At 36.5% G+C, this 144,179-nt stretch overlaps 7 protein-coding genes across 14 annotated transcripts; 2 read left to right on the top strand and 5 right to left on the bottom strand.

The window, feature by feature from the left end:
* Positions 1-18,314: 18,314 nt before the first annotated feature.
* Positions 18,315-34,724, bottom strand: slc6a1a (solute carrier family 6 member 1a). Of its 3 annotated transcripts, none has more exons than XM_042750649.1 (15): positions 34,240-34,724; positions 33,579-33,817; positions 33,341-33,472; positions 32,866-32,966; positions 32,634-32,743; positions 32,375-32,507; positions 31,996-32,130; positions 31,812-31,915; positions 31,328-31,452; positions 31,096-31,208; positions 30,334-30,465; positions 30,126-30,228; positions 25,465-25,565; positions 20,048-20,215; positions 18,315-19,951 (listed from the first exon to the last, which is right to left on the bottom strand). In XM_042750649.1, exons 2-15 carry the CDS (start codon positions 33,811-33,813, stop codon positions 19,652-19,654), a joined length of 1,992 nt encoding a protein of 663 aa, XP_042606583.1. In that variant the 5' UTR covers positions 33,814-33,817; positions 34,240-34,724; the 3' UTR covers positions 18,315-19,651. The 3 variants fall into 3 exon arrangements, with proteins under 3 accessions (XP_042606583.1, XP_042606582.1, XP_042606581.1); XM_042750648.1 differs by having other exon boundaries at positions 33,579-33,913; positions 34,240-34,722; XM_042750647.1 differs by having other exon boundaries at positions 33,579-33,886; positions 34,240-34,718.
* A 20,807-nt stretch (positions 34,725-55,531) lies between these two features.
* Positions 55,532-60,940, top strand: LOC109085893 (troponin C, slow skeletal and cardiac muscles). The gene is made up of 6 exons (XM_019100386.2): positions 55,532-55,607; positions 58,059-58,089; positions 59,206-59,352; positions 59,920-60,034; positions 60,121-60,257; positions 60,391-60,940. The coding sequence occupies exons 1-6, from the start codon at positions 55,584-55,586 to the stop codon at positions 60,420-60,422; spliced, it is 486 nt and encodes a 161-aa protein (XP_018955931.1). The 5' UTR covers positions 55,532-55,583; the 3' UTR covers positions 60,423-60,940.
* Positions 60,941-67,295: 6,355 nt separating this feature from the next.
* atp6ap1a (ATPase H+ transporting accessory protein 1a) lies at positions 67,296-79,513 on the bottom strand. The gene is made up of 10 exons (XM_042750956.1): positions 79,343-79,513; positions 78,380-78,506; positions 77,643-77,717; positions 77,266-77,456; positions 76,347-76,387; positions 76,118-76,203; positions 75,241-75,503; positions 73,588-73,638; positions 73,253-73,490; positions 67,296-68,593 (listed from the first exon to the last, which is right to left on the bottom strand). Exons 1-10 carry the CDS (start codon positions 79,459-79,461, stop codon positions 68,384-68,386), a joined length of 1,401 nt encoding a protein of 466 aa, XP_042606890.1. The 5' UTR covers positions 79,462-79,513; the 3' UTR covers positions 67,296-68,383.
* A 1,774-nt stretch (positions 79,514-81,287) lies between these two features.
* Positions 81,288-86,409, bottom strand: tafazzin (tafazzin, phospholipid-lysophospholipid transacylase). Of its 3 annotated transcripts, none has more exons than XM_042750959.1 (11): positions 86,010-86,409; positions 85,374-85,502; positions 84,157-84,285; positions 83,941-83,986; positions 83,772-83,857; positions 83,157-83,237; positions 83,026-83,067; positions 82,870-82,932; positions 82,715-82,767; positions 82,569-82,613; positions 81,288-82,441 (listed from the first exon to the last, which is right to left on the bottom strand). In XM_042750959.1, the coding sequence occupies exons 2-11, from the start codon at positions 85,480-85,482 to the stop codon at positions 82,340-82,342; spliced, it is 756 nt and encodes a 251-aa protein (XP_042606893.1). In that variant the 5' UTR covers positions 85,483-85,502; positions 86,010-86,409; the 3' UTR covers positions 81,288-82,339. The 3 variants fall into 3 exon arrangements, with proteins under 3 accessions (XP_042606893.1, XP_042606894.1, XP_042606892.1); XM_042750960.1 differs by having other exon boundaries at positions 82,536-82,613; positions 85,402-85,502; positions 86,010-86,397; XM_042750958.1 differs by having other exon boundaries at positions 82,536-82,613; positions 86,010-86,387.
* Positions 86,410-87,359: 950 nt separating this feature from the next.
* si:dkey-150i13.2 (mitochondrial carnitine/acylcarnitine carrier protein) lies at positions 87,360-99,894 on the bottom strand. 3 transcript variants are annotated; one of them, XR_002017028.2, is made up of 10 exons: positions 99,695-99,894; positions 99,001-99,075; positions 98,449-98,576; positions 98,068-98,158; positions 94,527-94,644; positions 94,311-94,383; positions 94,123-94,232; positions 92,522-92,643; positions 91,036-91,172; positions 87,360-90,780 (listed from the first exon to the last, which is right to left on the bottom strand). XR_002017028.2 is itself a non-coding variant. In XM_042750957.1 (9 exons), exons 1-9 carry the CDS (start codon positions 99,809-99,811, stop codon positions 91,149-91,151), a joined length of 858 nt encoding a protein of 285 aa, XP_042606891.1. In that variant the 5' UTR covers positions 99,812-99,894; the 3' UTR covers positions 87,361-91,148. The 3 variants fall into 3 exon arrangements, 2 of the variants coding, with proteins under 2 accessions (XP_042606891.1, XP_018955959.1); XM_042750957.1 differs by having other exon boundaries at positions 87,361-91,172; XM_019100414.2 differs by lacking the exon at positions 91,036-91,172 and having other exon boundaries at positions 87,393-90,780; positions 99,695-99,893.
* Positions 99,895-100,793: 899 nt separating this feature from the next.
* Positions 100,794-108,074, top strand: LOC109085923 (non-structural maintenance of chromosomes element 3 homolog). The gene is made up of 11 exons (XM_019100412.2): positions 100,794-100,942; positions 101,170-101,231; positions 101,639-101,752; positions 103,364-103,427; positions 103,580-103,659; positions 103,744-103,838; positions 104,210-104,289; positions 104,382-104,424; positions 104,517-104,579; positions 106,735-106,849; positions 107,802-108,074. The coding sequence occupies exons 2-11, from the start codon at positions 101,181-101,183 to the stop codon at positions 107,880-107,882; spliced, it is 786 nt and encodes a 261-aa protein (XP_018955957.2). The 5' UTR covers positions 100,794-100,942; positions 101,170-101,180; the 3' UTR covers positions 107,883-108,074.
* Positions 108,075-110,616: 2,542 nt separating this feature from the next.
* On the bottom strand, positions 110,617-134,988 carry si:dkey-96f10.1 (6-phosphofructo-2-kinase/fructose-2,6-bisphosphatase). Of its 2 annotated transcripts, none has more exons than XM_042750248.1 (14): positions 134,772-134,988; positions 132,728-132,853; positions 130,792-130,888; positions 130,154-130,220; positions 128,715-128,789; positions 128,274-128,330; positions 127,918-128,039; positions 127,608-127,815; positions 123,385-123,531; positions 123,149-123,253; positions 120,767-120,896; positions 114,551-114,613; positions 114,395-114,459; positions 110,617-111,047 (listed from the first exon to the last, which is right to left on the bottom strand). In XM_042750248.1, the coding sequence occupies exons 1-14, from the start codon at positions 134,824-134,826 to the stop codon at positions 110,988-110,990; spliced, it is 1,377 nt and encodes a 458-aa protein (XP_042606182.1). In that variant the 5' UTR covers positions 134,827-134,988; the 3' UTR covers positions 110,617-110,987. The 2 variants fall into 2 exon arrangements, with proteins under 2 accessions (XP_042606182.1, XP_042606181.1); XM_042750247.1 differs by lacking the exon at positions 134,772-134,988 and adding an exon at positions 133,777-133,988.
* Positions 134,989-144,179: the final 9,191 nt, after the last annotated feature.

Genomic DNA, 144,179 nt, shown 5'->3' with positions numbered 1-144,179 from the left:
AGACCATTAAACCATTTTCAAAGGATATCAGGAGAGTTTGGTAGTAATCCAGCACCTTCTACTCCAAGATTGTCTGAGACCAGTCACCTGGACAGCTGCTGCAACAATCAGTTTGCATAACCAAAGGGTTTCTTGTATGAATTGTTTTGGTGTTCATCGGGGTCTCGACCTGACTGCAGTTTGTCGTTGTAACCGACTTGAAGTCGATGGCGTCTGGCACTTTGGAGAGGTGTTCTCTCATGGATGAATCCCGTTTTCACTGTACAGGGCAGATGGCAGACAGCGTGTGTATGGCGTTGTGTGGGTGAGGAGTTTGGTCAACGTTGTGGAATCGAGTGGCCCATGGTGGCGGTGGGGTTATGGTATGGGCAGGCGTATGTTATGGACAACGAACACAGGTACATTTTATTGAATGCACAGAGATACCGTGATGAGATCCTGAGGCCCATTGTTGTGCCATTCATCCATGACCACCACCTTATATTGCAGCATGATAATGCACGGCCCCATGTTGCTAAAGTTATGATATGGTATGAAGATACTGAAGTTCGCTGATGACACCGCAGTGATAGGACGGATCACTGGCAGGGATGAAGTGGCCTACAGGAGGGAGGTGGCCAGTCTTGTGACATGGTGTGAGGACAACAATCTTACCCTCAACACGGACAAGATATGATAGGATATGATAGTGGACTTGAGGAAAAAGAGGAGAACTCACCAGCCACTGTTTATCTGTGTTTTTGAATTGGAGATTGTGGTGGGGTTTGTGTGCGTCTTTGGGTCCACATCAGTGAAGACCTCACATGGACACTCAACACCACCCAGCTGGATAAAGCACAACAGTGCAGTACTTCCTGAGGAGGCTGGCTGTCACCTATGATCCTCCAACTTCTACAGCTGTGTAGGTCTTGACCAGCTGATTATGGCAGGGCACAAACGCTGTGTAGGTGAGAGCGTCTTGACCAGCTGCATCACTGCATGGTATGGCAGCACTACTGTAAGGGACCACAAACATCTGCACTCTCTGCAGGCCTTTTAAACACCGAGGTATAAGAGTGTAAATTGCAGGACTTCCACATTAAGGAACTCCTTCTTCCCCTCAGCTATTAGACTCTTAAACAGGTAGCTAGCTAGTGGACTTATCTATCACAGAGAACAATCGGTTCAAATTGTTTCATCTCATTGAACATTTGTAATGTTATTGCTGTTATTACCACCTGCAATAACACCATAGCGTGTAAGGTGGAGGCAGCTTCTCCACAGGCCGTATAAGCATCGCTGGCCAGACGAGTGCCTACAGATCCAGGAAGGGGAGGCACGGTTCACCCTGCCAGGTGGAGGCAGTATTAGGACACAACTGCATCGCAACCGAACGCTCCACTGGGGGGACCACCGTATACCCCCTAGTTGCACCACCATCGAGGGTGGTGAGGGAGGAGGAACCAGCATATCGGTTTCCAGCAATAAAAGGTGCCATCAATGACCTGGTGAGCTCCTCATGCACCTCTGGGAAGAAAGGCACTGAGGCAGGGGTGCTGAGAACCAGCACGAGCCACCCCGAGAAACCAATTGTCCAGCCTCGAGGGTTTGGGACAAGGTGGAGATTTCCACTCGAGATCTACCCTCGGTGGCCCGGGAAACCATCGCCGTTATTTCTGGATCTGATTTAGGCATTGCTACAGTCCTGGAGGACAGCAGCGCTGACAAATCTTCCTCTCCAGAAAGCTCCGGCTTGGAGGAGCTCCAATGGATACTGCTGGTACACTCCTTGTAGAGGAGCCAGTACGTTCCGTAGGCAGCTCAACTGGTTGCGGAGTGCAAGACGAGCGATGGTCCCCCGAAGGTTGGTTCCCTGGAGGTTTTAATATCACTGTTATCCTCAGACCACACATGCTACTGCCTGAAGTAGCCCCCGCCTGGCTGCCACCATGATGAGAGCTAGATCGAGGCAGAGGCAACGGAGCTCCGCCCCTTTGAGGAAACAGAGCTTGGACCGCAACTCCGAGGTGATCATCTTCCCACAATGAGCACAAAACTCATCCACAAACGCCACCTCAGCTTGTAAAATGCCCAGACATGTGAGGCAGCGATCGTGACCATCACCCAGTGCCAGGTAATCCAGAAATGCCTTGGTGATACGTTGTCTATAGCAAGACCCACATCGTCTTTACAAAGACGTAACATCGAGTTTGCCACGCAACGACGCCTTTAAAAAGATGCCCCCGTGAATGCTTTTTAGGGAAAAAGCTCTTTTAGCATGCTGAAGGGGAGATGGCCGACTGCAACACAAACAGGGGGTAGTGCAGCCTGCTGTGTGCAACCCACTCGACACGGGAAAACCACTACTGAAGCACCGTACCACCAACATGAAGACCTCTTAAAGAGCACGCTGAACTCGTTCAGTCTTCTTCTCTCAGTAGAGTAGTCAGGAGCAGAACGATCGCTCGGCTCCGAAGCAAAAAGCTGAATATGCGCTGCATCTGCTGCCTACCAATACTTATGCTGTGATCAGCGGGAGCTGGATGCAATAATCGCATACCAATGTGCATTGGCTCGTTTAGTTTACACTTGAAGTAGATTGGTCTCTCTAAGTGAGATCCCAATTCGTCGGTCATCCAATGTGATGTCGAGAGTGACTGACTGAAAGGGAACTTTGCAACTACATGTCAACTAGCAGTCATTAGAGTATTAGTAGACTGTCTGCTTAATATCTTCTAACACTTTACTTTGATGGGTCCACAACATATATCATACTGACTATGAGAAACTTTGCAAGTATATGTCAACTTATTCTACTAACCCTAAACCAAACAGTCTACTCTGAGAGTTAGTAGACATGTAGTTGCAAATTAATGAGAATTAGTTGACATGTAGTTGCTAAGTAGTAACCAGTTAGTAGAATGTCTAAAGTGGACTATCAAAATAAAGTGTAGCCTTTTATTTTATTGGCTGAAGGGGATATCATATGACATTACTAAAATTGAATTTCATTGGATGAACACTATTATTGTATTTTAAATGCAATTTTAACAGTGTCATTTATAAATGAAATGAAAAGAAAGAAAGATCTTGATGTTCCCATGCTCAAGGTATGTAAAGTGAGGGAGTTGTGCTCATAATTTTGGAGTGAGATATTCATCTAAAGCACCGCAGAGTTGAGCAAAGGCCACAGGCCGTGTTGCGTTCTGAGGGCGATTGCACCAGGCAGAGTTTCACAGCATATGAACATACACTAACTCTTATCACACTTGACATTTTCTGTTTTGTGGTCCAGCTATGCACACAGCATACGCAGCAGTCCACTGGGCTGTAATGGAGAGTGATAGACTCTGACGAGTCACACTCAAACCAAGTCTGTGTGCGTGCATGTGCATGCAAGAGAGAAGACCGCAGTGATGAATATGACCAATGCTCTAGTTTCTCTGCTTACATTTCTCTCACAGACTAGCAGAAGCAGAGGAGCTGACATCATCTGATGACCAGCTGGGTCTAAAAGTTAGAAAATGCTATTTTCCATTTTTCCTTATTGAGCTTTTTTCCCCATTACAAATTATATTATCAGCAAAATAAAAACTGAAAAGTTAAATAAAAAATAATTTGGTTTTGAAAAATCAAAATGATTTCAAGTTGTCTTAGAATTTTACACACTTCTCTGAGAGAGACAAAATAATAATTGCTGTAAATGGTGTTTGATTATATTTCTGCCATATGTACTGTACATTAACTGACAGTCACCACTGATAAGCTACTACTAAATATATTGTAGAAACGTAATTTTCTGTAAAGTTGCTTTGCAACGATTTGCATTGTGAAAAGCACTATACAAATAAACTTGAACTGAATTGAATTGAAAGACAAAACACTATGATCCATGGAATCCAGCATGATTTGAGAATCTAGCACCTAAGTATGCTTCAAAGGAAGCAATGAAAACTGATCTTTGGTCGAAACAAGTTAAAATTGTCACTGACACACATTTACTTACAATTTAATGTTAATTTATAGTATTTGGCTTTGGACTTGATTGGCTGTACAGTACACGCTGCAACTAGTATTGTTATTCCTGCTGCTGCTGCAGAGCAAGCACAGAGACTTCTATAGAAGCATACCTTTGTATATCTTAGCAGTAGAAAGTCTCTGTTATTATTATAATAAGCATGCTAGACAAGCTGCTCCTGCCCAAAATAAACCTGCATAATATGCATAATCCCCATAGCAGATCTAGACAGGTGGTTCTGGGGAAGGAGGAGCAACTCTGAGAGTATGCTGCAGGTCTGGCTTACAGCAAACACTGAACTACCTTTTAAATGTTGCAACAAGCGAGTTCATTTGCTGCAGATGCAACAGAGGCCACTCAGTGCTGTGTAGTACAAAATACGATTACTAGCAGATTACATGTGAAATACCTTTTGCCATCTAGAGTCATTTCAGTTAACTTTTTCAGTGAAGTTTCAACATTACTAGAAACAAAAATGTTAAGAAATTAGGTTCTGGCAGATCTGATATACATATATGATGTCCCCCATTAAGGCAGAGCACAAACAAAAGATCTAAAACCAAGACGCATGCACTGCCCCAAAGACCATTATGAAACATGTTCACTAACTATGTGTGCTTTATAACATACATAATGTAGTGTTGTGCCCGGTAATTCACACAACTTCACAACCCATCTTTTTTTCTCTCTTTTCCCCTTCAGATACTGATGTAGGCCAACTGGTAATCTTTTCAGACGAACACTGTATGAGAGATCAAACTAGGAGATAAAGAGAGAGTATAAATAATGAGAGATAAAGTGCTTTCTCCATTCCTTATCCAGAATATTTAAAACTCCCACAATGCAAATAAGAGATTTTATTTCACCAATATGAATGAATTACTGACCCTTCAGTATGTCTGGTGAAGGTTCATGCAGTACTGTAGAATGACGTCATTCATAATGAGCAGTTCTTATGGCTATAACACTCTTGTCTCTACATTTTTTTTAAAAAAGGAATAATATTTGTGGTAATCATGCACAATTTTATTTTGTATATATTCCCATTTTATATTTTATTTGGCAATTATACATATATGGTTTTTATATTAAAAGGGCAATGAGGTTAAATAACATGACAATCATTTTGTCTGTTTCATGACCATGCTGACAGTCTGACTAATTTATAGTGAACAATGAATAACACAGTGTATAAATGTTGAAAAAGCTTGTTGGCTGCAGAATGAGCAGAAGCCAATCAGTTTTTTATTTTCACCATGTAGTATACAATATTATCGCTAGCATAGATTACATCACTCAGTTTCCTGACTAAACTTTTATCCACTTACTTAAAAACAGTGAACAGTGTAAAAAATTCCAGGTTTATATTTTGAATCCAAGATACTGAATCAGTACGTATTTCAGAAGTTTGCATGTATATATTATCCTTGAATTGGAAGAGATGGTAAACATATTTTACTTACTGTCTGTAATGAAGGAGACAAGCTTGAAAGTCAAACTGAGTTCAAAGTGAAAACTTGGTCTTACTTGAACAAATTTTGTAATAACTAGACATGAGGATGGAGTTGAGATGGAGGAGGGATACTGAAGGAGTTTGCAGAATGCAGGAGAGAATCATGTACTTAATCTAACAATGCATTTCAAGAGCCCATATCTAATTTGTACATAATAAACACATTTTAATCTAAATGAACAATAAGAGCAAAACTAATACATATAGTTGAAGCATATTTTATTTCCATATGTGTAGCTTTGGGTGAGGAGAGACTGCTGGTTTGTTCCCTGACTCAGATGAAGGCTGACGTCAGCAGGGATGGAGGATGGGTGGTCCGAGCTCTGTCATCCCCCCATCAGTGAGTGCAGATGTAAAACACACTGACAGACAGGAAGAGAACGCATCTCACTACATCACAGCTCTGATTCACTGTGCCTCCGGTGATGACCTGTCCTAAACTTCCTTCTCATATGTGCAAATTTACTGAATGAGCACCCTCCCACATCCGAACTGATTGTACTCTATTTTATGTATAATATTATTGTAATATTCTTAACAGTTTTAATTCATTTTAAATCAATTTTTAAATAATTTTAATTCCTTCTTTTTATTGTTGTGATTATATTTTTATGATAATTTGACTTCATTTTATTTAAAGCACTTTGGAATACCATTTGTGTATGAAATGTGCTATATAATAAACTTGCTTTGCCAAGTGTGAATGTGAGTGTGTATAGATGTGAAACAGCCATGCATGTACGTGACATCTTACACAATCCAGTGACTATCGTGACACAACTGATCTTTTTAATGATAAGATCACACAACTACTTAAAGGAATAGCTTACACAAATATGAAGAATTCACACTTTTTCCAAGGACAATAAAGTTGCTCTCTATTATGTCATGTCTAATCAGTAAGAGTAAAACATCATTATAGCTGTCAAGCAAGATTATTAGTCAATAAATAATTACTTCCACACGCAAAGCACACACACACACTTCTGCACATAGATCATATAACCTTTTTAAAAATGTATATGATAATTTTTGGAGCTTTTTTGTTCTTTTTAGAACTTGAAAGCATTTAAGCAAGTCAAGTCACCTGTATTTATATAAAGATTGAGTCAAAGCAACTGAACAACATTAATTAGGAAAACAGTGTGTCAATAATGCAAAATGACAGTTAAAGGCAGAATTCATTGAATTCAGTGATGTCATCATGCAGCTCAGTTCAGTTTAAATAGTATCTGTGCAATAATTTGCAATCAAGTCAATGATATCTCTGTAAATGAAGTGTCCCCAACTAAGCAAGCCAGAGGCGACAGCGGCAAGGAACCAAAACTCCATTGGGGACAGAATGGAGAAAAAACCTTGGGAGAAACCAGGTTCAGTTGGGGGGCCAGTTCTCCTCTGACCAGAAGAAACCAGCAGGTCAATTCCAGGCTGCAGCAAAGTCAGATTGTGCAGAAGAATCATCTGTTTCCTGTGGTCTTGTCCCAGTGGTCATCTGAGACAAGGTCTTAATTTAGCCCCATTTCACTTTCATTGTAGAGAATAGAGCAGCTCATACATTCCTCCAAATGTCTTACTTTGCTTCTCTCTAAGAAAGAGTTTATATATGTTTAGAAAAATGAGGAGTAACTCTTTTTTTTCCTCTTTTTTCTTTTTTTCATGCTCTTTGGGTACATTAATCAGTTGTCCAAGCAAAAATTATTTTATACAATAATGATTTTGCATTAAGTGTGTCCAGGAATAAAGCAACATTTCCTTTAATTTTTGCAAATTAATTTTAAAGCTTGCATTTTCCTGAAAACAGAGTTGCTCATTTCCTTACACATTTTATGTGCGCTTCCGCAGATTTCCGCTTCATATATCTCTCTGATGATGCATGCTTTGTTCAGTCTGCATCCTATGTGCAGCTACTCCCTGAGCCTGTGGCATAACATGGAGATGTTATAAACTGACACTAAGAGAGTTAAGAATTAGCACTCAAAGGTCACTGCGAACAGTCCACTAATTAATATAAACACAGTATCATTAGAAAGGAGATATTACAATTGATGGGAATGATGTGTTTTAGAGTCAAAGTTTGGGTGGAATAAGAAATGCAATGTGAAGTAGTTTTAGCAGTATTATTCAAAGAGTGAGCGTATAACTCGAATCTGTTACTTACTACATTTTACTGCACATTAATGGTACAGTGGAGTCTCTTGGTATTTCCTTGGTTTCACTGTACTGACAGATGGGTGCCGGATGTTCAGTGAAAACTTTGTCTCAAGAGCGTGATGGTCTAAAGAAAATTACTGCTGTATCACAGAAAGACATGATCAAGCCACATCCACCCACATTAGAAAACACAAAACTATGCCAACATCAGCACAATCCCACAACAAGTGTAGGATTAAGATACAGATTTTTTTAAAGAAAAACTGAGGCATAATATTGAATGAACAGTATGCATCAATATTATCTTTTTATTTATTATAATGCATATTTAAAAATATTTGATTACTTATAATGATTATAAAAGTGTTATTGCATTATTACAATATAATATTATATATTTTGTTGTTTCAAACAAGCTAGTCTTATGACAAATTTATACATTAATTAAGCTGTGGTCACAATTCCACATCATCATGTCAGTTTAGGTCTGAATGCACCAGTACATTTACAGTATATCATGGTAATGATAAACTGGCTTAGAAAATAATGGACTGAACAAAAATTGAGCAGAGGATGATAGAAAAATACATGATAATATATCATACAGTTTGTATTTCTATTAGTCTCAGATTAATCATTGTGATCAGTGTTGATGAAAGAAAGACAAATAATAATAATAGTAATACATGCTTAATAATTTTTTTCTTGTTACACTGAGTTAATGCATTGGGAGGATGAACTATTGCAGGATGAGCTTCTGGTATCTCACTGCAAAGCATCATGGATCAGTAGTTTGCTTTTGCTGTGCCCTCTCCTCCGGTATCACTGAGAGCACTTCTCTACTTTACAAATAGGGTCTCCACCACACCAAGAAAATGTTAAAGAATGAACCCTGTCCTCTATTTTCATTTCCAAATACCTTTGCTCCTGGCAGATTATTTGACATTATGCAATTGACAAAAGCATTTATATCCCTTCATAATATGAAATTTGATGTGATTGTTTGCTGTCCAAAAACATTTTGTGGTTGGACAATGCATTGTTTGGAGGAAAAGGGCACCACACACCAAAACCAAAGTTTTCAAGGCTAGAAATGTCTTTAATATCTAGTAAGTCACAATTCAGAATTGTATATTCCATTGCCTCAACCTCCATCCCTCTAGGTAGTCATGAGCTCAGCCAACCAGGCATGAAGAGAATATTGTCATTTTCACCAGAACGATGGTACCAGAACTACTCGTGACTACCAGCTATCCAAGAGGTATTGGGTGGTGACACCACAAACTCAGCCAAGTCTCTAGAGCAGGGATAGGCAACTCCGGTCCTGGAGGGCCACTGTCCTGCAGAGTTTAGCTCCAACCCTAATTAAACACACCTGAACAAGGCAATCAGTGTTTTCGGGATTACTAGATTGATACAGGCAGGTGAGTTTTTATGAGGGCGGGAGCTAAACTCTGCAGGATAGTGGCCCTCCAGGACCGGAGTTGCCTATCCCTGCTCTAGAGCATTTAATTAGCTTCAGTTAGCTCGCTAATTGTTTTGCCTTTTCCGGCTACCACTTTAAGGACATCTTCTAAAGGTGACATCTTTTTGTTCTTGCATGTTAAAGGCTAGGGTGGCTTCATACAAATTTATGAAGTTCCCCTTTAAGACTTAGATCCCAGACAACTTCTATGAAATCAACACTTAATGGCCATTTCCCAAAAGCTACAGTGCCAGGGGAACATTTCAGAACCTTGTGTCAGAACATTAGAGAACTCTCTTATGTTTTAACCCTGTTGTTTTCTACTGTAGTACTGTGTAGAAGCTGAGGTGTGCTGTGCTTGACTCTAAATGCTTCCCTGAAGTACTCAAAAAAAGTCACTGACCCATACCTCAAGGTTGTCCCTTTTAATAAAGAAATGACAAAACAACTCTGACAGTGATCAGACTGATTCCTAGCATGCAGCACCCCTTCAAATTCTTCTGTAAAATAATTCCCCAATCTGCCATATTTCCTAATATCTCCACAATATGGTGAGATGTGCTTTTCCCTTGGGACATGAACATAATACCTCTGATTCAGGGCAGAAATTACTGATATTGCTTTATCATACTCCCTGAAGTTTCAACTGCCTAATTTATTCTGGCAAATTAGTCTCACTATCATCTGGGTCTGACAATGTGTGAACTCAAGCCCTGAAGCTGCTTTCACAAGGTTACATTTAAAATGGTTGAAATACATCAAATAAAATGTAAATAACTCTTCATTCATTATGATTCTCAACAGACTTTCTGTTCTTTTTTTAAAGCCCATTTTTTTTCAGGATGCTGTATTTAAAGATTGATTTGTAAATGTTTAAAAAACAATGTTTTTCATGCTTTTTCAATGAACCATAAACAATCATTGCACATGCACCTGTGGAACAGTCCTTAAGACACTTAACAGCTTAAAGGCAATAGGCAATTTATGTCACAGTTACAATAACTTGGGATAGTAAAGAGACCTTTCTACTGGCACTGAAAAACACCAGCACAAAGATCACCAGGGTTTTTCCATTTAAGTATTTATTAACCATTTATTATAAACATCATTCCTGGGCCCATATGCATAAAACTTCCCAGAAATGCTCTTAAATATAGTCTTAAGCTTTGACTTAAGTGTCAAAAAAAGTAGGACTTTTCTAAGAGTAGGAGACTTTAATAAAGAAGCTAAAAGCAAATTTCAGTATAAGTATAAGACCGATTCTTAGTGATGTTTTGACTGAGGGTGACACTTAAGTGTTTCGAGCTGTGAACGACCGAACTCAGCGGCGCCATCTTGTATAAAGAGAGCAACCTGAAAAATGGAGCACAGCTGGAAGAAAATACTGCTCCTCTTCTCTCTGTGCTGGCTTCCAGTCGTGGCTCGCATCAAGTTCAAGTCATTGGTGCTTGCCTAAAGAACAGCCACGGGCTCTGCAGACTCCTACCTCTGCTCTCTACTATGTATCTACATCCCCTCCAGCAGCCTGCGGTTGTTAAATGAGTGGCGGCTCATGGTCCCATTGCAGAAAGGCACAAAATCACTTTCAAAGACATTTTCTTTCATTGTAACCTGTTGGTGCACAGCAAAATCCCCAGAGTTAAATCAACTCTGCTCAAAGTACATATTGTAAGGGAAACAGGTCAATTTAGCTCAAAGGGAATCATTTAAGATTTTATAGGGAAGTTTTATGGCTGACCACTGAGATGGCCAGCAATTCACTGATATTAATATGTATAGTGAAAACACTATTAATTAGCACAGTAACAAGATCGACAGTTTAAGACATTAACTTGTAAGCACAAAACATAAGATACTTCTCTTTTCAATATGAATAAGGCTTTATTAGATAAATCTAAGGCATATGAACTAATCTAACACGCAAGCACACACACTCACACATTCACACAAGTTGCAGGAATAGAGAAAGTTAGGAAAGAATGAGTTTAAGAGAATGAAAATGTGAAATCCCAAGTTTACAGCAATACGTGAAATTGCATAGACATGGACAACCATCAATCACTTAATTAACCCTCACAGTGAGTTCCTTAGCAAGGTTAAAATTATATTAGATGCACCAGTTCAGCTCAGAATCCGGAGGTAAGTTATTGCGTTGGCTGTGTAAAGGGGGTTCCCTTTATTGTCATGGAAAAGGGGGTTTCCCAAGGTTGCTGATTGGCTGGTGATGAGCTGGATGTAGTTTTAGGCGGGCACTCAAGGTCGACTCTGAGACAGGGTATTTTAACTTAATGTAGTTTTAGGCGGGCACTCAAGGTCTCACTTTTTTCACTTTTTTTTTTCACTAAAAAGAAAAGAAAGGATTGATTTATGGACATACTGCTCAGGGCCGGGTTTCCCGATAACGATTGATCTTAGAGCTTAAGAGCATTTTCCACGAGTAATTTTATGATCATTTGTTATTGTTTCAAGTGCGTTTCCCAAAAATGCACGTAAAGCAATCACACGTAGCTGTGCTTTAAGTGCTACTTAGGAGTCGCTATCCATTTATCAAGTGCTGCAATGTCACCTTCTAGAATGGCTCATAATTGTAGTACATGATCGTTTATTGACGTTAACCTAATGCTGCGTTCCAGACAGACAACTTGGATATGATAACTATAATACAATACAATATTATCTTATATTATAGTGTATAATATTATACTTTACATAATAATATATAATATACTTTATATACAGTACAGAGAAAGATTTCCTACTTTACTTCTTTTATTAATTTTTTTTTTCTTCAGTCATTTAATTAAGATGTATATTTCTATTTTTTCTGCCTTTTTTTATTATTTCATTTATAAATTAATTAAAAAAAAAAAAATAAGAAAACGAGTCATAAAGTGTACAATAAAGACCAATCAAATTCTTATATTATAATCACACTGCACTTGAATCAAGTTAAAGGTGTAATCTGCCGATTTTCCTGCAGGTGACTGTATAAATCTGTCTTCTTACAATGCACTTAGGGCTTTACGATTACTCCAGAGCACCCGTAGATCTACAATGATTTTCAAGTGCTACTTAAGTTACGATGCTTTTGAGAAACAGACTGTAATATTAAGAACAGTCGTCTGATCGTTTTTACGAACTTCTTAGGCTTACGAAGCTTTTAGGAAACTCAGCCCAGGCTTTTAGACATGAAAACAAATCACATAATTCTCAACAGTGGTAACTCTGCTTCAGTGTTACTTTAACAGTCTGTAAGATTGGGACAATATGTATTTGAGAAGAGCTGATTTAACTATGGGGATTTTGCTGTATCCTTTTCAAGAAACAACTGAAAAGTCATCTCTTCCATGAGCATCTAATTGCCTCCTCCTACAAAAACAAACAAACAAAAAAAGCATTCTACTTCTTTCACTTTTTTATGCTCTTATTTCCCTTTAATATCCTCCTGTGCTAGCTTTTATTATTGATTTGTACAATGACTGAAAACAGGCACTTCTCTTTATTACTATCTTATGATGAATTCCTTGTTGTTTTTCTCAACTGTAAATCACTTTGGATAAAAGTGTCTGCCAAATGAATAACCGTAAATTTACACAACATATTTTGTATATAAATATCAGACTAAAGCAACAGACCGACTAATAATCAAAAAGCCAGATAAAGTAATCCAAAGAAATGAGTCAAACTAAGTCAAAAAACCTGGGAGATGCTGCAACTGATTTTGATAAATAGTAGCACAATCTGAGACTGACCGACTAATAATAAATAAGCAAAAACTTAGTATAAAAATAAGAAAAATAGGGAAGATAAGGCAGAGCTGGTAATGATCAGCTTGCAAACTCAGGGAAACCATGTGATGATCTGGAACAGAAACAGGCACACATGAGAAAACACACATGTAAAGAAAACTGGGCTTGTTCACCTGGACTTCTGATGAAGTGCACAACCCTGTAATGATGTTGGGCTATTTTCCATAGTGAACAGTAGGGTGTGAAATGTACCAAGAGTTTAGTTTTTCACTGCTGTCAGATAAGATTTTCTTTATAACCCAACAATTTATGTTGTAGACAGCTCCATTGTTTGAATCTTTAGTGCAATCTTTTGATCCCTCACAGGTGGGCAATCAAACTTTTTATGTACGAAGATCTGGAATATGGAGAGGCTTGACACCATTCTATATCCTCTTTGATTATCTTTTCTTCAAGCATCCTGACTACTGAGTTGTTTCCTGACTACTGCTGTACTAAGTCTTACATAGAATAAGAGCATTGTTAAGGGCATTATTGAGTGGAGAGGTGATGTAAAATAAAAGGAGTGTTAGCAAGGGTTTGTAATATTCAGTCATTCAAGCCAGCAGATCTGCCAGGAGGGCCCAGATCCACTGACTGTACTTGGATGAAGGACTTTTGACATTTAGTCTTTAAATAGCATTGAGCCATCAGTTCTTTGTGCCACATTTACTTTACATTCGAGAGAATGATTTGTGGGGATTTGCCGATTAATATTAACACTTAATATAAATTTCCTTGTAATTTGATGTATAACATTACTCTTATTTAGAATTGTTTTCCCCTGTCCTCAAATTAAATTAATAAATCCATTGTTAACAGTAGTTTTCTGCAATCTGTTCCATTTATGTGGGATTGAGGCAAGCAAATGCACAATAGCTGTGGTGCCTGTGTTCTACAGTGATAAATTGTTCTGTGTTCTTGTTGATTGGCCAATGAAATATCTTTTATTGTGAATATTGTTGTTTTATTGTAAAGCATTACTGCTGTCTGATCATGAAAACAGACTGTCCAAGTTGTAGTTACTAATTTGTTAATTATTCAATCATTGAGTGATTTGTCACATCAAATATTTCTGTTTTATTTAAATGTAATTTTACTTTACTTTACTGATTTTGAGTCATTACTTGACTCTCTATTCTATTTCAAATCTCTCTACTCATTATCTTTTTATTTATTTATAATAGTCTCTTTGCCACACACAAGTGACACAATATTTTGTCAAGATCTTGATTGGTCTGTTCAATTTACGTTGAATCTTGTAGGACCAAACCCCTTTCACAAGCACACAAAATACACGATCCTTTATTAAAAAATTTTGTACCTCCATTTTTAATATCTTCTTTTCACCCATTAAGGAAATACAATTAATGAACCCGACATAAGAACAATGATTTTTGATTTAAAGTAGCTAAATCTTTTTCAGCAGATTCATTAAATAAAACTGTTTAAATTACTTTTTATTATTTTAAATGATTCTATCCCCCAAGATTACTGTTATAAACATGAGCCACGTCCAATAGGTAAAGGGGGAGGTGTTGCTTCAATTTATAACAATGTTTTCAGAATTTCTCAGAGGACGGACATCAAGTATAACTCATTTGAAGCAATGGTGCTTCATATAACATTATCCAGAGAAACAAGTGTTAATGATAAATCCCCTGTGATGTTTGTACTGGCTACTGTGTACAGGCCACCAGGGCACCATACAGACTTTATTAAAGAATGTGCTGATTTTCTATCTGAATTAGTGCTGGCTGCAGATAAAGTTTTAATTGTTGGTGATTTTAATAACCCTGTTGATAATGAAAAAGATGCATTGGGATCAGCATTCTTAGTCATTCTTAACTCTATTGGGGTTAGACAACGTCTCAGGGCCTACTCATTGTCGAAATCATCCTCTAGATTTAATACTGTCACATGGAATTGATGTTGATGGTGTTGAAATTATGCAGCCAAGCGATGATATCTCAGATCAATATTTAGTCTTGTGCAAACTTCATATAGCTAAAACTGTAAATTCTAATACTTGTTACAAGTATGGTAGAACCATCACTTCTACCACAAAAGACTGCTTTGTAAGTAATCTTCCTGATTTATCCCAATTCCTTAGCATATCCAAAACCTCAGAACAACTTGATGATGTAACAGAAACTATGGACTCTCACTTTTCTAACATTTTAGATACAGTTGCTCCTTTACGCTTAACGAGGATTAAGAAAAACAGTCTGACACCGTGGTATAATGAGCACACTCACACCCTAAAGTGAGCAGCCTGGAAAATTAAGCACAGCTGGAGGAAAACAAAACTATAGGTATTTCGTATTGCTTGGCAGGAAAGTACCCTATCCTACAGAAGCATTAAAAACCGCTAGATCTGATTATTTCCGTCTCTTTTAGAAGAAAACAAAAATAACCCCAGGTATTTATTCAATACAGTGGCTAAATTAAGAAAAATAAAGCATCAACAGGTGTTGACATTTCCCAACAGCACAGCAGTAATGACTTTATGAACTTCTATCAGAGATAAAATTGTAACCATGCAGCCGTCAGCTACAGTATCGCATCAGATAGTGTGCTACAGATCCCCTGAGGAACAGTTCTACTCATTCTCTGCTATAGGAGAGGAAGAATTGGATAAACTTGTCAAATTATCTAAACCAACAACATGTATGTTAGATCCTATTCCATCTAAGCTCCTAAAAGAGGTGCTTCCAGAAGTCATAGATCCTCTTCTGACTATTATTAATTCATCACTGTCATTAGGATATGTCCCCTAAACCTTCAAACTGGCTGTTATTAAGCCTCTCATCAAAAAAACACAACTTGACCCCAAAGAACTAGTTAATTACAGACCGATCTCGAATCTCCATTTTCTGTCCAAGATACTAGAAAAGCTAGTATCCTCACAATTATATTTCTTCTTAGAGAAAAATGGTATCTGTGAGGATTTCCAGTCAGAATTTAGACCGTATCATAGTACTAAGACTGCTCTAATTAGAGTTACAAATGACCTGCTCTTATTATCTGTTATCTGATCGTGGTTGTATCTCTCTACTGGATCTTAGCACTGCATTCGACACTACTGGTTCTTACTAGAACCAGGAAGTATGACCATATTAGCCTGGTTCTGTCAACACTGCACTGGCTACATATTAAACATTGTATAGATTTTAAAATCTTGCTTATTACTTATAAAGCCCTGAGTGGTTTAGCACATCAGTATTCGAATGAGCTCTTGTTACATTATTAGTGCTCCACATCAGCTACGTTCTCAAAACTCAATTTGGCAATTTGATAATACCTAGAATATCAAAATCAACTGCGGGCGGCAGATCCTTTTCCTATTTAGTCCGCAAACTCTGGAATAGCCTACCAAACATTGTTCGGGAGGAATACACACTCTGTCAGTTTAAATCTTAAAGACCCATCTCTTTAATCTGGTTTACACATAACACACTAACACATTTCTAATATTCAAATCTGTTAAAGGATTTTTAGGCTGCATTAATTAGGACAATCAGAACAGGGAACACTTCCCATAACACCCAAGACAGAAGAATGGCATCTACGCTAATATTAGTCCGTTTTTCTCTTATTCTGAGGTCACCGTAGCCACCAGATCCAGTCTGTATCCAAACCAGATGGTCACTGCAGTCACCCAGACCCAGTCTGTATCCAGATCAGATGGTCACCGTAGTCACCAGATCCTGTACGTATCCAGACCAGATGGTGGCTCAGCACCTAGAGAGAACCTCTACAGCCCCGAAAGTCAGCGGAAACCAGGACAAGTAGATGAGCCCCAGATACCCTGTAAAGACCTTGTCTCAGACGGCCACCTGAGATGAGTCTTCTGCACAATGTGACTTTTCTGCAGCCTGGAATTGAACTGTTGGTTTCACCTGGCCAGAGGAGAACTGGCCCCCTAACTGAGCCTGGTTTCTCCCAAGGTTTTTTCTCCATTCTGTCACAATGGAGTTTTGGTTCCTTGCCGCTATCACCTCTGGCTTGCTTGGTTGGGGACACTTCATTTCCAGTGATATCATTGACTTGACATCACTGAATTCAATGATGAACTGCCTTTAACTGAAAAATTTGTGTTTACTATTGTCATTTTACATTATTGACACACTATTTTCCTATTTAATGCTATACAGTTGCTTTGACGCAATCTGTATTGTTAAAAGCGATATATAAATAAAGGTGACTTGACTTGACTTGACATTTAACAAATCAGGCAATGTTATTACACGGTACAGCTAGTTTAGTAATCAGCATACTTTAATAAATGATATTGCCTTTCTTGACAAAACAACTATATTTAAATGATTTTGAAATGTAAGAATGGATTATATTGTCATTTTGCCACAACAACTGGGCACCTCTTTTGTGATTAGATACACTGTATAATCAACAAAATTACACTGGATTCATTCAATCAACTAAACCACATACACTCTAAAAAATATATGATAACAAAATGAACATCACCAATGCTAAAAATGACAATGTTAAATTCAGTGACTCCCAAAAAGCATGGTTTATTTAACTGTTCAACTGATCAATGCATTTGTTGAAATCTAAATAGTAATCTGTATTCTGTGTATCCTTTCTTTTCTTTGACAGTTACACATGGGACTACAGGTACCTGCAAAACTAAATAATACAACAGACAGAGCTTGAGTTTATGGCTTTGGCATTCCCATTAGGACCTCGTATTTTTAACACGTTCATTATTTCAGCCCAGTTAATTGCTGCTTATTGGTTATTATATTGTATTTTTTGATGTCTTTATTTGTATAATTTTTAAGGGATACTGTTCGAAACAATTAGGCTGTCACTGTAAAATACATGCTCTTAATAAAAAGCTTTTAGTGAAGACTGAAAATCAGCACACAGATTATAGACTACGAATATTTTCTGTTTATTCATACATTTTACATAACAATCGTGCTTTTTTGTATGACACCATTTAAATACATGTCCTATGTTATAATTTTAGGCAGTGTAACAGTTAAAAATATACAAAACAGTATTATTTCTTACGAGACATAAATTCTATTTGTTTTATAATCCTTTTTATAATCATCTTCACTCATAATTTCCATTAGATATGTGCTTCAGAGATACAAAACAGTATTATTTCTTACTTTTTTTTTTTTTTTTTTTATTTTATTTCCATTAGATATGTGCTTCAACAGCAATTGTTTTTCAAATGTCAACATTTAGACAAAAACGTAATAATGGAGTACAGACATTCACGGTTACATGTTTTACACAATACAATTTTACGATAAAGTTCCAGATAAAACTGCAGTAAAATAACTTTGTACAAAATTCAAAGGACATTTCACATTTTATGTAGGTACGTATCTCCTCTTAGTAAACATGTTTAACGTGACCAAACGCTTTTCGCATGTAGCTGCCTTTGACGCAAACTGTCACCGCATCATTGCCCTAGCGTTGGAGAAGTCTCTGTACTTTTACGTTTTGTGCTTTTGGGGGGGGAAGGGCAAAAAAAAACCTTCATGTATTTTAGTTTTGTGCTACTTCAAATATGGTATAACTATTATACGGTAGAAATATTTCGTATACTTTTTTAAAAAAGTATGGCACAATCAAGTAATGTAAACCATTGTTACGGAGTAGCCAGTTTGTGTGCATTCCTGTTTTGTTTAAGCACTGCACCTATTCAACATTTTGGCACATGAAGTAACTAATGGTCATGCAAATCACGACTACATTAATCACAGGCTTAAGGAGCTGATATGCACTCTGGGTCAGGGACTTTTTTTTCTTTTTTTTCTTTTTTTTTTTTTTGGATATTCCTGAGGGGACATGTAAACAGGACACTGAATTGACAGTGCTCATCAATAATCTGTATAATAATCAGCAAAAATGTTCACCCTATGTTTTGCAGTGTTTCCATTTGTTTTGGTGTTTTTTTTATGTTTTTTTTTTTTTTTTTTTTTGTACCCTGTGCTTTACATACTACACATTGGCAGGCATAGATTTGTTTTTGCTTAACTCTATGATTTTGGTCCTTGGTCTCAACATTAAAGTACAAAGCATTCTAAAAATAATTCTAAAAATGTTTTCATCACATACAAGTGTTTTCTCATGAAAAACTAAATAGTAACAGTCTTTCTCAACAAAAATATTCAACATCACGTGACGGGTAACCCAAGGGCTTTGCCAATTAGAAATGCTTTGTGTTTTAGACACAGGGCTTGCTTGATACACCTTGGTTTTCCCAAATGACCCAGAATGTAACATAATCTCACCCAGTTTCCCATTGATATTCCCGCTTTGTCCCCGGTGCAACATAGAAACAGTACATACCTCACATAAATAAGACAGTGCATAAACAATGCACTGTCCTTAAATCTAACTCACAGTATAACCTTAGTAGAGACAAATTCACATAATACATAGTCATTTAACACTGACACGCTTTGCTTCACATTTGAAAAACGTACAGAATTTATTTGTGTAGGTTTTTCAAATGCATGTGTTTTTGTGTTTGTTTGTTTTTTTTATGTATATATATATATATATATATATATATATATATATTTTTTTTTTTTTTTTTTTTTTTTTTTACTTTAGCTTTTTTCATGTTAAGCTTGATTATGTATGACCCCTGGAGGTAGATGATTCTATTACTGTATAAACATGGAAGTCTTCTGTGTTGTTAATCTTTGATTACTCTCTGCTGGGGTTCACTTCTACTGGTTTTAAACATTGGCATCATTGCCAGGGTTAGTCGAAGAGGAACTATCAGCCTGCAGCTCTGGCTGCGGTGGTTGTTGCAGTTGCTGCGGTGCTTGTGGTTGCTGCGGTGGTGCTTGGTCTGGTTGCTGCGGTTGTTGCGGTGATTGTGGATGCTGCTGTGATTGCTCCGGCTGCTGTGCTTGTTGTGGTGATTGCTGCGGTGATTGCTCCGGCTGTTGTGGCTGTGTCTGCAGCTGCTGTTGGTCTGGCCCGTTTTCCTGAACACGCTTGACTGCTGGTGGCTGCAGCATTATCCTGAGCCGCTGAAATAAGCCCAGAACCAGCTCCAGTGAGCACAGATATACCATCTATACCACTCGTTATTGTATTTAGTTTAAGCTCTAAATGAAAACAGTTACCTCCTTATATGTTCCCTTCAGGGTGAGGAACATGTAGCCCATATAACCAGGTATGAGGACCATAGAGGACAGAGCCATGAGCCAGCCCACTCCTTGCCCCCATTTAGGGAACACATAGTTGTTCATTGTAAGAGGAACCATTTGCACTGCGCTGAAGAGGAACACGCCCTGTAGAGAAGCTTTGTTTACAAATACTGCAGTTTTCACATAATTACACCATGATCTATAATTCATATGATTCATACTTCTAAAGACTGCAATACTTTAAAAACATTCTTATCACAGTCAAGGAACAGGACAGAAAAAAGAGTATATTGGACAAATTAATGGTATCCTTGTTTCCGGGGTGGTGCCATCATCGTCGTGCAGCCTCTTTTAAAAAAGCCAAATTTGGATAAAACTGTGTTGTTTAATTTTAGACCTATTTCAAAACTTCCTCTTTTATCTAAGATTTTAGAGAAGATTGTTCTAACTCAATTGCAGAGCTTTTTGGATCAGAATGCTGTTTATGAGGTTTATCAATCAGGTTTTAAGGCCTACCATAGTACCAAATCTGCACTATTAAAGGTACTAAATTATATATTATTATCAGGGGACTCAGGACACTCTGTGGTTCTTATGCTGTTAGACCTTAGTGCAGCATTTCACACAATAGACCATGGGATTCTGATCTCCGTCTTGAGGAGGCAGTTGGTATTCAGTGTTCTGCTCTCGATTGGTTTAGATCATTCCTATAAAATAGGAGTTTTTCTGTCAACATTGGTCAGGCTTTTTCATCCTCAGTACCACCGACACGTGTGGTCCCTCAAGGGTCTATTCTTGGCCCTATTTTATTTTCACTATATATTTTACCTTTAGGGTCAGTTTTTCATAAACATGGAATTGCTTTCCATTTTTATGCTGACGACACACAAATCTACATGCCCTTTAAGAACAATGATGGAAATGGCCTGGATTCTCTTATGAAGTGTTTAACTTAGGTTAATACCTTGTTGTTGTCAATTTTTTACATTTTAGTGAGAGTAAAACAGAGCTTGTCTGGTTTGGGGATTCTGCACTTCCTGATGTATTAAATTTAGGTGAGCTGAGCACTTATTGTAAACCTGTCAAAAACTTAGGGGTTTTGTTTGATAATGAATTGAAATTCAATAAACAGGTTAACTCAGTCGTTAAATCAAGTTTCTTTCATTTACGACTGTTGGCAAAGGTTAAGTCGTTTCTCTATTTTAGTGATCCTGAGAAGGCCATACATGCGTTTATCATGGTGAGACTTGATTATTGTAATTCTTTGTATGTTGGTGTCTTCCAATCGGCTTTAAGTAGATTACAATTAGTTCAGAATGCGGCTGCAAGGCTCCTGACAGGACTAGCATATATCCCCTATTCTGTCTTCACTGGGCTGGATGCCAGTCAACTTTAGGACTGATTTTAAATGATTAATCTTTGTTTACAAGTCTCTAAATAGGTTGGCACCATCTTATTTGTCAAATCTTTTACAAGTGTATAAGCCCTCCAGGGCTTTAAGATCATCAGGTCAATTCGTTTTAATCGTACCGAAGACTAGGTATAAGCGAAGAGGCGATCAGGCCTTTGCAGTTGCCACCCCGAAGCATTGGAATAGGCCTCATATTAGACATGCTCCAACTCTGAATGTTTTTAAGGATCGCCTAAGGTCCCACCTTCTTTCTTTAGCGTTTGAGCCAGCAGAGTGTTGAGGTATTATTTTTGTTTTAGTTGTTCTGATTGTGTATTATGGTGTGTAAATGTGTGTTTTTTTTTTTTTGTTTTTTTTTTGAGTTTGTACAGCACTTTGGGCAATGCTACGTTGTATTAAAATGTGCTATATAAACTAACTAACTAACTAACTAACAAATAAAAGTGTAAAAACACTAGGATCAAATTTTCGATTAAGAACAAGGGTCATTCTACACGGCAGAGGTAATGTTCCTCATTAACATCAGCAAATAATGACTTTAATAATCAACAGATGACATAAACTGACACTATCAGATAAGAACACAATCTAGGCTGTGTTTCCCAAAAGCTTCGTAAGGCTAAGAAGTTCGTAAAAACGATCATACGACTGATCTTAATATTACGGTCTGTTTCCCAAAAGCAACGTAACTTAAGAAACACTTGAAAATCATCGTAGATCTACGATTGCTCTGGAATAATCGGAAAGCCCTAAGTGCATCGTAAGAAGACAGATTTATGTGGTCACCTGCAGGACAATTGGCAGATTACACCTTCTACTTTATTCAAGTGCAATGTGATTATAATATAAGGATTTGATTGTGCTTTATTGTACATTTTATTACTCATTTTTTGTTGTTGTTTTAAATAAATTTATAAATGAAAAATAATTAAAAAGGGAAGAAAAAAATGTTTTATACACATCTTAATTAAATGACTGAACATGAACTGATAATAATAATGTAGTAATTATGTTGGAAATATATTTATAATTTTTTTGTGTGGATAATCTGTCAATGATTTGCACGAAATAATTAAATGACTGAACAAAAAAAAATAATAATAATGTAGGAAATATGTAAAGTATAAGATTATACGTATATATATTATATTATATTATATTATATTATATTATATTATATTATATTATATTATATTATATTATATCATATCAAAATTGTCTGGAACACAGCATTAGCTTGACATTTTAATAACCGAGCATGTACTACAGTTACGAACCCTTCCAAGGTGACATTTCAGCACTTGATAAACGGATAGCAACGCCTAAGTAATACTTAAAGCATGGCTACGTGTGATTGTGTTAAGTGCACTTTTGGGAAATGCAGGTGAAACAATAATGAATGATCACAAAATGACTCGTAGAAAACGCTCTTAAGCTCTAAGATCAATCATTATCGGGAAACCCGGCCCTGAACTGAATTGAGCTTGATAATGACACTAACTTTGCAGCACTGTCACCATTATTAAACTGAACTGAATCAACATTATCTTACTTGAGCTGAAGACTGAAACTATGGCCATTTGTAGAACTGCTTATAGCTAAATTGAAGTTGCATCATAATTGATGAAATTTGCTAAATTTACTTTTCCAGCTCATTAATGTTACATAACTCTGAAAAATAAAATAAAACTTGCCTTGCAATAAAGCAATATATAAATAAATGTCACTTGACTAGACTAACTCTTTTACACTGACTGTTAATCTTACTGTCAGAATGGCCAGCCCTGTGATTCTGACTGTTTTTCAATTTTTTTTACATTTTATATTTGACATAGATTTCAAAACAATAAATATAACATATATAAAAACATTACTTGTTCCTCTAAAAGTCATTTTTCACTTTTATCTTATTAGTTATGACGCTTTTAATGTTTGTCACCACAATGGTGAGAGCTTTTACAAAACATCTAAATATAATTGGCGAGCTTTACGTAAAAAAAAAAAGTCTTAGTGGCCAATCCTTATTCAGAACCTGCAATATAACGCTTACCAGGCTTATCGTATTAGTGTCAATATGTTACCCTAGATCAGTGATTAAAAACAGTTATCATACTGTACATATTCATATCTACAACTATCTGTTTGTATCTCATTTCCATAATTCAAATTTAAAATTAAAATACAGTATGCTGCACTTTTACTGTAACTCATCCATCTCTATCTAATTTTAACAGGGTTTACAAAATAAAATCATTGTTTTAACATACATTATTATGTATGCTAAAGTGGCGATATATGCCACAATGCAACTTGTTAGCAAAATAACTAGGCTGTCAAGTTCAGTGTTGAGGAAAGTTACTCTTAAAAGTAAGGCATTACAATACTACATTACTCCATGAAAAAGTAACTAATTGTGTTACTTATTTACTTTTTATGTAAAGTAATGCATTATGTTATTTTTGTGTTTAAGTCTCAGTGGCCAATCCTTATTCAAAACCTTCAATATAAAGCTTACCAGGCTTATCATATTAGTGTCAATGTTGTTACCCAAGATCAGTGATTAAAAACAGTTATCACACTTCCGTTGCTTATTTGAAAAGTATTTCAGATATTGTTTAAAAGTAATGCGTTACTTTACTAGTTATTTGAAAAATGTAATCTGATTACGTAACTCACGTTACTCACGTTAATGCGTTACTCACGTTAATGCATTACCCTGAACACTGGTCAAGTTTGTCAGTTGGCATTGCTAGCTGACAGATTTATAGAAAATTAAAATTTAAGTAAAATTTTTAAATAATACAAGCACACAAGCACAAGGTGTGATTCTGAAGCTAATACATGTATAGTATAAATCTATCTGTGTGTGTGTGTGTGTGTGTGTGTGTGTGTGTGGTTTTTTTTTTTTTTTTTGTGTGTGTGTGGTTTGTATACACACACACACACACATATATATATATATATATATATATATATATATATATATATATATATATATATATATATATATATATATATATATATATATATATTAGTGCTATCAGTCAATTAAAATAAATGATTTCACATTTTTTTCTGAAATTAATCGTTAACCACCTAACATTAAAGTTTTTAAATATAGTTTTATGGTACAATAATTTCGCATTCAATCTTCAAATTAATGTAGGAACAACATAAAGACAGTATATTTTTAATATTTGTTTAAAAGCATCTTTTTTATGACTGAGGTCGAGTATCATTGAAACCAATACTACTGATGTCTCTATGAAATTCTTTTTTTCTTAATATTTCCTATAGCCATTCAACATTACAGTATAATTAAGAGCTTTCAATTTTAACATTTATTAGACTTTAAAAAATAGCAACTTCTAATTTAATTGAATTTAAAACAATCCTCAAGTAAACCCATTATAATAAATGTCACATTTACTGTGCCTTTCAGCAAGTAGGAAATATACACAAACTGAATAAAGTGAAAAAAAGAATCCTTAAAGCTACAAAAGTTATTGATTTCCTCTTTTTTCTTTTGTTCTTTAATTTACAGACATCAAAGTAGCTGGGTTATTAGGTTATTTGGCTGCTATTACTTTAAGAGATAACACTGCTGAATGTGATGCCAATCTGACAAGCATTATTAAATTAGTAAAGTATACAGGCTATGGTGCTAAATGCCATATTTGTGCTTGCAACTGAAGAGCACGTGCTATGAGCTCAGTATAACAGCTGAAAGGATGGGAAAATTAGTTTTCACTGACATACGGCCTGACACCATCTCATCTGTCCGCAATCTTAACACGCTACTTTTGGCTACTTTTGACAACACTAATATATATATATATATATATATATATATATATATATATATATATATATATATATATATATATATATACATATACATATACATATACATATACATATACATATACATATATACATCTTTTGTAATGTCACATCGTAAAGAAAAAAGTAGGCTACTTACACCAACAACTAGAGGGGTAAAGAAAACCCAGCAGAGTTTCCACCATAGACAAGGCTTGTATCCAATCATTTCCTGGATGTTATCATAAAACTTGTTCACACCTGGAAATAGATGAAATTTTAAATGGATTGCATTAATTCAACAATAGGATTGACGGATTCATCCATTCATACATGCATTCATTCATCTGAAACAGTACTGAGGATTCAAGGATGCTCTCCAAATCAATCCTAAGTGAATCTAGTCATCGTTTATACAAATGCATAGATATATATATATATATATACAAATTTTTTTTGTTTTGTTTTGTTTTATTTACGGTTTTGCAATCCAACCCCTCAGTTTATAAACCGTACTCACAAATTCTTAAACTGTTCTCTCGGTTTAACAAATCGTGCCCACGGGTTAATAAACCATACCCACATATTTCCAATCCATGCGCTCAGATTTTGTAAACCGTACCTTCGGTTTTTGAATCCGTACCCACAAATCCATAATCTGTGTGTACGCTTTCGCAATCCGTTCCCTCGGGTTTGTAAACTGTACTAACGGATTCATGCAGCAAGCTCCTAGGTAGCCTATGTGTTAACATACTCTTTTATTGACTATTATTATGTGGAATAGGCCTACAGCAAAGTAAGTGATTCTCTATCAATTGTATTACAAGGTGGAATACAACGATTTAATAGGAAATATGTGCATCAAAATCTTGTTTAATTTGTGATAATCTTAGCACTTGATTATTATTGTATAATAAACCTGGTATTGTGACTGACTCTGGAGTAATTTGTTCCTTTTTTGTAAGTCGTTTTGGATAAAAGCTTATTATGCAGAACTTGTATAATAATATTTATTAATAATAAAAATATTAGTTATTATTATTATTATTATTATTATTATTATTATTATTTTATTTTGTATAATTTTTTTTATTATTTTTAATAATATTATTTATTATTTTTATTATTATTTTTACAGTTTTGGAAATGTTTTTGTGTACTATTTTGTTGATTTTATTATACTAAGCTCTTTCCCCCAGAGTTAGATGCATGCTTCACTGTTAATGTTATTATTAAATAATTAGGCCTATTATAATATTGCATTCAGTTAGAGAGCAAAGGAACCGGCACATTATTTGTATTGTATTGCTTTTTACCTTCTTCTCTTGAAACTCTATTCAGGGAATTTTCTATTCTTCTTTTTGCATAGGCCCTCCAGAGACCTCCGTTCAGCCAGCCTGATGGTCCTGGAGGTTCCTAGATCGAAATTGAGATCCAGTGGTGATCGAGCCTTCTCAGTGGCAGCTCCCACTCTCTGGAACTCACTGCCCGTAGCTGTGCGGACTGCTAGTAGCCTGTCCACTTTTGTTTGAAGTAGCTTTTGGCACAGGGGAGCCGCCTTGATGAATGCGTTGTATTCTATGTGTATATTTTTTTTTTTCTTTCCTTAGTATTTTGTTATTTCATTGTTTCATTGTATGATCATATTAGCCCGGTCCTGTCAACACTGTACTGGCTCCCTATCAAACATCGTATAGATTTTTAAAATCTTGCTTATTACTTATAAAGCCCTGAATGGTTTAGCACCTCAGTATTTGAATGAGCTCTTGTTACATTATAGTCCTCCACGTCCGCTCCGTTCTCAAAACTCTGGCAATTTGATAATACCTAGAATATCAAAGTCAAACTGCGGGCGGCAGATCCTTTTCCTATTTAGCGCCCAAACTCTGGAATAACCTACCTAACATTGTTCGGGAGGCAGACACACTCTTGCATTTTAAATCTAGATTAAAGAACTATCTCTTTAACCTGGCTTACACATAACATACTAATACACTTCTAATATCCAATCCGTTAAAGGATTTTTAGGCTGCATTAATTAGGTTAAACCGGACCCGGGAACACTTCCCATAACACCCGATGTACTTGCTACATCGTTAGAAGAATGGCATCTACGCTCATATTAGTCTGTTTCTCTCTTATTCCGAGGTCACCGTAGCCACCAGATCCAGTCTGTATCCAAGTCAGAGGGTCACTGCGGTCACCCGGATCCAGTATGTATCCAGCCCAGATGGTGGATTAGCACCTAGAAAGGACCTCTACAACCCTGAAAGACAGCGGAGACCAGGACTAGAGCCCCAGAGACAGATCCCCTGTAAAGACCTTGTTTCAGACGACCACCGGGACAAGACCACAGGAAACAGATGATTCTTCTGCACAATCTGACTTTGCTGCAGCCTGGAATTGAACTGCTGGTTTCGTCTGGTCAGAGGAGAACTGGCCCCCCAACTGAGCCTGGTTTCTCCCAAGGTTTTTTTCTCTATTCTCTCACTGATGGAGTTTTGGTTCCTTGCCGCTGTCGCCTCTGGCTTGCTTAGTTGGGGACACTTCATTTACAGCGATATCGTTGACTTGATTGCAAATTATTGCACAGATACTATTTAAACTGAACTGAGCTGCATGATGACATCGCTGAATTCAATGATGAACTGCCTTTAACTGTCATTTTGCATTATTTGTTTTCCTAATTAATGTTGTTCAGTTGCTTTGACGCAATCTTTTTTTGTTTTAAAGCGCTATATAAATAAAGATGACTTGACTTGACTTGACTTGTTCTTTTTTGTGTATTTTACTGTGAAGTACTTTGGTAGGCCCTGGCCTTGGAAATGTGCTATATAAATAAATGTGACATTGACATTGACATTAGCGTTTATTTTAGGCTATAAAACACAGTGTCTTATCCTATTGGTGATTAACGTAAAATAATTGCTAAAAAGAAGAATATTTTGTGAGTGCGGATCATGGTCTCATAGGCTACTATGAAATATAATGTTTAATAAACACAAATGAATCTCCCGGTGGGGGCGGGGCCACAAATTAAAATAATTGCTAAAAAGAAGAATATTATTATGAATTTTTGGTTTCGGGTTGGGGGAGGGGAGGTACGGTTAAACAAATCTGAGAGCTCAGATTGGAAATTTGTGAGTATGGTTTATTAATCTGTGGGCACGATTTGTTAAACCGAGGGAACAGTTTAAGAATTAATGAGTACATTTTACAAACTGAGGGGACGGATTGCAAAACCGTTGGCACAAATGTTTTTTTTTTCCTCCTACAGGTGACTTCTCAGGCTCCGTATTATAGTGTGTATAAGCATGTGTGTACAAAAGCTTGAAATTAATGGTTCTTTAAAATACTATCTGAATATGTTAAATATCTGCAATAGAATCATATAAAAAAGCCAGAACCTTCACTCCCCTTCAATTCTTAAGTCTATTGTTGTGTGACATTTGAAAAGGACGATTGACAAGGAAAACATATGAATGCATTTGAAAAAGACTTTACAGAGATGCATTCTTCCTGAAAGAAGCACCAAAATGTGCTTAATTTGTACTGAGAAGGTGATTGCTATGATTGTTATGTGTGTTAACATTACGCGCAATATAAATTATCAAAGCACAAACAAATTTACCCACAGAACATGGAGGTGATTAAAAAGAGTAGCCCTGATCTAGAGCAAAGATATGGAAAAGTAATTCAATCCAAAAAAAAGGTATGATAGGATGTTTGTGAAGAGGGTAAACACATGATAAGGACAGAGAGAGTTGAATTAAATTGAAAATTTAATTTATTGTATATCAGATACACGATGAGCAGCCAGTATAATTTCCCAGGCAGTTGCTGATTCAAATATTGGATAAAAAAATACAGAGAAATTCCATGCAAAAACAGTCCGTACTCTGTAATATCGCACTACCAGACAGCGGAGGTGGCAAGCATTGAGAAATCAACCGGCTTTAGCTGATGACAGAGTGAACACAGAAGCACTAATCATAGCAATAGGCATAATGAGGCACATGCTGTATACAACAATGTTAGTTACTCAAGGTCCAGACTCTAAAACAAAGCAGGCAGTAACTAACACTACATTCACAACCAATAATAATGTCCACAAACTGGCAGAAAAAACGGCAGTGGTAATGTATCAGTCCCAAACAATAGTAGCATAAACAGGAACGAAATAGAAGCTACAGTATAGACAGTCCAAGGACAAAGTAGTTCTGCTAATCTGCTTTCCCATAACAAAGTCTGACATAATCTATAACACTATATTTGTAATATAAACTGGTCTTCTGTAGGAACACAACTTTTCATTTATGACTATGGTTACTAACTTTAGTTTAAGTTTCTGTGTCGTACATACTTGTTGATTGGTTGGTTGCATTATATTGGACAGTTGACAACCCTATTCAAAATTCATCACATGCAATTAGCAAAAATATCTAAAATGAAAAGTTGAATATTTTTATTGACAATTGATTGTTCCTCATCATTTATACAAAGCCACACACACACACACACACACACACACACACACACACACACACACACACACACACACACACATATATATATATATATATATATATATATATATATATTTTTCTTTTTTTTTTTTTTTTTTTTTTTTTTTTCTAACAGTAGTGTTGATGCCATTTTGTGGCCCTGTCCCACTGGATGCACTTTTGTCATGACAGGATTATTTATGACTATTTATGACTGACAGCCAAAGCATTTCTATCTATTTTTATAATGCTATTCAATGCAAAGGATGAGCACGATGCAAATTACAGATTTCAAGAGGATGTAAAAAGGACTCACCATAGCACCAGGAGATTGAGATACACTCAAAGAACACCAGGAAGAGCAGACACATTCCACTGGCCGAGTAATAGTCGAAGAGCTTAAACACATAGAGGCCACCCTAAAACAAAGCAAGAAAATCAATACAAGGCCCTGCAGCCTGCAATCATATTAATGTACAACCTCTGCTCAAACATCTCATAATCTGCTTTCTTCAATGATTTACCTGCGTGATATTGGACAGCCCAATGGCATAGGATACAATGCAAACACATGCAATGAAAATCTCTCTTCTTTTCCTGAGCAACCGTGGGAATTCATCCACCAGAGCAGTAATGAAACCCTCCACTGTGCAGAACTGAAAACAACATCAACATTTTTGCATTTATAGAGCATTTTTTGAAAACACTGAAGCATTCTGTGAACTGATGGTAGCATGAAATAAATATAGCAATAGATCACAGCACAAAATTCATTTAGTTGTTTTTACAATTTTCAATAAGAAATAAGAAATAATAAAATGCGTGAGCAAATTAATCACAACAAACAATTAGGTTACCTTCAATAAATCTGTATGCACAGGTGTGTGTGTGTGTGTGTGTTTCAGTTATCACATAACAGCATCCAATCAGAATTGGTTTTATATGACTTTCCAAAAACAAACACAATTCATTAATGTAAAGGACATAAAACAAGTACTAAATTCTTTTTTTTTTTTTTTTTTTGAAATTGCTAACCTTCCCACTATCTCCAGCTTAAAAGACAATGAACATCAGTTTAAAATCATAAATGCATGCAGCCATAAAGGCAGAAATCAACATCAAAAGATTGTATTTGGCACAAGGCCAGTGGAGTGTTTTTAATGTTCCTTATGTTTCCTTCTGTGGTCGCCAGGGACTCCGCCACTGATGCTGGCAGATCTGAAGTACCTACTAGATCCCGCTCACTTCTGTTTCTAGGTCAGAGCTTGAATATGTGATATTCTCACCTGACTGTCGATTCCCAGCATCAGCAGCATGGAGAAAAAGAGAATAGCCCACAGTGGTGAGATTGGCAACTGCGTCACGGCTTCTGGATAAGCTAAAAATGCCAAACCAGGACCTGTGTAAGCCATGGAAAAAACAACAGTTATATTAAGACTTAAGGAGAAATATCCATACTTCAACCGATATAAAAATGTAAAATGCAATATTCTAATAATGTAAAAATGAATGGATTACCTGATGCAGCTACATCAGCTATTGATCTCTTTGTCACATGTGACATGAAGCCCACAATAGAGAAAATCACAAATCCAGCAAACATACTAGTGAAGGAATTTATACAGCACACGATGATAGAATCCCTGCAGAAATAAAAGGGCAAAAAAAGGATTCTGTCTTCAAATGTGCTATAAACGTCTTTGTCTGATCTGAAAGCTGCATTTCATTTTAGCATTTCAGGAGAAGATGGATTATGTAAGTGATATAGCCAAACATCACATTTAATTTGATGGCAGTTCTCGCTATTCATATGCTAAAATGTCAAGTCTGATAATGTGTACATAATCACAGTCAGTCACAGTTAGAGATCTAGCTCATTTGAACAAACATCATTCACAGCATAAATAAATAAATAAAAAAAGGGTTAAGGTGAAAAGGGCCTGAAACACTGAAATAGGGTTGAGTTATCTAATTGATGAATTGTTGATTGTATCATTCATACCTGTACACATTGTTATTGAAAGGGTTGTAGCTGCCCAGAGCAATAAGAGAGCCTAGACCCAAACCATAGGAGAAGAAAATCTGTGTTGCAGCATCCAGCCAAACCTGAGATGGAAAATGGAAGTGTTTAGCAGCTAGATTGGGTTTGTTTGATCCTGTTTGACTGATTAAGCATGTAAAATCACCTCAGACTCTTTCAGCTTCTCAAAATCAGGAGTGACATAGAACATGATTCCCTCTTTAGCCCCAGGCAGGGTCACTCCACGGATAAACAAAATGAACAACATGAAGTATGGGTAGGTGGCAGAGAAGTAAACAACCTGCAAAAAAAAAAAAAAAAAGTTTCTCTATCAGACATTTCCCCTTGTGCATTTTTTCAGCATGTGTGTTCGTGTCTGTTAAAAAATGCTGGAAATTGCTTTCATGGGACAAGAAACCCATAAAGCATTTTTGTCTACTCCAACAAAGTTTATGGTAAGCATGTGTGCTTTACATTCAAATCATTACAAACTCACTCAAAATCCAGACCGAACTCTTGAAGACAGACCAACAAAGACATCTCACCTTTCCAGTCCAGCTGACACCTTTCCAGATACAGAAGTACACGAGGACCCAGGCAATGGCCAGTGTTATTGCAAGTGGGACACGAATTTCACCAGGTTTTTCTAAGCCATCAGTCATTTGATGCACATTGCGTCTGTATAAGCACATCATGCAACACAATTACACTTCACAACAATACACTTACTGGACATATGTATTATGTATTTTCATCTACAAAGGTCAAAGAAGGTCATGCACATCAATTTGCCCAAAATCTTACTCCCAAAACTCCATGACAGCACTGGTGAGATTGGTGGTGTCTACTATGCTGTAGTTTGTGTAACATCTGTCTGTGTTCCATGGATTGTTACAAGATTTCCATGGAAGCTCCTACAAAGAGCAGAATAATACTTTACTTTTCTTTTTTTAAATACCCAAGAATAATGACCTAAACATTCTCCAAATATTTTTTTTTTTATGGCATGCAAGCGCATGTGACAAGGAATGCTTACAGTGGTAAAGGAGTTGTATAAGTAGTAAAGGGCCCAGGAAATGATGACAATGTAGTAAATGTTCAGCCAGAATGAGAGTACAGCAGCCGCAAGACCAACACCTGTAGTTATGACAGTGTGTTATAATTTACATTCATTCCTTCAAAGCAGCATGTGAACTGCCTGGACAAAACGTCCTTTACGCAGCATTGCGAAGACTACTTTATTACATAATTGGTCTTCAACTTTGAAGGTCAGAGGGTACATTATCATCTTCAGAACAACATATATCAGTCATAACAAACTTTCAACACATAGCCCATGCCTTTAAATCTACACATTCAATTTTGCATTTACTAAAGGTCTCACACAACACCAACATTGCATACTTCTAGAAACCATATATATTTGAATATATATATATTTTTTTTTTTTTTTTTTTTTTAGCAGTAAGTATGGGAGCAGATAAGAAAGGTGCTGAACAGAAATTATATACCTTTGAACATTGGAGCTAGTTTCCAAACCCCAAGGCCGCCAATGGATGTGTATTGTCCAAGGGCGCATTCAAGAAAAAACAGAGGGACTCCCGCAAAAATAAGCGTCAAAAAATAAGGAATCAAGAAAGCCCCTGGAATCACAGAAACTGATGAAAGCACCCAATGGAGCTGCGTACAGCAACACAAAGCACACATTCATCCAAACACAACATCTCAGACATTCGGAGAAGCTCTTACCTCCGCCGTTTTTCCCGCACAGATAAGGAAATCTCCACACGTTGCCCAGTCCGATGGCGTAGCCCACACATGACAGGAGAAAATCAAATTTCCCACCCCAAGTTTCTCTGTCTGGAATCTCTTTCTTCTTGTTCTCTGGTTTGGCGTCCTCTGCTTTGGGTTTGTCGTTAGTTGTGATCTCGTTGAGTTCCGTCACAACTTGTCCATCGGTGCTTTTGGTGTTGTTTGTCGCCATGTCTCTGATTTCAGACAGCAGCAGAGATCCACCACGCAAACACCCGATCAAACCCGACACAGTTTCAGTTAACCTGAAGACACCGAATCACACAAAACCACTGTTTTCCCCCCGTAAAGACACACACACACACACACACACACACACACACACAAAACAATTCGGAGAGAGATGTCCGTCTCTAATTGAGACATACTTGCATGACAGTCAATTTACAGATATAAATCTTTTTTATTTATTTATTTATTTATTTATCGAACGATCAGCCAGCTTCTCAATTATGTTTCGGCAGTGTTTTGATGCAAGTACTATTGTTATACCCATTTAATTAAATGCATTTAAACACACAGACACGCACGCACACAAACACACTTAAGACATTTTAATGAAATGAAAGTCATTTCCAAATTTCTCGTATCTACTTACAGTGAATTTGGCTTCTTTCCCAAAACCAATATGCCCGTGTGTCATGCAGTGAGGTATCCGTATATTCCACTCCAAGTTGTAAACTTCCAGAATGACTTGGCACATAAATGAGCCTTCTGTCCATGTAAAGCGGTCCTGCGGGAGCTGTCCACGGGCGAGTGGTGCTGAATCCACCGAGCAACGACTGTCTGAGATCAGCAGCTACTCAACATTTCTAGAGCGTCAATGTCATGTGAAAGTCAACACCCCCCAACGGACACACGCATACACACGCACACATACTTTCAGGTCAGGCATGCAAATCTTTACCTTGTGCTAAATCACACTCAAGTAAAATTAGTCCGATATATCGGTGGAATATTTAGGTATCTTTTTTCTAAAACTGAGCATAATTCTTGGGATGCAGCAGCATATTAAGAACATGGGTTATTTCTTATTTTTCTCGCTCTCTTTAAATCCTTGAAATCTTGACTTAAAATTCACGTTTAATTGATTTACTCTCACACTCTCTCTCTCTCTCTTTCACACACACACACACACACACACACACACACACACACACACACACATCTGTGGCTATCATGAGGTTAAAATGAACTCGTGTATTCACTGCCTATTCTAAATCCCTCTTCAAACCCAGCCCACTTCAAACCATAATATATATTAAAAATATGGCAGATGAGGAGCAGAACAGGTGAAGCCACTGACACAGCATCAGGTGTGAGCAGGAAATATCACTCCTCATCTAAAACTGAATACTTAAAGAAAGAATGCCTCAAGAAAAAAAAAAGAAATTATCTTGGACACTATCTTTTATGGGATGCATAACTGGATTGCATAAATGTCCTGGTATACAACGCAGTCTTGACTTTCTGTCGGAAGTCCATAAATAGGCGGTAAGTAAAGCATTTTCAAATTTTCAGTCCATCATATGTATGAAAGATATATCATGCACTTACTGATTAGCTAGCTTTTTTCTTCTAAATGACAGAATTGTGAAAGTCTGTAAACACTGGTTAATTAAAAGTTAATGAACCCAATGTGGGATTTGGGTCAGAGTGGTATAGATTTCACCTCCTCTCTCAAAGCTTGGCTCAGAGTGGAGAACTCAATTGGAAGCAGATGGTGAACCAATGAGGGGTGAACTAACCTACTAATGATACTACATGAAATTTAACATTTGCACTCCATCTGGCTGCATCTCTCTCTGGTTATGGGCTGTGAAAACATGACATATTTATGCAACCTGCTGTGGACACTTGAGTACTTCTGGCTTGCTGGTGACACCATGTTATGCCCAGATAGGCTCATTTAGAGAGATATATGTGATTATCAAAAGGCTGTCAAAGGCTTTCCGATTATATATATAAAAAAAAAAAAAAAAAGAACAATAACAGGTCAAAATGTGGTATTTTGGAAACTGTTGTTTTGTGTTTGACAGAGTCAGGTTTGTTCAGTTATACAAATTAATATTTGTGACATAGTAAGAAAGAAAGAAAGAAAATCTTCGTAGGTAGTACAATATGACAACATCAGTTCTAAATGATCTGAGAAAGAAACCACTATAACATTTATCATCAAACTGTGAATCAAATTCTGCATATATTTTTAAATGATTTGTCTCATCTACCCGATAATGACTTGAGCTTGATTTTGTTTTAATGAAATATGCAAATCCTGTCAGCTGTAAGAGAGTATTCAGTCATTCTTGTGTCATTACTGTTTGAGAACGCTTGTATTCGGTGTCTCTGACTTTACTTAGCGAACCTTGAAAAACTGACAATAAATTGTTGGTTACAAGTGCAGAGGATCCAGGTTGTGTGCGAACACCACAGACCATTAAGGTGGGATGTATAAAAATATACATCCCTCAAAGCAGTATGGGGCATCTAAATCATTTTAAAAATTTTGTTCAAGTGTTGCTAGGCAACAGCAAAATGGTCTCAGCCTCCTTGTTATATTAGAGTTTCTGCTGGGGTTTGTTCCCATTGATATCTTCCCTTTTTTTGTCTCCTTTCATTAGAAAATATAAAATTTTCATGTTTCGATTTTTCTTTTTCTTTTTTTCTCTGCCTCAAAATTGCACTCGATTTACACAAAGGCCTAAATGTTTAAGCCAGCATTTAACTGGTTTTACAGTTCATTCTTTAAAAAAAAAAGACTTTCCCCTTCCATGTTATAGAAATTCATGGACACAAATCCCTATAGCAAAACACATATAGTGTGTTTAATTATATTAGACAGTCATTCATTTCTATTGAAATGTGGACTTTTGTTTTGAAGCTACAAAAACAGTCAAAATATTGTGCACGGAGCATTATGAGCACAGCGTAACACAGAGCACGTCACATTGTCTGCAATCTCTCCTCACTACACTGTGCTGCTAATCTAATGCATTCACTGCAATCACTATGGAAACTGACTTTAGCCACACAGCCGCTACTGAAGCAGACATGCAGCAAATGCTGTCAGCAATTGTCCACTGACGTATGTTTACATAGAGGTCTGAATCAGTGTTTCTTGCAGACCACAGCAAAAGTATAATTTATTTTCTCTAGTTATAACTACATGATCAATTGTATAATAAATCCTTAAATATAGTATTGTAGCATATTTGAAGGATGAAATGATTTCTGTGCAAATTCTAAACAAGCAAATTTGACACTGTAATCCACAGACGAAACAGCAAGAGCTTTGTTATAGAGGTTTGGACAAAAAGAGTACTTAGCGAACACATCAGAACCCTTATAATCTAACCACCTTCCTCTAGCTAAATGTATGAAAATGCTCTTCATGGTTTTAAAGGGTTTATCTGCTTGAAAGGTAGCTGGCTGATGCACCGCTCGGACCGTGTAGTCCTCCAGCCCCAGAAAGAATGCTCTCAAGCCTTTGGACAAGTTTCTGAGCTCAGCCCTCATTCAGGGGACAGTCTTCCCTTTTTTTGGTTTTTACGTAAGGCAAATTTACATATGCTGATGATGTCAGCTCAAATTTGGCACGCAATCTCCCCCCTCCAAAAAACATTCACAAAAATAAAGCATTTTCCTCTTGTGCTCAAAGGTTAGTGAATCATGACTGTCAGAGATGCAGTATGTGTGTTATACTGTAGCATCATTGGCGTGTATTTATGTGTTATTGGTTCATGATTGCAGTGTAATGCAACAAAATGCTGAATGCAAATGGAAGTGGGGGGAGGTGTGTCTGCTGATAGATCATTCTGATTGGTTATAAAATGGCTTGCGTATATAATGATAGTGCTCTGATTTGTGGAGTAAAAACACAAGGGAAGCATCCTAAATCTGAAGAGAAAATTATCCTTCCCTCTTTGTGCATGTTGCTGTCACCCCAGATCTTTTCATAAAACTGCCACGAGCATGCCTCGCATTTGAATTAGGCTGATGAGTGGAATCTGTGCCCACAGAGAGGCCGGTGGCACTTTCCAGCGTCACATGATGCTTAATTAGGGATTCTTCTATATTATAGGGCTGGAATTCTGCCAAATGTCTATCAGCTGTTTCAGTCAATGCACTAATCATTGCGCTCGCTGCCTCCTGAGGTGCATCAGGCTGCGTTCTCTCTTCTGGTTTCTCAGAAAGAAAAAATTAAAAAATAAACAGTCGAGGTTGTGTGGTTGCACTTCTCACTCATCAGACAAGGAGATGGTAATTACCCTAAACATACATTACAGGGGTAATTGGATGAAAGAAAGAATATTTTGTAATGAGAAAAATTACATTTTAAAGGATTCTAAAGTCATTATTAACTATAGCTTTAATATGATCTGTGTTTTAAAATATTTCAACATACAAACTGTACAAAGAACCAATGGCATTTGGAGTCAATGGTGCGATGTGATGTGGCATGGTAAATTGTAATCTGTCTTCATGCATAAAGCATCAAGTCATTGTGTCACTGCTTCTGCCTTTAGATGCTCTGGTTCCTATCAACCTTTATCCTACACCCCATGACCTTTGCACAAATTATGGGAGCAACTTCAGTTAAACTGTAAACAATCAATGAAAGGTTCATTCTATGAACTCAAAAAGAAGCATTTTCAAAAAATGGGTACAATGAAGTGACATTATTCAACCATCGAACAATAAAAGTAAATTAAAAAGTGTAATAGCTTTAGCAATTACTTTCAACAGACCATGAATAACCCTAAAATCTTAATTATTTCTACAGCAATATTACAGACATATTACTGTAATATATGTGTCTGTCTATATATTAGCCATCATACGTTGCTTTAATCAAAAAAAAAACATTAATTAAAGGAACACTGAGTGATAATTTTTCAAAGTGATTTATTAGTTGATTTATTAGTGATAATTTTTTTAATTGATTTATGTCTGGTTGTTTATTTTTAGAATTGATTTATGTAAAGACCTGCAAGAGAAATTGACTATCAATTTAGTAATTAACATATTAGTTATTTATTCAATATTAGTCAATTTGACTCACAGGAAGCATTCCTGTAAAAACAAACCTGCAAGAGAAATTGACTATCAATTTAGTCACATTGATGGACAAGGATTATTTGTAGTGCAGCCTTATGATTTGAAATTATTTGTTGAGTGGAAAATCCCCAAACCGGAAGCAGGGCCGGCCTGTGGCTTAGGCGGAATAGGCAAATGCTAGGGGCACTGATACCTAGGGTCGCCAAAATGAGTGTAGAATTTTTTTATTTTTTTATTACCAATACTACTTCAATACTGTGAATTTAAAATATTACAAAAAAGCGATCATCCCACAAAACCATAACTATTATACTGCTCTCCCAATGCACGCATGATCAATCTTCCCCCACGCAGCACTTCCACATACATCAGTTAGCCTGCTTGATTGTGATAGATATTCACTAATAAATTATCTCTATGTCAGAAAGACCGAAGCCCTCTGGTGTCCAGGGAAGGAGAAAAAAAAAATGAAGAGAAGAAAGAAAAACGGGACAAAGACAGAGGTAATGTGATGTAATGAATGATGATGATCATATTAATAAACTAGATGAGGTAAAAGTTTGTGAATGAACTTCATGTTTCATAGTCTAGAAAACCTAGTTTAAAAGTTTAAAATAGGGTAATAACGTTTCTCAGTTTAATTTGTGGTGATAACATTAGAAAAGGCTATAGTTTAGTACATTGCTGTCATCTACTGGAAATCAAACAATTCAAATTTATTTTGAAAATTAAACAGTAGCCTATTGTATGCTAGAGAAGTGTTCAAATGAATACAGTTTTGTGCAGGAATACAAGATGTAATTATTCTTGCTGTTCATGTTTGATTTAAAATGTGACTTAGGGTGCTTTCACACCTGTAGATCGATTGCTTTGTTTCGAAACAGGCATTAAAAGTATTACAATTTAGCTTTTTACTCTTTGCGCGGTGCGCTTTCACATGGCAAAGTTTCTAAATGGACCAAAATTGTTAATACAAGTCACATGCGAGTAAACTGTCCTCTAATTGGTCAAAGTTCCACGGTTTATTTTCTAGAATTCCGCTCATAGCTATCATCCGTCAAGATGGAACGACAAAAGCTTCGAGGGCTTATTTTTGTTGTTGTTTTTTTTTTTGTAGCTGTCATTACATTCATTTATAATTTTGAGTCCAGGATTCGTCGGGAAAACATTTTTAAAATGCAAAGTTACTACGAAGAAGAGCAACAAGACGGAATTACAAAATTAAAAGGCGTGCTTTGATTTTAAATGGTGAAGATGTGCTCAGACATCGCCTGCGTCCCAGTGTGCAAACTATCTATCCTACATTCTACTGTATGTGATATTAGTAATTTTCAAAATGATTTAGGGAAGATAGGGTGGATAGTAAGCACACTGGGATGCCGGTACCATCTACTACTTTTCACGGAACTTATGTAGTTACCCATCATATATTGGCAATAGCCTGGTTTGGATTGGATTGCTTTCTCACTACAACCGAACCGCTCCAGAGTTTGTTTTCAATCGAGCCAAGACCTCCTTGTTCATGCGATCTCGGAGTGATTTGTTTTGATCCAAGCATGATTGCTGTTTTCACATATGGCCAAATGAACTGAGCTAAGGGTGAAATGCGCCATGTTCTGAAATGGGCCAGGTGTGAAAACCCCCTTAGGCAGCACCTATATTTTTTACAGTTTCACTGGAAACTATTTAAAATAAGGTTAATTTTCAATAACTTACTTTAACAAAAATAATAAATACTGTTACAAATGTATTGTTCATCGTTAGTTCAAGTTAGTTAATACATTCACTAATGTTAACAAATGATACCTTATTGGAAGTGTTACTGTTTCACTATCAGCTTTTTTTAATAACAAAATGTAACACCCAATAGTCACATATACTAACCCATTTCTCTGTTCAGATGCACTTTTGAAATATCTGAACCCCATCCCTCAAAATCCAGGGCCACCTGTTGCTGTTGCTGACATCTCCACCTCAGCACAGCCTAGCATTCCAGCATCAAGCACATCTTGGGGGTTGGGGGGTGGGTGGGGGCTATGCTTCCAAAATAAAATAGAAATCAAGAAAAAGCTATATGCAGTTTCTGTGCGAATGTTTGAACACAATGATTATTGGTGGAATGGGCTGTGAGGCAAAGGGCACCAGGTAAAATCTTGCCTATGGCAGCAAATTGGCTAGGAATTGCCTCCTATTGCAACAAGGGAGGCGACAACAGAGTTGGGAATCCATATGCAGGCTTTATTCAAAGGGGACATGGTCAAAACAGGCAGGGTCCAGAAACAGCAAACAATAATATCCAAGGCAGAGTTAAGAGACTAATCCACAAACAGGCAATGATCAGGGCAGGCAGAAAACAAGGAAACAGTCAAGGGTCAAAACACAGGCAGGCCAACCAGCGATGTCAGAGTATGTGTGTGCCACTCTTATAGTGTGAGACTGATAAGGTAATGAGAGACAGGTGGTTGCAATTGATGAGCTCTGATGAGTCCAAGTAAAGGAGCCCACCCCCTAAGGAATGGCTTCCAGACGCTCCTTAACAGGAACAGACCAGAGTCCAGGAGGAAGGTGGAGCGGAGGCGGAGCAGGGGGAGGGATGGAGGGCCAGGTCCATGAGGAAGGAAAAAAATAGGGGACTTAGGTGAAGCTGGGAGAGCAGGAAGCATGGGCAAAGCCGACAGAGCAGGAAACCACAGCAGAGCTGGAGCCCACCGGCAGAGCAGACGGAGCAGAAGACCACCCGAGTAGGGCAGAAGACCACCATGGCAGCGCAGACGGATCAGTAAAACAGGGCTTAGACCAAGACCTCGGAGAAACTGAAACATAGGAAACAGACAGTGTATTTATGGTCCCAAGGACTGAGGTAGAAGGACTGCTGTACTTGGCTAATTCGCAGAAAAAAAAAGAAAAGACGTAGGGCAAGAAAGTGGTGTGTGCGGCCACTGAATGGGACCAGGACCAAGGACGGGGAGTTTAGTATGTTGGTGCAGGAGATGCGTGCAATGGACAAGGAGAAGTACCATCAGTACTTTCGAATGTCTGCGGACAAATTTGATTTCATGGCCTGCAGAATTGGTGAACGCATCCAGCACAAAAGAACACACAGTGCTCCGATCAGTGTGGCGGAAGGGTTAGCGGTGACTTTACACTTTTTATCAACTGGATGTTCTCAGGTCGGTGTGGCTGCAAGTTACAGACTGGCCAGCTGAACTATATTGAAGATTATTCCAGAGGTGTGCACGGCCATTTGGGACACTCTGCAGCCGGAATTCGTTCCCTTCCCATCCCAGACACAGTAGATGGACATACTGTAGTGCGTGATTTTTGGAGAGTCTGGAACTTCCCAATGTGTCTTGGTGCCATCGACGGGAAGCATGTCACCATCAAAGCCCCCCAAAATGTCGGAAGTGACTATTTTAATTACAAGGGGAGTCACTCAGTTTTTCTGATGGCTGCTTGTGATGCCCATTACCGGTTCACGATGGTGGACGTGGGGGCCTATGGATGTGAAAGCGATGGAGGTGTCTTCAAGGAAAGTATATATGGGTCCAAGCTAATCAATGGCACTCTGTCTCTAAATGAAGATCACGCAGAACCAAGGCAGCAGACAGCGCACTCTGTTTGTTTTCTTTATTTTATAAATGCACAAAGTTTTGTTGTTATTTCAGGTCCTTCTCAAAAAATTAGCATATTGTGAAAAAGTTCATTATTTTCCATAATGTAATTATAAAAATTAAACTTTCATATATTTTGGATTCATTGCACACCATTCTGAAATATTTCAGGTCTTTTATTGTTTTAATACTGATGATTTTGGCATACAGCTCATGAAAGCCCAAAATTCCTATCTCAAAAAAATTAGCATATCATGAAAAGGTTCTCTAAACGAGCTATTAACCTAATCATCTGAATCAACTAATTAACTCTAAACACCTGCAAAAGATTCCTGAGGCTTTTTTAAAAACTCTCCCAGCCTGGTTCATTACTCAAAATCGCAATCATGGGTAAGACTGCCGACCTGACTGCTGTCCAGAAGGCCATCATTGACACCCTCAAGCGAGAGGGTAAGACACAGAAAGAAATTTCTGAACGAATAGGCTGTTCCCAGAGTGCTGTATCAAGGCATCTCAGTGGGAAGTCTGTGGGAAGTAAAAAGTGTGGCAAAAAACGCTGCACAACGAGAAGAGGTGACCGGACCCTAAAGATTGTGGAGAAGGACCGATTCCAGACCTTGGGGGACCTGCGGAAGCAGTGGACTGAGTCTGGAGTAGAAACATCCCAGAGCCCACCGTGCACAGGCGTGTGCTTTTGAACCAGAAACAGCGGCAGAAGCGCCTGACCTGGGCTACAGAGAAGCAGCACTGGACTGTTGCTCAGTGGTCCAAAGTACTTTTTTCGGATGAAAGCTAATTTTGCATGTCATTCGGAAATCAAGGTGCCAGAGTCTGGAGGAAGACTGGGAAGAAGGAAATGCCAAAATGCCTGAAGTCCATAGTCAAGTACCCACAGTCAGTGAAGGTCTGGGGTGCCATGTCAGCTGTTGGTCCACTGTGTTTTATCAAGGGCAGGGTTAATGCAGCTAGCTATCAGGAGATTTTGGAGCACTTCATGCTTCCATCTGCTGAAAAGCTTTATGGAGATGAAGATTTCGTTTTTCAGCACGACCTGGCACCTGCTCACAGTGCCAAAACCACTGGTAAATGGTTTACTGACCATGGTATTACTGTGCTCAATTGGCCTGCCAACTCTCCTGACCTGAACCCCATAGAGAATCTGTGGGATATTGTTAAGAGAAAGTTGAGAGACGCAAGACCCAACACTCTGGATGAGCTTAAGGCCGCTATCGAAGCATCCTGGGCCTCCATAACACCTCAGCAGTGCCACAGGCTGATTGCCTCCATGCCACGCCGCATTGAAGCAGTCATTTCTGCAAAAGGATTCCCAACCAAGTATTGAGTGCATAACTGAACATAATTATTTGAAGGTTGACTTTTTTTGTATTAAAAACACTTTTCTTTTATTGGTCGGATGAAATATGCTAATTTTTTGAGATAGGAATTTTTGGTTTTTATGAGCTGTATGCCAAAATCATCAGTATTAAAACAATAAAAGACCTGAAATATTTCAGTTGGTGTGCAATGAATCTAAAATATATGAAAGTTTAATTTTTATCATTACATTATGGAAAATAATGAACTTTTATCACAATATGCTAATTTTTTGAGAAGGACCTGTACTAGCATTTACACTAATTTTCATTGAGTGACGCCACATACACTAACATTGTTGCCAGGTTTAGCTAGAGAAATAAATGACCTGTTCTGAAAAACAAACCCAAAATAAGCAACCAACTGGTCTGGAAAAACAGGCCCAGAAAGTGCCCCCTGGTTTTAGGAAGCATACTCACATCACACAGACTGCATAAGGCATCCCTACACCCTTTGAAAGGAAGTGTTTTCCAGTTTTCTGTTATGTTCTGCCAAAAACCGCATTCGTCTTCATTATTTGAAATGTTTCTAGCCCCTTTAAAAAAAAGTCATCCAACTCCCCCGGCATCTCATCACAGCATAAATGCACTGAACTGAACTTTATTTTCCCTGGCTATTAATAAATCTCTGGCTAAATAAGGTATTTAACAGTTATTATGTGTGCATTGAATGATTTTCTTAGTGTTGCATTACAAGCAGCAATGTAATGATGTAAAGGTGCTAGATCAAATTATGTTAGATTGTAAAAAAGGAAAGCAAAACAAAAACATAGTAGCATAGCAAAAATAAAAAAATAAAATTGATAAATATATTTTTTTTTTTTTGAGTTTTATTGAATATTGTTCTATGAAAAATATATTTTCCATTTCTGTGAGAAAATGCTTACTTGCCTTTGACACCACATTTTTTTCCATTCTGTCACCGATGGAGATTTGGTTCCTTGCTGCTGTCACCTCTGGCTTGCTTAGTTGGGGTCACTTAATATCCAGCAATATCATTGACTTGATTGCACAGATACTATTTAAACTGAACTGAGCTGGATGATGACATCACTGAATTCAATAATGAACTGCCTTTAACTGAAAATTGAGTGTTTACTATTGTCATTTTGCAGTATTTTTCTATTTAATACTGTAAAGTTGCTTTGATACAATCCATATTGTTAAAAGCGCTATACACTCACCTAAAGGATTATTAGCAACACCTGTTCAATTTCTCATTAATGCAATTATCTAATCAACCAATCACATGGCAGTTGCTTCAATGCATTTAGGGGAGTGGTCCTGGTCAAGACAATCTCCTGAACTCCAAACTGAATGTCAGAATGGGAAAGAAAGGTGATTTAAGCAATTTTGAGCGTGGCATGGTTGTTGGTGCCAGACGGGGCCGGTCTGAGTATTTCACAATCTGCTCAGTTACTGGGATTTTCACGCACAACCATTTCTAGGGTTTACAAAGAATGGTGTGAAAAGGGAGAAACATCCAGTATGCGGCAGTCCTGTGAGTGAAAATGCCGTATTGATGCTAGAGGTCAGAGGATAATGGGCCGACTGATTCAAGCTGATAGAAGAGCAACTTTGACTGAAATAACCACTTGTTACAACGAGATATCCAGCAAAGCATTTGTGAAGCCACAACACGCACAACCTTGAGGCGGATGGGCTACACCAGCAGAAGACCCCACCGGGTACCACTCATCTCCACTACAAATAGGAAAAAGAGGCTACAATTTGCACGAGCTCACCAAAATTGGACAGTTGAAGACTGGAAAAATGTTGCCTGGTCTGATGAGTCTCGATTTCTGTTGAGACATTCAGATGGTAGAGTCAGAATCTCATTCTGGCGTAAACAGAATGAGAACATGGATCCATCATGCCTTGTTACCACTGTGCAGGCGGGTGGTGGTGGTGTAATGGTGTGGGGGATGTTCTGGCACACTTTAGGCCCCTTAGTGCCAATTGGGCATCGTTTAAATGCCACGGCCTACCTGGGCATTGTTTCTGACCATGTCCATCCCTTTATGACCACCATGTACCCATCCTCTGATGGCTACTTCCAGCAGTTTATTTGCCACGGTCACAAAACTCGAATCATTTCAAATTGGTTTCTTGAATTTGAGATTTGTTTCACAGTACTAAAATGGCCCCCACAGTCACCAGATCTCAACCCAATAGAGCATCTTTGCGATGTGGTGGAACGGGAGCTTCGTGCCCTGGATGTGCATCCCACAAATCTCCATCAACTGCAAGATGCTACCCTATCAATATGGGCCAACATTTCTAAAGAATGATTTCAGCACCTTGTTGAATCAATGCCACGTAGAATTAAGGGAGTTCTGAAGGCGAAAGGGGGTCAAACACAGTATGGTGTTCCTAATAATCCTTTAGGTGAGTGTATAAATAAAGGTGACTTGAATCACACAAAAGTCCAAAAATACCAGTAACAGAAACAGTTACTCTCCCAATGCAAATTATGCCAATACTTGCTCCAGTGTTGTTATATTGATTCAAATGTATTTGATTTGATTTGAAATTCATATAGATTTTATTAGGATTTGGACTGGTGCAAAGTCTAAGTTGGAAACATCTTGAGAAAAATGTCTTTCTCCACAAATTTTTACCACAAAGACGTACATCAATAACAATTCAAATTTTAACAATATTTCAAGTGTGATTTATGAGATTTGTTGTATTTTGAATCCAATCTTTCAGAATCAGAAAGAGCTCTATTGCCAAGCATGCTTGTGCATACAAAGACTTTGTTTTAGTGACATAAGCTTCCAACACAGAGAAAAAAAAAAAAAAAAATAAGATGATGGGGGAAAAATATACACATATGTAAATATAAATAGACTAGGATGTACTAGGATAGAGGTGGTAACAAATGAATATAAGGTTATTGCACATTTTTATTGCATAAAGTGGGGAACATTTAACTGTTCATGAGGTAGATTGCCTGGGGGAAGAAACTGTTCTTGTGCCTGGCTGTCCTGGTATTTGGGGCTTTGTAATGCCGGCCAGATGGCAAAAGTTCAAAAAGGGGGTAACTTGGATATGAGGGATCCAGAATGATTTTATTAATATGTTGCTTCACATAACCCAGATTGCATGTCTGATGGCATGTCTCAAAACTCAGTGCTACTACTGCTAATACATATTAATAAATCTTTATTTTTAAAGGAATAATCAAATTTGTTTTCTTTTTTAATTTTAACAGTAAACCTTTGTTTGCCAAAAATTTACTACTGCTAATACATATTTGATTAGGGTAATTAAATGAATGTTTTATGCTTACCGAAAAAAATAAGAAGAACATTTTATAGGGCCTACCTTTGATTACCAGAAAAAATAAGAAGAACATTTTATAGGGCCCTTTTATTGTTTAAAAAAGGATACTATTAAAAAAAAAAAAAAGAACAGGTTTAAAATACAGGTCTGTGGTTCTTAATTTATTTTATTAATTCACCATTTGTAAACTGATGTTTACTGTTTAATTTTAGAAATCAATAGCATTTGTATTAAACTCTATTTACTGAATGTAATAAAAAAAAAGAGAGAATTGAGTTTTGAATCGAGAGCTTTCGAATCTAAATCAAATCAAATCGGGACACCTGAATCGATACCCAGCCCTAATACAAATACAATAAATGACACTGTATGAATAGTATGTCGAAAATTGCACTTCATAGAGTTCATAGTGCAAGAACTGGTGATGAAAATTTCAACAATAAGTTTTATTGGAGTATACTGTATAAGAAAGTGTATTTAAGTTTAGAAGAAATATACATTTCAAGTGCATTAATGCACATAGTATATATTATAGATTTAAATACATTTAAAATACATTAACAAATGTAATTTTGGAGAATGCGCTTAAGTTGAAATTAAATAGTATAATAATAATAAATATATCAAAATACTTATGTACTTATTTAAAACACAATAAAATCATAACTATGTAAATGTATGTTTAAATAATACTTAATTAGGCATTATTATAAAGTGCATTTTTAAAAAGCGCACTTAAGTATGTTAAGACCTATTGTCATTAAAGTGTAGTCTTTTTAAGTACACTTAAGTGGCCTTTAATATATTGTCTGCAAGTGCACTTTTTAAAAAGTATACTTTTAATAATTGAAGCACACAAAAAGTACACTTTTACTGCAATTAAGCACAGTTCTCATTCACAAGGGATGGACATGGGGGTAAGTGATTAATGACAAAATTTTCATTTTGGGTGACTTAATTTATTTTATTAATTCACCAGGAGTAAATCTTTAAGGATTCATTAGTTTGAATATACATTGAACCAAACACTACCATAACATCTTAGTTAATAATTCAGTATACTTAATTTTGGTAGTGACAGTAATGCTTTGCCCAAACTCTGGAATAACCTACCTAACATTGTTCGGGAGGCAGACACACTCTTGCAGTTTAAATCTAGATTGAAGACCCATCTCTTTAACCTGGCTTACACATACAATAACATACTAATACACTTCTAATATCCAAATCCGTTAAAGGATTTTTAGGCTGCATTAATTAGGAAAACCGGAACCGGGAACACTTCCCATAACACCCGATGTACTTGCTACATCATTAGAAGAATGGCATCTACGCTCATATTAGTCTGTTTCTCTCTTTTTCCGAGGTCACCGTAGCCACCAGATCCAGTCTGTATCCAAGTCAGAGGGTCACTGCAGTCACCCGGATCCAGTATGTATCCAGCCCAGATGGTGGATCAGCACCTAGAAAGGACCTCTACAGCCCTGAAAGACAGCGGAGACCAGGACTAGAGCCCCAGAGACAGATCCCCTGTAAAGACCTTGTCTCAGACGACCACCGGGACAAGACCACAGGAAACAGATGATTCTTCTGCACAACCTGACTTTGCTGCAGCCTGGAATTGAACTCCTGGTTTCGTCTGGTCAGAGGAGAACTGGCCCCCCGACTAAGCCTGGTTTCTCCCAAGGTTTTTTCTCCATTCTGTCACCGATGGAGTTTTGGATCCTTGCCGCTGTTGCCTCTGGCTTGCTTAGTTGGGGACACCTCATTTACAGCTATATCGTTGACTTGATTGCAAATTATTGCACAGATACTATTTAAACTGAACTGAGCTGCATGATGACATCACTGAATTCAATGATGAACTGCCTTTAACTGTCATTTTGCATTATTGACACACTGCTTTCCTAATTGATGTTGTTCAGTTGCTTTGACGCAATCTTTTTTGTTTAAAGCGCTATATAAATAAAGATGACTTGACTTTGGTAGCAACCACATCACATTTTAGAATTTTATACTTTTTTTCCTTGTTCTTCTGTCTTATATTGTCCTTTTTTTCCCTTTCATTTGAGGACACAGTGAGAGAGGAAATTGCTGTTCATCTGTGCTCTGCTACTATATGGTTTCTATGGCAACCTCTCCAAAATGTTGTGCTCTGAATGGCGTTTCATGAGATGTGGGGTGATTACAGTCTAGAAAGGAAGGCTGATGTTTATGTTAGCCATCGTTGTAAAGGGAAGTGTGCAGTGCTCTAATAAAAGCACACTTCCTCTCCTCATATTACGGTTATGCTGCATATCTTTTACATGTCAGAGGAAATATTTGAATCTACTGCCCCCTTCAGAGTGCACATTAAGTTAGTATCATTTGTACAGCAATGTGCTTTTATTTATGTTGTTTTAAATGTAAATTGATGATCAGTTTAGATTCCTGGGGTGTATTCCAGAAAGCATGGTTAACTTACCGTCAGCTATACCCTGAACTCTCGGTTGATTAACCCCAAACCTTGCTTTCTCAAGGTATGTGGTTCCAAAAACGCATCCAGGAGTAAGTTCATTCAACTCAGAGTATGTTTCTAGTTAAGACTCAAGACATTCTCAACAGAGCAACGAATCGACGAGTCACTATGGAAACGGACGCTAAGAAAAAGCGTGCCATGCTGCTTCTTTCTTCTTCCTTTGTTCAATGGTCGTTTACATGCTTAGTGCATATCGCCACCTAATTGATGGTTGTGTAATCATTTCTTTTTTTTCGTTTAATCTTTAATCCTTGAGAACAGGCACATGCAGAGGGTTGGTGCGGTGGGTGCTTGAGTATGGAATTATATTTGCTTCAAAAAAAATTAACGTAACCTTATAAAACTGAACGTAACTTTTTCAGAAACTATCAAAAATATACCATTACAAAAGAAGAAAAACACAATGAAAATGAAAAAAATGAACTCAGTCGCACAAATTTAACAGGCTCTTCAAATATGCTTCCTTCTTTGTTAATGTTTTTCAAAGATTCGTTTTCGCTAATCGTGGATATGTCACATAACCTGCTTTTTGGAATATCCCACTGGGGTCGCTTATATAAAAATCATTCACGATCAGTTTTGATTCTAATTTCCATTGATTTGATTATATATGCTAAATGTGAGGAACATTGTTTTTTGTTGTTGTTATTGTTTTTGTTTGTTTTTTGAGTGATCAGTTGTGCAAATTATGGGACAAATGTAAGGACCTTACCAGTGCTCTACAGCAGAAATCCATTATAATGCAGGCTATGATCAAGCAAGGTCCACTGTGGAGCACAAACTGGATTAAAATCTCAGTGGTTATGCCTCAACTTAATAGCTTTATTATAATTAAAAATAAGAAATTATGCTTGCCTAATGTCCCTGTTGAAAAAGACCAGCATATGCTGGTTAGGTATGTTAGCTGGTTCTTAGCTGGGCCTGTGCTGGTCCTAAGCTCCTGCTCAGGACCAGCACATGATCAGCTAAGAACCAGCTCAAACCAGCAGCCATGCTTCAAAACATACCTAACCAGCATATGCTCAATTTTTCAACAGGGGTATTCTCCACAATGTGGCCTTGAGGTATGATTTTAAAACTGACCCTGAAACCAGATGAGCAATTTGGTCCAAATAAGCTGGTTAATTGTGGACGAACCCACAACCAAGGGTGCAATCCAAAGGTGTCAACACTTACTATAATGACGATTATATTATAAAGTTTTGCAAGTGCATTGGTTCAGGAATGTGCTACCAGGATGGTGTGTCAATCAAAACACAAAGGATCCAGTAATCAATCCATGATCTTTATTTGTCAAGTTGCAGCACGGGAATCAACTATAGAGTTGTAAGGCAATCAAATAGAGTTGTATGGTTTCTATGAACAAGAGACAAAGAACCAATCTTAAATATAATAAGCAACATAGGAATTCAAGCAATAAGTTACAAATCATATAATCCAATTAATTTAACAATTAACAATAAGTGATCAATTTGTTTTTGCAGTTTTCTCATATAGCACACCCAGTAAGTCAAGTAACTTAAAAGTAGGTGGTACTTCTTTTTGTTTTCTCATAAACTTCAGAATTCAAGAAGGCTGTACTTTCTGAGGATGCTAAGGGGAAACTCTCAACAGCTGCTTGTGTCATTTTACTACTGTTCAGTAGGAAGCATACTTTCCCATGGCATTCTGGTGTGGTATGGTGGCTGCACTATGGCTGAGAAAAAAGCTTTGCAGAGAGTCATCAATTCCGCACAGAAAACCACTGGTGCATACGATGCATGCGATGCACACAGATTTATGACAGGCCAGAAGTATACTAAAGGACTCTTTCCACCCCGGCAACCACCTCTTCACTCTGTTGCCCTCTGGAAGACGCTACAGATCCCTCAAGACACGCACCTCCAGACTCCAAAACTGTTTTTATCCAAATCTTAGAACTGAACTCCAATTAAAAGAAGACATATGACTCAATCACAAGATTCAAAGGTTGTGGTATACTAAGGTCTATGCACTAACCACTCATACTGCTACTGGTGTAGCCGTGCAACACACTGTTATCATATTTATATGTTTATTCCTTAATTCTCTTGAATTTATTAATATTTTATTCACTACTGTACATATTTGCTACATTTGAACTATACCTATTTTACACATTTGGTATATATAATTGTTTACATTTGAACTGTATTCTGTACACCTGTTAACATTTGCACTGTTTACTTTTTCTGTCTCTGTTTACATTTAGTTAAATGTACATTTTTGTATGTATGTGTGTACTTTCAATGTGGGAGCAAAAATATTTTGTTGTACAGCTGTACAATGACAATAAAAAGCAATTCTATTCTATCCTATTCTAATATGCGTTACCAGCAGAAAGAATAAAAACAGCCTGTACTGTCTTGGGTTCCCTTTCAGTCGATCACTCTTGACAAAACGTCGGTACTTTGGGATCTTGCTTAGAGAGACCATCCACTTCGAGTGTAAACTAAACGAGCCAATGCACATTGGCATGTGATGATTGCATCCAGCTGCCATTGAGTATAACTAGGCAGCAGGTGCAATGCATACTCAGCTTTTTGCTTCGGAGCTGAGCAATCACATTGTTTTGCTCCTGACTACTCTACTGAGAGAAGATGATTGAAAGAGTTCAGTGCGCTCTTTGGAGCTCTTGGTGTTGGCGGTACCTAAAAGAGCTTTTTCCCTAAAAGAGCATTCACGGGTGCATCTTTCTAAAGACAACGTTGCGTCTGGCAAACTCGACGTTACGACTTTGTAAAGACGCTGTTGCGTCTTGCTACAGACAACATATCACCTGTGTGTTCTGGATGCGGTCATTCCTTGGCGTCGGGTGATGGTCACAATCACTGCCTCACATGTCTAGGCATTAAGTACGCTGAGATGGCATTCGTGGATGAGTCATGTTTTTACTGCGGGAAGATGACCATCTCTGAGTTGCGAGCCAAGCTCCATTACCTCCAAACTGGCGGAGCTTCGTTGCCTCTGCCTCAATCTTTTTTTCGTCATGGCGGCAGTCAGGCGGGGGCTATTTCAGGCAGTAGCACAGGCAGTCTGAGTGTAACAGTGATGGCAAACCCTCCAGGGATCCAACCCTCGGGGGACCATCACTCCTCTTGCACTCCGCAACCAGTTGAGCTGCCAAAGGAACATGTTTGACCCTCTACAAGGAGTGTACCAGCAGTATTCTTCAGCACTTCTCCCGATGATCAAATATCGATTGCTGCATCAGAGCCGAAGTTTTCTGCAGAGGAAGATTTGGCTGCGCTGCTGCCCTCTGGGACTTCTGGACCCGGAAATGACAGCTATGCTTTCTCGGGCCACCATGAGGGTAGGGCTCGAGTGGAAGCCTCCACCATGTCCCGAGCCCTAAAGGTTGGACGATTGGTTCTTTGGGGTGGCCCGCGCTGGTGCCATTCTTCCCTTGTTCCCCTGAGAGAACAGGGTGCTCGCATTCTCATACTACCTCGACAACTGGCTCATACTAGCTCAGTCTTAGGATCAGTTGTACAAACACATGGACTTGGTGCTCTCGCACCTTAGCCGGTTGGGCCTTTCTCAGTATGGAGTTGGATTCGGTCGAACAGACAGCACACCTCATGCAGTAATGTGTTCAGTCGGTGTTGAACAGTCTGAATACGTTCAAGAGCAGGACGGCGGTCCCACTAAAACAATTTCAGAGGCTCCTGGGGCATATGGCAGTTGCAGCAGCAGTCACACCACTGGGGCTGCTTCATATGAGACCGCTTCAACACTGGCTCCATGGCCGAGTCCCAAGCTTGGTGTGGCAACACAGAACTCATCAGGTCCAAGTCCCACTGGGCCTTTTTGCAGCAAGGTTGGAGCAAAGGCTGTCTCCCTCCACCCTTGAAGTCTATGTGGCTACGATTGCTGCATATCACGACCCCGTGGAAGGGAACATGTTAGGGAGGCATGACTTGGGTGTCAGGTTCCTTGGGGGGTGAGAAGATTATATTTCGGTCGATGAATCGTGCATAAAGTTTTGGCCGGCTGACTCCCAGGTAATCCTGAGGCCTCGGCCTGGCTATATGCCCAAGGTTCCTACTACCCCCTTTAGGGATCAGGTAGTGACAGAGATGGGCACTTGAGTTAGTGTCTAGGACTCGAGTTGCACTCAAGTTGCATTTTTATAGAATTCAGACTTGACTTCAGACAAGACCTGAAATGACTCCAGACTTGACTCGACTCGAGGAAAAGGACTCATGAATATTTTAAAAGCAACTCGAGTCTTAATCCTTATATAGCCTAACTGATATTCAAATGGCGGACCACATCTGCAACCCGGCATGCATCCGGACCGCGAGCTGTAACACAGCACCATTTTTAAGTAAGCAGCGCATCAGAACAGCAAAGTGGATCACATAACAAGCACTCATGGTCGTTTATGGTAAATATCTTTCAGCGCTATACAAGTTACTCTAGTATTGTTTATCTAAAGCCAAACGCGCTTTATTCAAGCCCTTTCAGCTCCATGCGCTTTCTCTCTCTCGGGACGAGCACCGGCAAAATTATAGATTACTTTCACTAAAACAGCGGAAAAAAAAACAATGCTGCAAATAGTTATTTTTCTTACTATCTATTTATCTATCTATAACCTGTTCAAACCATATGTGCGCTCTCGTTTCTGATCTACATTTACAGTAGCATTATCAATCTGTAGGCTAAAAACATTTCAAAAGAATCTTGTAATTATAATTGGGTAATTGTTAGATGGCTAGGATAGAACTTAAACTATGAAACTGCTGGTTATCTTTCTTTTCTGGTCAAGATAAGAACTTTTGATTATTGTAGACATTTTTAGTAGATTAAACTATGAAACTGCTGGTTATAGTATAGATTTCAGAATGAAAAGCCTGAATGACATTAGGGCTGATTTTGTCAATCCTTTTGTGTTCTCTCTGAAAACTTCTGAGTTCCCAGAGAACCCTTTGCATTTGCTTCTTTTGTGAAGCAAATAATATGATATAAAATTTCAATGCTTTTATGACACCTTTGTGAAAAAATTTTTTTTGGGGGGGGGGTGCAAAAACAGTTTTGCTTCCATTTTTTTTTCCATCAGCATGTCCTAATGGGCTCCATACTACAGGAGCTCTGTATGTTTCAAATATTCTATTAAAATTTCATTCTGTCTTAAAATGTAGCTTAAAATGTGTAGACAGTAGACTAACAGCAGCCTGTCTTTCATCCACTGTCAATTATAATATCAAAGTTATTTATTTATTTTATTTTATTTAGCCATTCATCAGACACTTTTATCCAAAGCGACTTACAAATGAGGACAGTGGAAGCAATTCAGCAGTTATGATGCTGTCTGTATGTTATCATTTGCTATGTTGTATGTGTGAGAGTGTCCATGTGTGTATCCAGTTTGCCAGTGGTTCTCTTATGTCTTTAATACTGAAGCTATTCAGCTGACCTGATGCAGTTGCTATATTTAGTATGGTGCATTGATGCCTTTGTCTCTGTGTGACTCCAGAATACATGGTAGAGAAATGCCTGCAAATGACACAGAGACCCAGTTTTAGTTTTTATTTTATTTATTTATTTATTTATTTACTGGTATATGAAAATTGTAAGCAAGTTAATTTATTGTCTTTAATACTGAAGCTAAAAATTTAATACTTTAATACTTGTCTTTAATACTGAATCTATTCAGCTGACCTGATACAGTTGCTATATTTAGTATAGTGCATTGATGCCTTTGCCTCTGTTTGACTCCAGAATACATTGTAGAGAAATGCCTGCAGATGACACAGTTTTATTTTATTTTATTATTATTATTATTATTATTATTTGTTTTTACTGGTATATTAAAATTGTAAGCAAGTGCATTTATTTGCTCAGACACAAAGATTAAATAAGTTTGCTGATAGTTTGCCCTCACATTTTTGAGTGAACGCCCATCATGACCACATAGTTGTTTTATCAGGCTGGAGTGACTGTGATGGATATCCCATATTCAGAGAGGCAGGAGGGAACAGGCTGTGTACTACTTAATGATGATTTTTTATTGTTGTTTTTTGTTCTCTATATGTGTGAGAACTTCGCCTGATCTCCTCACAGGTGACATACAATGAACGATATCTATAAAGCAGCGGTGAGTCTATGCATTTTTTTTGGCCAAATCTTCCAAATAACACTTTCTTGGCTTTTTTGCCTTTAAAACAAAGTTTGACAATAATACATTTTTCATAAATAGTTGTAACTACAGTATTATAACATCATAAAACTTACCTATTCAAGGTTGCACTTTTGAAAAATGGTGTGTTATTTCTAATTTTGTTTGTGTGGTTTTTTTGTTTGTTTGTTTGTTTTTTTTGTTTGTTTTTTTACATTGTCATTGTCTTTAATTTGCAGTAAAAAGATTAAATTAGTCCTTTGGGGTAAGACGGCCCTCCAGAACTGGCATAGAAGGCTGTTATTATTATTAAATGTTATTTACTTTTAATTTTATTTTCATGTTAATTCATGGGGTTATTATTCAGTAATTGTTTGACTGTAAGTCATATAATAAATTTACCTTATATGATCCAATTTATTTTACTGAAATTCTACTTTGTCTGTTAGCAGTTATTCAAATGTTCAACTAAATTTTAAAAACTCAATTTTAAATAGAGTATTTAATTTAGTATTTTACATTAATGGCAATATATAAAAAAGAACTAAATTAACAAAGGTTTATTTATTTCTCTTAAAAGCACATTGGCTAATCCTTCTGTACATGCCAAATTTCTATCTAAATATGTTACCATTTAAAAGTAAAGGCACATTGTTCTTAAGGGGGCATCTTCCCCCAACTTACCTTATAATGCATTAGTATAGCACATTTCATTTGACATTTAGTGCTGATCATGTGTTGTAATCAACTGTACCGTTTAAAGGTAACCGTGAATATCCACGAACAGTTACATTCATTACAGCTGTGAAAAAAAGTAAATATTATAAAAATTACAAACAAAAACTATTATGAAAACATACTTATTATAAGGTGCATTATAAGGCTTCACAAATTACATTGTTTAATAGAAAGAGGGAATATCTGAGGATAAGATTATATTTTAACGATTTATACAACTACGTATAAACGGTCAAACTATAATACAACATTATTTTCTCTATTGCGGCAACAATGACTCACACTTAGAATGCAATTATAATGTATAAATGTTAGTCATACAGGATAGTACATCACTCAACTGGCTAACTTTATGCCTTAAGGGTTAAAAAAAGACAACTGAATATAGCTTGACTCTTGAGTATTATCAGAGTTAGATAAGAGCTACTTGAGAGAGCAGAGATACTATCATTCATGACTACACATGGAGCACCGCCTACCTCCCATGGCTAATTTTGGCATGCTTTGCTCAGCCGTGCATGCATGTCTGGCGCTTAAGATAAAACACTTAAAGTCAGATTCCAGCATTGACTGAGACTGTGTGTGTATCTCCACTGATCTCTCTGAGATGTACAAGAGACTGTGAGTCTGGGAGGAACATCCTGACATGTTTATGTCACACTATTCTGGTGGTTTGTGTTGGATCCGACATAGGACTTAGACAGTAACTTACTTAAGCAGCTGTCTCATGAGTTAGCTTTGCCGGATTACCCATCCATTGTCATGCCACCTCATATCATGTCCTTTATCTGCGGTTTGTTATTTTTAACTCCAGAGTACCGTGTACTGCGTGTAATCCGCATTACTCAGATCTAACCTCAGTCTGTTTTTGGATAAAATATTGGTTTGGACAAAACCAAACATGATGCTTGTAAGGATACAGCTTTTAAATAGCCCATATGTAAATACATGTACATATATTAAACGTCCATATATGAAATATTGTCATATATTGTCAAGTAAAACATATTGAAATTAGAAATTGGAACAAATTTATTTATATATATATATATATATATATATATATATATATATATATATATATATATATATATATATATATATATATATATATATATATACAGTACATATACATTACCATATAAACATCCAGATTTTTTGTAGATTCTATTTTGTGTGTGTGTGTATTTTTTTTAATCAAGCTGCATATATAAATAATTATTGTTGTATTGTTGACATATGGTTGCTACATGTAATACCATATTTTAAAAAAAATCATCATATAGATATTATTAACACATGCATACTTATTTATGATTGACTGGTGATGCTGTTAATGTAGTACTGTTTATTTATAGATATTTATAATTTATATATTTCGTTAATTCTTTACACATTATTATTTTTTTATTATTATTTTATTTTATTAGATCCTTTGATTTGATAGATATATTTAATATTTTAGTTCATGTTTGTTGCTACAAAAATATCACACAAATCATGTCATTATTTGGTTGCAGGGTTTAGTAACATGGTCTCAAGAATGGCAAAAACCCATTTAAAATAAATGTAAATCCTTCCACTGACCAAAATGATTGTGATATATGTGTGGATGCTTGTTTGCGGTAATGTGTGTAGAGTATATTGTGTGTGTATACAGTATGACTATTGAACCATGAATATCTTCAACAGGCAGAACAGCTCACCGATGAGCAGAAGAATGGTATGGTATAATACTGGTGGTATGGTGTAATGCATCAAACAGCATTTGGTCTCAGAATGGCCATGAACATTATGTTTTATATTCTACAATGCCTCTGGATTACACCTTTTTTTTTGCTACATACAGTGCTGTGAAAAAAAAAAAGTAAATTACAACAATGTAAAATGAAAATGAAAATGAGGAATGGCCTACTTTAAGTCCCCGGACATTTTTCAACTGGATTTGAGAGCTGGACTTTACGTTGGCCATTCCAAGTCATTTCTTTGTGTTCTTGCATGATTTGGGTGATTGTGTTGAAAGAAGTTGTGAAGAGCTTTGTGTATTTCATGTCATTTCTTTGTGTTCTTCTTTTGGACTTTGTTTAAAGACTGTTCAAAGCCCTCTCCATTTGTAGTTTATTTTACATACAATGGAATGATAGAACAGCTTTTTCACAGTACTGTACGTTTATGAATTTGAAGCACTTGTAACATTGCAGGACTACCAGTAAAAATAATATATAATAATATATAAAATATATATATATATATATATATATATATATATATATATATATGTATATATATATATATATATATGTATTTAACACCTGTGCCCAGCTAATAAAAACAAATAAATTATTCATAGCCTATGTGCAATAATGACTTACTAAACTGACTCACACTATCAATATGTGATCCTGGACCACAAAACCAGTCATAAAGGTAAATTTTTTAAGATAAGCTTTCCATTGATGTATGGTTTGTTACAACTATTTGAAAATCTGGAATCTGAGGGTGCAAAAAAATCTAAATATTGAGAAAATCACCTTTAAAGTTGTCCAAATGAAGTTCTTAGCAATGTATATTTCTAATCAAAAATTAAGTTTTGATATATTTATGGTAGCGAATTTACAAAATATCTTCATGGAATATGATCTTTACTTAATGTCCTAATGGTTTTTGGCATAAAAGAAAAACTTATAATTTTGACACATATAATGTATTGTTGGTTTTTGCTACAAATTATCCCCGTGCTACTTATGACTGCTTTTGTGCTCCAGGGTCACATATTTTTAAGTGGCTAATGCGAGATAAACTATACTGTAAACTAAAGTTCTGTGTTGGTGTTTTTTAGAGTTCCGTGCAGCATTTGATATTTTCGTTCAGGATGCTGAGGATGGATGCATCAGCACTAAAGAGCTCGGGAAGGTGATGAGGATGCTGGGTCAGAACCCCACGCCGGAGGAACTCCAAGAGATGATTGATGAGGTGGATGAAGACGGTAAATCCAGAACAATCCAGAACATTCCAGAAACTAACTTCTAGCTAACTTCATTTACTCACCCTCCTGTTGCTCCAAACTTAGCATAAAAATAATCTTTATATCTACCAAGTAGTGTGTTAATTTTTTTGTTTATCGACATCTTTACCATTGTTACTAATTTTTTATATTTAACTGATTAATAATTGAAAAACAATAGGAACATTCTAGAGGGAAAAACAAAAGACTGTAGAATTAAAATCTCTTAACATGAAATGTCACAACTTATTAAAAATCGAGGTGTTTGAAAGAAGAACCATTTTCGGTTCCACAAAGAATCATTCAGTCAAAGGTTCTTTAAAGAACCCTCTCTTTCTTACCTTTTTATAATCTGAAGAGCCTTCGTTCGCCAAAAAGAAGCTTTTGTGAAACAGAAAGGTTCTTTAGATGTTAAAGGTTCTTTATGCATCCATTTTGACAAAAAGGTTCTTCTATGGCATTGTGAAACACCTTTATTTTTAAGAGTATACTGTCATTAAAATTAAAAAATAAGCTTGTGCTATAATGATTGTTGGTGTACTTATGCAGGCAGTGGTACAGTGGATTTCGAGGAGTTTTTGGTCATGATGGTGAGGTGCATGAAAGATGATAGCAAAGGAAAATCAGAGGAAGAACTGGCAGAACTCTTCCGTATGTTTGATAAGTATGTTTTGGTCTTAAACTCAACTAAGAGAACTGACCTGCGGTGGGTTTAGGGGTTTCTGATGGGTTTTGATTGTATTTGGACAGGAATGCAGATGGTTACATTGATCTTGATGAACTGAAGCTGATGCTGGAAGCTACAGGTGAAACCATCACTGAAGATGACATTGAGGAGCTAATGAGGGATGGAGACAAAAACAATGATGGGAAAATTGATTATGATGGTAAGAATGCATTGTGTTTCAAGCAAGCTATCTGGTATTAAAAGAAAAAAAAAAAAAAAACAGTGAAACAGGGTGATGCAAATGTATCCCAATGTGTCCCTTTTCCATCATTTTCACTATCCTTCTATTGCAGAGTTCTTGGAGTTCATGAAAGGGGTGGAATAAAAAATGAAGAAATGTCTTCCTGGTGTTTCTCCCTGGACTGTCTGAGCACAAAAGCAGAGTTAATATTCAAGCTTGATGAGAGAGATCAACAGAGAGTCTATGATATATTTTATTATTGTGCTTATCATTTTCAGCACAATATTTTCAGAAGATTAAATTATTTTACATGTGTGTAAAAATTAAATTCAAGGCCAATTTGTGTAGATTTAAGACTTTGATTGGGTTTCATTTGTCTCATACATACATCTATTATAAATATTTAGGAAATTAGTCATACTTCCATAATGTAACAAAATCACAATACACTGACCAGACTTGGAATCTGAGCCTATAAATGTTATCAGTTTCCTTCTACCGCAGACTGGAAAGAAAAAACTATTCCAGAGACATTACCATAATCCACATCTGTCAATCTATTTTAGCAAAGTCTGTGTTTAAATTTCCAGCCTATCTGTCAAATTTAACAAAATGTTACCTAACGTCCACTTGTCTGCGAAAATAAAGCATTTGAGAATTTTGCTTTGTTTTAATTATTGAACCATGCATTGAAACATTGAGAATGAGTTACAGTTGTACTCATAAGATTACATACAACCTTGATGAATATGCAAATATGTTAATAATTTTAACCAAGTAAGAGGGATCATGAAAATTGCATGTTATTTTTACTTAGTACTGCCCTGAATAAGCTATTTCACACAACAGATGTTTACATATACTCCCCAAGACAAAATAATAACTGAATTCATAAAAATAAATGACCCCGTTCAAAAGTTTACATACCCTTGAATCCTAATAATCTGTTTTGTTTCCTGGATGATCCACAACTGTTTTTCTGTGTTGTGATTGTTGTACATGAGTCCCCTTGTTCTTTAGAAAAACCCTCCATCTCCTGCACAATCTTTTATTTTCCAGCATCTTCTGCATATTTGATCCCTTTCCAGCAGTGACTGTATGATTTTCACATTGAGGACAACTGAGGGATTCATACACAGCTATTACAAAAGGTGGAAAGTTTTACTGATGCTCAACAAGGCAACACAATGCATTAAGTGCCCGGGGGTGTAAACTTTTGAACAGGATGATGAAGTGTAAATTTGAGTTATTTTGTTTAAGATTCAAGGGTATGTTGAATGGGGTCATTTTTATAAATTCAGTTATTATTTTGTCTTATGGAGAATATATAAACATCTGTTATGTGAAATTGCTTATTCAGGACGGTATTACACAAACAATAACAGTAACAATTTTCATGATCCCTCTTATTTTGTTAAAATTAATAACATTTTGCATATTCTGCAAAGAGCATGTAAATGTATGAGCATAACTGTATACTAGCATCTCTAGCTGTAAGTGACAGTATTTATGAGTTGGTTAGGTGTGTTCTTCGAATGGCTAAAACATGACTGCTTTGTTGACTGAGATTCAGTCCCCTAAAAAGCGAGCAATGAGACACACCACCCTGACCAAGACACTAAACCTCAGGTTACTCCAGGAGGACTTAACCTGTAAGAAGTGAACTTCAAATCTGTTTGAATAAAAGTGTTTGCTAAATGACTATAGTGATTTTTTTACTAATTGAGTGGCAAAAAGAAAAAAAACATCTGCCTTTTTGAGAGTATTTACTTTGCGTTATTCAGGTCCTCTCATGCTTATCTTATCAGAGAGCTCTTCTTTCACTGCAGCCTAAGCTAGTCAAGGAATGTGCGAAAGAAAAGCAGATGGCTATAGTATAAGACACAAATAGTATTGTGACACAGAAGGGCTTGGGTTCTGGCAGCAGAGGCCCTGCAGCAGGACAAATGGGTGACAACCCGGTGACATAGCAGCTAATGACACCACTGCCATTCCTGTGAGGATTCACAACAGTTTCTCCTTCATCAGAATTGGTCAGTGCGACACAGATTGGCAGCAGATATTACTTCAGTGTTTGCTTTTTAAATCCCAGTTAAAACTGTAAGGAAAAACAGGAAGGAGATGTATTAAGAGGCGTAAAAGAGACAGAAGCTGAAAAGGTAGACTCACGAGCAAAGCTGATTTAAAATTATAGTTCACCCCAAAATAAAAGTTCTGTCATCATTTACTCACCCTCAGGTTGTTTCCACGTTCTTCAAAATATCTTCTATATCTTCTACTTGAAGGGGAGTAAATGATGACAGAGGTTTCATTTTTGGGGCCCATCTCTTTAGCCATAGTGGGTGGGTGACTAGAAGTCAAAAATGAACAAAGAACATTCAGATTTTCAAGCAAATTGTTTGGCAGAATCTAAAATAACAGTTGGATGAGATGAATACAGAAATACACATAAAGTCCAAGATGCTACTGTTCAAATAGAAGAAGCCACTCGTCCATTCTTGAAGGGGGAGCAACAGGAAGATATCCAGGAGAAACTGAGGTTATGATAAGAGGAACAGTGTCTAACCCCCGTGGCACAGAAAATGTTGATTATCAGCTATTCAATATCAGCATGCATTGAGGAATTATGGCTATGGGAAAATATATATAAATTCCACTCCTGACATGCAAAGTGTACTGACTGAATAGGGTATGTATAGGGTTAAAATGAGCCTTTCTGATATAAGTAGTGCTAACTTGTGCACCGCATCTCATTTTAGGTAGTTTGTTTTCTTCTTTTTTATTTCATTGGAGATCAAAGGGCCCCACCTTGTGGCTGCTCCACCTCATTGTCACAAATGTTTCCTCTGTATTGCAAGTTTGTCAAAAGAAAGTCTATTTCAGGTTTCTGATATCCTATCTTTAAATGTGAATGGGCTAAATTTAAAGGAGTAAGCTGGTAATTAAATTAAAGAAAGCACATTCAGTGATGAACATGAAAACTAATTACATGGGTTTTCATTACACTTTTTATTTATCATATAAAGCAGGTAAGAAAAGTGAAGTCGCAAAACAGGCAATCCCACAATATTATTCAGAGAACCATGCACATTACTGATCATATGAAAAAAAAAAAGTAAAGCAGCCATTGTCAGCCCCGATTCGGCCCACATCTGGCTCGCATGGATTTCACGCGGCCAGATGTGGGTCGGATCTGAGCCAACACTATGTTGCTGTCTGGGTTGATTCTGTCAGTTGGGAATTTCTTTATCAAGTTATGGATAGCTTTGGATTCAGTATAGCATCAACTGTAGCATTTTAAATTCAGTTGTTTTACAATGAGGATGCAGATAGATCCGTCCCATTAGACTCTTTATGTTTTTTTATTGAACCATTGGCTCAAACAATTAGTGATCATATGAAGAGAAAAAAAAAAGGATACAAAATCTATTTATATGCAGGTGATGTACTGGTAACATTACCAAACCCAGACTCAGAAGTACCTTTGTTGATGAACATCTTAAAGACATATTAGAGCTATTGATACTGAACTTTGTTCCCACACAAGAACTGGCAAATAAGTATCATTTTTCTACATATTCAGGATCCTGGGATGTATTTATTGAAGGATTTGTCATCTTTGTACACTTTAAATTACATAAAATAAATAAGAACATTTATAAAGATTAAGACAGATGACAAGACAAGACTTTGCTTGCCCTAGACAGGATATCCTACTCAGATTACACTGGGTAACGTTGCTGCGTAAACGATTGTATTTTGTGCAGTTTTTCACACATAGGCTACATGATATTATTTTTATGTGAGATATCTTTTTTTTGAGAAAATTTTTGTCTATAGAAACTGCTGTCAAATAAATCATTTGTCAAAAAAAAAAAAAAAAAAAAAACTTTTGCAAACAAGCCCTAGGTTATCCGCTCAATCTGAAAAAAAAAAAAAAAAAAAAAAACTGCAGTACAATTCTCTGGAATTCTCCAGGTCAAAAATAATAAGAAATTTAGAAATTTACCCTTTGGGAAGCTAAAACAGGGTTGTTTAGAAAAGGGGCCTGTCCAAATGTACCTAAAAGCCTATAAAGCCTAAACAAAAACTCAAAACTGGTAAACACATGCGACAATTAAGTGATTTTAAACAAGCATGCAAAGTTTTAGGAAGATCAGACCACAGTTGCCTGGTCCTATAACAGTCATATATGTTAAAAAAACATATTTCTGTTGTAAATTACCTGGATTTGCCAAAAAATGCTTTTTAAGTCATTGATTTAGGTGGATACAGACTTGCTAAAGAATATGTAATGTGTTATTTCATATGTGCTTAAATGCCTTAAAGTGCATGAACCCTGGTAATTGCTACTTGCAGCTATATTTCACCTTGCAATTACCGAGAGAGAAGGGAGGCATGGCATTATAGTGAGATTATCAGTTAGCCACTCAGTTAAGATCGGTGCTATCGAAACTCTGTGTCAGATTGGAAAAAGATATAGATTTGGACACACCAGTTCAGTTCCAGGTTGTCTACACCTGGTGAAAGTGATATACAGTACACTCACTGGCCACTTTATTAGGTACACCTTGCTAGTACCTGGTTGAACCCCCTTTTACCTTCAGAACTGCCTTAATTCTTCGTGGCATAGATTCAACAAGGTGTTGGAAACATTCCTCAGAGATTTTGGTGCATATTGTCATGATAGCATCACGCAGTTGCTGCAGATTTGTCTGCTGCACATCCATGATGCAAATCTCCCGTTCCACCACATCCCAAAAGGTGCTCTATTGGATTGAGATCAAGTGACTGTGGAGGCCATTTGAGTAAAGTGAAACCAGTCTGAGATCATTTGAGCTTTGTGATATGGTGCATTATCCTGCTGGAAGTAGCTATCAGAAGATGGGTACACTGTAGTCATAAAGGGATGGACATGGTCAGCAACGATACTCAGGTAGGCTGTGGCATTTAAACAATGCTCAATTTGTACTAAGGGGCCCAAAGTGTGCCAAGAAAATATCCCCCACACCATTACACCACCACCACCAGCCTGAACCATTGAGTCAAGGCAGTATGGATCCATGCTTTTATGTTCTTTATGCCAAATTCTGATCCTACCATCTGAATGTCGCAGCAGACTCATCAGACAAGGCAACGTTTTTCCAATCTTCTATTGTCCAATTTTTGTGAGCCTGTGTGAATTGTAGCCTCTGTTTCCTGTTCTTAGCTGGCAGGAGTGGCACCCAGTGTGGTCTTCTGCTGCTGGAGCCCATCTGCTTCAGGGTTCAGCGTGTTGTGTGTTCTATTCTGCATACCTTGGTTGTAACGAGTCGTTATTTGAGTTACTGTTGCCTTTCTATCATCTATAACCAGTCTGCCCATTCTCCTCTGACCTCTGACATCAACAAGTCATTTTCGTCCACACAACTGCCGCTCACTGGATATTTTCTCTTTTTCGGACCATTCTCTGTAAACCCTAGAGATGGTTGTGCGTGAAAATCCCAGTAGATCAGAAGTTTTTGAAATACTGACCAGCCCATCTGGCACCAACAACCATTCCACGTCCAAAGTCACTTAAATCCCCTTTCTTCCCCATTCTGATGCTTGGTTTGAACTTCAGCAAGTCATCTTCACCACATCTAGATGCCTAAATGCATTGAGTTGCTGCCATGTGATTGGCTGATTAGCAGTTTGTTTTACCAAGCAATTGAATAGGTGTACCTTATAAAGTGGCCGGTTAGTATATATCTATTACATAATCTGTTTGAGGTGGATAAATGCCTCCAGCTTCATAAAGAGGTACAGGGCTGTGATCAACACTGTGCTCCACCTTTGTATGACCACAGATATACAGTAGGGTCTGGACCTCCCATGGCATTAGCACCCTTTGAAAAATTTTGTAAAACGCTCTCCAATAAACCATGTTGGACCTCACAAAGACTGAACAGTTGCCACAGCGAATAATCTACGTCCACTGTTTAGGCAGACACTTACAGACACTTTTTACAGCATATTTATGTTTTCGTCTTTATTTGCTTAGAAGCACTTACACACTTGAACTGTCCATAGAAGCTCAATCATTAGCTTTCTGTGCATAGAAGCTTCACCGTGACTTGTAAGTAAAATGTCTAATACATTAAGAACTGTCTTTCTGTATTGTAAATAAGTTTTCATTTCACATGTTAAAAGCATTCAAGAACAAGTTTCGTGGCATAAGTTGCAAAAAACAAACTCTCCTAAGGAAAGAAGCTTTAGGCAGATTATGCATGGGGCAACTTTTTGAGCAATGTTGCCGTCAATGGGCATCCAGGTGAGACACAGGGCCCACGAATGATCCAAAATATCCAGACAGAAATTTGTTACCCGTTCTCAATGGGAAAGTGCTCAAAAAGTTGCCCTGTGTATCATCAGCCTTGATGTTATTAGTGTTAACATTAAAATTGAAATTGTTTAGCCATGAGAACTGGTTCTGGTGGTGTAGCATGGGTTCTTCCAAGGCTTTTATTCTCCTGTTACCAACAAAAATGTTATATTTCTTTCCCTGCCACTGCTCATCCTGTAGATTTCCCTATGTATGCATAGTTCTCTCAACTGAAAATAATCTTTATGCATTTATGTACATGATATCAACATGAACACAATTTAATTAAATTATAGCTGTCAAAGAAGCTATAAAAGTTTAATCGTAACTGTGATTTAGAGAAGGACTATTTACAGATCAAATTGGATGAGAAGAGACTGTATCTCCAGGCTGAATTTATTTATAATTTAAATTTTTTTTAAAGAGAAGGCTATTGAGTATGTATGCAAATTCAAGCCATTATACAGTAGCACATTAATGTTTCTGAGCCCTCTGCCAGTTCTGAGTCTATTCACTGTATGTGTTGAATTCTGGCCTTTTGCAAGTGTTCTGTGCTGACTCTGAGACAAGTTACAATATAATCAAATGTTTTGAAACCTGGACAATAACCATATTCATAACCACAAACTGTCAGCTAAAACTACATAAGTTGAATGACATTTTTTACCAAAAGGTTATGTCTCAGTTAAGTTTATTAAACACTTGCACAATATACACATTCAAGAGCATACATCTCCAAAACATGACAACAGATCACCTTTTATAAACCATGTGCCATCAACATAAAACATTATTTATGAGAGCTATTTGTGCAAATGATTCACTACAATAATAGTACACAAGGAAAAACATTATGTGAGAATGTTTGTGGTACTCTTTTTTTCTCTAATATTTAAATACAGCGTCCAACATATTTTCCTTAAAAACAAAGTCGAAATTTCCATATTATGTGGTCAAAAAGCACGTCAGTTCTCACAACAATACACAGAAACATCTATGGATACACACCAGACCACAGAACTATGTGGGAAACAGCAGAGAAACTGGATGCAAACATATATGCACACCACCAATAAATAATATTTAATTTTAATATTTAATCTAATAACTTACACAGCAAAAAAATTATCTTTTCATATTTACACACAAAACATTTAGCTGTCTGTTAATAGATATTTATCTTATATCAATTTATAATGTAAAGTTTACAGTTCACATTTAATGGTGCCTTAGTTTACAAATACAATAGTTATTCTGGAGCTGCAAAAAAAGTACACAGAAGACTCAAGAATGAATCTCACAAAACTTGTCAAAGACATGTTCAGGAAATTATATTTTGCATAAAAAGAAGATTAAAGTTTAACACTGTAAGGTGAAATGTTATTTAAATAGTAAAGTATTTATGCACTGCATCTAACATATGCGCTAACATATGAGTTAAAATGCTTTGTATTACAGTTATTTAGGGGAGCTTTTAGTTGTAACAATAATGCCACAATGCAAAAAAATCTTAACCATCCTAAAATGTATTCTTCTTTACGCATAATATACATTTCCTTTTTTGTTTTAATTTGATCTGGACATGTATTCCTGAGATTCATCCTTAAACATGCTTATTAAAGGAATGATTATCACAAAAAAAATCCAACAGCATCCCTATGACATGTAATAACAAGAAATTAATATCCAAACAAAATAATTAATATCCAACCAAAGTAAACACTAGTGCTGTGAGGACGAGAAAGGAAACTGGCTCTGTCTTTTACTCCGTCTGGGGGACAGAGATGGCAGGACCCTTGGGGTCGTCGAAGCGGTCCATGGTGCGCAGCTGCATGATCATGTGCAGGCCGTAAGTGAGAACCAGCACCATGAGAAGAGATGTGACCAGCCCCATCCAGATACCAGGAGTGAAGAAACTAGCACAGTCACTGGCGTACGAGAAATCCTTCCCAGCCACATTAAAGCCCTGGATCTGTCACATGAGAGAGAGAGATTCCTGCTTAAATACCAATCGTGGGTTTCATTTTGTTGAGTAAAATGTGGTATTTAATGGAAATCAGTGTAAGATAGAACATGATTTTACTATCAGGATTTAAATTGGGTTGTGAAATTTTGGCTATTAAATTTTTTTACTGGGTAATATCCCTGCGGATGTAATAGGCTATTAGTCATTTAAGAAGTGGAGAAAGTGGATTAAAACTATGAAAACCTTATAAAACAACTTTATTGTGGACTGCCCTGTGTGCTATTCAAAAGCAGGTGGAGCAGAAACTGTCCGCAGGCATTGCACATTAAACATGCTTTGTACTCCTGACAGCCTTCAAGATAAGTAAGAAAGAACAAAGTCCTCCAGGGATGGCCATTTGGAAAAACCGAGGGATTTGTGTTATAGGAGATTTAATATAAATTAGAAACTTGACGACCTTTGAACAAATTGCAAAAAAATATTAAGAAACATTTTCTTACATATCACCAAATACATCATTTTGTATCTAAGAAGCTCAAGACACATCTGAGTGTATTTGGTCTGTTCCCTTTAGAGGAACTAAACAAAATGGCATCTACTCCATCAGCACTTAGTTGCTTTTACAATATACAATACACTGAATTCAAACAGGGATAAACGTTATTGGACTATGGGGAGGTGATCTTATCTTCAGGAGGAAAGCAGCATGTGAGACCTAACACACTGCCATTCAAAGGTTTGGGATCAGACTTTTGAATGTTTTTAGTTGCTTATGCTCATCAAGATTGCATTTATTTGATCAAAAATACAGGGGAAAAAAAAAACTGTAATTTTGGGAAATATAATATAAACTATAATTTATTTTTGTGATCAAAGCTGAATTTTTAGCATCATTACTCCAGTGTCAGTGTCACATAATGCTTCCAGAATCCTTTTTTATTTTAAATAAATGTTGTTCTTTTTAACTTTTTAGTCATCAAAGAATCCTGAAAAAATATCACAGGTTCCAAATTTTTTTTAAGCAGCATAACCGTTTCAAGACTGATAATAAATCAGCATATTAGAATAATTTCTGAGGGTTTGTGAAACTGAAGACTGGAGTAATGATCCTGAAAATTCAGTGCTGCAACACAGAAATAAATTATATTTTAAAGTATATTAAAATAGGAAATCTATAGTAAAAATTGCAATAATATTTTACAATATTACAGATTTTTTTTTTTAATATTTCAAACTGAAATATTTCAAGAGTTTTTAAGGAAAATTCAAAATTCAGTATCTCAAAAAATGTGAATATTCTTTTTGAGCTTGATTAGTTTTATTAATTTTGAGTATAAATACTGGATACCTCCTGGGCTACTTTAGAACATGCAATCACAATTATGGGAAAGACTACTGACTTGACAGTTGTCCAGATGATAATCGACACCCTCCACAAGGAAGGTAAGTCACAGAAGATCATTGCTGAAGGGGCTGGCTGTTCACAGAGTGTTGTATCAAAATATATTCATAGAAAGTTGACTGGAAGGAAAAAGTGTTGTAGGAAAAGGTGCACAAGCAACAGGGATGACCACAGCCTTGGGAAGATTGTCAGGAAAATCTGATTCAAGAACTTGGGACAGCTTCACAAGGAGTGAACTGAAGCCAGAGTCAGCGCATCAAGAGTCACCACGCTCAGACATCTTCAGGAAAAGGGTTACAGCTGTCACATTCCTAGAACCAAGCCACTCCTGAACCAGAAAAAAATGTCAGAAGCGTGTCACCTGGAGTAAGGAGAAAAAGAACTGGGCTGTTGCTCAGTGGTCCACAGTCCTCTTTTCAGATGAAAGTAAATGTTGCATTTCATTTGGAAATCAAGGTCTGGGGTCTGGAGGAAGACTGGAAAGGCACAGAATCCAAAGTCCAATGTGAAGTTTTTGAAGTCACAGATGATTTGGGTGCCGTGACATCTGCTGGTGTTGGTTCACTGTATTTTATTAAGTCCAAAGTCAATGCAGCCATCTACCAGGAGATTTTGGAGCACTTTATGCTTCCATCTGCTGACAAGCATTATGGAGATGCTGATTTCATTTGCATCAGGACTTAATAAAGCACCTACCCACAGTGCCAAAACCACTACTAAGTGGTTTGCTGACCACGATATTACTGTGCTTGATTGGCCAGCCAACTCACCTGACCTGAACCTCACAGAGAATCTATGGGGTATTGTGAAGAGGAGGATAAGTGACATCTGACAAACAATACAGAGGAGCTGAAGGCCGCTATCAAAAAAGCAATCTTGGCTTCAATAACGCCTCAGCAGTGCCACAGGCTGATCACCTTCATGCCAAGCCGCACTGAAGCAGTAATTTGTGCAAAAGGAGCCCCAACCAAGTATTGAGTGCATAATTACACCTACTTTGGAGATCTTGAACATTTTTGTTTTGTAATTTTTTTTTTTTTTTTTTTTTTTTTGATCTTTGAGAAAATATTCACATTTTTTGAGATACTGAATTTTACATTTTCCTAAGCTGTAAGTCGTAACCATCAGAATTAAAACAAAAAACTCTTGAATTATTTCAGTTTGTGTGCAATGAATCTAGAATATAAGAAAGTTTGCTTTTTTTTAATTAAATTAACAACTGTCTCAGCTGCTCAGTGTACCTGCAAATACAACTGAACTTGATGTAGTGACTAGTAAATCATCACCAATATCTTCTCTAGCACTCTAGCTACTGTTGCCCCATCAGGTAAAAAATTAAATAAAAAGTAATTAATTAATTAATTAATTAATTAAAGGTTAGAGAGAATAGTCCTGTGCCATGGTACAGGTGTCATACTCATTCTCTCAACAAAGCAACTCCTAACCTAAACTTTCATGCCAAGACTACTTAAACAAGAGAGATAAAAAATATTAGTTTTGGTGTAAGTGGGAATAAGAGGTTCTCAAAAAGCATTAATGAAAATACGAGTGAATATAATCAGTTTTTTAAATGTCTGATGAGAATTCAACATATTTTTTTTAATTTAATCAGCATTCATTTAAGTAACAATATTGAGAAATATCAGGTATGGCTTTAATTTTGATTAGTAATGGCTCTGTATAAAAACACACAAAAAGAATTACTATGCTGAGAACTCTATCTTTACTGTGAAATATACTGTGGAAACATAGTTTTATTCAGTGGCTAGATGAAAAGATAATCCAATAAACCAAATAAACCAGTTTAATAGTAACAATTTCCTTCACCACTATATATCACAATACAGTTTATTCAGACATTAGAAAATCACATTGGCATTCAAAGACAGGCAAAAACTTAACTATTAGTAAAGTAACTAGAACAACTATATCACTGACAACTGACAAGCATATGCATAGAAAACTCTTTGCTATAATCTTTAACAGATAATGTTAGCTGTACTACCCAAAGAAAAAGTTCTTGGTAAAGTAGAAGAACACTACCAGTCAAAGGTTTTTGAACAGTAAGATTTTTAATGTTTTTTAAAGAATTCTCTCATGCTCACCAAGCCTGCATTTATTTGATCTAAAATACAACAAAAGCGGTAATATTGTGAAATATTGTTACTATTTAAAATAACTGTTTTTTATTTGAATATATTTTAAAATGTAATTTATTTCTGTGATCAAAGCTGAATGTTCAGCATCATTACTCCAGTCACATGATCCTTCATAAATCATTTTAATATGCTGATTTGCTGTTCAAGAAACAATTATTATTATTATTATCATCAAAATTTATAACAGTTGAATAATTTTTTCCAGGATTCTTTGATGATTAGACAGATTTTAGCTCATTTATCTGAAATAAAAAGTGTAACATTACACACTATACCATTCAAAAGCTTGAGACAGTAGTATTTTTATTTTTTTGTATTTTTTTTTGGGGGGGGGGTTATAGAAATTAATACTTTTATTTACAGAGGATGCTTTAAATTGATCAAAAGTGATGATAGACATTTATAATTTTACAAAAGATTTCTGTTTCAGATAAATGCTGTCCTTCTGAACTTTTCATTCATCAAACAAACCTTAAAAAAAATTACTCAGCTGTTTTCAACATAATAATAACAAATGTTTTTGAGCAGCAATTTCTGAAGGATCATGTGACTGGAGTACTGATGCTGAAAATTCAGCTTTGAAATTACAGGAATAAATTACATTTTAAATAGTCAAGATATTTCAAAATTTTACTGTTTTTGCTGTAATGCAGGCTTGGTGAGCAGAATAGAATGCTTTTAAAAACATTAAAAATCTTTCTGTCCAAAAACGTTTGACTGGTAGTGTAGTGTATACCACTTCAAGTATTAAATATTAATCTACTACTGTATATTAATGTTTAGGTAGTACTTAATGTACTGCTGTATATAGCATACTTTAACTTTTAACTGCATACATTTTTGTTTTAAATTTTGGTTATGTTGCCAGCCTATGTGTGCAAAGCACACTCCAGTCTCTCTGTGTCTTACTCCTTTTCCAGTCGAGATTAATGGATATAAATTTTGAAAAAATCATTTTATATACAGTAGATTGCACTCACAAAGGGCAGTTTCTAGTCCATTTTTTTTTTAAGATGAGCATAATAAGAAAATGTTTATTATAGACTTTAAATCATGGGAACCATGAAGTCTAGTTGTCTTTGGTTTCATTGTTTTAGAACCTACCTGGAAGTCATGGAAAGAGATCTGCCAGTCGTTGGCATTGTCCTTGTCTGAGTGGGGTGACAGCTGAGGGTAGTGAGAACTGCTCACGGACTCACAGCGGTACGAGTACTCGGCCGGGGCATAGATGTAACGGCTGCCATTGAACGTGGCATTTTTCCCATCATAATCCAGATGAACCAGATCCATGGTGAACCAGTGGCGGGCAGAAACCTTGTAGTGACGGCGGTTCATTACAAAACTGAGGAGAATACAGAACACAGTTTAATCCCAATACAGAGACATAGAACACAGATATTGTGTGTATGTGTGTGTAAATGCAAAAATTAAACACTTACATGAGCTTAAAAGAACGGTAATTCAGCACGTCTTCGTAGTTCAAAACCAACCTGTATTTCAGGAGAAAACTGTGGTTCATGAACTGCCACATATACATTTATATGTTAATCGCAAAGCACTTTAATTATCTACTACACTGTTGTCTTGCCATGCTGCCTATGCTGAACACATCAAAGTTCAAGTTTTAAATCCATTTGTCCTGTGGTCATAAGTTTTGCAGGTCTAGGAGAATGGGAGAAACAGAAAGTAGCACTGATTCACTGTCGGAGCATCACTGAATCACACATCCAGTGTAGACACAGTGCAACCCCTGCTGTCTCCAAAATTAAATCCTATAACAGAGGTTCTCAAAGTTTACATTCAAAGGTCCGAATCTGAATTATCATCAACGTCAAAAGATCTGAAATAATTATTACAAAACTTGTTTTTAATAAACATACTTATGACTTTATATAATAATTCAGCTTTATATATGCTTAATTATCATATTCATGAAGTTATCAGGTCATACTCGTGTTTACAAATATTAACCATGGATTTACTACAAATAAAACCAAAATCACATGGTTACTAGAGTTAAACCATGGTATCCACAAATAAACCATGGTCTTGCTACACTAATCATAGTTTAACCATGGTATTTGTATTAAAACTGTGGTTATACAAAGTGTAATCGATATGCCAAAAAACATGGTTACTACACTTTTACTATAATAAAACCGTGGTTATTTTAACTCTCTGAACTGTAACAGTAGGCTACTGCATTTAATACAACTAATGCCCAATAAAGCAGTTCTCATTTACATATTTTCTGTTTCTGAAATAGTACTTCAGTGTAACTTGCAGTCACTTCAATTGAATTGCTAAAATTTTGAATTATAACTGCATAAAAAATGCATATAAAATGTTTAAATAAAAAATAAAAAAATAAGAATAAAAATTACATTTAAAAAAAAAATTATCAAAAAAATACTATTTGTTTTTGCATATGCACTTGTGTGCACTAGAGACAGGACGCTTACCACAAGCAGGAGTGTGTGATTTGCGCAAGCGGTTTAATGCACTTGAATCTCTCAATTTGCCATTGCATCTTAATAAATTTAAACACAGTCAGTCATGTTTTAAGGACAGGACAAAAACTGATACGTGCAAACAGATCTTTGCATTAGTGTGAATGAAGGCATGCGATTATGATAAGAATTATTACTGCCAGAATCAGACCATGAGGTGCCAAACAGTGCATGATACAAGAGTGATTTAAAACACAGCCCCCTTCTTTGCTCTACTGTGAATGGTCCAAACCTTGATGGCGAACCTCCACAGGTCAGATCATCTATAAAGGGTCTACACGCACTCTACTGAATCACAATGATCGACCTGATAGAGTTTGTTTACATATCAATGGCTATTTAGTATGGAGGTGCACTGTTACTATTTTCACATGGTTAGCCAATCATAATAAAAGCAGATGTAGTCTTAAAGATTATAGTAATTTGATCTAATTCTCAAAAAGGGGTGGAAAATTGTCATGATGATGATGATAATGACTAACCTAAAACTAAAATTAGAAGTGGATTTAAGGGGAAAAATAAAATATATATAAAAAATGTTCCCTTTAACATAAACCTCACATGCAGTTCAGCACTATTTACCGGGAGTGAGTCTCATTGCAGGATGATCCGGACAGGTTGGGTTCCACACCTTCACCAAAGGTTTTGGGGGCAAGGTCATGCCTCTCCCACTTTCCTGAGCGATACTGGCTGACCACCAGCTTCTCCGCCCACAAGAGGATGCAGGTGGAGCCCTTCTCCTTAAACTCCAAAGGCGGCTTTGGAGCAGTAGTTTCCTCACGACGGGACTGCAGTAGGGATCGTGACCAGACTGAGTGCACAGCCGGAGATGCCTCCTCTAACACCTGAGACAAACACAAGCCACCTTAAATTTACTGTGCTCACATTAAACTGCTACATTGGTTTGATATAATCAAAAAACCTCCCACTGAAAATGTAAAGCAGTGGGGCAACTTGCCTAATTAATATATTAAAAGTTGCACCTGTGAAAAGCCTTGTGTTGACAAATTATCATTAAAAATTTCTTTTCAATTTTGAAACTGTCCAATTTACGTGGGCACATTTTCAAATGTGACTCCTCCAACCAGATATTACAGTGGGAACTATTCCTTTTAAATTATTAGTTTTACTGGTTTTAGCTATTTGTTCTCTACTTAATGTTATGTGTTACGCTTTAAGTTTTTGTTTGCATTACATAATTAAGCTCCAAATAAAAAATACAAATCATCAACTGAGACAAAGGAACTTACATGAAAAGTATTTAATTAAACTAAAGAATTTACAATATATGTTATTTAGCATATAAACCATTTTCAGTTGAATTTCCAGTAAAATTAAAATCACTTCAATGTATATTGTTACACTCATATAAAATCACTCATATTTCAATTTTGGTTTGATTTTGGTCACTACCTGAAGGTGTGTACGTGCGTACAGGATAGCTGTAGAGAAGTCTTACCCTTGAGGGCCAAAGTGCAGTAAACACTGCAGTATACGGCACAGACTGAGCTTTCATGATGCTCAGCACCTGACCAATCACCTCATCTACAACACACAACATAATGCCATTCATTTGCAGGAATACATTTCATTGTGTTAGTATCTTGGCTTGTTTTACAATAATAATAATAATGATTGTTAGAGCACAAGGTTTTTGATACTTGGTGAGGTTTGAATATGACACCTACCATTTCCGCTGAGCACTTCTTTAGTAGACATCATATCAGCCCTGCAAGAAAAAGGCATCTTACAGTCCTCATAAGATCAAGAGTTCCTATTCAGGTTTTAAGAAGGTCCCAAAAGTAAGGGATTTTTATCTATTCTCCCTGTATTACTTTATGTATTTCCAAATTTAATGAGATTTTATATAAAGAAATGCTCACCCGACAAATGGAAAACAATGGCTGTGTTCAATTGCATACTATACTATCGTCACTTTAAATTTCTGTCACATGGTGAAGAAAATTCTAAAAGAAGACAGAAAATCAAATACATACATACATTCTTGGATTTTTCTCCTTTTTACTATGTGGATTTCAAACTTTATCTATTTTCTACCATTCACTCACTACATCCAAGATAATTATCCATGGTAACATACACACAATTAATGGTTTTATTATTTTTTAGCATTAATTATTATTTTGTGCATTTAATCTCATGTCTGTGCTGTAATAATTTCTGTCACAATGCATATCCTATTGCCTTAAAATATAGTTAGACCCCATAAATGTCCCGCATATTTTGCTCTTCTAACTGTGCTTATTTGTATCATTCGTTGCAGAAGGTGGTAACAGAGGAGAAATCTAGTTATATCTTCTTCATGCATTTCAGCATTTACAGCATGAATTTACAGCATAAAAGACTTTGTAAATAAACGTTATGTAAATAAATATGTAAAATAACCATAGTTTTTGGAGAAGATAACTGGATGGCACTCACTGAACCACATTTATGAGGTCATGTGACAACGCAGCATAGTACAATTTGAAACAATATCAAATTGCATAATGTATTAGTTCATATACTATATAAAGAAAATCTGTAGTCAGTGTACAGTATTTATTTCATTCTGAACTCCAGCCAGTGTCGAAGAGATTTGATTACCCGCCGCTGTAAGGGAGGCGGAAAACCAGCAAGGCAGCGACAGAAGCATTGAGGCGGAGTTGAGCAAGCGTATCTGGGTTCATGTAGAGAGGAGCTGCATCAATCTGATTCTGGAGCAGTGTAGAAACCAAAGCAGTCGCAGACGATGATACCGATGGCAACCATAAGGAGGAGGAGGACAGCAGAGCCGCCTGTGAACATGCCACAGTCATACATCAACAAAACCTGAGAGCTGCTTTTTAATAGTTGAGCTAACAAGCACAAGTGATTTCAACTGAAATAACTGAAAAACTGAAATCTCAGTTAAAACCGACAAACACCTTCATTTAAGTCAACTAAATATCATGAGTAGACAGATGGAAAAGACATCAACATACCTCAAGATTTTGGAAGACACTATCCTGTTTGTTTCCAAAGACTCCTCCATACAATGTGAAGTCATCAACACTCAACTGAATGAAACGCACAAAGTTCAACCAATACGATTAGCACTACCTCAACTAGCAATACAGAATGATGTCTTCAATAAAACCCATCAGGAACTCTAGTAGTAATTCATTTAGAAATGTGTATCTATTAGTGATATTGTGAAATTATTGCATCTCTCGATCTCTCTCTCTCTATGTCTGTCTCTCTGGCCTCATTTACAACTAGTATTAATGTATTCTGTAATGTGATCTAATCACGAGTGGACAAAGCAAACCGTATATGCTTGGAATGTTGTTGTTTTTTTCTTGTTTTATTTTCTTCCTTTTGTTTTAATTTCATTTTGTCTTTTATCAACAGGCGCCACACGAACCCATTGATGAGATGTATGCAAAATCTGTCAAGAAATGTATTATACATACATATATATATATATATATATATATATATATATATATATATATATATATATATATTATATATATATATATATATATATATATATATATATACTGCCACCCTGAGGTTCAATTCCTATAGTCATCCAATAATGTGGGAGTGACAAAACAGTGATGATGTGCAGCAAAAAGCAGTTGAGCTGCACAGATAAGGAAATAATTTCCTATTGGCACACTAAATCAAACCATATAAATCTGTTTGCTTAATGTGTTTTTAATATAGTGCATACTTTATCCTGCAGGAAGAGCAACAGATTATGTGGTGTAGTGCTCAGTGCTGTGCTCAGGTGTGACTCCAGCTCCTCCACAGACACAGTGTGACCCGCTGATGGAGCATTCACAGGAGACAAGGCAAACCTACACACAAGACATGTAAGAGCACAGGTCTAGAAAAACACATTTGTGACCCTGGTCCACAAAACCAGTCATAAGGGTCAATTTTATGAAATTAAATTAAATAAGATCTCTATTGATGTATGGTTTGTTAGGATAGGACAATATTTGGCCAAGATACAACTATTTGAAAATCTGGTATCTGAGGGGGCAAAAAAATCTAAATATTGAGAAAATTGCCTTTAAAGTTGTCCAAATGAAATCCTTAGCATTGCATATTACTAATCAAAAAATAAGTTGCGGTATTTTTTAAATTTTAAAGTAAATATATCTTAATGGAACATGATTTTTACTTAATATCCTAATGATTTTTGGCATAAAAGATAAATCGACCATTTTGACCCATGCAATGTATTTTTGGTTATTGCTACAAATATACCTGTGCTACTTATGACTGCTTTTCGTGCTCCGGGGTCACATATCATGATCATAATGACAAAACCACATAATGAACATAAGCAGTGTAACTCTGACAAACACAAAAACCGGATTAACGCAGATTCTAGTCCATGACGGCCAAAATGCTGCCTTGACCGTTTACTAGCTTTCAGACAGCCATCACCGCTCAACACTGCTATCTGGAGTCTAATGTAAGCACACTGAAGCTTGTAGATACATATATTGTTCGATTGCAAAACGTGTGTTGTTTATCAGAAATGTAACCGTTTAAAGCTCATACTGAGGTGTTTACACGGGTTTTCAGTACTGGACAGCGACCGTGTCATCCAGCTAGCAAACCGCCAATGCTAACTCTCGCCATCCCGTCTCCCGAACTACACTCATATACTGTCGGTCTTTACCCGTCGCTCGCCCATGCGACCAGAGGGACTTGCTCGTCGCTTTTCGCTGCTGCGATCACACACAGAAGAAAAAGCGAAATCATCCTGGTGTTACCGGAGACCGTCCTCAAAGCAGCCATCTTCCGCGCAGATCAGGCGTGACGTCACAACCGGCCTTCTTCAGCGTGATCGATGAATGACGTATAAAGGGTAACGTACCAAAACAAGACTGGCCTACATTAAGGTTACAAACCTTAGTGAAATCTAACAAATTGCACTGTAATTTCAGTTTAAAAATACCTTAACTTTTTATAAATGGTGTTCATACTTTGGATTCTAGCAACAGATTTGTTATTAAAGCTAAGCACTTTACCCAAACATTACTTTTTTTAAGGTGTGGACTGTGACAAATACACCTTTGTTTAATAATAAAGTTAAAGATATGCTTTTTAAAATCATTCATTACCCTTGTAATAAGTATCTAAGTCAGTTTAACCATAATATTTCTCCACTCTACTCTTTCTGCCAAGAGGAAAACATTTTTCACATTTACTCTATTTCTGTTATTATTCTAAACAATTCTGGCTTCAAATATCAGCTTCCCTACTTCATGTGCTCCACCATCTCTGCAGTACTTCCATCAGTAAGGTTCTTTTCCATTCTGATATTTCTGATAATGAGTTATACACTTTATATGTATGATGGGTAAATACCAAATCCACAAAGCTAGATACCTTCCATTTAAACCCAGCTGCAAAATATTGATTTCTGATCTACATTTATTATTGTCATCACTCCAATAAAAAAGCTCTGAAGACATGTCCTATTATAGAATGGTAAAGTAGTAAATTGTATCATATCTTCCTCTCTCTTCTGTATTCCCTCATATGTTCTGTTATTTTCTCTGTATTATTTGTCTCTTTTGTACTGAATTATACTTCTGAAATAAAAAAGAAAGAAAAGAAAATGATATATAAATCTGTTCTGTAATATTTGATGTGCTTTCGTTCTATAATGTCTTTATCAATAGGTTTACAGAGAAAAAAATTATATATATATATTCCCTAAACAGCTTAAAACTGATTTTCTTTTCTTTCAGGAATCTGTTATGTTATGTTCTGTAACTGCTTACTATGTGAAATAAAAGGTCATAAATTGAACTCATCATAGCTCTGACAGGTTTGCGTTCAACACTTTGTTTTGTTTTTTGTCCTACACTATAAAGCTTTGGCAAGATATTTCAGGTTTTATTAGGGCTAACAATGTATATTATAATATTTTTTATTGTGTAGTGTGCATTGTGCAAGACAGATGTATGCTAAGCCTTTTAGACTGATCAGTTTTATCTAATAAATCTGATTCTGTTGCTTGCTAAATTCCACAATCACAAATCTTAGACTTTTTCTCTCTATGAAAGAACTTGAGTAATACTTTATTTTAAAATGTTTGTTTATATAAATTATATAAATAAAATAAGTTTAACTGTTCAGGACAAACAAGGGACTCATAAACAACTATCACTTAACAAAAAACAGCTGTGGATCATTCAGGTAACAACACAGTATTAAAAATCAAGGGGGTGTAAACTTTCGAACGGGGTCATTTTTATGAATTCAACTATTATTTTCTCTTGTGGACTATATGTAAACATCTTTTATGTGAAATATCTTATTCAGGTCAGTACTAAATAAACAATAACATGCATTTTTTTTATTATCCCTCTTATTTTGGTAAAACAATTAACATTTTGGATATTCTGCAAGGTGTATGTACTGTAAACTTTTGACTTCAACTGTATTTGCAATAAATACTACTTTGAAATACAGTGATTGGAAGATTAAAATACATTTTTATCAGATTCAAACAACTGTTTGTTGTCATGTTTTCTGTTTGTGCCTTATAGGTCACACAAGAGAGAGATCTTTTATTCAAATCTTTAATATGTCCACTCAGATTTTCTTCACTCTTGATTGTTTAAAATTTTTTAATTTAGAAGTTGTTGTATGAAAATGCCTTCTAACGGATAATATCAATTGTTTTATAAAAAACAGTTTAGCAAAACTTTAAGGATTTTTATTTAGAACAAGAGATCAAATGTTTATCTACCTCTAAAATGTATTTCACAAACATGTTCAACTATCTTTCCATCATGTTGATGATTTTGTTTAAAGATCATAGTAGATCAGATTTTAAAATATTCTGTCCGTTTCATCAGTTGACATTGGCAAAAGGGAATAATTATATCCCGCAATAGGCACAAATACCTATAGGTCCATTCTGAAATAATTCTGTATTTACAGTTTTTCTGTATTGATTATTCCATATTTGCAGTCAAATACTGCATCAAATATAAAAATTCTAACAGCTAGTATTTTCCATTTAAAATGTCTCAATCTGTAATTTAAAAAATTACTAAATGCTTCAGCAGTCCCACTTTAAATCAAGAATTTGACTGTTGTCACAATAGTCACTGATCTAGCTATGACAACCCCGCATACAAATTTAACATGTTTAGGAAGTTTCATACAAAGACAAAAAGAGAATGACTCACTGACATGCTAGGATGTAAAAGAGTTACTTTCATCATTCTAAATGCTTATGCTATTTTTGATGGGTGAAGTATTCTGTACAATTAAAATAAAAAAAAATTACTGTGTAAGAATGCAACATATCGTGCTTCACAGTCTACAAGGCATTTCCAATCACTGATATACACACAACATGTCTCCTGAGGTCCTGCACATTGCTCAAAATGAATTTACTTTCTCTGTAGAGGTGTAACTCCTTTACAAAAACAAAAGATCTCTGTTCTCCTTTAGCCCATGTCTGACTGTCCACACATAAATGAACGGACACCCGTGGATATAATTTTACTTAAAAGGATGTTGTAAACCTCTTTTGGTGTAGTCATCTGTGTGACTGTTTCTCCTCAGTGTCTATGCTGAGTTGTAAGGCCCGGGTTAGCTAATCTGTAATGTCCTGTATAGCCCTTTATCCTGCAATACGTCCCTTCACGGGTCACGAGCGTTTCCGTATCCTGTGATGAAGCGCCTCCGCCTGGGCTTTCAAACTGAGAAACTCCCCTTGAATAAAGTCTGTCAGTGTTTTCCGCATTTCCATCTGTAGAGAAAAATAATGCACTGTACTCTGTACTGTAAGACTACTACAAATATTAGTATTAGTATTATTATTATTTTTTTTTTAAACACTCTACCGGACTTGTGTTGTCAGCTCTCAGGGCATTTACCAGATGTCTGACAGTGAACGGGTTTCCAACTACAACAGTTATTCGCTGCAAAAAAGAAAAGTACACTCAGAGTCAAAACAGTTCTGTAGGTGTGACATTGAAAAATATAATGTATGACATATCACACAAGCAAAATATGTATTAACCTGTCCTACTCGAGGGACGTATGGTGTTTGATTTGGTAAAACATCATTCATACCTGAAACAATATGGTACATAACATGTGCTCAAATATGAATTCATAAAGTTATGTGCTACGATAACAGCTTATGTCATTTGAATGTCTACGTGCATAACTTACCTACATGCCACAAAGGTAAAATGATCGGGTGAAGAGAGCACTCCGCAATCAAACGCCCAATTCCTGTCAAGGAATAGAACAATTTACAACCAAATTAACAACCAAAGAAATCAGGGAAAAACAAACTATTTGCTATCATTGGAGTATAAATCTTACCCCATTTTATCCTCATGAACTCTCCATTCATGTTTACTTTACCTAGGAAAAGAAATGTACCATATTTTCTTTAACTTGTACCACAAACAAATGTCGAGGTTAAAAATATGAGTGTCCTCTGCTGTCTGTACCCTCTGGAAATAAGTGTACCCATTCCCCTTGATTCAGCCTTTCCACGAGGAAATCCATTCCCTTCTGATATACTCCATCTCCTAAAAACACAGGACAGTTTAATGCATTCAATGAAATGTTCCTTTAAAAAAGTATATATAAAAACCTTAAAAAACACTTAGCAACTCCAGTGTCTCCTCGTATGTTTTTCATACTTTGTTAATATATAAATTTTAAAAAGCGCTAACAACTGTTATTTTTAGCATGTGTTCATGGTTATACATCTAACAGTCAGCTGCAGCAAGATACATTCCTCTTCTTCTATCACTGTGCATTTCTAATGTTTTCTGCAGCACTGATGAGTTTAAGCTTAAACTTAATCTTTACCATCTCTTTTAAACCATAATTATACAAATTTATCCTGCATACCTTTTAAACACAGGTACCTGTCTCCAATGGCAGGCAAATTGTTTAAAGTACATTTTTTTTATATAATGATAGTCCATTTGTGCTTTACTTTTTGTGTACGAAAAAACTACTTTACAAAGTTTGATTATAAGTTAGTTATTTAAAAAAAAAACTGTGGAAAATAAAACATGCTGAGGAAAAAAAAACATGGGATTAGAGGAGTTCACCTCTAACAACAGGAACACATTTCCCTCTGCTGAAGAACCTGGAGTGTAGTTCTCTTGTGAAACAGATGTCAGAGGCAGCAGGTGTCCTGAGCACACACAGACAACAAATGATACGATATAACGCGACGAAACACTTTTACATGAGTCTCCAGATTCTGCTTTCACTCACCATCTCATCCTGTTAAAGTTCCACAGATGCCGGAGCTTCAGGACTCCTGATATCACAATGTACAAAAACACTTTAAATGCATTTACATTTTCTACTGCCAAATCTTCTCTAAAATGTATTACCTCAGTTATATTAAATGTGCATTTTTTTTATTTTAATTTTTTGTTAAAGCCATGATTTTATTATTCAAAACCAGGTATCTGATGCTCCGCCTACCCCAGATGTGTGGATCATCCATACAGGACTGATGATTGGACACTGTGATAAGAGGCGTGTCCTGAGGACGCTTATCAACCAGGTCCAACAAAACATCCTGGTTGTGCACCACCAAAGAGTTAAAATAATCTGCAGAAACAGATAAATTAAAGTTAACAACATCTTTCATAATTTATAGTACACATTATTCAGAATCTGGAGATGGAGAAACAGGCCCGTAGCCAGCTATGGGGTTTCATGTTCAAAAATTAAATTTTTTTCCTCTGAATGACTAATTTGCTGTTTAAAACTCCTCATATAAATGTCTGCATGTATAGGTCAATTTAAACCGTTAGCAAGAATGTTTAGCATCTGTGGTATGAAAATAATCGCTGCGAGACGCTGGCGGAGTGAATGAGTCTAGAGAGAGTTGTGCGCAAGGGCGAGGGTGCCCAGATCCAGCTATAATATACAGTAATAATATGAATTAATTAAAAGAGTTTGTGGACTTGTCTTTTCTACTTAATTTGACACTTTAGAAAGTTAATAAAGTGGGAAGTTTGAGTTTAGGGTAAGTGATATCTTTATCTTATTTGCAAAACATTTGAAATAATTTTGGTTTATTTCTATTTGTTTTTAAAGCAATATCTAGCAACACTGCATCGCTGGCACTTAAACTGACAGTGATCAAAAAAGCCCATGGACAAGTTATTGCTGACAGAATAGCACATTTGGTAAGGGAAACGCAAAAAATATCATGGTGTTATCTATCAGAAACGTTATCAACGATGCCAAAAATAGTAGCTTTTAACACTAGTACACAAATCTCTAGATCAAGAAGGTTACAGAATGAAATGAAATAGCCTATGCAAACACTAGCCATGAAGAAGTCTATGCTAAGTCATTCAGTATAGTAGTTAAATTTTCACAAAGTCATGCTATAAAAATTATTAATAGAAGCAGAAGAAGTTGTTATCTTTTATTTAATGATTATTTATTAATGAATATTATAGTAGTATTTTTTGTTTGTTGAATAATAAGCAACTGATAACATTTTCCACCCAGTAAAGTATTAACAAATTTTGATGCAATAAATAGGGTATGATTTAAAAATGATCATCCTTCCAAAACTGGGAACATATCTTTCACAAACATCTACATGCCTGTCTCTTTTAAAGTGTTTATAGTTTACATTTTTAAAGCCAGGCTACGGCCATGTGGAGAAACATCAGACTCACTGGTCCAAAGGTAACTGTATGAGCCCACCATTCCCATGATCACTCTGCTGGATATTCTCCAGCCCAGGCGGGGGCATTGTGGGAAGGGCCATGTCACCTCCAAGGGCATCGCCACAACATTCACCCGCACTGAAGTATTACAGCAGAGAACAGAATAGAGGAAAAATTGGACTGATTTTCATCTGTTAAGAACATACATATCTACTGGAAGTGATGCAGTTCAACTGCTGAGTATATATTTGCTCCAGATGAATCAGATATAGCATGCAATACTTTTGTGATAGATCTGTTGAGCATAAGCAAGAGCTTTATGTCCATATAAAAACAGAGGAGCAGCGTGGCAGCTGTTAACACAAATTACACAACCTTGAGAAATAGTGTGATGTGTGCAAACACAAAACACTTCGAAAAAAAACAAACATGACATAAAATCTGCTGAATGCTCAAGAAGTCAAACAATGAGAAACTTCCTCATTTTAAATTTAAACTTATGAAAACAGGGTAATTGTACATGACTGAATTTACTAACGGATGTTGCGTTAGTTAATTGTTCGCCGCTTTTCTGTAAAAGCAACGCTAAATTTGATTAACTGTAAAAAAAAAATATATATAATTAGAAAAGTGTAACCCTCCCACCTTCCGTCCCGTCCGCTGATGGGCGCAGAAATGCAGCTGCACCGGAAGTACTATGCCATCGTGAGCGATCATGGGAGCTGTAGTTTTGTAGTCGTCATACGTTCTTCTTCTTCTTTTGGTGTTTTATGGCGTTTGGCAAACAAACGATTTGCGCATTCCCGCCACCTACTGGGCTGAAGTATGGACCATGACGGAAAGGGAATGACTAAATCAGTAATTAAACAGCAGTCCGTAACTTTCAAGAGATAACTTTTGGCCCTCTAGCGGTTAATAAACAGAACTGCGTGCGTTTTGCGGAAGAACATTGTAGCCGGAGCTACTTCTCTTTTATGTCTATGACGTTTCACTATGACGAATCACGCAGGTACCTGGCTACTCCGCAGTCTAAAATAGTCCGAATATAAACACGTAATATAGGTGCACCGTAGTGATTCAGGATAAACCAAAATCACGGTTTGGAAAATGGATTCATGGTGTACTCTCTTATTATATAAATTTTGAAAATTTTGAACACAAAAAAGTTACGGACTGCAGCTTTAAAACAACAACAACTTCTAAATCCTGTTGAACAGATCTACTTTTTTAAAGTATGTAATTAAAGCATTATATGTTTTATAAGCCATTATTCAACAGAGTTTTAAGTGTAATATTTTCTATCCCCATTTCTTCCAACAGAATTGCCCTTTCATTATCATAAGTAGAACATGCTCCATTCTTTCTGCAAATCCACACAGACTACAGTACAGACCAATGCCAAGTCTGGTAACGATTGTATCTTCTCTTCTACTGCCAAGATGAACTTTTTCAACCCCAGCTTTATTTTGAATATGATAAATATTCCTCTCTCCTCCTTATTCCAAAGTTCTTGGCATTTTATTTTTATTGCTGCTCTAATTTTAGTCAAGTCAAGTCAAGTTATTTATATAGCGCTTTAAACAATACAGATTGTGTCAAAGCAACTGAACAACATTAATTAGGAAAACAGTGTGTCAATAATGCAAAATGACAGTTAAAGGCAGTTCATCATTGAATTCAGTGATGTCATCATGCAGCTCAGTTCAGTTTAAATAGTATCTGTGCAATCAAGTCAACAGCGGCAAGGCAACAAAAGAAGACACACTTAAAAGTCTGGTGTGAAACATAAACAAAATGTTGTATAGTATAATTACACTGTTCTGTCATAAATGCAGAAACCAAGGGCTTCATTTTACAGAGTCATCAGCGTCAGAGCTTGAGGCTACACATTTTAGCTTACACAAAATTACTTTTAAATAACAAAATAACTGAAATATAGATTTAACCAACTGTGTGTTGATGAAAATTTCTATATGTGATCATTTCAGCGCCTGTTTTGCTGAATGAACACTTATGAAAATAAGCATGGTTTTGTTATAGTAAAAGTTTTTTGGGGGGGCGTATTTATTGCCATTTGTAAAAGCACATTTTTAGTACAAATACCATGGTTAAACTGAGGTAAGTGAATCAAAACCATGGTTAATTTGTGGTTACCATGGTTTAATAATTATTATTATTATTTTTTTTTAGTTAGTTTGTTTGTTTGTTTATTTCACTTTTTGAAAGCACACATCAATACAACAGCTGCTGCCCAAAGTGCTGTACAAAAAAAGTAGGAAAAAACAAAACAAAAAACAACAACATACAACGATAAATTCAGAGTAAAAACAAAAAGTTCAGTGACACTCTTCAATGCCCATTTGAATTAAAAGAAATGCTCTAACATGCAGAGATAAACAATTCCACAGTCTAGGTGCAACTACCGAAAAAGCCCGGTCACCCCTAAGTTTTAATCTAGATCCAGGAACAATTAGAAGCAGCTGATCAGAGGACCTAAGGGATCTAGGCATGTGTCGTTGTAGAAGGTCTGTGAGGTAAGGCGGTGCCAAACCATTTAATGATTTAAAAACAAACGTTAAAAGCTTAAATTCTATTTGGAAACGTACTGGCAACCACTGTAGAGAAAATAAGATTGGAGTGATGTGTTCTCATTTTCGAGTGCCTGTTAGCATCCTAGCTGCTGCATTTTGAACTGCCTGCAGACGCAACAACGCTTTCTGGCTGACTCCTATGTACAGAGAATTACAATATTCAAGCCTTGAAAAAAATAAAGGCATGGATGACTTTCTCAAGATCTTTAAAAGAGAGAAATATCTTAACTTTAGCCAGAAGTCTCAAGTGAAAAAAAGCTGGATTTAACGACAGCATTTATTTGCTTATCAAATTTAAAAGTTTTATCAAATAAAATACCCAGATTTTTCACCACCATCTTATTATACGAGACCAGAGGGCCAAGATTAACAGTCTCACTCTGCCCAAAAATAATAATCTCTGTTTTATTTTCATTAAGTTTTAAGAAATCTAAGGACATCCAGGCTTTTATATCATTTAAACATTCTAAAATAGGAGTAAGAGCATTCTTATTTTTCTGTTTTAATGGTGAATAGATCTGCGTATCGTCTGTATAACAGTGAAATGAAACATTATTCTTCTTAAAAATGGACCCCAAAGGGAGCATATATAAAGAGAAAAGTAGCAGGGCAAGAATAGACCCTTGCGGGACACCACAGGTGAGAGGAGCTGAGGTCGATAAAAATTCCCCAACATAAGCTTCTATTTGATAAATATATCTGGAGCAGTGGGAAGCCATTTGCTCCAGCATACATTACTAACTTCTAGTGGAGAAACAAATGAGGGAGTGAGAGGTTAACATTTCCAAAAAATAAAAAATTACATTACAATGTAAATTTCAAAACTGTTTTCTATTTTAATGCATTTAAAGAAATTAACAATGTAATCGTGATGGCAATACTAAATTTTCAGCATTCATTATATTCACACAGTCCTTCAGAAATGTTTGTTGTTTCTTTATTTATTGGGGTGAAATACATAAATGAAAATGAAATACCACAGATTAATATTTACTGGGTAATACACGATTTGATTGGTCAGTGGTTTTCCCCAATAGGCAGTATATTAAAAAATAATGGATTGTCAAGGCCTGGAATACTGATTTAGGAATTTACACTTGATTTAAAAAAAAAAAGTACAACAAATACTCCCTGTCTTCAACCACTAATTGTGATAACTAGGATCATGTATAGGTTTTTGACATTTGACAGTTGTGTTGTGTGTGCAGATACTAGCCCTCCTGTACAGGGCCACCCTTCCATGCCTCACAACTCAAACACTTAAGACTTAAATAGTAACATTTCTAAAGATTGGTTTAATACTTTTTTATTTTTTTCACTAATAATATAAATAAGTTGTCTCCTAATAAGTTTCACACTACAGAATGGGCCTTAAGGGACAGCTGTCACCATATAAACTCACTCACATTATACTTTCAGGGTTTGCATTAACAAAAGTGGCATCAGGGGGAAAAAGGTTGTTTAACATCACTGGCAAACAAACTCCTTATTCTAAATTATTCTAAATGTTCTATTATTAGTTTTCCTTGTTCAACTCCTTATTCAAAATGATCTTTTATTGATTTTTAATGACCACTTTATTCCATTATTTAACTCCTTATTGCAAATCATCTACAATGATGCTTAAATCTGTTGCTATTTGTACATGTTCCCCCACCTGACCATACCAAAGGAGTTATAATACCATTTAATAAAACTACTTTAAAACTAAAGTTTCCCTAAGAACAAGCTGAAATTGAAGGGAGCATTAGATCTCCACCATTATTTATTTCACTGTTAATATTACAGAGACATTGTTTTTGATTCAGAACTCCAGGTATGTAAAGCTTGATGCATCACACCCAAAAGAATAAAGAATCTTACTCTGAAATACTTACATCAGAGTGATATTACAGTTTTTCATTTTAAATAAATTTGTTATCATGTAGTTTACACAGAGATGCAAGTGACCTGTTTTAAAGGTAACCAACTATATATACAATAGTAGTAATAATAATAATAATAATAATAGTAGTAGTTAATAGTAGTGCTCCTGTAGCTCAAGTGGTAGAGCATTGCGTTACAAAGCGCAAGGTTGGGGGTTCGATTCCCCGGGAACACATGATAGGTAAAAATTGATAGCCTGAATGCACTGTAAGTCGCTTTGGATAAAAGCGTCTGCTAAATGCATAAATTTAATTTAATTTAATATACAGTACGATACAGAGATTGTGATTTGCACACATAGTAATTGGTCTACAATTACTACAATTATTTTTATACACAGAAGTAGAAAATAATCTCACATGAGAGTTAATGCATTATTTTTCTTCTACCTTTTCATGACAGTTCCATTAATGTATTCAAAACGATTTTTAAGACATGGTTTTAATGCAAAACCAATACATTTCAAACATCCAGAAATTAAAAATGACATGTTATTAATTTTTATCTTTGCCTTTATAATATTATTATTATAATTATTAAATTGAAAATAATTAGCATAAGATAACAAATAAGAGACATGTAAGAGAGCATCATTCAAAAGTAACATACGTTACTGTAAACTTGCTTTGGATAAGGTACAGAATTCTGTCATCTGTTCTAAATTATATGGTATAAGAAAAATACAAATCCAAAAACAAAGTTTTTTTGCCCCTTACTGAAGACATGCAACTGAAAAATGTCTAAAATGACACCAAAAAGGGCTGTAAAACAGTGCTACATAGAAAAAAGGTATTCAAATATCAGTCGTACAGTATCCCTCATCTGTAACTGTGAAATCACCAGTCTGGAGCAATGTAGTTCAAGCACTTTAGCGCAACCTCAAAGCCTAGAAAACAAGCCTGCAAGCAGGACAAACAGAGAGAGTAACACTATTAAGAAAAGAACATTTCAAAACATATTAACACTCATTTTAGCATTCAGAATCTGTTGATAATCAAATGTAGAAGGGAAAATGTATCTTTGACCTATTAAAAAATGCTGTTGTAAGTTGTAAGTTGTGCTGTTGCAGTTGTAAGAAAATGTTTGTAAACAATTTAGATTTGCCAGTATTTCAGTGTCAATGTCACCTGTAAGTGTGAATCAGAACAGGGTACCTTGTTTTTCCTACCCTGGTCATCGTATAACAAGTTCTCTAACCAGCAGTTTATGGGGCCCATCAGACCTACACTGGAGCCTCTAAGCACTGTTAGTTTTTGCGTCTGTTGTTCTACAGTGTTGTGTCTGCATCGATCTGCAAGTACACAGCCAAAATGTGGTTTGCCAGTGCTGACTAAAGGTTTGCAAAATGTGTTTGAACTGGATTACAAATCTTACTGTTCTGAGTGTATGAGTGTATCTAAATGTAAATGTGTGGTGCATGAGTTTTTATATGCTGCTCTGTAGAGCTAAGATCTCCAAAAGGCCAGTCAAAAGTCTGACAGGGGCCTCAAAGCAGCATTGTTTATCTAAACTGCAAGAAGTTTGAGAATTAATCAAAATATAATATAAATAAAAGTATTTTTTATGTTGCTACATGACCATATGTTTGTGATCAAAGAGATCACAAAGAGATCATGGAGCCTTTGATTCTACTAATTCTATTAAATGCCAGCCTGGGCTGTCAAGCGATTAATTCTTTAAATCTAATTAATTACATGATATGCCGATTATTTTAATGATTCTAATTTATCATTCATCAGTTTTGGCTGAGAAATTGCCACCCCAAATTATTAAAGTCATTATTGAGTTAAATGAGAAAAGCATTGAATAGACATTACAAAAAGCAGCTTTAAAAATAAATACTATGATTGGGGAAAATTAGCACATTTGCTTGTGTGATATTACTAAACAATATCCTATCATATAAATACCAAAATACAAAAACACATACAGAGCTTTTTTTGCCCTCATATCTTGAATTTTAGGGGCGTATAACTGCATTTTCAAAGGCTACACCATGCAGTCTTTCATAGACCTGCATCATGTTCATGTATTATTAACTGCTCCAAATTAATGCATTAAATCGACAGTTCTAGTACCAGCCCATATAAATATCCAGTGAACATTTTTCACTGATTCAGCTGTAATTTTATGATAGTGTGGGCAAACCTTTGGTAAAAGAGCAGATATTCAATTAATCTATCAATTGAAAAGAAAGTAACGAATCAACATTTCTAAAAATAAATAAATAAATAAATAAATAAATTGTAAATACAGTGATAAACTGTCCCACATGAAAGACACTTGCACTGAAAATATAAACTGAAATGAGCTTATTCTTTTCAAAAAAAAAAAAAAACCTGTGAAAGTGACAAACTCTTAATAATAACTTCAGAAGTGGGAGGAAGGAAATTTCTGAAAACATGTGAAGGCAAAATATATAAATACTTTTATATGGCATATTTATATGGCAGATTTTGTTACTGTTATCAACTGCTGTGACCAAGATATATTTAGTCAAAAAGCCATAAAAACCTAAACGGCTCACCAAACCAATTTATACAACTTTACTAGAACTCTGTAATAAACATTTTTATGACAATAGGCAAATGAAGTGCTGATATTGAAAAATGTTTTGGAAGCACAAGTATGTTTTCTTACCGCATTAGCAGGAAATGCTCGTAACATGACTGCGCTCAAGCCTTTGTAGAGAGCATGGGCTCCTTCCTCCCGTAACAGTGTTTTTAACACATCTCTCAAACCCCGGTAACGCCCGTCTGTGGCTGCAGGACAGAAGACAGAGCATTGTCTGCATTTTCTGTTCTAATCACAGACTACTACAAATGCTACATGCTTTTGGTATTATTTGGTATTACCCTCTAAAATTGGCACGACTGGTAATTGTGAACAAAACATACTGTGAAAAAATGTTACAACATTTCACTGAAGTACTAAAATTTTTTAAATGTGATAAACATATTAAATAGAAATATATTTTCTTCAAAAAGTGTGTCACAATTACTGGCACCTCTAAAAATTCTTATGAATAAAATCCAACTGAAGTAAATTCCTCTTCATATAGTACCTTTTAAAGTTTACTTAAGTCAGTCACTTAAGTGGCACAGGGTTTTACATATGAGGTGATATAAAGGGCAAATTCCTATTCTCATGGGAAACACCCGAGAATACAGCAATGAGTGACAGAAGGTGTTGAGCTACACAAATAAAGAAAAGGCTATTCTTTCAGATAATGGTTGAAACGCTCATTTAAAAGTGATTGATCAATGAAAAAAATTCTCCATCACTTCAATCAGACACCACCATAACCATAAACTTGTTTGAGAAGGTTGCATAATTAGGCCTTTGATGTCATCATACAACAAAAGCACTAGCAGTTTGGCCAATAATTGTGGCACACATATATTTAAAAAAAATATGTGTTTTGTATTTTTGTATTTTTTTTTTAATTTAAAAAAGTGTATTTTAAATAAAAAACCAATAAGATAAACAGCAAAGATATTATTCCAAAGACTATTTGTTCATATTTACCAAGAGTGCATATATTAGTAAAGGACACGGAAAGACCCATTATCCATTATTGAGGAAGTACATTAAAATCAATGTTCAAACCACATTCTTGTAAATCCTATAAAGCTAATGTCTTATTCTTGTGTTTATGCCATGCCTGTAAATACAGAAAAGAAGGAATATCTACACTATACAGTGTGTTTGGCAGATATGATACCTACTCATATTTCTTTTTTTAATATACGATAACACTTTTTTAGTAACGCAATACTTAGATGAGAATTGCCCAGATAACATGCCACACACACATGATCTAGCATACTTTACTGAGACAGTGTACTATACAGCAGTGTGATCACCTGAATTGGCTCATTAAAATGCCCTTGGCTACCCTACTCTCCATCATCTGATAAAATACTGCTGCTATAACCTCCAGAAAGTGTATGCAGATGACTCATTTAAATAAAAATCTGCCTACATTTAAATATTTGTAAATTGGTAAACTAGTTTGCTGATGGTTAGTTTTTTTTTTTTTTTTTTTTGATAAATATAATCCAGGCTTTTGAAGTGAAATACCACAAAAGATGAGCAACTGTTAAGTAAATCTCCAGCGTAATTCACTGGCTCCCTTTTTATAGTTTTATTTGTGTCTCTAGGACTCAATGTCGAGCCATTTTATGGCATATGAGACATATAATACAACAATAGCACATTCAGAAGTGAGTGTGGTGTACCTGTTTGGTAGTTTGACTTAAGCACATCTGCAGGCAGAGCAATCAGCCAGTTTAACATGCCAGCAATCCCTCCTGCAAGAAGAACTCTGGATGTGCTGAGGTGATGAACACTTGGAAAATGTGAAATGAACATTAGTTCTAAATCCTGATAGTGTTTATAGCTAGAATAACAAAGTAGTGACTCTCACCACTCTCCCTCAGGGGTCAGAAACTTTTTTAAGTATTCATAAGTTAGAAAGTATACACCATTTGAAGGCACATCTAAAAGAAAAAGAAAAAAAGATGCATCCATAAAGGCCACCTATTAATTTAGTTTACATGTTACATGTACATATGAATATATCATGTCACACATATGTCACAATATCTCCTATTTAAAATATCACACACATATACACACACACCTCTGATTAGAGTAAGAACAGCGCCCTTGTAGACACTGCGAATTCCCTGTTCCTTATAAAGTCTCAGTGCACAATCCACTGGTCCAGCGTACTTCAGCTGACTGGCCGAGGACTGGATCTAAAACACATATGCATATGTCAATAAACACAAATCATAACATTACAGGATTTTACATGATTAAAGGGGTCATAACCGGAGAAATCATAATTCCCTTGATCTTTTGACAAATAAGAGGTCATTGTACTATAAAAACATCCTGTAAGTTTCATTACTTTCTCATTAGTCTAAAAACAGCTTATATTGAAGCCAATCTGCCAAAACAACAGCTTGTGGAATGTTCTACTCTATGATGTAATAGTGTGAATAAGTACCACCTCCGCAGAAGATCAACACCTGCTTCTACATGCTGCTGTTTTTAGTGTGAATAAGACATGTAGTGTAAAATATGGACGTAGTGTCCGTGACTCACCCCATAGACTCCTCAATAGCGGTTTGAAGCTCAAAGTGTACATCAGCTGCCGTTGTTTAGCACCGCCAACCGAAATTCTACATCACTGCCTTTTAAGCCTGCCCACCGATTGTCAGCAGCGGCAATCCATCACTGCCTGTTTAGTGCAGAACCCAATATAATTTCAAACGGATGAGTTATAAAAAAATTCTACATCACTGCAAAATTGTTTAGACCCATTTTTTGAACCCACCGATGCTGTAAAGTTGGGCATGTAGTGTAAATAACTTTTGCAGAGAGTCGATGAAAACCCACGAGGGGCCGTTCTTCATACCTCGCCACCGATTCACACATGTAGTGTAAATAACCAGAGAGGCAAACCCAGGGGGCGTTTCTGTCCCTCCAGGATTTTGCGATCGCTGAATTTATCGCAAAATCAAGCAAACTCCGCAATTTTCACAAAAGTTCGCAATTTTTCGTAAATGCCGCAAATTTTCCAACTTCAAGTATAGGTCTCTTTAGGAAAGTAATGGGAGTTACCAGATCAGGGTGTTTTTAGACCATGATACCTGATTGGCTGACGTCATAGTGATGGTAGGTTTAGGGGTGGGGTTAGGTAAGGGGGATCATTTTGATTGCATGATTTAGAAACACCCAGCAGTTTGAAAACACCCACATGGTCATAAATGCCCACTTTTGCTCTGCAGAGACCTAAGTCTCCAGAACTTGGGCTTAGACGCGTCCCGTGACTTCATCACAATGCGCATTCAGTCAAAGAAAGGTTGTTTCTCAAGATCTACATTTGATAAACGAACCGAAAGCGGAACGAATCCGCTCTACTAGTTTGGGCTACACAGCACAAACCATTTGTCTGCTCGAGCCGGAGCCGTGGGCTGATCTCGACCACGCGACACTGATATACACAGCGCTGGGAGATACAATGTGAAGAAAGCAGTCGAATTCGCCACAGAATCAACAACATCTCTGTGAAATCTTGTGAGAAGCATTTAAATCCGGCGCAGAATTCTGTTGAAGCTACAGATATCAGAACAAACACCACTGATGTGGAAACCAGAAAAAACATTGTTCAATAATCACAAATCTCCACCACCGCTCACCGTGGATTTAACATAGTAAAACTACAGGAACAACTTGTGGAAAAAATGGTCTAATGTTTTTGAGTGTTTTTAAATGCTTCACACAACTTTTCCCAGCACTTCAAAGCTTTAAGAATTACCGAATTTGAAAGTTATTTTTAATGTCACGATATTTGTTCATCCTTCATAGGTTTCCCGCATGTATAAAACTAAAAGTTTCATAATGTAGGAAAGCAAACAATTATTTAAAAATAAAAATTAGATTAAATTACCACTAGTAGATGGCTGCAGAGAAGTACTTATAGGCCATTTCCACTCCCTAATATATATACATTTTTGTATTCATTCAATTATATTTAGACATTATGAATGACAGTAATAAAAGTACATTTTATCAGATGTAATTTATTTATTACATCTATAAGACTTCTGCTAAAGATCTGGGAAACATCTGCTGTTTACTCTGATAAACGTCTCAGAAGCAGTTTTACATGCATTCTAATAAATGTCAAAATTTGACATCTGACAGAAAACATCTTAGAGACGTATTGCAGATGAGCAAGTACTCCTCTTAAAAATACATCTTGCATATGTAAATGCAGACATCAAATAGACGTTGTACATGTGCGATTAGGATGAGTGCTTTACTGTCAGGTGCTGCAAATGCCGCAAATATCACCGCAAATTTTGAGAAAAGCTGCAGCCACAAAAATCAGAAAAATGTTCTGTGAAATACTGGAGGGACTGTCTAATCATGATAACTGATCTCTGGCTACTTTGGTTCTTCAAAATGATTTGTGGATTTGATTAAAATATCTGTATTAAGTTGTCTAAGATTACTACTCGTTCTTGTGTTCCCTGTAAAGGGCAGATTATTGATACTCGAAACCATGATTAGCAATGCAGCGATTGGCTGGCAGCAAGACAGCAACGTAATGACATCATATAATTAAAAAAAGACACCTGCAGAAAAACTTGACAAATTTCTGGATTAGCAATTCATGTAATTTTTGTCTTCAACGCATGTTATGTGACTTGTTATGTGACCGCATTTATTAAAGTTTCTTAAGGGTCAAGAATATGTTATCTGCATCTCCTGCGCTCCATCAAGCCACTCCCATAATATCTGTCACCACTTAAATTAATGCACAACTCTACATTATATACAATTATTATTATTCAGAATTATTCTCCCTGGATCAGATGCGGAAAAACACAGTTTTGCACTGCCTTCCTTCTGTTCCTAACATTAGGAAAGAGTGGACTTTATTTTTAATGATCCAGATTTTTCAAGATCCAGACCACGACAGTAAGAACTTGGCCCTTTGTTCACTTCATTTTACCACAGATTCATTTACAAACAAAGCACAGTTTGATGCGGTATTTTCAGAAAGATTGAAACTAAAAGACGATGCTGTGCCGACTGTATTGGATCCGACAGTAATGTCACAACACACAAGTGTAACTATTTTTATTATGTGATCACTATTGCTTTGTCTCTTATACATATCGTTTGATATGTATTGAGTATTTATGCATTTTTTACCTAAATCACAGCAGCATTCATCTATGAAGGATGCACGCTGTCAGTCTAACACAACTATTAACCAATCATAGCATTTGGCGTTTACTTCCAAGTCTACAATCCTCCAGGCCTATTCAAACAGAGCATTCTAACGTAGGGGTTAAAAACAGGACAGAAAATAGCCTGTTACTTCTAAATTATGATGTTGTTTTGTTTTGACTTCTTAGAGTGACAAATTAACTAAATTGACAGCATTCGGTTAAAGTTCTCTTCTCTCTGGCTGTAAAAAAGGTTTACAGTGAATGAACATCAAGGGAGCTAATAAAATGTTGTTTAAAATTTTGTTCTTTTGTTTGTTGTTGTTTTTTTTTTAATGTAAGTGTATATTTTTTATTCCTGAGTCTTTTATTACCATGCGAATGGTGTCTATGGACACAGGTGTATTTATGACAGTAGTGTGTTTGCCCTGCCTGTAGTAAACACTTGATTCTCTCGCCCGGGGCCACGATCACAGTGGTGAATACTCCTGCCAGCATTCCCGCCAAGTAGATCTGTGTGTTCCTGACAGAGGGTCAAATCAAGTCATAAAAAGGAGAAGCAGAAAAGAGAAGCATCATGTTGTCTATACAGCATTTATTCATATACAGTATATAAAACTAAAAACTATGTGAACAAGCTGCTAAATGCAGCAGCACATAAAGATAAAAATAGCCACTAGTTTTTATTAAGACTAGACACTTTTATCTCAAGACACACCTTAGAAATTGAAACTGTTAAGTGTGACATATATTCAGCACAGAGCTGACATCACAAACATCCCTTTTCTCTTATTGGCCCTCTCCTGTACTAACGTGATTGGTATGGTGGGGTCACTTTGCAGAAGTTCCTTTCCCAGCCCAAAGCCAAAGAAATTCAAAGCCATCATTGGGGTAACACCGGCTAGCGGGACACCCATCCCTTTATACAAGCCAAATATTCCCTGCAGACATTAAAACAGGGTAAAGGTGATTGGAAGTGGGGCAGAGAAAGAGAGTGTATGGTATCAAATCAGTGCTTCTCAACCACAGAGTTACATGCCTGTTGTGATAACTTTCACTTCTCATTTCTTTGTTGTTATGAGTTGTTATTACTGGAATAAATGTACTGATTATTTAAGCTGAAGACCTTAAATTTTGTTAAATTTGTATGATAAACAAATTTGGTACTGTGTCTGGTTCCAGGCTGATGTGAAATCTGAAACCTGACCAACATCCTGTGGCAAAACCAGCTGAGAGTCACTGAACAAAATCACCAAAACTGCTCAAACTTGTTATCAAATGTCAAGAAAATCAAGGTATCTGTCATGTAGTGGAGAAACTTTATATGTGCTATAACAACAGCATTTGCTTAATGAAAGCTATTACCTCTTTGGACACAGTCTTTCGTAAGCAGTCATATGTTCCTCTGTAGACAACACATTCCTGTGTTTGCAGACGGACCTGTGGAAACATGAAGATTCACATGGTATAACTCACAGCAATGACACATTGATCTTGGGAGTGTCTTAACAGTGTGAGATAAAGCATGGTCTTACAAATACTGATAAAGCATGTCAGAAGAAGCAGCCATTATCTGTGTCATTTGCTCCCTCTGTGTCTTTAGATAACATATCGCTATAGTCTCGAAAGGTCTCATTGCTGAAACTTTTGTGTGACTATATAACTTCATTTGTCTTCAAAACATTAACCATCCCAAAACTGCAAAGACGTCAATTATTGAAAGCTTTGTGAAACGATACACATTTTAAAGTCCATGATGTAAATATTTGACAGCTGAGGGAATTCTGTCACTTGAACCAGAACAGAATTAATGTTACACAATAATTATGATGTATTCAGATCTTGTAAGTATTTTTCTATTTACTTATTATAGTGACAAAAATAGTAATATTGTTTGTCTAGATGAATGTAAAACTTTGAAAGTATCACCTCAATACACACCTATTTAATCATGCTAAAGCAGATAAAAATAACTACAATGTTATTTGTCAATTTGTCAATTCATCCTTATTTTCATGACACTTATCATTCAGCTTTCTCCTCTTGGGTGAAGTTTTACCTTGATAGTGTCCAGCGGGTGTCCAGCGAATAATAGACAGACACCACCGACCCCTCCAGCCAAAAAGTTCTTCAGAGGAGAAACCCTTCTGTCTGACTCTACTGCATCCGTCATCATATCTGTGCTGACTGTTCAAGAAAACGTCGGAGCTGTTTGCGCGCTCTCTTTTACTATCATCTGCTTTGAATGGACTTTTACCACTATTTCCCAATAGTATCCAGCGACTTGCAGAAACTCATTCAATCCAGGTGCCTCCTCTAACGGGCATAGATGTGAATTGCATGATCGCATAATTCACGTTCATTCGCTATTGCTAATAAACGGTCTTGCTTTATATATATATATATATATATATATATATATATATATATATATATATATAAACAGTAAAATATAACAAAAAGCAACTGTGAAAATTTAGAACCCACTCCAAATCCCACTTCGAAATGTGTGTGTAGACCTTAAAAAATAAATAAATAAATGTGTTGTTGTTTTTTTTTACAATGATATATAAAAAAAAGATGACACAACATTAAAAGCAGAATGCCATAAATTTACAGTTTTCACATTAGATCCATGTATACGAGAAGTTGAGAATTCCATCGATATACTGTAATTGCACAGTCCCTATTTTAACAGCTTAAACAGAGGGTCCTGGCCTTCGAAATTAGACCACTGATCTATATACATGGGAATGTTCTGTAGATCAGTAAATGGCACACATCTTATTTGTGACCCTGCCTGGAGCACAAAACTAGTCGCACAGGTATATTTGTAGCAATATAGCCAAAAACATTGTATGGGTAAAAATGATCGATTTTGGGTTTATGCCAAACCTCCTTAGGATATTAAGTAAAGATCATATTCCATAAAGATATTTTGTAAATGTCCTAACGTAAATATATCAAAACGTAATTTTTTATTAGTAATATGCATTGCTAAGGACTTCACTTCGACAACTTTAAAGGCGATTTTCTCAATATTTAGATTTTTTTGCACCCTCAGATTCCAGATTATCAAACAGTTGTATCTCAAAAAATTGAACCTTATGACTGGTTTTGTTGTCCAAGCCAGGGTCACGTTTCTGAGCCCATGTTGTTGTGAAGAAAGGGAGTTGTCCAGCAGGGGGCGGTGTGATGATGCTCAGCTGTAGGCGGAGCGCCGTTCATCAGTAGTAGAAGAAATAACCGGGAAACTGCGCTCACATGCTTACAGAACGGTACATAGAGAATTAAACATCACTGACAGGTGAAAACCGTTTTAAACATCTCAACGTGCAGTGTTGTTCTTGTAATCTACATAATTTACTCAGATAAATCATTAGCAATAGCTTTCTTTAAATCTGCTAGACCTGATGTTAATGTCATATTGTGTCTTTCGTTCGTAACATCCGAAGTGACAGAGAAACAGTTAATTGATTCGTGTATTTTATGTATTCACATTTTTGTGTATTTTTTATGTATATAATTCTGAAGGATCGATCGCCATGTCCCAGAGGAAGAGAGCTGTTCCAGCTTCACAGAGCAAAACAAAGAGAGTAAGAAAAAACACATACAAACAAACGATTTACAAATGTACTTTAAAGGTATAAATGTTGAAACTATGTGATTTTAAAACTTTTTAAAGTGTACACTTTCACATTTGAACCGAAGTAGAATGGCAGTATATGATAATCTATGTAAAAAAAAAATAGAGTTAAGTGGAAACCAATATTTCAATTCAAGATGTTTTTTTAGTGTTGTTGATAATTTATTATAGTTTTTTTATTTAATTTATTTAGTATTTTTTATAAATATTATCAAAATAATCAAAGAAAAAGAAATGTTTGTTAATAAGTCATCAGACTTTAACAAAGATATTAACAGCACAGTGTTAGTGATATTGTGAATTTGTGTGTGTGTGTGTGTGTGTGTGTGTGTGTGTGTGTGTGTGTGTGGACTGCAGCGCTCTCAGGTATCTCTGGATGAGGATGACGAGGATGCTAATTTTAGCCAGATAACCTCATCACAGGTCCAGCGAGCCCGAGAGAACTTCACATCTGACCAGATCGACCGCAAGGTACCTGTCAGTCATTTGTGAGATTCAGTACGGTTGTCATAAACTCTGTGTGTGAAAGCATTGTCTGGTGATTACAGATCTGGGCTGGTGTGGCTCAACCTGCTGTAGTAGATGCACGGGGTACCTGAGTAGTTTAACAGAGTTTGAATAACACTGAACATACTAAATTCAAACATTTTAGTTGGTAAAATTGTTCATCACTGCTAATATAATTACCCAAACAAACAAACAATAAAAAGTTAGCCTTATGCTTATCTATACGCTAGTGTGTTGTGTTCCAGAAAAGAGACAGTTTACTCAGCCACAAACCATTCAAGATCTTTCTTCAGCTGATTTCTTTCTTCCAGGATTTTTCTCCTTTTAATGCAGTAATCGAGGCTCAGCGTAGACCATTTTTACATTTTAAAATAAAGTCATGTACAGTGCATCTTGGGGTTAGTACATTTTTATTTTTGGGAGGACTGTCTCTTTAAGAACACAAGCAAATTATAAACATTCTTGATGATGTAGTACCAAGCATACTAATAAATGGAGGGATGGGGGGCACTGGCCGCACTCCTGAGTGACTTTCACACTTTCTTAAGTCTCAGTAATTTTTGTCTTTTCTCTGTATGTACACTAGACACTTTTATAAACTCTCCCTGTTACAAAGACTCAATATGATAATTTATGTTTTACTTGTGCATTGCACTGCAAATCATCTTGCACTCTGTGCTGCTTCCCCTAAAATATCTTTTTTGCACATTTTCTTGTGCAGTATTTATGTAAAGTTCTTGTACAGTCTCAGATTATGTGAATGTATAGTCAACTATTTATATTTATAGTCAACTATTTATAGTGTATGTGTAGTCAGATGGTCAACTGTTTGTATAGGTTTATAATTGTTTTTCTTATACTTCTATTGTTTTATGTTTATATTTATGTTTAACCCTCATGTTGTGTTCTGGTAATTTTGACCCGGAGAGAATATTCTTTCTCCCGAAAATGTTACTTAATGTTATACAAATGGACTAAGATTTACTGACTTTGTTCACACAGGGTATAACTACTTCCACCGCAAAAATTGTTAATTTACGTAAAACGGTTTTTATTTGTTACACTTGTGGTGTTCCCGGTCAAAAATGACTGGCCTACAAAAATAGCTTATAAATCTCTTGTTATGCAATATTATCACCTAATATTGATATCAATCTTTTTGTCAACTTGTTTTCTTTCAATTAGGACTGGTTTTGTGTTTAGTTATGGAGCTAATTTTTTGTAGGCCTCATTAATCTAAGCTGACATACATCAGTTTTTTGTGAAAAAAAAAGTATTTTACACTAGCATGCTCTAATGTTTGACCAAGAAATTTGTTTTGAAAAGCTTTTATTTTGTGCACAATTGCTAAATTGCAAAATAATAATAATAATAATAAAAATAAAAAAAATTAAAAAATGTTGTGTTAAATGTCTGGAATGAATGGAATAGCTTATAAATCTCTTATGCTGCTATATTAACACTAAATATTGGTATCAATCTTTTTGTCTAATCTGCATTGACTGCACCTACTTCTTCTTCTTTGGTTGATTTTGCATTGGGTTTTTAACTGCTTTGTTCTGCTTTTATGCCAAGGTGGCAGAGGTGGTCCAGTTCATCTTAATTAAAGACCAAAAAAAAATACCGATTCGAAGAGCAGGTTTGTCTTCTGTGGTCAACGAATTACTCTTCATTAGATCCCTACTGCTTTATAGCTAAATAATGAATCATAATAGAAAATGATATTTATATTGTATAAATATATTTAATACATTGTATTTGTGTTCACTCTTTTTTGACTGATTTCTGCAGACATTGGCAAACATGTGATAAAGGAATACAAAGCCATCTATATCGAAATCATGAACAGAGTTTGCCGCAAATTTGATCAGGTACAACAGATGGAGCATACAGTGATCAAACAGCCTTTTATAGATGTGAATTTGAACAGAGGTGAACTTCTGTGTTTGATGCAGGTGTTTGGATTAAAACTGGTGGAGATTGACCCCAAAAATCACATTTATATCCTGATTAATAAGCTGGAGCCCATTCATGGAGAGCCAGTGAGCATGTAAGTAACACACAAGATCCGTGATCACGTCGTTTTTCAGTGTTAAGACTTCATGACTTCACTTTATTTTGTCCATTCTGGGTTTGTTTAACAATGATGTGCTGTTAAGTTGTTTTTTGTATTGTTTATGCCTGTTTTGTATGTATTACATGTGCATGTTCATTTTTGTTGCATGGGACAATCTTGAACGCATTCTTAACAGATCTGATCTCTTAAGCTGTCCGTTGCCATGAAATGGAGATAATATACAGACTACCTGACTAACTTTGGGCTGAAACATGAATCAGAAATAGTTTTTTGTGTGATTCACTCACACACATCTGCACTAGTTTTGCTGTCTTGGGTATATAGTGTTTCTTCTGTCCACACAGGCGTCCTGGAAACCCAAAGACAGGCCTGCTGTTTGTCATTTTGAGTGTCATCTTCATGAAGGGTGGTGTCATTAAAGAGAGTAAGTGAAGCGCCATTCACACAATCACAGTACACCACTGCTGATCAGTTTCTGTGGATGGTTTGTTAATGTGTTTTCCATAAATGCTGTAGATCTGGTGTGGAATACACTCAAGAAGCTGCGGGTGGATCCAGGGTTTGTGTACTAGATCCTTTTGAAAAACTTAATTTATGTTTTGTTGTTTTTTGGGGGGGGGGTTCACTTCTGATACCTCTGTCTTCTCACAGGGAAAAGCATGAGGAATTTGGTGATGTAAAAAAGGTGGTCACAGATGAATTTGTACGGCAGAAGTAAGTGAAAGTGTCTTTCAGAAACAAAATGATTGGCTTTCTATAACCAGTGTGGTTAAAGCACCTGCTGTTTTGACTAGGGATGCTCCGATCTGCCATTTTTTGCCCCCGATACCGATTCTGATACCTAGGGTTCGGTATTGGCCGATACAGATACCGATCCGATACCAGTGAAGTTTTTTTCCCCATTTAAATAAATGTAGAACTTATATATCCATGTGTGTGGAACTGATAATCATTCTTTCACAATCTATTAGATACAGACTACTTCATATAAAGAAAAATAAAATAAACAATAAATATGAAAAAATATAGGCCTATGCATATTCATAATCTACGACAAAAATTTTATCAAACTAGGTTAGTGGATAATTCGGCACCAAAAGTTATTCTAGAAAAATCAGTGCAAAATTTTAGAAATCCAAACTTTTAGTGAAAAAACTATTTTGTGGGGAACAAATAAAAGTGTTGCACTAAATATGTTACACATTGCTATTTGTATTATTATAAAATCCTTTCATTAAAAACATTCATGAATGTATTTATAAGTATATACTAAAAAAAGTAAAATGCATTTCTTTTAAATGAATAGCATATTTTTTTAATAAGGCAACAACATATGTTAGATATTATAGGACAAAACAAATGCAGTGCAGCACGAAGTGTTTACAATGCCCATCCGCTGTGCAGAATGATGGGCTTGAAGCAACACGATGTCACTGCTGACACCATGTTGCTTCAAGTGCATCATTCTGCACACCGAATACACACATTGTAAGCGATTTGTGTTAAAAAGTGCAAAGCACAAAGAGAAGAGAGATTGATGCATAGTTAATTATATATGTGCAACAGTTATTGAGCCTTTCTTTTAACAGTTTTAAATTTCAGTTACTGTGCACGTTAAAAACAATTTATAGTCTTGTCTACGCCTGTGTTTTGTTCTCGCAGACACCCGGTAGCAAGTAACAAAACAACATTAAACTCCGGCAAGAAGTTAAAGTCCTTTTTGCAAATTCATAGACATGTATTTACAAACCAAGTATAATAATGGGAACACAGAACGATCTCGGATAGAGCTTTACCAAGCCGACTGTGTAACCGAACGCGACCAGGATTTAATTAAAGTCTGAAAGGCTGACTGACAGACACAGCAGAGAAAAGAGTTTGTGTGAACTTTAATGTAAAAACTTAAATATTCGTAAGTAGCTCACATTAAGCCAGCAGTTCTCAATTCCACTCCTCGTGCCCCCCCCAGCTCTGCATATTTTTGCATGTCTCTCTTTGTTAACACACCTGATTCAGATAATCAGCTCATTAGAAGTGAGCTCCGTGCACGAACTGTGTTCCCATTGACATGCTCCGTATTCCCTGAGCAGGGATTCTGTTGAAGCTTACCTCACTTTGGAACATTCATTCACAGATTTGCACTGCGCAGCATCTTCACACATGGACAAGTGTGATATTATGATATAAGTCTGTAAATAAATACAATTTAAATTCATGTCTCGCACACTTCAATGCACTTTGAATGTAACGTATACGTTCTCTTCGAACTGGAATCATGGCGGAATATCCTGTGCTCTCCACTTCACAGGGCACTTACGTTCGAATAGAACAAACGTCTGAAGCGATAAGAGAAACATACAAAATGTGCAGAGCAGGAGGGCGTGAGGACTGGAATTGAGAACCACTGCATTAAGCTTTTGTATGGCTTCAGAAGTAACACAGAATAATTTGCACAATCCAAAAAAAAAAAAATCTCGGATTTGGATCGGCCCTCTCTGGTCGATACCCGATCCGAGAAAAATGGCAGTATCGGTTTGAATATCGGATTGGCGCATCCCTAGTTTTGACCCATGTCCTGACTTTGAATACTCACTAATGGGTTTGGATATGTTAGATTAGGCTGTAAGAACAAAGACTGATGTACTCTGAGGTTGTGGCTTTGAGTCCGGGCAGATTTTGGTGTGTTCAGAGCTGCTGTTCTTTAGACCATGGACAGGTGGTTTATATCACACCATAGACAATGAAGGGGTCTAGTGGAATGAAGACAGAAAGATTTATGTCCTTCATCAAATTACTCCTGACATAATTGTTGGACCACTGAACCTTTTTTTTTTTTTTTTTCATGTCGTTTTTCATATGTCTGATTTAGATATTTAGAGTATGTGAAGATCCCTCACACAGAGCCAGTGGAGTATGAGTTTCGCTGGGGTCTGCGGGCAGAGAAGGAGGTGTCCAAACTCAAGCTACTGAAGTTTGTTGGAGAGGTTTGGGCAGTTTTGTTTCTGTTACATTCACCAATACAGTTAACCAACCTTTCAGTTACAGTCATTACAAGTGTAATGAAACGTTCACTGATCAATCTTTGATTACAAATCCACACATCACACCCACCTTTGATTAATATACTAAGAACCAAGCTATTTTCTAGCTTGTTCTTACCTTTTGAAAGTCTGTAGACTCTCATTTTATGTGCAAAACAGAGATATCATGTTCATAATATAGCCACAAGTAGCAATTATCTGGGTCTAAACACAAACGACTCATGCAGACAATAGTTATTTAGCGCTCTTTTCAAATATAATATGAGTCTTTGTAAGGCTATGACTACATTCAGACTGAAGGAAAATGTGGCCCAAATCCAGTTTTTTTCATGACAGACAGACAGTGTGAACAGCACAAATCAAATGGAATCTGATCTTTTTGATTATGATTTTCCGTATGTGGTCCTAAATCTGATACAGATCTGATGTTTGGCAAATCAATGTCAGTCTGATCAGTCAGATAGGAATTCATTCAACTTTTATATTAATCTACATCAATTAACTGTTTATTATAGTTTATTATAGTGACCGCTCTATACAAGCTAAACTTCAGGGTTGGCACCATAAATATGTAAAAACTGTGCACATCACTTTTTAAAAAAAGTTTTCTCTGTTTACTTCAGCACATGTTGTCTTTGTTTATCATTCTTTTGCACATGCAGAGCAGTTCACAAAATTATTTTGACAGCGTAGTTTAAAATTGCTTTGTGCACAATTTGGTGAAGATTGGACAAACGACCCAAGAGGAGTTTGAAAAAGTAGGCCCTGCAATGACTTAAACATTATTTATTCATGAGTGTAATGCCTTTCAATTGAGCACATAAATTCCAAACCAATAAATAAAATCAAAGTTCTAGTAAGTAATAAGTGTTGGCATGTGTCTTTTCTTTCACAGCTTTTTGATCAGGATCCTCAGAGCTGGACACAGCAGTTCAGAGAGGCCAGTGCCACTGAGACCAGCAGCCAGAGATCATGAACACCTTGTGATGTGCATTTATTAGCCATATTTAAATAGACCCTCTTATTTAACCTGAGGTTGAAGAAAAACATGCTTTAATACGGCACATTTTTTTGGAGCTCTCTTGATTTTTCCCTGAAAAATTTTACACTTGTAAAATATTTTAATTACAATATTTCTTGTTTATAAATAAAGTTATTTTACAATTCTCTTGTTGGCAGTGTTCACAGTGTTATTTTACAGAAGTCGGTGTAGAGGTAATGTGGCCAAAAGTATGTGGACATCCTCTTATATTTAATAAGTTTGACTATTCCAGCCATTTCTGCATTAGAAACATCCTTGCATTAGCGTTACCTAGGGTTTATTTTATTTTTTTATTTTTTTTGTAATTTGATGCAAAGGTAACAATACAAAGTATAGTCTTATAAACGTACATGCTTTATATACCAAAATATATAAACTTTTGAGGATTTAAAACGCATCATTACAGTCTTATGAAAAGGAAACCATCCTAAACGATCAGGGGCGTAGCCATCATTTCTGAAGTGAGGGGGACAGAAATGTATATATATATATATATATATATATATATATATAAACATATATACAGTATAATATATATTATAAAACATTAACATTTCTGTAATCTGTATTCCAGTCAACAGTTTTTGAACAGTAGTTTTTTTATATATTTTATAAAGAAGTCTCTTCTGCTCACCAAGTCTGAATTTATTTGATCCCAAGTACAGCAAAAGTAGTAATGTTGTGAAATATTTTTACCATTTAAAATAAATGCTTTCTATTTGAATTACTTTTAAACTGTAATTTATTTCTGTGATGCACAGCTGAATTTTCAGCATCATTATTTCAGTCTTCAGTGCCACATCCTTCAAAAATCATTCTAATATTCTGATTTGCTGCTCAAGAAACCTTTTTTAAATTATTATTATTAGCAATATTTAAAACAGTTCAGTACATTTTTTTTCAGGATTCTTTGAATTAATAGAAAGATCCAAAGATCAGCATTTATGTAAAATAAAAAGCTTTTGTAGCATAATACACTATACCATTCAAAAGCTTAGAGTCAGTATATATATATATATATATATATATATATATATATATTTTGTGTGTAAATTATAGAAATTAATACTTTTATTTAGCAAGGATGCTTCAAATTGATCGAAAATGATAATGACTTATAAGTTTACAAAAGATTTCTATTTCAGATAAATGCTGGTCTGCTGAATGTTCTATTCATCAAAGAAACGTGAAAAAATTCTATTCAGATGTTTTCAACATCATCATAATAAATGTTTTTTGAGCATCAAATAAGAATATCAGCATGTTTTCTGAAGGATCGTGTGACTGGAGTAATGATGCTAAAGATGTATCTTTGAAATCACAATAAATTACATTTTAAAATAGTCCTATATTCAGATAGAAAACAGTTATTTTAAATACTAAAACATTTCAGAATTTTACTGTTTTGCTTTTCTTTGGATCAAATAAATGCAGCAGAAGAGACATAATTAAAAAACTATTTTAACTAAAACTAAAAACAAACTATTTTACTGTTCAAAAACTTTTGATTAGGCAACTTTTGTTTCTCTCATTTCTAGCTTTTAATTTGCTTAGAAATCAGATAACTGCTGGGCAATAATCAATAATAATGATTTGTTAATGTTTATATACTACAAACACTTTTTTTATCACATAATAAGGCAGAATAGTTTCTATACTGTAATAAAATGCTATGTCAGTTAGCACTGCATTGCTCATATGCTTTATTTATGACCTGGATATGACTTGAAAAACACAAATAAACCATATATTGTCGCAGTCGTATGTTTAATGTCTTCATGTTTCCAAACGTTTCTGTTTGTCTGGTATTGCTGTTTTCATACAGCAATAGCATGGACGCTTTTGTCCATTTTTGTCCATTTTCCTGGTTCGACTTTCTGCGCGAGAGCGCCCTCCGGCTTCGAGTATGAATGAAACACACATTGCGTGAGTGTTTTGCGCTCCGCGATGTACGTCTAGCCTTATTCTGGGTGACTGGGTCATAATCAATTATCAGGTCATACATACGCAGACTATCCTGTCTCTTTAAAGCTATATTTATTCACACCAGCTCTTGAAAACCTCTATGCGAACACACTTGCCCGAGAAAGTGCGGGGTCGAGAAAGTGGTGTCCCCCGCGTAATATAGGCTACGCCCCTGCTGACGATCATCTTTCAAATATGCGTACGCGTGAATAGAATGAACGTTAAAGGCAGTTTTTTACAAATATGAGCGCTGGTGTGGATTTAAGCTACGCACACTCATCTGAGAGTACGCACGGTTTATAAATGAGGACCTCAGCAGTGGTCAGCTGTTATTACGGTGTCATCTGCAGCTCTTAAAGCAACACTATGTAAATTTTTCTGTGTTCAAAATTTGCTAAATGTATATAATGAGCGAGTACATCATAAATTCACTACCAAACCGCCTTTTTGTCTTATCCCAAATCACTATGGTACATTTACAATAAGTGATTATTTTTGGACTATTGTAGCCTGGATGGGTCCACTGCGGAGTAATAACACATACTGTACCTGCGTGAATCGCGATAGACATGCATTTACAGCATTTACATAGTGTTGCTTTAATGTGACGCGTTAGTGTGGGAGAGAAACAATGCGGCAGGAGCAGAAAGGGCTTGATTGAAGCGTGTTTGGATCTAGATACAAATGTTTAGAATTCAAAAGATTATTTTTGAATGATCTTTTAATAAATGATTATTAAATGTTTAGCTTCAAAAGATTATTACCATAAATGACACAATTAGACCTTCTAATCTTTTTACACATACACCTTCCATAACTTACACATTTTCATGACAAGAATGTATAAATCTATTTAACTGAATTAAAAGTAGTTGGCATTTCTGGTTCACTTTAACATGTAATTTTATACAATATCTGACACAAGATCTGAGTGACACCCTTGACAGTGAATAACGCCACTCGCCCCAAAATTACTGTAAATATTACAAAAATATAGGTCAGAAGGCCCTACAAATAAGGAAAATATATGAAATCATTTAGAGAACTGAACTGGTGTATTTCTTGTGGTCTTGTCTAGCTGTGTTCTGGTACAGTCAGTAAAGCATCCTCTGGATCTCTGTCCACATCCACATTCTGAAACATCACAACAAGATGATCAGTATCACACAAATCCACATCTCAAACAAAGACAGGAGGCTGCTAAAAAGAAGAGGATAAAATGTGCTTAAATTAACATTTGTAAATGCATCTTTGTCATGCTTTGTAAGTTCCCTTCTCTAATAATAAAGGATGTACCAAATACTGTTCATGCAAGATTACAAATAGGATGAATATAAACTGTATTTACTCAAACACATCATGATGGTGCACTTTCAGATGACCATAGTTCATTCATGTGTTAAGATTGGATTATTAAGAAACATTTATGAATTTACGTAAAGAAGAAAACGTGTTTTGGGAGTCACTACAGAACCAATGAACCTGTGACATTACCTGCTTTTGTGCAGCGCAAACAACATTACTGCATAAAAGCAACACATACAGCACTGAGTGGAAACAAGATTCGATTTGTTTTGTTGAGTGGAAAGTTCAGAATGGCATCTTTACCAGGAGCAGAATCAAGGGCTAAACTGTCAACTCAAAACCAATCTTTGCTGTCTGATGCATCAACAACTACTAGTCAGGGCACAAACTGTTGTATCAAAGTGTGCTTCAGTCGGACAGAACAAGAAATGCAGGGTCCGGCCCATGTTAAACCATCTTCAGAATCCCAGTGCTCCGAATCTGCTTCCTCCACTCACAAAACTCTTTGGTTCTTCCAGAAGTCAGATATTGTTGCGGCTTTAAATTGGATGTTTTTGCAAAAAAAAAAAAAAAAAAAAAAACACCCAGGAGCAAAGCGTCTTGATATTTATACTAGTTGTAGGCAAAGACCCAACCATTTGGTGGGTGCAACACAGTATCATGGCATGACTCTTTTCACAAGCGCTGACAAATTGTTAAAAGCAAAGTTTCAAAATACAAATGATATAACTTCGTCTTGAATGTATATGACAACAGGCAGTTGCTATGAAGGAGAGGAGTGAAAAAGAGCTGTCAAATCAGACAACTTCTAAACTTATAGCTATTACCTACTGGCAGTTTTAGTATCATATTGAGACTGTCATTTAATTTATATATTATATCATGTTGTTTATATATATATATATATATATATATATATATATATATATTTAAATATTTGTTATTTAACAAAAGTTTAAAAAAGCTACTTTTTGTAATGTCTATTCAGTGCTTTACTCATTTAACACAATAATGACTTTAATAATCATTTAGCCAAATTTGATGTGTGATTAGTTTTTGATTACTTTGGTTAATAAATCTGCAAATCATAATGAATTATTTACATTTAAAAAATTAAATCTACATATAGACGTTTCCCCAATTTCGAATGCTTTTTTTCATCAGAATTCTCATTGTTTGTAAATATCTGTATAAACATAAAAAGATCCAGAGCAGGGGTCAATATCAAATGTAGCAGTCAGTATGTGGTGTGTCCAGGCTATATATACTACTTTGCATCTCATCTTAATGAACTGAGAAAGATTTGCCAGTTGTTGCTGTGAGATGTTACTTCACTCTTCCACCAAAGCACTTGCCCATCCTCAAACACATCTGGGGGTTCGTATGGTCACATGTGGTCTGGCATTAAAAGGACGACCAGCTGTCCTTCCCTGTAGCACTGTCTTACTTTACATTACAGACAGTGCAGTTTATTGCTCCGCAGTTCTCATGCCTCCTGCAGCAGGACTAATGAATGTTCACACAGGTGAGAAGAAACCCTGAATATCTTTCCTCTGCTGTTTTTAAGTGTCAGTAGAAAGGTCTCTTTTTTGTCCTAAGTTATTGTAACTGTGACATAAATTTTCATTGGACTGTAAACCGTTAGTGTCTTAAGGACTGTTTTACAGGAATATGCTCAATTATTGTCAATGGTAATGAGCATGAAAAACATTATTTAAACATTTTCTAATAAAGATCTGTAAATTTTATTTGGATTTTACAAAATTACCTGCCCAAGTAAATCACTTGTGGCGCCTCTAAGTAAAAATGGTAAGGGTACAGTTCAGTTTCTGACTGCAATGCTAATTTGCTAATTTATGCACAAGCTGGCACTGAAAAACTGAATGAAGAACTGGCCTGCACAAAGACTAGAGCTGAACCCCATTAAACACCTCTGGTAACACAGTTTAGGGACCAATTCTCTCTATTAATAGTTGCTTATTAGCATACATATCACTAGCACCTTGGCTGTTTATTAGTACTTACAGTATAAAGTATATACTGTATTAATCCTAGCAGCAAATTAAGAGTTTATTCAGGGAAAAGATAATAGTTAATAGTCATTTTATAGTGAGAATTGGTCCCCAAACTAAAGTGTTACCCACCTCTGGGATGATTTGGAGAAATGAGCAAGGCACCATAAACCAACATCAGGATTGACCATCAGGATCTGACCCTCACTAATGCCTTTGTATGTGAATGGTAGCAAATCCCATAGACATGATCCAACATATGGTCAATAGCTTTTTTTGTTTGTTTGTTTGTTTGTTTGTTTGTTTGTTTTGATCCTAAGACTAAAAACTAAAAATTAACAATTCATCATCTTACAGATTCCTAATCACTGAGGTGAATTAAAAAACATATAACATGAATGGGAATATACAGTAAGAGGATAAACAGAAAAGACATTAATGTTTAATCTGTTTTGTTCACGGTATACTGTATTTTGAATACTGCCCATCATAGACTGCTATGGATTAAACACCCATCACTAACTAACTAACTAAATAAATAAATAAATAAAAGAAAATAAACCAAATGGTATTTTTAAGCCATCTGGTTTATGAGGACATAGGGAGTATCTTTATAAACCATGTTTATGTTGTAATAACCATTTAATCATACACAATTGTGTTCTCATGAACCATGTATTCAAGTACACACACACACACTTTGAACATTGTTGTTAGCATTTAAAATGAATCTTTTACTGTAACAAGTATTCATTATATTTACTGTAGTTATCTGTTGTGGAAAATTTCAAACCATTTGTATTTAATCTATATCTATAAAAAAGCTATACCATAACAGGCGCAAATTAAAAGTTTAATGTTTGTAATATCATCAAAGGCAAATACTTTAAATTATATGTAAATAAAGATGTTGCACTTCTTAAATGTAGATGGAAAAGTTACTTTATGATTCTGTGTTTTGTACTAATACATGAACTGAACGTGCTGAAATTTTGGGAAAAACGGCATTGTTGAAGATCTGTTGTAAAATTAGTACTAAGGGGTTTGAAATGACCAATTACTTGTTAAAAATAGAAAATACCAAAGCAAAATAAATAATTAAATAAATAAATGACTGCTCTTTAGTTGATAAATGTTACAGTATGAAAGTATTACTGTGCTCACCATAGGTCTGTCTCTGTGTGTGTTTACTGCTTCAACATTCAGGAAAATGGACTCAACTTCACAGCCTGCAAATACATAAGAAAAACAGATCATTTTATGATCTAACTAATCTATATGTTAAAAGATATATTTCAGAAGAGATTAAGAGAGTCTGACCATAGGCAACAGGAGTGAGTTTCATCACCGTATGCAGAGGACACTTCAGATAAGGCAGCTCATCTGGAGGAAGATCAGGACAGAGTGGTCATTAAAACACACCAAATTTATATGTACACCCTAGACTGACAGTTTTCTATCCAAGCAATTTAAGAGTAAAATGTTGTAAATATCAGTGACATGCAAAATATGTGTGAACTTCTTACCTGGATTTCTGTATTGATTAATCATACAATATGGTCTGACCAGAATTATAGACAAACACAATCTGACTAATAACACACAAGCAGTTGTTCTGTTACATTTTTTTTACTGAAGACATTGACTAAGCATTACCGTGCATCCTGATTTTAACAGTTTGTGGATCCTCTTTAGCAGAAGCACAACTTCTACCAAATTTTTCTAGTAGCTGCTTATAAAACATACACCACATTAAGGATACATTGGGCTAAAGGCACAGAGTGGGGTCAACGAATGCAGGTGCATAAGAGTGTGTAAAAAGTCACCAGTGCAATCCAATGTTCAGTCATGTGAATATGTAACTAGATGAGCAACAGAGAGTAGGTTTTTACTCCCCAATGCTAAAACTAACTTTCTGAGACATACAGTACTATATAGGCCAATGAAATCATGGAATCTTTTTTTTTTTTACCAAAGTCATTAATTATTATAACACGGAAAAAAGTTTTAAGAAGGCAGGTGAAGGCACACTGTATTATTGTATTTATAGATAGTTGAGACATAAGAATTAATTGAATGAGCAATAAGTTTTATAGTAGGTGAAGTATATGTTAAAAGGTTGAAGAAATGTTTAAATTGGTGCTCATGGAATGTGAAAAATTTATTTCATATTTTTATATGTATGTAATAGTGTATGAATTATAAGTGTTGTGTGGACCCCAGGAAGACTAGAAGTGCCTTTGGGCATAGCTAATGGGGATCCAAATAAATTAACAAATATCAGCAGAGGTGGACAAAGTACACAATTCCATTAGGTGAAAGTACAGATACTGCTGATCAAATATTACTCCGTTACAAGTGAAAGTTGTAAAGACAGGTTTTAACTGAAGTAAAAGTACAGAAGTACTTTTAAAAGTACTTCAATGCCAAAAGTAAATTTCCTTTTTTATGCCAGTGCATTGCTTTATTATTGTTGTATGTAATACTTGCAATACCAACAATAATAATATAATAATACCTACAAATGTAATACTTGCAATACATTAAGCCTACTGAATGCACTGACTTTAGCTTGTAGTATATCTTTGTAATGAAGAGCTTTTAGAATGTTAAAAACCTATAGAAATGAAGTGAGTTGACCTAAAAGAAAGAAAAAAAAATTATTTAACACCTTTACCCACCCTCACAAAAGCAGCATGGTAGTGATCTCACAAAGCTCTGGCAGTGCACACATCTACGTGTAACCATTCATCCACATTTGAACCAAAATAAAGAGTGATAAGGAAGAAAAAAATCAAACCTGCTTAAAAAACCCAGCAACAAAACTATAGCTTGTATAACTTTACTACAGCAACACTGCTTTAACAAAAAAAGCAAAACAGAAAGATTTATTTGACATTAAAAAAGACATTTCAAAAATGCTCTCTAATCTCACTTGCGGTCTTTGATGTCATGCACAGAATGGCCTGTGTATGTTAAAAGTGCTACAGTATATAAATAAATAAAGGTGACGACTGTGTTTGTTTTGTTTCAGTGTTCAAAAAAATGCTGGGAAATTATTTCATGTAGCCCTACAAGTGTCACACCCCTGGACTCATTATGTTGTGTTTTCCCCTCATGTGCTTCATTCCCCATGTTCTCTTTGACCCAGTTTCTAGGCGTTTCTCAATGTCAAGGATACTTCCTTGGCAGGACTGGTCCTTCCAAGTCACTTCCTTCAGAGAGGCTAGGTGAGCCTCTTTAGCATTCGGCTGGCTAGCAAGTGCACGTCATTGCGTCAGTGAAAAGGTCCGCTTTCGGCGCTTATCGCAAGACGTTTTAGCATTTAAAACTTATATTAAATGGAGTTTTGACTAGTCATAAAGTATTTAGAGATATCTCTAATCCGATTTCTTACTATTGGAATTATAATTGCAGATATCTCTAATTGTTATTGTGACTAGTGGAATTATAATTATGACTATACGAAATTATATTTATGGATAGTCAAACCAAGTTTTAAATGCTAAAACGGCTTGCGATAGGCGCTGAGAAATGGAAGTGCAAACGTTACTGGTTTGGTTGCTTGTTTTCTACACGGAGACGTATGAACGCCTCCGTTTGTTCCTTGGTCCCTGTTAAAAAAGACAGAAAGCTATGAATAACGCTGTGAATGGTATAATGGTATGATGGTATAATATTAACGTTAAATTACTTTGGACAACTTAACTAGTTATTTATAAAAGAAATGCCGGTGACGGCAACCAAGCTAACAATTGTTAAATGACAGGTCCGGTTCAGTTAGCCATCAATAACGTAATTTGTATTTGTATAATTTATAATATCGATACGGTAGTAATTTGTACTGGCATTTAAACGTTAAACTTTACTTATATTTACTACAGTTATAACAAATGTTTGTTAACGTAAATACATATTGAAAGCATACTGCCCCGTTATATTAATGCTTCGACTCCGCTAACGTCCAACATTTTTGAATTTTTTGAACAAGATAGCAAAGCTGCGCGCATAGGATTGTGGGTGATTGGAGAGCGCGAAGGCTACACATATGCATCCTTTCCTGTATATGGGATATTTTTCAAATGAAGGACTCAGTCCTTGGTTGAAATTCTGAGGATCCTCGATATTGGAACAGTCCTTCGACGGATGTCGATGACGTAGCATCCTCGAAATTCTGGCTTCCGAGGATCCTTCCTTGACATTGAGAAACGCCTTCTGTCTCCCGTGATTGTTGATTAGTTCCCAGGTGTGTCTCCTTAGTCCTTCGTTAGCCTGTCTTTATAACCCATGTCCTTTCAGTTCAGTTTTGTTGAATCTATCAGTTACATATGTATGTCTTCCACCTGTTGGATTAATAAAGACTCTCTCAATTACTCTCGAGTCTGTGTTCCTTCCAGCAGCGTAAGCGTGACAGAAGACCCGACCTACAAAAAGTTTAATTTGTGTGTCTACCCTCCGTTTGTTTTCCGGTTTTTCCTCAGTCCTTTTGTTTCTGTAGTGTTGTCCATGGATCCCCTCCTTCGCCCCGAATTCCTCCTCCTCCTGCTGGAGCAGGAAGGACGTTCTCTTGAGGACCATATGAGACAGTGTCTACTCCTAGCTAGCATCACCAGCTACCCGGACGACGCTCTCTGCACATTCTATAACGCCAGCCTGAACTCCGAGTGCAGAGCGTCGTCGTCCGAAGATGGTCCTCGGGAGGAATCGCCGCATTTGTGGAGTGGACTCTGGCGAGAAACGGGTCACCTCTCACCGTCTGCCCCATGGAGGATCTCGCCAGGTCCACTCCGGAACCAGAGCCCAGCCCACCATCTCCCCGATGTACAGAGCGCATGCCCGAGCCTGCCGTTGACAGAGAGCCAGATCCCGCCACGACCAATGAGGCATAGCCGCATAGAGTGACAGAGCTGAGGGTCGCCGCGGATCCAGACGCTGTGACGTCAGACCAGGGCAACACTGCCTGCCATGAGGGAGAAGGACACGGACAGGGTGAGCATGGAGAGGAGCTCCGCACCCTGCATTGCGGCTGAGGGTGAGTGGAATATGGAATGCCAAAATGAGGAGGTGGATTTTATAGACTGGGAATCTGAACTGGAGGATGAACTGCCCCCTCTCCTCTCTCCGACCTCTCCGCTGGTCCCGCCCAACCCTCCTTTGTCCTTGGTTTCCTCATCCAGCCCTGAGGGTGCTTCCAATTCTCCAGTGCCTGTTCCCGAGTTAAGCCCAGGATGGCCTCCTGTTCCCCAGTTAAGCCCAGGATTGGCTCCAGCCCCAGAGCTCGCTCCAGTGTCAGCTCCAGCCCCAGAGCTCGCTCCAGTGTCGGCTCCAGCCCCACAGCTCGCTCCAGTACCAGTTCCTAGAATGTGTCCTCCGGTGCCTGCTCCTAGAATGTGTCCTCCAGTGCCAGCTACTAGAATGTGCCCGCCTGTGGCCACTCCTCAAAAATGACCGCCCTCCCACCCGCTCCTGCCTCCTCCACCGCTGTCATCTGGTAGCCCCTCTGTTTGCCCTCAGGCCACCATTATTGCGGTTCGAGCTCCGCGGGACTGCCATCCTCCAGCTCCCTCCTCTCTGCCGTGGCCCAGCAGTCCACAAGCTCCGCCTGGCTCCCTCGTCCCTCCTGCTCTGCCTTGGTCTGGCGTCAACCATCCTGCGCCTCGGGACTCCACTCCTCTGGCTTCGCCTGGTCCCTCTGTCCCTCTGGCTCCGTCAGGCTCCTTCATCCCCTCGGCTCCACCTCAGTCCTCAGTCGGTCTGGCTCCACCGTGACCTCCCGGATCCACATCTCCGCATTGGTCGTCGGCACCATCGGTTCCGCCAAGGAGCTCTGGATCCTCCCCATCACCCTGGCTCTTCGGCTCTCTGTCCCCCCCTCGGGCTCCTCCTCCACCTGCTTCACTGCCGTTGGTCGGCCCTCTGGAGTCGGCGGCCATTCCTCCTCCATGGCTCCTCCCACTGTCAGCTTCTCCTTGGGCTGGTATGGCTGTGGCCTGGGTCCTGCCAGGCTCCTCCTGCTCCAGGTCCCTCCTGTCTCCTCCCTGGCTCCTCCCTCTATCATCTCCTCCCTGGCTCCTTCCTCCGTGGTCTCTGTCTGCTGGCCCCCTCCCGGGAATCTGTCCTCCACCGGAACCTCCTCCCAAGTTCGCACCCACGCCTCCCTCTGTTGTTCCTATGGTGCGAGGTCGCACCTTCCGGGAGGGGGGGGGGGGGGTAATTTCACAGCCCTGGACTCATTATGTTGTGTTTTCCCCTCATGTGTTCCATTCCCCATGTTCTCTGTGACCCAGTTTCTGTCTCCCAAGATTGTTGATTAGTTTCCAGGTGTGTCTTTATAACCCATGTCCTTTCTGTTCAGTTTTGTTGGGTCTACCAGTTACATATGTGTGTCTTCCACCTGTGTTCCATGTTGGATTTACCCCCGTGTTGGATTAATAAAGACTCTCTCAATTACTCTCGACTCCATGTTCCTTCCGGCAGTGTAGCGTGACAACAAGAGTGATTACTGATAGACTGTCTGAAAAAAAAATAGAAAAGAAAAATATTCACCCACTGACTTTCAAAGCTGCTACGTGGTAACACCTTTCTACTTCAAGGATCTTGATAGAAATGTAGTGGAGTGAAAAGAATGATATTTGTCTTAGTCAAAGTAGTGAAGTGAAAGTCATAGGTTTCCAGAAAAAAATAATAATCACACATTCAAAAAGTGCACTTAAATACAATACTCAAGTAAATGTACTTCGTCCACCTCCAAATGTACTGTCCACCTCTGCATATCAGCATGTATAATGCCAAGCATCGCATGGAGTGGCGTAAAGACTCAGGAACGATGGAAATGTGTTCTGTGGAGTGATGAATTGTGCTTCTGTTGAGCTAGTCTGGGCTTGGAGAACAAGCCTGACTGCACTGTGCAGTTGAACATGCCCCATGGTGACTGAAGAGTTTGTTGTTTGACAGGAATCTGTGAATTTCCGGAAGTACAGACATGTTTCAGTAACGGAATGACCAGATGCAGAAACAGCTGATGCTGGAGCAATGTAAGCACTGCTCTGGCGGTTAATTCACATATTAAATAGGTTCGATCCTCCCAAAAAGAGATTTATGAACTTGCCTGGTGGGAATTTTAAAAGAATTCATGTGGAATAGTTCAAACTGTGTCCCAAGTCTATTTCTTTTTTAATGAGGTAATTAGGATGTGGTAATTGTCACAAATTAGGCTGTATTTGGGGTTGACTTTCTAGGCTGGGGTTAAATCTTTCTTTCAAGCCTGAATGAATAAGGGATGTCTTTATTTGGATAGTTTTTTAGCTTGTTTGCTCGTGAGGAAATAATGATAGGCCTAATGGTCAAACCTAAGTAACAAACCAGAGTACATGGATAGGAATAGTGGAAGTGCGGACTGGAATAAAGATCACAACACTTTTAAATCTATACAGAAATCCAGGTCGTTCCAAAGGGTTCGCAAACTTTTGATTGCAACTGTACAGCTCAAGTATTGGAGTAATGTTCCAGTAGTATGTTCTGAAAGACTTTCTCCACCTGAGGTTTTGTCTAGGAAGTAGGCCAGCAGACAGCGCATGACAGCCTGATGACATATGACCAGAACATTCTCCTGCCGCTCAAGCTCCATGATTACAGGCTCTAAACGCTGAACCAGATCCTCATAGGACTGAACACACACAAACACACAAGCATTGTAATACAATTAAAACAAGGATAAAAACACCTTACTGTCATTTCAGGTCAATTGTTTACCTGGCCTTAAAAAATAAAAAATAAAAAAATAAAAATAAAAATAAAAGGATAGCTCACCCCACCCTCCCAAATGTGAAGACAAAACATTTTGATTGCCTCCTGGTTGCTGGCTGCAGTACAGGGGCCCGTTATTTGTATGTCACTTGTTACTTCTGAGATGATTTGAAAGATACCAGATCTTCTAATCGTGATAACTGATCTCTGGCTAATTTGGTTCTTCAAGTGAATTTGCGGATTTAATTAAAATATCTGGATTAAGTTGTCTAAGATTACTGCTCATTCTCATGTTCCCCGTAAAGAGCTGATTATTGATACTCGAAACCACAATCAGCAATGCTGCGATTGTCTGGTGGCAAGACAGCAATGTAATGATATCATATAATTAAAAAAGACACCTGACGAAAGACTTGACAAATTTCTGGACTTTCATAAGGACACAGGCAAGCGAACAAAGCTACATAAATGTTATAACAGATAAATTAAATGTGCACTGTTTTTAATTTATTTGTGTTTTTTTTTGTTACATGATTTCCAATTATTTATATTCACGATTTCTAATATTTGTACAGGCTTTATATTTTTTATTTCATTGCTGTAATTAGCAATTCATTTAATTTTATCTTTAAAGCAGATTTGTTATGTTACCGCATTAATTAAAGTTTCTTAAGGGTCAAGATCATGTTATCTGCATCTCCTGCGCTCCATCAATCCACTCCCATAATATCTGTCACCACTCAAATTAATGCGCGACTCAGAGTAACTGTATGTGTGTAAGACTCCAATACAATTATAAAGTTAATATTTTATCACAAATAAATCTTTCAGTGAGTAAAACCGGTTGTATAAATAGTACACACATTATGTGTATTTATTGGGTGGCTGTTCTGCACGCTTAATAAACAAACTCCAGCTGGTTCAAAATGCAGCAGCTAGAGTTCTTACTAGAACCAGGAAGTATGACCATATTAGCCTGGTTCTGTCAACACTGCACTGGCTGCCAATTAAACATCATATAGATTTTAAAATCTTACTTATTAGTTATTACAAATGATTGCACATATACGATTTAAACTGAACTGAGATAGATGATGACATCACTTAATTCAATGATGAACTGCCTTTAACTGTCATTTTGCATTATTGACAAACTTTTTTCCTAATTAATGTTGTTCAGTTGCTTTGATACAATCTGTTTTGTTTAAAGTGCTGTATAAATAAAGGTGACTTGACTTGACTTGACTATTATATTATCTGCAAATTAATTTTTTAATTATTATTGTTCTAAATTATTGTCCCTGGATCAGTAGGGTACTCTTTTAATAGAGTAGCAGTGGATGGACCCCAGGTCTTAAACCCCACCCTCAAAATGTAAACAAAGTGGATGTGAACCAAACTAAAAAATCTAATTACTTCAGACTACTTTTTCCCAAAGATGATTTCTGCCATTTTATGTATTTCTAATCATGCTGAGGTATGTTCAAGTGTTATTTTTTCTATTAAGTTACATTCATGCTCCATGTTTTGTCTTTTATTGTGAGTGCATGGGTTGAGTGTTCATTCCCTCACTGTCTTGTTTGTTTTTGTCAAGCACCAGTCATTCTTTTGTGTAGCACATGGCTAGTTTGGCTTTTCATTAGTCATGTGCTTTTGTGTTGTCTTGTTTTGGGACAACATGTTTTGTGTGAATACACGGTTCACAAAACTTTCAAATTTAGGCAAAATATACATATAATCTGAATTATTCAAAACAAGTGAGACTTAACCTACAAGGCCATACATAAATTTGAAGTGGATGATGGGGTTGGGTGAGAAGATGGAAGCTCTTCATTCATGTATAAATGTAATAGCCTAATGATCATACTTTACATTATTAACAAGTTATTGTTGGTGATCAGAGAGATAATAATATGTCACTAATTAAAGACTATTTTAAGATAACAGGGAGGTATAATTTGCATACTGGAGCATAATTATCACAATTAATAAAAACTAAACCCTGAGTCATTCGCATTATTTGTTGTTGAAATTTATTTATTTCTAATCAAAGTTCAATAAATTACCCACAAGAGATAACAAAAATGCAAACTCCAGCAGTGAACCAACAACATTTACTACTGGCGAGTAACCTATAAATTCCTAACTTTTCTTGCCACGACATATACTCACTTCACCCTTTGGATAGCGGTACCGGTATTTGTCTTGGTCTCTGAGAGCAAACTCCTCAGGAAAGTGATCTTGAATCTCTTCGTAAGTCATCTCCTCACACACACCCTGCACATGAACACATGACAAATATCTCCCATGCATGAAGACACAAATACACTCTGCAGAAGAACCAAAACAAAGGGCTACTCCCTGGAATGTCATACTGTATGTGTGACTAGAAACAGGACTAGACTCACAGCATCAATTTCGTTCAGTGCTTTCCACTGTTCATAAGGCACTCCAATTGCCTCTGCGGTCTGGATCGTTCTCCTCATGTGACTGGTCCAGATCTTCAAATCCAGGATGCACTGACCCCTGATGTATGTGCCTAGAGCTGCAGCAAACTGACAAAAAATAGGACTTCTGGTTTTTAGCTTGTTGCGCTTCAGAGGTTATGGGTATTTCTAGGGCCGTTACCATGTACATTTTTTATAGGTGAAATGGGAGGGGACCAGTAAGGTGGGTTACTGCTCCAGTCTAATGAGTCCACCCCAAATCTCTATACTATTATGGGTGGGGTTTAGGGCAGTCAAATTAAAATTCAAACAATAACAAATTTAAGATAAAAATGCACAAACAAATGCAAAAACTTGCATTCAATGGGCCTCATTCAAGAAACACAAGTAGAACTAACTTTTGTGTAAACCGTTCGTGAGACCATTCTGACGTAAACTTTTGAATTCATGAAAATGTTCGTATTTTCAAAGTGTTAATTGATATGAAAGAAATGTACACCTGCTCCCTACCACATGTTAATGGTGCATAAAATGTTCTGTGTTCTTTTTGGCAAACTGATGACACTGAATTTTGATGCACTGCCATAATAATTACAAGTGCATTTGCCCTTGGCCTCTTTTTTAATTTTATTTTTGTAATTTGTAATTAATTAATTAATTAATTATGTAAAAAAAATAAATGCAGCTTAGTTGATAATTGTAAAAGGCAGCACTCATCACTGTCACTATTTACCCAGCTGTAAATAGAGTAGGGGTTAGGACAAATACCTAAACATCCTACTTGTAAAACGACTGCCTACAACGATTGGGAAGTCAATATTACAGGTTACTGCTTTATTATATTTAGTCAAATTCTTAAAAATTAGATACTAGTAGGCTAATATATTGCCGCCGTTAATATTCCATACCATAGCAACTAAAGCATCTCAGCTGGAAAAACGCTGTGCCACCAAAGTGTTCTCAAGCACCACCAGCTGGTTGTTTTAAGAAGAGTGCCTGACCTTTTTCAGCTGGCTTAAAAACACTTTGGTGGTCACACATTATTGAATATTTATTGATAGGCATATGGCCTAGTCTTTTTTTTGCATTTATGCAATATACTGGAACCAAACCTGAGAAATAAGACCAGAATATTCCACTGCGTTCCTGGACATGCAATTTGTGTAGCTGTAATTCATAGGCGGGGATTATGCTAATTGTGAATTAACATGCACGAGCGCCCTATTTACAATTCATTAACACACACGTTTAACTATCAAATCGGCTGTTTATGAAGAGTTTGTGAATCCATAGGAGAGTTTTTGGGGAGGTCTGATTTACATGCAAATTACTCAGAATTTACTCATATATTTATGCAAGTTTCATGAATGAGGCCCAATGTTATGATGTGATGCTCCGAAACTATGTGAATTGAGACTTTTCTTACAACTCTCAATTCAAACGTGCAAGGGGTGCAGAGTTTAGCTTCAACCCTAATCAAACACACCTTATCCAGCTAATCAAATGTCTTTCAGGCTTTTCTGAAAACTACATGGTATATGTGTTGGAGCAGGACTATGGCTCCACAGGAACTGAATTCTGCACCCCTGCTTTAGGAAGATTTGAGGTTATCAATTACATAGCCATAACCCACTGACAGTGTACAACTCAAGGATTCCAACTTTGCACATCTTTTGAGGAATCTGATGTAAATAGATGTAAAGTTCTCTTTTAAGGGAACTCACACAGCGTAAGAAAACAGCGATGCTATGGGAACTCCTCTGCGTGACTGTGGCCATGTCGCTGAGTGGTTTGCAATTGTAGCTACGTGTAGCTTTGCTTTTCTGTAGAATCTTACTATCACTCTCTGTTGTTTAAAGGGATAAAATATAACTTAATTCCCACCATATTTCTGATATTATCTATCAAACTAATCTGATTAATTTGATTGTTTGCTTTTATTGGTTAGCTTGTCATTCACTTTTCTATTCGCGTCTATTGCTGTTTTCTTCTTTTTTTCTCACTCCATTTCTTTTCCTTCTTACTCCGTTTTTTCATGAGTTCATCATACAATACTATTAAGTCAGAATCATTCATCAATCATGGTGAATAATGTCTTCTTCTGCTATTGTTGTTTGCAACACTTGCCACATGTACAGTTTATCCATCTCTATTGGCGGCGAGGGATTCACATGTGATAAATGCAGGGAAATAGTTAGGCTGACAGAGAAGATTTCAGAATTAGACACGCATCCAAACTTTAATTGAGGATAGTAAGAATGTGAGGGCTGTAGATACGGCTTTGGATGCGACTACCTCAGGGAGTCCTGTACATTGTTTGGTTCCGGTTACAGAGCCTCCGCAGCAGGGTGACTGGTGACAGGGTGATAGTCGCTGGTCAAAACACTACTAAAACCAGATGATTACATTATTTTTAATGAGTCTACCCCACAAGATTAAAGTTATAAACATGAGCCCCGTCCAAAAGGTAAAAAGGGAGGTGTTGCTTCAATTTATAACAATATTTTTGGTCGGGATTCTAAGGCTATCTCAATATTTTGGTGCACTGAGCTTTTCTTCTACTCTGACGAGTCCCTCAGTCCCTGCCACTGAAAAACAACCCAACAGCATGAGGCTGCTACCACCACACATTACTTTTGGGATGGTACTGTGCAGGTGATGAGCATGGGCTGGATTCCTTCAAACATGATGCTTAGAATTGAGGTTCATCAGACTAGAGAATCTTGTTTCTCAGAGTCTGAGGGTCCTTTAGGTGCTTTTTTTTTTTTTTTTTTTGCAAATTCCAAGTGTGTTTTCATGTGTCTTCACTGAGGAGAGGATTGAGTTTGATCGATGGAGTATTGCAGTGATGTTTGTCCTTCTGTAGATTTCTCCTATCTCCACATATGATCATGGATCTCAAGTAGAGTGACCATCATCTTCTTGGCCACCACACTAACCAAAGCTCTTCTCCATTAGCTCAGTTTGGCCAGGAGGCCAGCTCTAGGAAGAGTCCTGGTTGTTTCAAATCCATTAAGGGTAACAGAGACTACATGCTTCTGTGACCCTTCAATGAAGCAGAATTTTTTTCTGAACTTTTCCCAGATGTGTGGCTTGACGCAAACCTGTTTCTGAGCTCTGCAGGCAGTTTGTTTGACCTCAGGGCTTGGTTTTTGCTCTGATATGCATTATTAGCTGTTAGACCTTTTATTAAGACGTGTGTGCCTTTCCAAATCATACCCATTCAATTGAATTTGCCACAGGTTAACTTCACTCAAAGTGTGGTAAAATTTACAAACAAAATTAATGCTTCTTAGCTAAATTTCAACTGTCCCAGATAAGGGTATGAATACTTATGCAATGGAATTGTTTTTTTTTTTTTTTTTTTTTTTTTAAACTTGCAAAGATAAAAACCAGTTTTTTGCTTTACCATTTTGGTGTACAGAGTGTAGTTTGATGTGGGAAAAAATACATTTAACGCAGTTTAACATAAGGCAGCAACATAACAAAAATGAAGGGGTATGTATACTTTTGCAAGGCACTGTACGCCTATACAGTGCTGTGAATATTTAAAAAAAAACTGCTGCTGCACAAATAGCATATATGATCCCGTAGCAGATCTATACAGGTGGAGCTGGGGAAGGTGGAGGGCTTCAGAGGAACTCTGAAAGCCTGCTGTGAAATGCTGTAGTATTTAAATGTAAAGCAGCAAGCACTTTGGCTGTGTATGCAACTTGAATCAATCAACTTGTAATTTAACACTGTGAATATCATCAGTTTGTGTTAATGACCTATAGTTAATGAGAGTTTTGCTTGAATTTACCAGATTTTTGCAAAAAAAAAAAAAAAAATAAATTTATGTTTACCTTAACATTGTGTGATGTTACATTTCTTTTTGTAATCATAGTATAGAATTTACAGGTAATTATTTCACTGACAAAATATTTAAATTGGATAAAATAAAAATGTATGTTATATGAATCCCTAAATATAATTAATGTTATATAAACATAAATGTCAAATACCTCACTCAGTGCAAATTAAACATTTGCTGCCTCAAGAAGCATTAAGACAAAGGAAATTAGTAGAACACCTTTCACAATAAATAATAAACATAATAATTAATTAAAACATTATAGCCAACAATTCAGCCTGAAAGCCCTGCTCAACACTTTTTGCATTATTTTAATCAGATTTATGCTAACCTTTATTCCTCGTGCCGAGAGGCCGGAATCACCTCCGATACGCCCCAAAAGGTTAAGTTCACTCTCTCCATGACGACAGAGGTAGATAGTCCGAGGTGTGACATGGATATTCATCAGATAGTAGACGATCCTGCTCTGAATATGATCTTGAACCTGATTAACCAGGTACCTACTGCCCACATTAAAGATCTTAATGTATGACAGGTTCCTGTGGACACAAAGAGAGAGGACAGTAATGGTGAGGACTTCCACTACAATCATGTCAAACAACAGATGTTTGTCAAATTCACTCAGGGTGACAATGTTTCACCTGTCTTTGTCATCATCTAAAGGAACGTATGTGAGTTTGTAGCAGTCTATTCTCTTGAGGAAGTCAGTCACAGCCTCCTCTTTATCACAGTTAACATAATCAGGACTGCTCAGCTTCACTTGCTGCAGATAAACAAAGGTCTTTTACAGGATGCAGAGTGTTTATGTTTTATAAAGAATTGCTTACAAAACAAATATATACTCCAATACAGACAATTGACCAGGGAATATTTTAAAATGATGCACGTCATTATAAAGCAACTTACACATACAGCCACAATAATGGACACAGATCAATAATTAAAAGGAGAAACAGATATCATTTTTTATCGTTATGATATACTCATATTTCTTCACCTTGATGTTTTCTGCAATGATTTCTGGGTCATCACAAAGAGACTCAACAAAAAACACCTACAAGAAAGACAACCCTACTTTAAAAGTTATATACTGTAGAAATATTTTCTAAATATACTCTAGAAATTAGGTTGGAATTTGGTAACACTTTAGATTAGTCAACATTATTCACTATTAACTAGTTGCTTATTAGCATGCATATTGGGTGTTTATTAGTTCTTATAAAGAACATCTTAATGCATGGCCATATTCTAAATTCCTTAAACCTACCCAATACCTTAACATTACTACTACAAGTACCTTACTTACTACCAACAAGCAGCAAATTATAAGTTTATTTAGGGAAGACTCTTTGCTAACAAGTGAACACGTGTTCCCTTATCTAAAGCGTTACCATTAATTTGATGAATATTAATTCATCAGTTCAACTTTTTCACTCACTTTATAGCCGTTCTCTTTAGCAAAGGTGAGGATCACCTCTCTACGTTCTCTTGTTGTGTTGGTCGCATCGAACACCTGAACATAAATGTGCTGAATTAGTCATACCATCATTAAAAACATTTCACATACACTACCAGTCAAAAGTTTGGAATAATTTAAGAGTTTCTGCTACTTTAAAAATATACTGTTTTCAACACTGATATTAATAAGAACCAAAATAGCCTTAAGCAGCCATTAGGGGCCAAGCACAAAAGGTAAAATGGTAAAATGAAGAGCTGGGCAATGGGGGAGCATCAGTCCAGCTGAAAATTATTTTAAAATTATTTGCGAATAAAGACACTAAACAAAATGGTTGAAAACCCATCAATACAATAACTTGTAATATGACATCATTGCTTATGACTACTAGTGGCCAACAGACAAAATGACAGACAGACAAAATGGGTGACTGTTGAAAAACATATATTATGGGATTCTGTGGGACCCAGGGAATAAAAACAGAGATTCAAAATTGTTTAGCTGTTCCACTGTTCGACTTTCTGTACTGTTCGGTTTGCTGTACTGAATCTAAGGAGACCTTAAAAAATGTCAATTTTTCACATCTCTTGTCCAATATGTGGCACTGTGCCGAAACTGCTCACGTACCCTCAGGTCATGGCTGTTATAACCAAGTTTGATCTGAATAAGCTAAAGCATTGCAGAAATATAGCCTCACATTTTTTTTTTTTTTTTTTTTTTTTTTTGGCAGGCTCTTCATCAAATTCCTTGATAGACTATATGAGTGTGGTTTTGTCTATTGAAAATATTTTAATAACTTTTTGCCAGCATGGTCTAAAGAATATCTGAGAAACTTTTGGTGAAAACTGGACAAGCCAGTAGGTTTTTCAGAAAATACACTTCATTGCAATGGTTCAAAAGTTAATAGCAGAAACCAAATCAGCATATTAGAATGATTTCTAAAGGATCATGATACACTGAAGACTGAAGTAATGATGCTGAAAATTCAGCTTTGTCATCACAGGAATGAATGTTACATGTTAAAGTATAATAATAATAATAATAAAAATAATAATAATAATAATAATAATAATAAAGAAAACAGTTATTTGAAATGATAATAATATTTCAAAATGTTGCTGTTTTTACTGTGTTTTAGATTAAATAAATGCAGCCTTGGTGAGCATAAAAGACTTCAAAAATAAAAAAGAAAATTATTCCAAACATTTGGCAGGGGGTGTATAAACACATGGGAGCATTAAAAAGAGTATACTGGAGCATTAAACTACTATGATAACACTTATTGCCTTACCAAATTTAGTGTTAATTGTTCAGAGAAAGATAAAGTGTCTATACGTCCCTTCTCAAATCATCGATTTCTGTAATCACATCAGTAAATTGTCCATGTTGAGGTGAGCATGTGTGTGTATGCTGTCACTTACTGCCACTTGTCCATGATCCTGAGTGAAGTAACAAAAGACGTCCTTCAACGCCGCCAGAGCACAAGCTCTAAAGCAGTTTACAAAAAAATATATATATGTGTGTATATATATATATATATATATATATATATATATATATATATATATATATAATATATATATAAATATATAAAACACCAAAATGCATACAATCGTACAATACAGCTGATACAACAGATAGTGCTGCTGCTCATATCTGATTGGGTGAATGGTATACTGATATAGGTTGAATTCCAGTTGCAAGTGAACATCCCTATGAACTACTCACTAGAAAAGGCAGAGCCCCTCAAGCAGGAAGTCAAAAATGAGTCAATGGAAGTCTAGTGCAACTGGCTGTCAGGGGTGGAGATTTTTCAGAGACCCTTTCAGCAGCTTACATAACATTATTACAGTAGAAAGTGACTGTCTTTATTAGAGACTCACAGTATCATTCACTCAACTTATGGATTCAGAAATAAATACTGCCACAGTGTATTGACTCAAAGGTGAACTTTGGCTGAATCATAACCTTTCTGATATTCAGACAAACAGCTTAATAACTCTTGTTTAGCTGATACTGCTTAGATAAAACACTGATGTATAAAGTGTGAGTTTCTCACTTGCGAATTTTCATGGCCTCTTCGTTGTCTGGACAGAAGAATTCAAAACTCTTGTAGGTGCGTACAGCATCTCTGCGGTACTGTCCAACGTTAAACACTGTTAAAATAGTTTCAGTGATAATGTATAGTGCAAGAAATAATGCTCTATGACTTGATTTCAACAACCAAGGCACAGTTAGACATACATCTTTTAAGACTTCTTGAAAAATAACCAAACATTTTGTCAAGTTTGCCCAATTAACAGCAAAAATGAAAAATTAGCCAGAAATTACATGTATCGACCACTAACTGTGCTATTTGGTCAGTTAACATAAACAGATTTCCAAAGTTTTCACTGACCAGTTTAAAATATTTTGTAAATATTGATTTTGATGGCTGCAACACATTCCAAAAAGAGTTGGAACAGAGGCAAAATAAAAGTGAAAAGGTTATCCACCTTATTTTTCCCGTAAAAGCAGTTGTGGCCATTTTGGAAATTTAAAGTGGCTTCTGGTGTCACACGCTTCCAGCTATTTTTAGCTGTACAAAACACCTTGTTTTGCAGCTTGATATTTCAAACTGGTGTCTTACCATATTATTTTAATTTATTATCCTAATTATGAACACACTAGTTTGCAGGGCAAACCGTTTTACCCTTTACTGCACTTTGTTATTCTTCTCGTTATTTCCCTACAGCGGTTACTGAACTGGAAGTATCGCACATCGACAGAAAACAGCTTACTTCCACACTGAAAAATAAGGTGGATAGAATATCCAAGAAAATCTGTTGAAACAGTCCACAATAAGAAGGTGAAATGGTAATAGGTAAGGGGATCATATTTGGGTGTAAAAGGTCTTTGCCAGCACAGCCACTTTGCCAAATTTCATGGAATGAGTGTCAAACAAATAAAAAAAATCACATTTCTCAATGCAAAATCACAAAGAATTTAGGTCTTTCACCAACTATCACTAATAATATTGTGAAAAGGTTCAGGGAATCCAGAGAAATCACAGTACAAGCAGGGCAAGGCAGGAAATCTCGGGTGAATGTGTGTGACCTATGAGCCCTCAGATGGCATTGTATAAGAAACTGTCATGCTGCAGTGTTAAATATAGCCACATGGGCTCAGGAGTAATTCAGAAAACTGCTTTACCAGTCTGCCCATTGCTTCAAGAAATGCAACTTCAATCTCTGTTACACAAGGAGAAAGCTATACATCAAATGCAGTGATGCCGCCAGGTTCTCTGGACTAGAGCTCATCTTAGATAGTCAAAAACACAGTGGAAATGTGTGCTGTACTCAGAGTCCACATTTCAACTTGTTTCGGGGAAAAATGGATTTCGAGTTCTCAGTCCCAAAGAACAAATGGACCATGCAGACTTTTATCAGCGACAGAAGCAAAAGCAAACGTCTGTCATGGTTATTTAAACAAGACAATGCCAGTTCTCAGTCTGTATGTGCTAAAAGAGCAAGGTTTTCTAGACATGTGGATGGCCAGCAGATCTGTCTCCAATTGAAAATATATGGTGAAAAGAAGAATCAGGCAATAAGGACTATGGACTGATGGGCAGCTGAAGTCTTGTATCAAGCAAGATTGGACAACAATTTTGCATGCAAAACCTTAACAATTAGTATCCCCAATTCTCAAACAATTAATCATTGTAATTAAAAGGACAGAATGCCCCATTTCTTTAGAGTATGTTGCAGGCATCAATATCAAAATCAGTTTATATTTACAAAATACAATTTGGTCAGTGAAAACTTTGGGAATTTTTTCTTTGTATGTTTGTCAATTTAATAAAGGTTAAAGAGAATTGACAAATTACAGATTCTTGATTTTTATTGCATTTTTTTAATTGAGATTGTAATGTGTGAGAAGATTTTGTGATTTACCTGCTAATCTAATTAATTGATTTGTTCATATAATGTTTCTACTGCATGTATAATAATTCTCACCCCTGGTGGGAACTCCAATCCAGTTGAGGTAGCGTGTGAGTTTCTTCGAGATGTAGGTCTTTCCACGGGCAGGCAGACCAACCATCACAATCATGGTGGGCGAGTTGGTGAACTGTGGTACTGATGCTGAAATAAACACACACAAACAAAAACTCATCAGTTTTATACACACTACATATTAGTCTAACATAGAATGAAGCATTGCTTACACTCCCACTCATTTCATTGTAATTTACATCAATATAAATATTGTACTAGTGCCTCTTGTATCAGTGGTCTCTGTGTTTGTTTGTGTGTGTGCAAAGGGCAGTGAACTGGACTTAAGTGAGGTGAACAGCCCTGAGGACACGGACCGTTACACACTGCATCAAACACTATTAAAAAACACACAAAACAAACACACAACTTATATTTTATTACAAATAATTGCAAACAAACTCTGGTATTAGGAAATATCCTCTGTATATATGATTTTATTTTAAAGCAGTTTCACTATGCAATATACTTTCTTTGTGATCAACTTTTTTATGTCTTTTACATATAACATCATAACATGATCCGTAAAAAAAGACATAATAATTTTAAAGTCCAGTCAAAGAGGACAGAGCAAAGGGGGAAAAATCTCTATATAATCATGTATGTTAGAGGAAAAATATTGCCAAGCATCAATAGTACTTTGGCCTTATTAATTTGTGCTGTTGTACATTCACAAGTCACTATTTTAGGAGGCTATGGATCCAATATGCTTTTCCACATGTGCAGTGTAAACCAGTTCTGAAACATTGCAATATACTTTCTTATCTCTCTATTTATATAAAGGCTCACTTAGAGAGTCCCTTTAATATAAAGGTTTTATGAAAAATAGTTTACAGAGGTCTAAAAGAAATGTTGTTACCAATGTTTTACAAAGAAGCATATAAAAAGTATACATTTGGCAAGATATATTTCGAACAATGTAATTAACGGATAGCCTACTTTTAAAACTTGATAAGACCACAGAAATAGAATGAGGGATGAGACAGAGATGTTTCTTTAGACGTATGACTTACAGCCTCTTCTCCGTCTCAACCTGCTGCTCATCCATGGCACCCAGATCTTCTCCAGAGGATTTTGTGTCAGTTCAATTTGTGAGTGATACATATTCACCAATGTGTGTGAGACAGCTGTGTCTGAGTATGATAAGTGCACAAAATGATCAGTAGAGCTGAAGTCTTCTATTAAGAATGTGTAGCCCTGTCCACTCTGAAGCAGATGTGTATTTAAACTGGGGGACCCTGATGGAGGAGGTGCATCAAGCACCTGACACAATGTCACACAAAAACAGCCTATTGATATTCACCACAAAACAGGCAAGATCTGAATACAGGGTATGCCACTAAAACTAATCATTAAACATAAGGCACTCTTTCCATCGCCATGAGGGAGAAGTCAATTCATCTAGAATTCCCAGAAATATGAATGAAGTTACTGTCTAATTTTAAATAAATAAAAACCAACAACTAACATTTAAAAAAAATAATTCCGGTAATAATAAAAAAGAAAGTATTAAAAAAATACTAGTGTACGTGGTCTTTAATGCATTCTGACTTTTTCCCCATATAGTTGTAACTCAAACAGCAGACAGATGCTCTCTGTCCAGAAGTCAGTGTTTATCCAGAACACATTTGACACATTGGTAAGAAGACACCACAGCCCTGCCAGCACAGATACCCATTTATGTGTGTACAGGTTTGACTATGCTTGTGAGGTCCAAAATGTCTTCACTAATATAGTGAAACCTGTTAAAAACCAACTAGAAAGCAGAAACTCACTAGTTAAAAAGTTTTACAGATAGTCCAGATGTGTTTTATTTAATAGTGTTATGCAAAGGTTTCTGTGAGGGTTATTTTTAGGGACAGGGGCTGGGTTAGGCAATAGAAAATATCACTAACTTGATATAAAAACGATGGAAGTCCTCATAGTGAAACAAACGTGTTTGTGTGTGAGTATTGAAAACGCAGTTTTCATGCATTATCTCATGCTCATATATTTATTTCAGTCTAACCTGTGCTCTCGCAGCGCGTTCTCTTTCTCATGACGGCTTTCTCACGACGCTCCATTAATAACACACATTAACACAAATAACACACAAACAGCCAAAATGCCAACCATACTGCGCGAAGACTGCTGACTTGAATATTCACTAGTCATGACTACGTCGTTTGGCTCCTTCCAATGGCGAAGGGTTGGCTCGCCATAGTAGCACAAGTAGTCCGCGGTCATGTGTTTTTGAAGGTAACAGTGCTTAAGCTCTCACGAGAATTATGTCTCATCACACTTGGCATGATTCCGTGATTGTTTTGTATCTGAAAAACAAAACATCGACGCATTTTTCAACATACAAAAATTGATGCTGTCGGGTGCATGTAATTAAATTTAAAAAAATTCAAAAACATAATGTAGGGTGACCACTGCAGCCTATTTTTTGGTTTTCAACTTGATGCTTTCAAGAAATAATGAAATAATGCATATTAAAATTATTAAATAACTTTCTTTTTTTGTACAAGATAATTTTCATGTTATCAGAATTATCGGACTAGTGTCTGTGAATATTAAACAGCAAAAAAGATATGAAATCTGCATGTTCTGCGTGTCTCTGTGTGAATGAATGGTACACGTCTGCTTCTAATGTACTGAGCGGAGATAATAAGTAACTTAACTAGCACAGGTGAACATAAATCCGCCACTGTGGCAACCAGTGTTGGGTGTAATGCATTACAAGTGACGCGAGTTGTGTAATCTTATTACTTTTTTCAAGTAACTAGTAAAATAATGCATCACTTTTTATTTTAATATAAAGTATCTGAGTACTTTTTCCAAATAAGTAAGTTACTGGTTTCCTATTTACTGACGACTGACAGCTCTGGTGTTTCGATGTTTGATAGAAATCAGGAGTAAATGCAGAGGCGTTGTGTGTGCGCTGTGTGAACATGATGTTACTCTAGTTCTAGACTAATTGAACATTACTCATCTCACTCGCACAAAAACAAATTTAGTATTTCTCAAAATTAATTAAAGGAGTGAAAAGCAAACTTTTTGAATTTACATTTCCTTCAGCCTGAGGCTTATTCATTTCACTTTTGGTGTGTAATGGATTTTACATTTGCCAGAAACAGTACTTTTTATATTAAAACCAAACAAGCACACCCAGTCCAGATAAGAAAAAGTAATGTAAAAGTCACGCATTAAAATAACATTACTTTCCATAAAAAGTAAATAAGTACTTAGTTTCTTTTTAGGGAGTAATGGAATATTGTAAAGCATTGCTTTTAAAAGTAACTTTCTATAACACTGATGCCAACCAGGGAAAACAAAATTGAAACACAAGTTAGGAAAAGGCAGATAAAACAGAATGAAAAAGACCATCAAAATAAAAGTCTCTGGAACAGACACACATAAATTATATTACAGCCACTCTCTCTCCAATACCCCCTGCACACACAAATTACATCTTTAAAATATATTAAAGAGAATTCAGAAGACAGAGAAATGGGTTTTAAAACTAGTCTTGTGTATTTGTTTACACAATTTTACAAAATTTGTCACAAAAAAAAAGCTTTACACATATGTACAAGCTTTGTACAGCACATACATACAGAGAATTGAAACTGCGTTACTCTCAGACCCTTGCATACAGATAACACAAACAGTAGAGACAGATACAGATTAAATATAAAATACAACTATACAAATAAGGGCATGTAAAAAAATTAGAAATAAAAATACAGTTAAATAAAGCAGCACATGGCAGATAGAGTGCAAACCAATGAAGTAAACAAACAGTGCAGATAAAAAGAATGTAGTGCAAAAGAGCTTATTCAGACTGATTTAAAGTGACAAAAAGCTCAGAGAGCAGTTCTTTATTTAAACTGACTGAAGATGTAGTTGAATGAGGTAATGAGCAGACCAATGCTGCACAAAGTGTCTGGTGCAGGTCACAGTTTGTTAGTGGGAGGGGAGTGGAAGGACCATTGGTGCCTGGGGCAAAAGAGGGGAGTGGGGGGCAAGGTCGGGAGCGAGTTCAGCTTCCTGACAGCCTGATGGATGAAGCTGTCCTTCAGTGATGGCAACAGACTGAAGAAGCTGTGTGACGGGTGGGTGGAATCACCAGCGATGCAGAGGGCTTTGCGGATGAGACGGGTTCCATAAATGTCCTGGAGGGAGGGGAGAGAGACACCAACGATCTTCTCAGCTGCTCTCACTATGCATTGAAGGGTCTTCCGGCAGGACACGTTGCAGGCGCCATACCATATAGTGATGCAGCTAGTCAGGATGCTCTCGATGGTGCCTCTGTAGAAGGTGCACATGATGGGGGCTGGGGCTCTGGCCGACTGGTGGAGGGCTGCAGTGACGGTTGACTTTCTGCAACTTTCTGCCATCTCCCGACTGCATCTCTGGAGCTCAGCCACAGTGATCTTTGGGTTCTTCTTTACCTCTCTCACCAAGGCTCTTCTCCCCCGATAGCTCAGTTTGGCCAGACGGCCAGCTATAGGAAGGGTTCTGGTCATCCCAAAGGTCTTCCATTTAAGGATTATGGAGGCCACTGTGCTCTAAGGAACCTTAAGTGCAGCAGGAATTTTTTTGTAACCTTGGCCAGATTTGTGCCTTGCCACAATTCTGTCTCTGAGCTCTCCAGGCAGTTCCTTTGACCTCATGATTCTCATTTGCCCTGACATGCACTGTGAGCTGTAAGGTCTTATATAGACAGGTGTGTGGCTTTCCTAATCAAGTCCAATCAGTATAATCAAACACAGTTGGACACAAATGAAGGTGTAGAACCATCTCAAAGATGATCAGAAGAAATTGAGTGTCACAGCAAAGGGTCTGAATACTTAGGACCATGTGATATTTCAGTTTTTCTTTTTTAATAAATCTGCAAAAATATCAACAATTCTGTGTTTTTCTGTCAATACGGGGTGCTGTGTGTACATTAATGAGGAAAAAAATGAACTTAAATGATTTTAGCAAATGGCAGCAATATAACAAAGAGTGAAAAATTTAAGGGGGTCTGAATACTTACCGTACCCACTGTATATATAAATAATTAGGTATCATTTTAAAGCTTAGAAGTTGAGCTTTCGAAAGCATCCAACTATTTTGATCAACTCCTAACCAGGGATGCCTAGTTCCTCGAAACCGGATTGTACCGCCGGCGGGCGCCCCCTAGCTAAGAAAAAACCAATAAGCATATTTTTCAAAATATCTACCTTAATCAACACAAAATAGGTGTCATTGGAAAGCTCGGAGTCTGAACTTTACAATGCATGTGGCCACTTTGATTAACTCCTAAATAGTGTGGAATTATGTCAAGATAAATAGAAATTTTTTTCATAATTTATGAAAAATGTTTTTGTGACGTACTGTAATATGTCAGAAACATACAGCTCAGATAGTTATGTGGCATATGTCATTTGAAAGGTCTCATCAAGTAGAATAAAACAAGTATATTTGGGGCTTTTACTACACTTGAGTGAGGCATTACTTCTAATTCAAAACAACAATTTCAAAACTTTAAAGGGCTAAGAGAAGGGCTACCTTGGTTCCAAATGCTGTAACTTTTGATTACTTCATGATATCATCACAAAATTGTATTCACATACAGCACACATGTTGGGGAACATCACCAAAAAAAATTCTCTCCTACCTTATTTCATAAGATATTGAACATCAAATAAGAATGATATGAAAAATTTCCCTTGACCACACTAATTTTTCTTTAATTTTATCTATTTCTCAGCATGAGAATATTCAAATGCAAATAATTTTATTTTTTTACTTTTATTTTTTCCATCAAAATCTAGAAAAAATTCTATCAGACGATACCTACCTTTTGACTCTCCTTGCTTCGGTCTTGGAGTTGTAAGTCATTATTTTTGTGTATAGCGCTCAGAAAACAACCGTTTTCAAGAAGTCAAGAACTAAACAAAAAGGCCTGTTTTGTTACAAAATACTGTAACATTTGTATACTTTATGCTATCAAAACAAAATTATTTATTCCCATACAGCTAACATGCTGGGGAACATCAAAAAAGAATTTTCCTCCTACCTTATTTCTGTTCTGAGATACTGAATGTCAAATAAGACAGATATGAAAAAAGAAATACAAAACAACCATCAATCGGCCTCGGTCTGGAGATCCATGCAAGATCTTGCCTCATGGGGTAAGGATGATCATGAGAAAGGTGAAGGATCAGCCCCAATCTACATGGGAGGAGCTTGTTAATGATCCTAGTGCAGTTGGGACCACAGTCACCAATCAAAACACTGGTAACACACTATGCCACAAATGGAATGAAATCCTGTAGCGCCCGCCAGGTCCCCCTGCTCAAGAAGGCACAGATACAGGCCCATTTAAAGTTTGCCAAAGAAAATCTAAATGATTCAGAGAAGGCTTGGGAGAAAGTGCTGTGGTCAGATGAGACCAAAATTGAGCTCTTTGGCATTAACTTGACTCACTGTGTTTGGAGGGAGAGAAATGCTGACTATGACCCCAAGAAGACCATCCCTACAGTCAAGCACGGAGGTGGAAACATTATGCTTTGGGGCTGTTTTTCTGCTAAGGGTAGAGGATGACTTCACTCTATTGAGGGGCAAATGGATGGGGCCATATACTGTAAAATCTTGGACAAGGACCTCCTTCCCTAAGCCAGAACACTGAAGCTAGGTCATGGGTGGGTCTTCCAGCATGACAACGACCTGAAACATATCGCCAAGGCAACAGAGCAGTGGCTCAAGAAGCATCACATTAAGGTCATGTAGTGGCCTAGCCAGTCTCCAGACCTCAGTCCTATAGAAAATCTGTGGAGGAAGCTGAAACTTCGAGTTGCCAAATGACAGCAAACTAAGGATTTTGAGAGGATCTGTAAAGAGGAGTGGATCAAAATCCCTCCTGAGATGTGTGCAAACCTGGTGACCAACTACAAAAAAATGTCTTACCTCTGTGCTTGTCAATAAGGGTTTCTGCACCAAGTACTAAGACATGTTTTGCTTGGGGATCAAAAATTATTTCACTGAAATACAAATCAATTTCTAACCTTTATATGTTTTTCTGGATTTTTTGTTTGGTAATCTGTCTCTATAAATTAAAATAAACCTACCAATCTAATCTTAACTTCTAAAAACTTGGCTCATCTTCTTATCCATTTCAAAGTAATCCATAGAGCATACATAACTCAATCTCAAGTATAACTCAACTGAAACTGCAATCAACCTATAACTGCCATATCTGTAACACTGTATCATCAGGGACTTTTCTCCACGTTTTGGGAATGTCTAATTGTTGTCAACATATGGACTCATGTGAATTCTGTTTTGTCCTTTTTACTATCAATTGATTACACATCTAATCCAGGTTTATGTCTTCTCAATGACATTTCTAACTCCTGTATAAGTTCATTAAGGATGAGAATGTTGTTTGCTGGTTTTACAGCTGCAAAGACGGCAATACAAAACTGGTTTACTCCGCACATGTGCAAAAACATTTTGGATTCATAGCCTTCTTAAGATAGTAACCTGTGAATGTACAATAGCACGAATTAACAAGGCTAAACTTAGTACCACTGATGCATGGCAGTGTTTTCTTCTGACATTTTAGACTATATAAAGGAATGATATATATTTTTTTGTTTTTTCTCTGTCAGATTGTAAATTATTGATAATATGTCTGTTGCTCCCCCTTCCCTGTTTGTTTGTTTTTAATGGATGTTATTTTGTACTATAAAGACAATAGAAAGTTGATCACAAAAATAAATAAATAAATAAATAAACCTACCATAAAAACAGACCCTACCATAAAATACAGACCCTTCATTTCTTTGTAAGTGGGCAAACTTACAAAATCAGCAGGGAATCAAATAAATACTTTCCCCACTGTGTGTATATATATATTATATACAGGTGCATCTCAATTAATTAGAATGTCATAGAAAAGTTCATTTCGGTAATTCAACTCAAATTGTAAACTCGTGTATTTAATAAATTTAATGCACACAGACTGAAGTAGTTTAAGTCTTTAGTTCTTTTAATTGTGATGATTTTGGATCATATTTAACAAAAACCCACCAATTCACTATCTCAACAAATTAGAATATGGTGGCATGCCAATCAGCTAATCAATTCAAAACACCTGCAAAGGTTTCCTCAGCCTTCAAAATGGTCTCTCAGTTTGGTTCACTTGACCACACAATCATGGGTAAGACAGCCAATCTGACAGTTGTCCAGAAAATAATCATTGACACCCTTCACAAGGAGGGTAAGCCACAAACATTCATTGCCAAAGAAGCTGGCTGTTCACAGAGTGCTGTATCCAAGCATGTTAACCGGAAGTTGAGTGGAAGGAAAAGATACACAACCAACCGAGAGAACCGCAGCCTTATGAGGATTGTCAATCAAAATCGATTCAAAGAATTTGAGTGAACTTCACAAGGAATGGACTGAGGCTGGGGTCAAGGCATCAAGAGCCACCACACACAGACGTGTCAAGGAATTTGGTTACAGTTGTCGAATTCCTCTTGTTAAGCAACTCCTGAACCACAGACAATGTCAGAGGCGTCTTACCTGGGCTAAGGAGAAGAAGAATTGGAATGTTGCCCAGTGGTCCAAAGTCTTCTTTTCAGATGAGAGCAAGTTTTGTATTTCATTTGGAAACCAAGGTCCTGGAGTCTGGAGGAAAGGTGGAGAAGCTCATAGCCCAAGTTGCTTGAAGTCCAGAGTTAAGTTTCCAAGCCTGTGATGATTTGGGGTGCAATGTCATCTGCTGGTGTTGGTCCATTGTGTTTTTTGAAAACCAAAGTCACTGCACCCGTTTACCAAGAAATTTTGGAGCACTTCATGCCTCCTTCTGCTGACCAGCTTTTTGAAGATGCTGATTTCATTTTCCAGCAGGATTTGGCACCTACCCACACTGCCAAAAGAACCAAAAGTTGGTTAAATGCCCATGGTGTTGGTGTGCTTGACTGACCAGCAAATTCACCAGACCGGAACCCCATAGAGAATCTATGGGGTATTGTCAAGAGGAAAATGAGAAACAAGAGACCAAAAAATGCAGATGAGCTGAAGGCCACTGTCAAAGAAACCTGGGCTTCCATACCACCTCAGCAGTGCCACAAACTGAACACCTCCATGCCATGCCGAATTGAGGCAGTAATTAAAGCAAAAGGAGCCCCTACCAAGCATTGAGTACATTTACAGTAAATGAACACTTTCCAGAAAGCCAACAATTCACTAAAAATGTTTTTTTTTTTTTTTTTTTTTTTAATTGTTCTTATAAAGTATTCTTATATGTTGAGAAAGTGAACTTGTGGGTTTGTTAAATGTGAGCCAAAATCATCACAATTAAAAGAACTAAAGACTTAAACTACTTCAGTCTGTGTGCATTGAATTTATTTAATACACAAGTTTCACAATATATATACAGGTCCTTCTCAAAAAATTAGCATATTGTGAAAAAGTTCATTATTTTCCATAATGTAATGATAAAAATTTAACTTTCATATATTTTAGATTCATTGCACACCAACTGAAATATTTCAGGTCTTTTATTGTTTTAATACTGATGATTTAGGCATACAGCTAATGAAAACCCCAAATTCCTATCTCAAAAAATTAGCATATTTCATCCGACCAATAAAAGAAAAGTGTTTTTAATACAAAAAAAGTCAACCTTCAAATAATTATGTTCAGTTATGCACTCAATACTTGGTCGGGAATCCTTTTGCAGAAATGACTGCTTCAATGCGGCGTGGCATGGAGGCAATCAGCCTGTGGCACTGCTGAGGTGTTATGGAGGCCCAGGATGCTTCGATAGCGGCCTTAAAGGGTTAGTTCACTTAAATATTAAAATTATGTCATTAATGACTCACCCTCATGTCGTTCCAAACCCGTGAGACCTCCGTTCATCTTCGGAACACAGTATAAGATATTTTAGATTTAGTCTGAGAGCTTTCTGTTCCTCCATTGAAAATGTATGTACGGTATACTGTCCACGTCCAGAAAGGTAATAAAAACATCTTCAAAGTAGTCCATGTGACATCAGAGGGTCCGTTAGAATTTTTTGAAGCATTGAAAATACATTTTGGTCCAAAAATAGCAAAAACTACGACTTTATTCAGCGTTGTCTTCTCTCCCGGGTCTGTTGTGAGCGCGTTCACAACACTGCAGTTTAGTGATATCCAGTTCGCGAACGAATCACTCGATGTAACCGGATCTTCTTGAGCCAGTTCACCAAATCGAACTGAATCGTGTGAAAGGGTTCGCGTCAACAATAAGCATTAATCCACAAATGACTTAAGCTGTTAACTTTAACATGGCTGACACTCCCTCTGAATTCAAATAAACCTATATCCCGGAGTAATTCATTTACTCAAACAGTACACTGACTGAACTGCTGACCGAGCCAGATAACGAACGAAACATTGACTCGTTCTCGAGTCAAGAACCGTTTCTGTCGGATGCGTCCGGTTCGAGAACCGAGGAGCTGATGATACTGCGCATGCGTGAAGCAGACTGACACACAGCGCGTCTGAACCGAACTGGTTCTTTTGATGATTGATTCTGAACTGATTCTGTGCTAATGTTATGAGCGCGGGTAAACTGAAGGCTTGAATCAAGGCCATCATCGCCAATGAAGTCATTACGTCGAGCGCAAAAGAACTGGTGAACCGTTTTCGGCAACCGGTTTATTGAATCAAACTGTCCGAAAGAACCGGTTCACAGAAAAGAACAGCACTTCCCATCACTACTGGTGATCCGAAAACCGATGCAACCAGTTCTTGACTCGAGAACGAGTCAATGTTTCGTTCGTTATCTGGCTCGGCTCGTGTTCATCTTCACTTCTCTCTTCACAGCAGTTCAGTCAGTGTACTGTTTGAGTAAATGAATTACTCCGGGATATTGGTTTAAAAAAGCTAACAGCTTAAGTCATTTGTGGATTAATGCTTATTGTAGACGCGAACCGTTTCAAACGATTCAGTTCGATTTGGTGAAACTGGTTCAAGAAGATCCGGTTACATCGCGTGATTCGTTCGCGAACCGGATATCACTAAACTGCAGTGCTGTGAACGCGCTCACAACAGACCCGGGAGAGAAGACAACGCTGAATAAAGTCATAGTTTTTGCTATTTTTGGACCAAAATGTATTTTTCAATGCTTCAAAAAATTCTAACGGACCCTCTGATGTCACATGGGCTACTTTGAAGATGTTTTTATTACCTTTCTGGACGTGGACAGTATACCGTACATACATTTTCAATGGAGGAACAGAAAACTCTCGGACTAAATCTAAAATATCTTAAACTGTGTTCCGAAGATGAACGGAGGTCTTACGGGTTTGGAACGACATGAGGGTGAGTCATTAATGACATAATTTTCATTTTTGGGTGAACTATCCCTTTAAGCTCATCCAGAGTGTTGGGTC

The sequence above is a fragment of the Cyprinus carpio genome, chromosome B23 (genome assembly GCF_018340385.1).
Source record: "Cyprinus carpio isolate SPL01 chromosome B23, ASM1834038v1, whole genome shotgun sequence".
Lineage (NCBI taxonomy): Eukaryota > Metazoa > Chordata > Actinopteri > Cypriniformes > Cyprinidae > Cyprinus > Cyprinus carpio.
The sequence above is the reverse complement of the archived record's forward strand: the minus strand, read 5'-3'. Positions and strand labels throughout refer to the sequence as shown.

Bases quoted from the DNA above. Each gene is read 5' to 3' on its own strand.
- slc6a1a (XM_042750649.1), bottom strand. From the start codon at position 33,813: ATGGCGACAAACAACACCAAAAGCACCGATGGACAAGTTGTGACGGAA. The intron at 32,131-32,374 runs GTGAGATGTCTT...TTTTTTTTGCAG, and splicing joins GTGTCAGCTGGACTGGAAAG to GTTGTTTACTTCTCTGCCAC. The intron at 31,453-31,811 runs GTATGAATGATA...TTATTTCTGCAG, and splicing joins TTCAATAACAATGTGTACAG to GGATTCTATCATCGTGTGCT.
- LOC109085893 (XM_019100386.2), top strand. From the start codon at position 55,584: ATGAACGATATCTATAAAGCAGCG. The intron at 60,035-60,120 runs GTATGTTTTGGT...GTATTTGGACAG, and splicing joins CTCTTCCGTATGTTTGATAA to GAATGCAGATGGTTACATTG. The intron at 60,258-60,390 runs GTAAGAATGCAT...CTTCTATTGCAG, and splicing joins TGGGAAAATTGATTATGATG to AGTTCTTGGAGTTCATGAAA.
- atp6ap1a (XM_042750956.1), bottom strand. From the start codon at position 79,461: ATGGCTGCTTTGAGGACGGTCTCCGGTAACACCAGGATGATTTCGCTT. The intron at 78,507-79,342 runs GTAAAGACCGAC...TCTTGTGTGTAG, and splicing joins GTCGCATGGGCGAGCGACGG to GTTTGCCTTGTCTCCTGTGA. The intron at 68,594-73,252 runs GTAGGTTCTAAA...CTCATGTGACAG, and splicing joins TCTCTTTCCATGACTTCCAG to ATCCAGGGCTTTAATGTGGC.
- tafazzin (XM_042750958.1), bottom strand. From the start codon at position 85,482: ATGCCCTTGGAGGTGACATGGCCCTTCCCACAATGCCCCCGCCTGGGC. The intron at 83,858-83,940 runs GTGAGTGAAAGC...GTGTGTGCTCAG, and splicing joins AACTTTAACAGGATGAGATG to GACACCTGCTGCCTCTGACA. The intron at 82,768-82,869 runs GTAAGTTATGCA...ATATTGTTTCAG, and splicing joins TTTACCTTTGTGGCATGTAG to GTATGAATGATGTTTTACCA.
- si:dkey-150i13.2 (XM_019100414.2), bottom strand. From the start codon at position 99,811: ATGATGACGGATGCAGTAGAGTCAGACAGAAGGGTTTCTCCTCTGAAG. The intron at 94,233-94,310 runs GTGAGAGTCACT...ACATTTTCCAAG, and splicing joins CTGACCCCTGAGGGAGAGTG to TGTTCATCACCTCAGCACAT. The intron at 92,644-94,122 runs GTACACCACACT...TCTGTCCTGCAG, and splicing joins TAAGTCAAACTACCAAACAG to CCACAGACGGGCGTTACCGG.
- LOC109085923 (XM_019100412.2), top strand. From the start codon at position 101,181: ATGTCCCAGAGGAAGAGAGCTGTTCCAGCTTCACAGAGCAAAACAAAG. The intron at 101,232-101,638 runs GTAAGAAAAAAC...TGTGGACTGCAG, and splicing joins CACAGAGCAAAACAAAGAGA to CGCTCTCAGGTATCTCTGGA. The intron at 103,428-103,579 runs GTTTGTCTTCTG...TGATTTCTGCAG, and splicing joins AATACCGATTCGAAGAGCAG to ACATTGGCAAACATGTGATA.
- si:dkey-96f10.1 (XM_042750247.1), bottom strand. From the start codon at position 133,867: ATGTATCACTCACAAATTGAACTGACACAAAATCCTCTGGAGAAGATC. The intron at 123,532-127,607 runs GTTAGCATAAAT...ATTTTTTGTCAG, and splicing joins TCTCGGCACGAGGAATAAAG to TTTGCTGCAGCTCTAGGCAC. The intron at 123,254-123,384 runs GTGAGTCTAGTC...GTTCATGTGCAG, and splicing joins CACTGAACGAAATTGATGCT to GGTGTGTGTGAGGAGATGAC.